The sequence below is a fragment of the Haliotis asinina genome, chromosome 1 (genome assembly GCF_037392515.1).
Source record: "Haliotis asinina isolate JCU_RB_2024 chromosome 1, JCU_Hal_asi_v2, whole genome shotgun sequence".
NCBI lineage: Eukaryota > Metazoa > Mollusca > Gastropoda > Lepetellida > Haliotidae > Haliotis > Haliotis asinina.
Genome location: NC_090280.1, coordinates 82,055,573 through 82,185,854, shown reverse-complemented (window position 1 = coordinate 82,185,854; position 130,282 = coordinate 82,055,573). Strand labels below are relative to the sequence as shown.

The 130,282-nt window shown below is 39.2% G+C and overlaps 3 protein-coding genes across 6 annotated transcripts; 2 read left to right on the top strand and 1 right to left on the bottom strand.

Annotated features, from left to right (window-relative positions):
* Positions 1-10,282: 10,282 nt before the first annotated feature.
* On the top strand, positions 10,283-98,759 carry LOC137298040 (double C2-like domain-containing protein beta). Of its 4 annotated transcripts, none has more exons than XM_067830107.1 (18): positions 10,283-10,441; positions 57,930-58,075; positions 75,740-75,883; positions 76,985-77,114; positions 77,619-77,705; positions 78,997-79,192; positions 79,866-79,961; positions 80,938-81,114; positions 81,871-82,035; positions 82,260-82,339; positions 83,244-83,318; positions 85,738-85,847; positions 86,576-86,699; positions 88,318-88,472; positions 88,808-88,889; positions 90,465-90,561; positions 90,920-91,088; positions 95,654-98,759. In XM_067830107.1, the coding sequence occupies exons 2-17, from the start codon at positions 57,984-57,986 to the stop codon at positions 91,051-91,053; spliced, it is 1,944 nt and encodes a 647-aa protein (XP_067686208.1). In that variant the 5' UTR covers positions 10,283-10,441; positions 57,930-57,983; the 3' UTR covers positions 91,054-91,088; positions 95,654-98,759. The 4 variants fall into 4 exon arrangements, with proteins under 4 accessions (XP_067686208.1, XP_067686192.1, XP_067686201.1 ...); XM_067830091.1 differs by having other exon boundaries at positions 80,938-81,123; XM_067830100.1 differs by having other exon boundaries at positions 90,920-91,041; positions 95,654-97,842.
* An 8,172-nt stretch (positions 98,760-106,931) lies between these two features.
* LOC137276301 (acetylcholine receptor subunit alpha-type acr-16-like) lies at positions 106,932-109,484 on the top strand. Its single transcript, XM_067808217.1, has 3 exons — positions 106,932-107,661; positions 108,624-108,825; positions 109,457-109,484. The coding sequence occupies exons 1-3, from the start codon at positions 106,932-106,934 to the stop codon at positions 109,482-109,484; spliced, it is 960 nt and encodes a 319-aa protein (XP_067664318.1).
* A 9,437-nt stretch (positions 109,485-118,921) lies between these two features.
* Positions 118,922-123,461, bottom strand: LOC137283432 (uncharacterized). The gene is made up of 2 exons (XM_067814909.1): positions 123,382-123,461; positions 118,922-122,308 (listed from the first exon to the last, which is right to left on the bottom strand). The coding sequence occupies exon 2, from the start codon at positions 121,678-121,680 to the stop codon at positions 120,370-120,372; it is 1,311 nt and encodes a 436-aa protein (XP_067671010.1). The 5' UTR covers positions 121,681-122,308; positions 123,382-123,461; the 3' UTR covers positions 118,922-120,369.
* Positions 123,462-130,282: the final 6,821 nt, after the last annotated feature.

Below are 130,282 nucleotides of genomic sequence, written 5' to 3'. Positions count from 1 at the left end.
ACGCACTCTCTCTCTCTCTCTCTCTCTCTCTCTCTCTCTCTCTCTCTCTCTCTCTCTCTCTCTCTCTCTCTCTCTCTCTCTCTCTCTCTCTCTCTCTCTCTCTCTCTCTCTCTCTCTCTCTCTCTCTCTCTCACGCATTTTACCCATGTGGAGAATCGAACCTGGGGTCTTTAGCGTGACGCGCGGATACTATAACCACTGGGCTAAGAAGTGAGTTCATGTGGATAGACAATACATGCAGGGTTCAGAACAGATACACAACCAAACGATAAGACCGTTTTTATACTGATACTTCTATCAAGGGTTATTTGATACCCGTTATTTGTAGAGCCATGAAGATCCGTGTTGGAGCTGATCTTCAGCAAACCCCAGTCTTATCGTATGAGGCTCCTTACGGGGGTAGCGAGGTCACGCTCGTCGACTTGGTTGGCATATACCACCGACTCCCAGTTGTGTAGATCAGTGCTCATGCTGTGATCACGGGGTTGTCTGGTCCAGAATCAATCATTTACAGACCGCTGTCGTATAGAGGGACTATTGCCAAGTGCGGCGTTAAACGAAATATAGAAACAAGTGACCTGAGTGAATTAAAGTTTTAAATCACATAGGTAGTATTTAGGCAATATATCGTGACAACAAAGTTATTTACAGATACATGTAGTTCTCGAAGCTTCAAAAATTTGGATGAAGCGTAGTTGGAAAGCATATGTTTGTTTCAAATCTGAATAAGTTATTAAAAGGGATGAGAAAAAAGTGTATGTTATACGTGAACCCACCCACGACTGTATTGACTCGAATTTATTTCAGTGAAAATATCACATTGCCAGAGAAAAATATGATGTGACACTGGCTTTTTGATGCATGTCATGTCTCTCACTAATATGACGCTGGCATTTTGATACATGTCATGTCTCTCACTAATATGACGCTGGCATTTTGATACATGTCATGTCTCTCACTAATGTGACGGCGGCTTTTTGATACATGTCATGTCTGTCACTAATATGACGCTGGCATTTTGATACATGTCATGTCTCTCACTAATATGACGCTGGCATTTTGATACATGTCATGTCTCTCACTAATGTGACGGCGACTTTTTGATACATGTCATATCTCTCACTAATGTGACAGCGACTTTTTGATACATGTCATGTCTGTCACTAATCTGACGGCGGCTTTTTGATGCATGTCATGTCTCTCACTAATATGACGCTGGCATTTTGATACATGTCATGTCTCTCACTAATATGACGCTGGCATTTTGATACATGTCATGTCTCTCACTAATGTGACGGCGGCTTTTTGATACATGTCATGTCTGTCACTAATATGACGCTGGCATTTTGATACATGTCATGTCTCTCACTAATATGACGCTGGCATTTTGATACATGTCATGTCTCTCACTAATGTGACGGCGGCTTTTTGATACATGTCATGTCTGTCACTAATATGACGCTGGCATTTTGATACATGTCATGTCTCTCACTAATATGACGCTGGCATTTTGATACATGTCATGTCTCTCACTAATGTGACGGCGACTTTTTGATACATGTCATATCTCTCACTAATGTGACAGCGACTTTTTGATACATGTCATGTCTGTCACTAATCTGACGGCGGCTTTTTGATACATGTCATGTCTCTCACTAATGTGACGGCGGCTTTTTGATACATGTCATGTCTGTCACTAATCTGACGGCGGCTTTTTGATACATGTCATGTCTGTCACTAATCTGACGGCGGCTTTTTGATACATGTCATGTCTGTCACTAATGTGACGGCGGCTTTTTGATACATGTCATGTCTGTCACTAATCTGACGGCGGCTTTTTGATACATGTCATGTCTGTCACTAATCTGACGGCGGCTTTTCGATACATGTCATGTCTCTCACTAATGTGACGGCGGCTTTTTGATACATGTCATGTCTCTCACTAATGTGACGCGGCTTTTTGATGCATGTCATGTCTCTCACTAATGTGACGGCGGCTTTTGATACATGTCATGTCTCTCACTAATGTGACGGCGACTTTTTGATACATGCCATGTCTCTCACTAATGTGACGGCGGCTTTTTGATACATGTCATGTCTGTCACTAATGTGACAGCGGCTTTTTGATACATGTCATGTCTCTCACTAATGTGACAGCAGCTTTTTGATACATGTCATGTCTGTCACTAATATGACGCTGGCTTTTTGATACATGTCATGTCTGTCACTAATGTGACAGCGGCTTTTTGATACATGTCATGTCTCTCACTAATGTGACAGCGGCGTTTTGATACATGTCATGTCTCTCACTAATGTGACGGCGACGTTTTGATGCATGTCATGTCCCTCACTAATCTGACGCTTGCGTTTTGATACATGTCATGTCTCTCACTAATGTGACGGCGACTTTTTGATACATGTCATGTCTGTCACTAATGTGACGACAGCTTTTTGATGCATGTCATGTCCCTCACTAATATGATGCTGGCATTTTGATACATGTCATGTCTCTCACTAATGTGACGGCGACTTTTGATGCATGTCATGTCTCTCACTAATATGACGGCGACTTTTTGATACATGTCATGTCTCTCACTAATGTGACGGCGACTTTTTGATACATGTCATGTCTCTCACTAATATGATGCTGGCATTTTGATACATGTCATGTCTGTCACTAATCTGACGGCGGCTTTTTGATACATGTCATGTCTGTCACTAATATGACGCTGGCTTTTGCTACCTGTGATGTCCTCTCACAAATGTGTCGGCGGCTTTTGGATACATGTCATGTCTCTCACTAATCTGACGGCGGCTTTTCGATACCATGTCATGTCTCTCACTAATGTGACGGCGGCTTTTTGATGCATGTCATGTCTCTCACTAATGTGACGGCGGCTTTTTGATACATGTCATGTCTGTCACTAATCTGACGCTGGCGTTTTGATGCATGTCAGTCTCTCACTAATATGACGCTGGCATTTTGATACATGTCATGTCTCTCGCTAATCTGACGGCGACTTTTTCATACATGTCATGTCTCTCACTAATGTGACAGAGGCTTTATGCCACATGTCATGTCTGTCACTAATCTGACGCTGGCGTTTTGATACATGCCATGTCTCTCACTAATATGACGCTGGCATTTTGATACATGTCATGTCTCTCGCTAATCTGACGGCGACTTTTTCATACATGTCATGTCTCTCACTAATGTGACAGAGGCTTTATGCCACATGTCATGTCTGTCACTAATCTGACGCTGGCGTTTTGATACATGCCATGTCTCTCACTAATATGACGCTGGCATTTTGATACATGTCATGTCTCTCGCTAATCTGACGGCGACTTTTTCATACATGTCATGTCTCTCACTAATGTGACAGAGGCTTTATGCCACATGTCATGTCTGTCACTAATATGACGCTGGCGTTTTGATACATGTCATGTCTCTCACTAATGTGACGGCGACTTTTTCATACATGTCATGTCTGTCACTAATATGACGGCGACTTTTTGATACATGCCATGTCTCTCACTAATGTGACGGCGACTTTTTGATACATGTCATGTCTCTCACTAATATGATGCTGGCATTTTGATACATGTCATGTCTCTCACTAATATGACGCTGGCGTTTTGATACATGTCATGTCTCTCACTAATATGACGCTGGCGTTTTGATACATGTCATGTCTCTCGCTAATATGACGCTGGCGTTTTGATACATGTCATGTCTCTCACTAATGTGACGGCGACTTTTTGATACATGTCATGTCTGTCACTAATATGACGGCGACTTTTTGATACATGCCATGTCTCTCACTAATGTGACGGCGACTTTTTGATACATGTCATGTCTGTCACTAATGTGACAGCGGCTTTTTGATACATGCCATGTCTCTCACTAATGTGACGGCGACTTTTTGATACATGTCATGTCTGTCACTAATATGACGGCGACTTTTTGATACATGCCATGTCTCTCACTAATGTGACGGCGACTTTTTGATACATGTCATGTCTGTCACTAATATGACGGCGACTTTTTGATACATGCCATGTCTCTCACTAATGTGACGGCGACTTTTTGATACATGCCATGTCTCTCACTAATGTGACGGCGGCTTTTTGATGCATGTCATGTCTGTCACTAATATGACGCTGGCATTTTGATACATGTCATGTCTCTCGCTAATATGACAGTGGCTTTATGCCACTAGTCATGTCTATCACAGATCTGACGCAAACTTATTGCCACATGTCATATTTGTCGCAATATAATGGCGGTTATTTGACTCATGTCATGTTTCTCACTGATCTGACGCGGGATATTGTTGGAGGATTGCTAAAAGCCATCCTCACTCACCTTTGCGTATATTGTATGACGTCTGGCATCGGACTCAAAATTCGATAGTTCACTATTTTACCAGGCACATCGAACCAAGTCAGGCAGTAGAAAGAATTAGATGTTTGGAGTATTTGCGGAATTATATCCTCATAAATATATGCAAAAATGACTTCAGTCTGACTTTATTCATGCCTGGTCTGACTTTGGCTGATTTTGCTTGTAAATGACAGCAACCACTTCGGTAAGGAGGCTGGAAAATCGCAATGTTTTCTAATGTCAAACATGGAGTCCTATACTTTGGATTCAATGATATTAAAGTGGATATTTATAAGGAATCCGTCTAAGTTTTATAAACACTAATAACTTCCTGATTCTCATCTCACACATCATTGTCGGTTTACTCGTTCTCAAAGAGATCACGTTCTTTTAAAGATGATGCTGATTGGAGTTTGATTGTTGCAGAGCCTGATATTGAGCAGCTCCCAATACTAGACCACGGAGAGAAGGTTTTACGCCGCTCTCAGAAATATTTCAGTAACATCACGGCAGGGAACACCATAAATGGGCTTCACACATCATACCCATTTGGGGAAGCGAACCCTAGTGGTTAAAGCGTTCGCTCGTCACGCCGAAGACACGGGTTCGATTCCCCACATGGGTACAATGTGTGAGGCCCATTTTCTGGTGTCCCCCGCCGTGATATCGCTGGAATATTGCTAAAAGCGACGTAAAACCAAACTCAATCACTCACTCACGTTATTATGGTACGTTGGGACTATGAACATATGAACTGCGCTTAGTCGATGACAGTGAAAAGGTATATTGAGGAGCATTATGAGAGCAGTGAATATTTCTTGTGAGGACGTTTAGGACTACGAAGACCTGTGTTATCGACACAGAATAGTCACTGTGAGGACGTTTAGGACTACGAAGATCTGCGTTATCAACTGTGAATAGTCACTGTGAGGACGTTTAGGACTACGAAGATCTGCGTTATCAACTGTGAATAGTCACTGTGAGGACGTTTAGGACAACGAAGATCTGCGTTATCGACTGTGAATAGTCACTGTGAGGACGTTTAGGACTACGAAGATCTGTCTTATCAACAGTGAATAGTCACTGTGAGGACGTTTAGGACTAGGAAGATCTGTCTTATCAACAGTGAATAGTCACTGTGAGGACGTTTAGGACTACGAAGATCTGTGTTATCGACTGTGAATAGTCACTGTGAGGACGTTTAGGACAACGAAGATCTGCGTTATCGACTGTGAATAGTCACTGTGAGGACGTTTAGGACTAGGAAGATCTGTCTTATCAACAGTGAATAGTCACTGTGAGGACGTTTAGGACTACGAAGATCTGCGTTATCAACTGTGAATAGTCACTGTGAGGACGTTTAGGACAACGAAGATCTGCGTTATCGACTGTGAATAGTCACTGTGAGGACGTTTAGGACTACGAAGATCTGTCTTATCAACAGTGAATAGTCACTGTGAGGACGTTTAGGACTAGGAAGATCTGTCTTATCAACAGTGAATAGTCACTGTGAGGACGTTTAGGACTACGAAGATCTGCGTTATCGACTGTGAATAGTCACTGTGAGGACGTTTAGGACAACGAAGATCTGCGTTATCGACTGTGAATAGTCACTGTGAGGACGTTTAGGACTAGGAAGATCTGTCTTATCAACAGTGAATAGTCACTGTGAGGACGTTTAGGACTAGGAAGATCTGTCTTATCAACAGTGAATAGTCACTGTGAGGACGTTTAGGACTACGAAGATCTGCGTTATCAACTGTGAATAGTCACTGTGAGGACGTTTAGGACAACGAAGATCTGCGTTATCGACTGTGAATAGTCACTGTGAGGACGTTTAGGACTACGAAGATCTGTCTTATCAACAGTGAATAGTCACTGTGAGGACGTTTAGGACTAGGAAGATCTGTGTTATCGACTGTGAATAGTCACTGTGAGGACGTTTAGGACTACGAAGATCTGCGTTATCGACTGTGAATAGTCACTGTGAGGACGTTTAGGACTAGGAAGATCTGCGTTATCGACTGTGAATAGTCACCGTGAGGACGTTTAGGACTAGGAAGATCTGTCTTATCAACAGTGAATAGCCGCTAAGGAGATCTGCGTTATCGACAGCGAATAGTCACTGTGAGGACGTTTAGGACTAGGAAGATCTGCGTTGTCGACACTGAATAGCGTTATCGACAGAGAATAGTCACCGTGAGGACGTTCAGGACTACGAAGATCTGCTTTACAAGTCTTGCCTGATCAAGCCATAATCGGTACAGATAAAGACATAATGTCGGCAGATTTTCTTGTGTGAAACATTTAATAATGGCTGCTTGATTTGAACAATAACAGGAATTATAACGTGCTTGTCTAAATGAAGCAAAGATAGGACCTATCTTAACATCTGGCGACCAATTACCCTTTAAATTGTTTATACAAGATTATTAGTATACGTATCGCAAGAGAATTGAAGCGGTTTTGGATCTTTTGGTACAGGAAAATCAAAAAGGATTCATTCCAAGATCTCTGGCAGATAACATAGGATTAATATATGACATTATCCTGGAAACTAAATATAAAAACAGAAATGTGTGCTATTTTCTATAGACTTTGAAAAAGCCTTTGATTCGGAAACAGCTACACTTAACGTTTATAAAAATTTTTTATTGGTCCTCTGATGATAAAGTGGGTACATAATTTGATAAAAATGTAACCTTTCGTGTCATACAAAATTACTTTTCTTCATTCTTTGACAAATGATATAGGCTGTAGCCAAGGTGACCCAATATCCCATATGTCCTCCTTTTTGTTGCAGAAATATTGGCCAGTACGATTAGAGACAATACTACGATTAAAGGCACTTATTTTAAAATACATTCACGAATTAGATCAGTATGCCGACGATACAGAGATTTTTTGGAGGGCTCAGAAAAAGTCTAAGAGCTGAGCTACTTTGGAAAGTCTTTTACTACTATTCAGAATTAATAATCAACTCAGATAACACTAAGGCAATATGGCGTGGGTCAAAGATTGAAAATAATATAAAAGTCTGAGAAGATGTTAATTTCGATTGGGTTCATGGTGACTTTTGAACTTCTTTGAATTCAATTAAACTCAAAATTAGACTATGGGTCATCAATACCACAAAAGGGCTAAAAGATATCAAGAGATTTCTAGCAAATCGGCGTGTAAACGTAAACTGACATTAATTGACACTAATACATTGGCAAAATAACAGTGATAAAATGTTAGCATTATCTACACTTGTTCATACATTCCCTGCATTGCCTCGGTCTCTCAAAGAATTTGTCGATGGACTAAATTCAATTTTCTTTACGTTCATTTGGAACTCCAAACCAGACAATATTAAACGGGTGGATTTGACAAAACGCCAAAAGAATGGTAGATTGAGGATGGTAGATATAAATGTGTTTATATCATCGCTAAAGCTTACTATCCTAGAAAAAAGCACGTATAAGAATCTGTACAATGTGTACTTCCCTGTAAAACTTCGTGTTTAGTTGGACCCGTGAAGATCCGGGATAGAAAAGACCTTGAGCAACCCATACTTGCCATAAAGGGCGACTACGCTTGCCTTGAGGGATCGGGTCTTCAAGCTCGAAAAAGAAAATATACAAGCTGTATTAGAAATGAATGTTTGTCCTTTAAATCCTTAATTGCTTCCTTGAAAAATATTTTTCAAATTGAGAGATATGCTGGGAGAACAAAAACAAAAAAGAAAGAAAAGAAAAAAAAAAACCACACAATCAAATGGATGTATGTACAGCAAATGACCACCAATAATTACAGAACGGACTGATGTGTTAGGACTCTTCAACACGTAGAAATTAGGATTTTAGAGTAGTATTTCGCAACTGTACCTACTCATGGCTGGGAAAAAAACATACATGTCTATTATATACGTAACATACATGTCCATTATATGCGTAAAATATGTACGTAACATACATGTCTATTATATACGTAATATACACGTCCATTATATACGTAACGTACATGTCCATTGTATACGTAACGTACATGTCCATTATATACGTACAATACGTACGTAACATACATGTCTATTATATACGTAACATAGATATCCATTGTATACGTAACATATATATCTGTTATAAACGTAAGATACCTGTCTGTTATATATGTAAGCTGTATTAGAAGTTGCACTATCTCTTCAAAATCATTCAGGGCTATTTCGAAAGGTATGTTGTCAGAATATGAAAACAACCCTGACAAATCCGTAGCAATTGACACCCAGTACGCACAGAATGGACTGATGTATCACAACTCTTCAACATTCATAATGTATGATTTTTGTGTAGTAACATTTGAACGTAACTATTCACGTCTGAATGGTGCCAGCCTTATATGATCCTTTTGTAGAATGAATGTACATACTCTTGTGAATACTGATATTATTACTTATGGCATCGACTGTGGTGCCAAACATATTATCTTTTTGTAGAGCGAATGTGCCTACTTTTATGAATACTGATATTATTTCTTATAGCATCGACTTTGGTGCCAACTTTATATGTCAACTTTGGTGCCAACTCGTTCTCTTGTAGATACGACCTGTGTGTTCGCAGATTGTTTGTTCATCGACGTTGGCTTGATACAGTCGTGTTGCCGCCGTCGCCCGTAGCGAATGGTTGGTCTTCTTGCCATTTATACCACTATTACCAGCGGAAGTGCAGATACGTTTGACAGTTTCTTGCAGGGTGTTGTGTCCAACTGGGACACTGGTGAACCAGATGCACGGTTTCTTTTTCCGCAGTGGTATCAAATAATTTGGCGAAACTCGTTACTTCGGTCTGCTTTCTTGACGAAGCCCCCATTCCATCAGCTGACCTTTCCTTCACAACGCAGTCAAGACATTTTCTAGCGTCTCTGAAACTATCAACTATCAACTTCGAACCTGAAGCTTTTAAGGTAGATGAGACACTCGGGCGTTCTAGCAAAGAAAGGTTAACTGCCCCTGGGAGCGCCCGGGTGTGAGGGCGTTATCCAACTTATATATCGAAAAGAAATCACCTAATACTTAGCAATATTCAAACAATATCATGCTTGGAGACACCAGAAATGGGCTTCACACATTGTACCCATGTGGGAATTCGAACGTAACGCTTTATCCACTAGACTACCCCCATCGCCCCGTAATGATTTAGATAATAAACACAACAGAAAAACAGGAGTGTTGACGTCTTGTTGCGTTAGGTAGTGATGGGAAAGGTCCATCAAGATTGTTTCACAAACTGATACCAGTCTTGGTTGCCTTTGGAAGTGGAATAGGATGTCCATCAGACTGAACTGCAACAGGGTAACGGGCACGTGCATGTGGAGGCACGTGTTTGCGCTCGTCTGCAATAAAACCAGGTGTGTAAGTGCTTTACAAATGAGAAACCATGCCTAAGTTTATCTCGGATATCCACTTCTGTTAGAGAACGTGTAATCATTTCGTGTCTGTTGGTATGACTCAAAAAAGGAGATGGAAACATGTCTGTCTACTGCACCATGCAACCCGTGAAGATCCGGTTGAGAACTGATGTTCAGTAACCCATGCTTGTCGAAGAGGCGACTAACGGGATTGGGTGGTCAGCCTCTCTGACTTGATTTATATGTCATCGTATCCAAATCGCATAGATTGATGCTCATGCTGTTGGTCAGTAAATCGTCTGGCCCAGATTAAGTTCTTTACAGACCGCCGCCATAAACCCGCAATATTGAGAGTGACGAAAAACTCGAAAAACTAAACTCATTCACTCACACTGGTAATGGCACTAGTTACAGTTCATAACAATATTATACGACCCTTCCGACAATTCGGTTTTATTTATGGCGGCATGCAAATATGTGAATAGAATTACCTCCCTTTGTAATTAGCGCAGAGACTGCTGGGAGCGCACCTTGCAGTGAACGTCAAATGAGCTGCGAGCAGCATCTCTTGGACTAATTCCATAAAACTGTGTCACTTGACATCGATGGAGTCAAATGTGACTTGAGGCTTTTTCTGTCAATCAGGACCCTCTTCGATACAACAATACCGTAAGTATTTGTCTGTCGTGTCGATACACTCATGATTTGTGGCAAGTGACAGCTCTCTCAAGCAGGGTCGGCAAATCGAGGTTTCCTCTGGTTGGAGACAGATTGTTGGTGATCGATCCCTGAGAGGTTGCTTTAGATGACTGTGAAGAAGCATGTGTGGATTTATAATCGAGTGCGATAATGAGTGTTGAAGTTTCCTGTGCTTCATTTGTTCGTCCTTATCTTTTGCCGATCAGTCCGAATTCGGAGGCGGCTGCAGTAGCATTAGCAGACTCCAAGACATTCTGCAGTGACAACTTATGCTATTGGTAGGTTGATGTAAGTCTACTAGTTATCATTTTGGTGAATATTTGTTGTACACTGCATCATGTTTGCGGGCGTGTTGGTAAACATGGATATTTCCTAGGAGATCTTACAACATGCAGACAGACTTTATTTTGCCTATTGGTACTTCTGAGAATAGAATGAGTGGGTGAGTGAGTTGGTTTTTGCACAGCTTTTATTAGTTTTAGCAGTATCACGGTTTGGAACACCAGGAATGGAGCCAACGGTATAATGAATAAGCCCTTTAACCCCAAGGCTACCCTCACTTCACCTGTCACTGTGTCAGAATGATATCTTGATTTACATGTTTGGTGAAATCTTAAACATCCACTTAGAACTTTAGGCCAAAACAAATACTTTAGGTGCCTTATAATTTCGACAGAATTGAACTCAACACAGATTTATCTCAGATTCCGTTTTCCATATCCTTGAAGACAGATTGGGAAAATATAAGCACAATTTTGTCATTGGGACTTTCTTATGAGTGCATTTTGTTTCTTAAATTTTTGCCAGAGGGGTAGCCTAGTGGTTAAGGTGTTTGCACATCATGCCGAAGACCCAGGTGCGATTCCCCACATGTGCACAGTGTCTGAAGCCCATTTCTGGTGTTCCCTGTCGTGATATTGCTAGAATGTTGCTAAAAGTGGCAACAAACTAAACTCATGCAGTCACTCTTAAACTTGTGTTATGTTTATACTTCTTTCAATGTAAGACATTGATTAACATTAACAACTCTCCTTGTTCACTGGTTCTGATATCAGTGAAATCACATCACCTATGCAAAGCAATAATATATGTTAATCCTTTATTATCACAACATTGCCAACATTGAATTTATGTTTGGAAGTTTATAGTGACGTTTGCCTCAGACTTTAATTAGGTTTAATATCAGCCTTTGGGCAGGCCTAGATAAGTTCATGCTGGACACAAGCTTAAGATCAGTGACTGTCACAGAGAGGCAAAAGTGGATCCCCTTTAATCCAGACAGTTATTCTCGTAGCCACAGTGTAATATCATCTAGATTAACAAATGCCCAGACCAGCAGATCATGGTGGGACTGACAATGGGGTTTCCAGATTAGCATGATTTTAGCTAACAAGGTTTTTGACAACTTATTTCTGTAATCTGTTGCCAAACCTCCACTGGACACCATTTGGTATATGTAAATATGGTAAAGTTGTGTTTCAGAGCTGTACATGTTAGAATGAAGCTGGCATGGTAGAATTTATAAGATTGACTAAACCAAAAGACTATTGGTTCATCCCACTTGTGGTGAAGTTCATAAGGTCCCCACTACTATTAAAACACATTGTGTTTGCATTCAGCATGCTCAAGTGGCCCCAATGCCTTTCACCTGCAATGATAAGTTTTTATCACAACTGAGACCAGTCATTAGGTAAACGGATAAAAACCAACATATCCTATACCTCTGAATTTCAAATAAAGGCCTTGCTGCTTTAGTGTGTGAAATATACACTGGTCCTGGCCAGTATGAGTTCAGCAGGACCAGTAAATGCAAAATTTGCATGAGCAACAGACCACTGAATTTTGTATTGATAGTATAGTAAATCTACCCATGTTATTTTGGCACTTAGATCGGTCTGGTGGTGTACTAAAGCCTTTTGATAGTTTTGGATGTCTGAATAAAATATTTTTTGCATTTCCATGGCAACAAGTTTGACTTTGACTGAAATCCTTGGTAGTACTCCTTTCTGGAGCAGAACTTTTACAACATTTCAATTCTCTCCTTCCACTTTTCATACATGCGCCAAACTATTTGACAAAATCCTAACTCATAGGTATATTCATGAAGAGTATTTTGCCACTGCCATGGATATTGATGACTTCGTATTCTTGTTTCTTTTAAAACCTTGTGTATTTAAGTTTTATGAAAATAATCAAAGAGAGAATTTTGAATGGCATTTAAGAGTGAGGCACTTATAAGGACAAATGTATGGATGTAAAGTTCTGTAGTGTTATGAAGATGCTGTTTTGCAGTGTGTGAAATTTATGCTGGTCCTGTGGTCCTTGGCTTGTAAATATTCAGCAGGACCACTGAATGTAAAGTTTGAAGTGGTCCTGGTGGCATTTTGGTGAATTGGTGAATCTTGTAATGATCATCAAGTAATTCTATTGATATTAATTCGGACCAGTGAAGTACAGACAGTCTTACGTTCAGAAGTGAGCTGTAACAGCTCACATTGAAATGTTTTTGTTATAACTAACTCTCAGCTGTTGCATACATAAATTTGCAAGTCATTGAGTATCACATGATTCACACTGGGGGATGATAGTTTACTTTGGGTATTTAGTTATTGTCCTACTTTTGGACAAGTCTTTTGATCATGTTTCAGCCAGTCTGCAGATTCTGATCAGAATCATGATAGTTCTTTTCCCAGTGTGTATGACATGTTATAGGGTCACAACAGTGACAGGTGCTTGATGGTTATTTAGAATGTATGGAATGGATAGACAACTTCTTTAAAATTTACAGTTAGTGCTGTAAATATTAAAGAAGTTGTGAATGCATACAGTGACATTTTAGGTAAGGAGAAAGCTGGGTAACTCTGTCATTATTCTCTACAATTTAGTTAACATACTGCTACGTTCATGTGAGGGCAATGTATTTCTGTATCAACTCCATGAAAATTCACTAGCCAGTCGTGCCAGTGACTGTTGAGATTTATTGGCTGGATTGGATTTTTGCTTGCCAGGGTCTAGCAGGTTGGTGACTATTTTGCACACTGGGCAAAGGGTGACTGGGTCACAAAGGTGATTACCCACTGCAATAGGATTCATGTTTGATACGCCTTGTTACATGCCTGCATTCAGTCAGAAAATCTGATCTGTACACATGGCAAGGCAGATGCAGTTATGCAAGCTGACAAGTCGATTTTGAGTATGTTTATTGGGTACAGTCTTTTAAAGCCCATTTTTGGTGTCCCTCACCATGATATTGCTGGAATTATATTGCTAAAAGTGGCTAAAAATGAACTCACTCACTTGAAGTCAGATGAAGCTATTTGCTTTATGTATCAGTTAGAGGTGTGATGATACAGAAAATTCACAATACTGTACGTATCATGATACCTTGGAACGATACAATTAGACTCACGCCACGATATGCTGTCTTTAGTTATTTTCTTTAAATGCATATATTTTTATATCAAGTAACAGTGTAAATTTTGACATTCTAGTGAAAATTAACAATTTCAATGCCAACGATGCGTATCACTATAAGAAAAAAAGTATCGATGTATTCATTGTCCGATAAACTATCACAATTATTCATACTATGATATATCACCACAGCTCTAGTATCAGTTTTGTTCAATTCCTGTTTCTGATACGTTGCAAAGCATTATGTTTAGAGAGTATCGAGGGCTTGCCCAACCTTTTTAGCAACAATCGTGTGTAAGTTTGGGTATTTCTTTATAATGGTAGCTATGCAGTGCCCCTGGCTTGTGAGGGATACATAGTGGAAAAAAATATCATTCACCCAATGAGGGAGCAAAAACATGCTCACAACCATGTGCTTTACAAGAAGCTGACCTCCGTAACTTTTCGCTTTTATCAATAGTACTTATCAATGTTCAAAGACTTGGATGGATTGTTTCACATATACAATATGTTTATTAACACTAACTACATGTCTAGACCCACTGGGGATTTCCTATTTCCAGGCTCTCTTTAGTCCCAGTCTTCATTGTTAACTTAGCTTGTAGTGTGTATTGATTGAAATGGATTGGTTTTGCTTAATGACTTTGATTATGTGTGCCAGTTGCATGCATTATTCATATTGTCAGTCACAGGTTTTTCTGACCCAGATTGGCCATCATTATACACATGGAGTATTGCTAAATACATCATGTATCAACTTTCAACTGTTACTTTCATTGACTAGCACACGATGTTAGAGGAAATTGGTACATCACAGACTGCATTTTAAATGGCAGAAATTCTGCCGCAATCTATACCACATTAATTAGTCTCTTTTGACAGAATGTTTGTAGCTTATTGTTTTCAGGTTTATACGTTTGTACGTTTGTTTGGAGTTTTGTAATAAGATGTTTGATGTTTTTTTGAAACATTTTTTAATGTGTATATTTACAAAGGGAGAAAAATATTAAGGGGTTATGAAAAGAAAAGTTACATCAGTGAGTGGGTTTAGTTTTTCCGCAACACTCAACAGTATTCTGGTTGTATGGCAGCTGTCTTTAAATAATCAAGTCTGGACCAGACATGCTGGTGATCAACAGAAGAATTCTGTGATCCACAGGATGAGCATAGGATCTGCGCAATTTTTATATGTTCATGTGCTTGTAATGGCAGTGGGCATGTTAGATCCAGTACTGTAAACAGCCAAAATTTTGCGACCGTTTAATTTTCGCGAACTTTGCGTCAGACTTCATGACGCAAGAATACAAACACGCGATAATATAGATATATCATTCACTTTATTCAGATAAGTCAACAACATAAAAACAATACAAGTGTACACTGCTCATTGACATGTCACCGCTGGGCTAATCTGAATTAACACGTGTCACTTACTGATCCTCTTACTAAGTTTTCACAAGAGATTAGCTTTTTGCCAACCCCTCAGAACAATGTCTTTCTTTTTGGAGAACTTGTCCAGACATTTCACTATCCACCATGCATGTACAGGCTTCATAACACTGATTTGCAAGTATATTGTTTCATTGATGTTTGTCTTTCAATTGGCGGCTACCTTCTCTGCATACCTCTGTATAAATCTATGTAACCAGTCACATCACGTGAGAAGATATCATTTTGTTTTCATTGCTCTAACACCCAGTTAAAGAGGACTAGGTTTGATATCAATTACATTTGTTTTTAAATCACTACGCAAATCTGTTTATCTTATAACAACTCAATGATCACGCACCTGGGTGTTGTATTAAAAGTTCAGAGACGCCCTCTTTTACAAGATCACATGTTTGTCACATGACCGGTCTTTTTCGTGGCTGAATGAAAGATTTATCGATCAATATTCTGCTTGAAAACCGTAGTCATGTAAAGTTCCCTTTAAGCCTATATCTCAGGTATTTATACTGTATTGCATTTGTCAATATATTGGTCAACTAGCGCCTCATGAAAATAAGAAGGCGCGAAAAGGTTTAGTGACCGTCACTCGCGAAAATTTAACGGCGCGGAAATAAGACAGTTTACAGTATTTTTTAGATGAAGTGAAGAAGGAATTTCAGCTGTTGTTTGAACATGGCAGCAATAATTTCTAATCTAGCAAAGTCTACGCAGGATGGCCCATACGTTTAAGAGCCGTACATTTTCGGATTATTCCAATGGCAGATTGGGCACCATGTATGAGAGCTGTAATGACTGTTCTCACCATTGAAACATTCCATTAGTTGCACCAACCCTATGGTATTGCATCACTGACAGGTATCAATAGTTAACTAGCACTGTTGCCATGGTTTTTATTTTATTAATTCAGGCATTGAAAATCGCCACTTCCAGTCTTAAAGCATTCATCTTTTAGGCCAAACCAATTTTATTTCTTGTTTTACAGATCTGCTGGTTTGTACTTAATCGAAAAAGGATGGATGTGTAAAAAATCATTTTTCCTGCACAAAAAATGAAATCCCAATGTTTTTATTGATCAAAAGTGTAATTTTACAAGAAAATTTCTTTTAGAGTGTTTTTATTCCCCAATATAAAAGTAAAGGAATATTAGTGTCATGATATTTTTTAAAAATCCCTCCTGTTTACTTTTTCTCAGGTAAAAAAACTAAACCAGAAATAAAAGTGGTCAGGCCTTAGTAACCTTCTCCAAATTCAATACCGAAAATATTCAGATCAGTGAATTCTATCAGGAAACATTTCAGCCCAAACCATTTATCTAGAGTTCCAGATTCTCTCAGACAATGTTTCTGTGATTAAAATAAAAATGCAGTTCACACATTCATTGATTTCACCAAAGTGGTAATACATCATTTCAGAGATTGGACGGTGAGGTAGCCTAGTAGTTAAGGCATTCAATCGTCACACTGAAGGTACAAGTTCAGTTCCCACATGGGCACGATGAGTGAAGCCCATTACTGGTTGCAGGAATATTGTTGGAAAAGCAGTGTAAAATTAAACTCACTCACAGAAACTCATCAATTCAGAATTTCTTCCCATTTCTAAAGAACGGTTGGAATGCTGTTCCAAGTATCATTGAACAAAACTTACCATATTCACTGAAATATACTCGCTGATTATGACAAGCTCAGTTACCTTTTATGGCAAGTGTGGGTTGCTGAAGACCAGGTCAAGGCCAGATCTTCACGGATCCCTTGATGACAAAACTGTTACCATGTCAGCGTTAATTGAAAAAAAGAAACATGTAAGACTATTTTGATGTTATTATTTTAAGGTGTCAGTTGCATACAACTTGACTCCTCTGGGCTGATCATAGTCTGTTACCATGGTAACCAAGGAGGAACATGATCATCAGTGTGCTTTTGTTTCTTGCACATGTTGACGATAAATTTAATAGAGCAGGAAGATCAGGTGTTGTTTTGGTGTTTGAGCATGAATTTGTTTTCATTTCCATCAAAGGGCATAAAAAGGAATGTTTATTAAATAATAACAATAATATAAGAGCAAAGATTCATGGTTCTCTGGACCTTTTGTGTGTTTTTTGTTCAAATACCCTTCATATTTAAAAGGAATTATTATAATACACTCAAAAAGTATTTAATCACAAACACATTTACACTTTCACACCCTATATATATCCCACCCTCTCACCCACCTCCAAAAAACACAATCAAACAAAAACAAGTCTGATCATATTTCATCATTCAGATGCAGTGTCACATTTATTATCTTACCTCACACATTAATGTTGTTTTCTGACTGGCTAAGCGCTCTTCTGTCATTTTCAGTGAACCACAAATTCAACATGTTCAAGAGAAGTGCATTTCAGTTTAACTGGCTGCCAATATACCCCATTGCCTGATGCCCGGGACAAGTCAGTTTTGATTTCAGACAGTCAAATAATGGTATCTGACTTTTACTGGGCTTCTAGATAATTTTCTGCAAATAAACTTTGATATGATTTCATTTCATATCTGCTCAAAATGTCGCTTTTAAATTTCACAATGATAATAAAATAGATTTATCTTTATTTGCTATTTATTGCTTGTCAATAAATACACTACTAAACATTAACATCAGGTGCCATGCTGAATTATTCTTTCATAATTGCATCATCTTGATTATGTCATAAAAATCAAGGCAAGTGGAAAATTGGCAAGTGGCTCTTAAGAAAAATGTTGAACCCCTGCACTGAGAGATTGCGCAGATGTCTGATCACCATCATAGAAGCCTTTCTTCACCTGTTTGAATTGCAATTACTGTGTTAAAGTATCGTACTTACGATACCTTGGCACTATGATCACTTTGTAAAATGGGGCCCTGTTCATGCCATGTTAAAACAAACTCATTCTCACAATGAGAAGGTTACTGGATTTTTGTGTAGCGTTGTGTTGTTTTGTGTTCATGTTTCCAAGGAGAAAAACAACAGTATCTGCGTGCTTGAATTACCTCCCCATCTCACTCAAGCCAGAAATGGTTTATGCCCTAGATTGCTTGCGCACTGGTTCAATTAAGCCAATTCCGCTTGACCGTGAGAGTCACAGGAGCTCGAATCAACTCGACTATGTCATTCTTTGACACAATCACATGTTCTACTAAGTAATGTAACCTCTTCCTCGGTTTTGATCCTTCATGTAAAACTCAGTGCAGTTAACATAATACTTCTGCCTATAGCTGCAACACTGTGTTTTCTGCTTATGAATATAATCATGCTTTCATTCTATTGCCTTGACATGATGCTACCATGCCCATGCTCATGGTTTTCATGAAACTGGCTGAGATGTTGTACAACTTGTAGCAGTTTGGGCTTTATGCCAGCAATAAACTGACATATGTTGATATGATGGAACTACAAAGTCGACCTAATTCACTCATCTTACCATGCTTACAGCCTGCTAGTGGTTATTATGCAGTTTACCCTGACTCCCTGGGGTACAGCACTACAGCTGGTCACTCGTAGCCAGAGACTCTACTGGAACAAACATCATTTGAGGCATATTGAGGATTTTAGCTATTTCTGTTTGGATTTTCTTCAATACCAAATCTGAATATATTATTTGGATGAGAACTATTCATGTCCTTATGGAAGAGCCCATTTGAAACCCTGTCTGAATCTCCTAGTGAAAAAGTCGATCTGAAATCCTGTCTGAACCTCCTAGTGAAAGAGCCTACCTAAAACCCTGTCTGAACCTGAGTGAAAGAGCCCATCTGAAACCCTGTGTGAACCTCCTAGTGAAAGAGATTATTTTGAACCCTGTCTGAACTTCTCAGTAAAAGAGCCTATCTGAAACCTTGTCTGCACCCTTGACTGAAAGAGCCCATCTGAAACACTGTCTGAACCTCAGTGAAAGAGCCCTTCTAAATATTTGTGTGAACCCCCTAGTGAACAAGACAATCTGAAAAGCTGTCTGAACCTCTGAGTGAAAGAGCCCACCTGAAACACTGTGTGAACCTCTTAGAAGAAGAGACAATCTGAAAGCCTATTTGAACCTCCGAGTGAAAGAGCCTATCTGAAACCCTGTCTGAACCTCTGAGAGCAAGAGCCCATCTGAAACCCTGATTGAACATCAGGGAAAGAGCCCATCTTACACTTAGGAGTGTAACTGCTAGTGAATGAACTGATCTGAAACCCTTTCTAAACCTATTTATTGTTTGTGAGATGACCATTTGATTTAGGTCAATGAACTGTGAGACCACCTGTCACTTGCATGCATTGTCGAAAAATGGCATGGAAGACTGCTAATGCTTATAGTCCAGGCCTGATTGACCAATCACAATGTAGTTAGTTGTAAAGATGTGACAACGCACTCACTCAAACACTGGCACAAACAGTATTTGCCCTGATGCAGAAAACCTATGTATTTGATGCTCAAATTATCTCAAAATACAGTGAATTTAAAAGCTTGTGTCATTGTTGACATAATACTACTGGGCCCTAAGTTCAGTTAATCTAAGCTTGCAATTTGCTGCTGTTGAAGTCTACTCAGTTTATTGTTTGCCAGTTGACTGCTCAGTGCTGATTAAATACCTCCTCTGCTTTGCCTTGTTTTTTAATTGTTATTAAAGTTGATGCCTTGTTGAAAGTTCCATACAGTAGTTGACTCCCCAAAACATGCCCATGACTCCTCATAATACCATGGAGTCATGATGACTCTTAAATTTTCATGTTAAGGCCAAGCACTGCTCAAACACTGGCTCACTCACTCACTCACTCACTCACTCACTCAACCACTCACTCACTCAACCACTCAGATTAGTGGCCAAAACGAAAGTCACAGAATACTTATGTCACACAATACCAATGTCGCACAATGCTTATTTAATACCATAACTATGAATACAAAATCACAAATCAGACTATAGGTTTGTGGGCCTTCTCAAAGCTGGCTTGAGTTCTTCAGATAAGACTGCATACCAGCATCTCACATTAGCTTCATAAAACAGGCAATTTAGCATTGTCCAACATTGTGTACAGAGTACAGCACTCTAGCAGCAATTATCATATGCTGTGTTTGTAATTGTATGTTCTGAAGTCAGTGTGCAATTGTTATCAGGCAGCTCTTGAAATGATCTGTTCATGGCAACAGTGCGTGAAGCTAATTATCTGTGCGTACAGTATGGGAAGCCTATTCTTCATTGACCTCACTTTGATATCGATGGTGAAACCTCATGCAGACCAAGAACAGTGACGTCAGCAACTGGCTTGGTTGAAAAATATTTTAGAAGTGGGATTCAGAACCTGAAAATCATCCTGAATATCTCAGCAGATGGATTATTGTAGAGGGTTTTCCTGACAATTGTCAGATCACACCTAATTCCAGACTTCTTTAATTGCTTGATTTGCAGATTTTTTAGAGTAATATTCCCTTCTGTAGGTGCTAAAAATGAAAAAATGCTTTTTCAGATTTTTTTTTCAGCCATTCAGGTGTTCTCTCTTACAGCACTAGGCTTTACAAAACAAGCTAACTCGTTCTTGTCCTTATTAATAAAGTCTCTTTAATATCTCTCCTGAGAATAGGTTCAGGCTCACTTAACAATGTCTTTTTGCACCCACTTTTATTTGTTTCAGTATTTACAATTTTGTTTTGCAACAATGCTAAATTCAAATAGAGTCAATTTCAGTGAAGTAGATTTTTGAAGCTAGGGTCCCCTAACATTAAATGTTGTAGGTCCTTGCTGGTAACATGAAGGAACTGTCAGGTATTGAAATAGTGTTGTAGTATTCTGATGCAGAAACAAATTATCTCAAATACGCAATGAATTTGAAAGCTTGCGTCATGATTGATGCAATGCTGCTGGTTCAAAATTTCAGATGTTCTATGCTCATAATTTGCTTCTGTTTATAAATTTTGTGGAAGTCGTGGTGCCTGAGCAGGCTAGGCAGCTGACTTAGTGTGCTGGCGATTAGGTGCCTGACTCTGAGGGTGCGGGTTTGAACCCTGGATGGGACTCAACCCCCCAAAAAGTACTAGAATTTGTACTTTACTAAGAAAGTGAAATTCCAAATATGACATATGTTGTTTAAATCTACTTAGTTTGTTGTTTGCCAGTTGACTGCTCAGGGCTGATTAAATACCTGACCAGCTTTACCTTGTTTTTTATCGTGATTAACAATCAAAGTTGATGTCTTTAAAGTTCCATACTGAAGTTGGCTCCCAAATCATGAATCTGATCAGAAGAATCAGATGTCACTAGTCCCTAACCAAACTCATCAATTCCAATGGTTCTTTTGTGTTTCAAACATGAATAGTTGTTCCACAATAATTTCCAGTCGATGGAGAACATTTTTCATTTGCAACCTGTGGGCATTCTGTCCACTGTTCTGTCACTGTAACCAGGCCAAGCTTATGATTATCTAATTAAGAGTCCCTTTGGGCACTTGTAACCCACAGTGGGTTGCTATGGTAAACATGTCTACCAGTCAGCTCTAAAGACCTCATGGCAACATCAGAACCTGTTTGTGTTTCTAATGGATGTATTTAGCAGAAGCAAGGGTGGTGTAAATAGCTGAAGTGTTAATGGATGACAACAATTATGTATGAAGTAAATTATGAATATTCTATTATATTCTATTGTTATTGTTTGTTTGACTCATGTAACAAGTCCATTTACAATTATTTGTTTTGTTTTTTCATTACTAATACTCACTTGTTGACAAATATGAATTATGGTTGATAATGGCAATATTGTAATAATTGATTATCATGATTTAGTCAGTGTATAATCAGCATGATATAGTTTCACTGCCAGCAACAATTCACTTCAGTAGTAATTGTCCAGAAACAATTGTTGGTAAACAAACGGTTATTTCAAAAGGTCAGCTTTTTATAAATCTTGCTTTTTTAAACAATTGCTCAGTTACTAACAAGAACAAAGAAAAAGATCTTGATGGTGTGGGATCTTGTGCACATAGCCCAAGCCCAGCAGCTGAGGCCAAGCGGTCATGGTAAGCCCTTGGATGCCTAACAATGTTTTTCAGCTTGACAATTGTGAGTATCTTGGACTTTTGTCCTGTTCCAGAACGAAGCACCCATGACTACTGGGTTAGTCCCACTTGTCCGGTTTGTCTGATGTGTCGACAGATAATCCCGGATGGGGGATTAACGGTTTATCTTTGATGTACCGTCTATAGTCTGTATTGGAAAGTTACCGGGCAAGTAGGAGCAATATATATGAAGTTATATCTTTATAGGGGTTAACAAGTTAAAACGATAACACATTTTAACAACATTTAACACTCCATTTAGTTAACAATGCTCCATAATAAGACAATCATTCTGACATTCATAACACTATATATACACTATGGGGATACATATTAATACACATCAATATCCAGTAAGACGTGACACAGCATCGAGGTACAGCACAGAAGATTTGTGTCTGCCTAAAAATTGTCTCTTATACATGTCTAGTGCCTACTCCATTTGACAAAATTTTCGTTTTTTCATCTGACGTGTGCCGCCAGCGTGAAGTTGCAAGATAGTTATCTCAACAAAGGCCTATTCCTGCTTTAAAAGATCCAGGACCTTAAACAGACTGGGGCTGGTTCCTGCATTTTGAAGACTTATCTTCCTGTGCCAGCCTACCACGTGGTTTGTAGTGCGAGGTCCAACAGTCTCAAAGTGGTTCCAGGTCTCCCGACCATGGTCACCCTCCACCTAGTAACTAGTGACATAGTCAGTGAGAGGAATTCGTCAATCAGGATCCTGTCCTTGTCAGCTGGGTGGTTGTGAGAATGATTGTAGGTTGTCACGAGATTGTTGTGTGTGTTGATGGTGGAACAACTAGTCTTCTGACAACATTTCCAGTGAACTTTGTCACTGTTCCTAGACATAATACAACATTTATACCTAAAGTAAACGAAATATTGACCTCCGCGACCGTTAGGAATGAAACAAGGAACTTGTGCATATGCCATAACTGCAATGACATAAAGCATATTTAGCCATCTCTGAATTATATCCCATCTAGTGAATACCACCTGAAATGTGTTCACTCAGTAATTAACTGACATCTGAACTGAGCTCACAGAAACTGTTCAAAATTGCCTCTGTTCACCGAACAATGATGTGGTGAACATAATTGATGACTTCTGGATTGGTTGTTCAGACATAGTGACATGTTTGATGATATCTGTGGATCTTTTGCTCAGACATGGTGACATGTTTGATGATGTCTGTTGATCAGTTGCTCAGAAGTGGTGACATGTTTCATGCCGTCTGTGGATCAGTTGAACAGATGTGACATGTATCATGACGTCTGTGGAGCAGTTACTCAGATGTGACGTGTTTTATGGCGTCTGTGGATCAGTTGCTCAGATGTGACGTGTTTTATGACGTCTGTGGATCAGTTGCACAGATGTGACTTGTTTTATGACGTCTGTGGATTAATTGCTCAGATGTAACTTGTTTCATGATGTCTGTGGATCATCAGTTGCACAGATGTGACATGTTTGATGATGTCTGTGGATCAGTTGCACAGACATGGTGACATGTTTGATGATGTCTGTGGATCAGTTGCTCAGATGTGACATATTTGATCATGTCTGGATCAGTTGCACAGATGTGGTGACATGTTTGATGTTGTCTTTGGATCAGTTGCAGGGACATGGTGACATGTTTGATGTTGTCTTTGGATCAGTTGCACAGATGTGGTGACATGTTTCATGATGTCTGTGGAGCAGTTGCTCAGATGTGACATGTCTGATGATATCTGTGGATCAGTTGCTCAGACATGGTGACATGTTTGATGATGTCTGTAGATTCAAACACAGCAGCAGGAAAACAATTGTTTCGACAAGACAGGCAAGTTCTGGAGTGAACACTCCCTCTCATTCCAGTATATCATAAATGTTTACCTATTGGAACACAAAACTGACTTGCCAAGCACTGCGTGTTGGAATCAATAGAAAATCAGAAAAAGGAATAGCTCCTAACAGCTGCCCTATCCAAGCTGTTGTTGACAATTATTCTTCCGCCCTACTTTCCAAGAGTGCATGCACTATTGCCAGGATATTTCTAATCGACATGAGTCTCTGTTTCAAAATAGCCATCAGCAGGTCATAATATTGACTGATCCCCCCACTTGTAAATGACAATCAAATCGTATTATATTGATCCGACAGGGTGAATGGTCATATCGATTCCTTCTTTCCACAGCTTAGTGTTAGATTAATTAATTGTTAAAGAGACCCAGTGTAAACTGCCCTATTACTAGTCCTCGATCCTCTCATTAGGAGGGTGTCACAGGCAGATCATAAATTATTTCAAACCACATATTTTTATGTCTTGTAGTGGCCCAATTAGTCAAATTGCATTGGTACAAGCGGAAAAAACATATTTAGTTTTTAGAATTAAGATGATAAAAATGATATTTGCTACATTAGGATTAGTTTGGGTGGTCATATTAATAATTCTGCAACCAAACCAACAACTGTTGTGTTGGATGTTGAGATGTGCAGAGTTGCCTCCGTGACCTGAGTCAGGATTCTGGGGCAGCCATTTGGTACCAGTGTGTTCAGTTGCAAGTTCACAAGTGACAATATAAAAGTCAAATGCTTGCTGTTCAGTGTTTAATGTTTCTGATACAATACATGTAACATGGTAACAAATGTAAATAATGTTTTAGATTTATGCAATTTGTGACTCCAATAAATCTTTTTCAAAACTTGCATCATGTGTCTCAATGTGTGCATAAATCTTCATACACTATTCAAAGACACATAATTCGCACAATTCAGACTTATACACTGTCAAACCAACTTCCACTCATTCATTCAATGTTCAAAAACTGCCACACCAATAACACTCGCTCTTTCACTTGGCAGCTGTGACTTTTAGATGACCTCAAGCAAGGCTGGACACAGTAATGAGTGACCAAGCTCCTACATATCCAACTGCAGTTTTCCCACAAGAAATCTGGAACACTTCCTGAACTTGATCCCGTATAACAGAACAATAATAATTATAACAGCGATGCACCAGTCCTTCAGAAAGGTTTGATTATAGAGGTGTCAATGCAGTTCCGTGCGTCGGGATCCTTCCTCTCATGTTTGAGGTCATTTGACAGCAACCTGCTGACCGGCGAGGACACTGGCTCCTCATGAGTCGTTTATTTTGTTGGCTTCCTGACCACTACTACTATTATTGCCATTTTCAGAGTGGCTTCAGTACTTATGAGAGGCTTCAGATACCTTTTTCTGTTTCTGTGTTGGAGAAATTATCAGTTGCAATGATCATACATAGGCTATGTTTGGATTATTATACATTCCCGGTCACACGTTCATATTAGTTAAACCCGTGAAGGTCCCGGGGTAGAATAGGCCTTCAGCAACCCATGCTTGCCATAAAAGGCGACTATGCTTGTCGTAAGAGGTGACCAACGGGATTGGGTGGTCAGACTCACCAACTTGGTTGACACATGTCATCAGTTCCCAATTGCGCAGATCGATGCTGATGTTGTTGATCACTGGATTATTTGGTCCAGACTCAATTATTTACAGACCGCAGCCATATAGCTGGAATATTGCAGAGTGTGGCGTAAAACTAAACTCAGTCACTCACTTATAATCAGTGTCAGTGAGGTAGCCTAGTGGCCAACGTGTTCGCTAGTCACACCGAAGATCCGAGTTTTATTCCCCACATGCATACAATGTGTAAAGCCCATTTCTAGTGTCCCCACTGTGATATTGCTGGCAAATTGGTAAAACCCGACTCGGTACACATGCTTGTAGATTACCTGACTGTCCCAATTATTAGATTTTGCGTTAGTGAACAATAGTAGTATAATTAGTATCCAAAACCCCCATTAATTATACTACTACAATTCATCAGTCTGAAATGAAAAAGACTGAAGTAAAGTTAATAGTGAAGTTTTCCAGCTGACACAGAAACTAATCAAATGAGGTGAGTTTGTGATAAATGTACACAGATTTAATCATTAATGTGAGGACACTAACAATGTTGTTTTCCGATGATGTTTACTTCCTCACGATTCCAATACACACCTGAGCTCAGTGAGCTGACATGTGAAACACTCACATCTTCTCTGTGGTACTGGTAGGGAAAGTCAGCAGCAGATCTGCTAGAACTGTCAGATTGTTGAACAATGTCTCCTTAGTGAAGCCTGATGTTGACTGATGAAGTGATCAGTGCAGATGTGTTTGAATCACACAATACTTCTTTTGTATTCAACACCATTATTCCATGTTTACCAGTCAAGGTGACTAGATAGTAGTCAGATTTCACTAATTATCATTGTAAGCGGACATAATAGAGCCAGAACAAAGAGGCAAACCATTGGCTATGAGACAGATCATCAGGACTATAAACATGTTTACAAGTATTGACATTATCTGTCGGAAAAACATCACGAACATGTGCTTTTTCCTAGTTTTCCACTCGGCAGACGGGGCATAGCTTACCCCCCAGCGGACTGAGCATAGCTTAGTATCAAGCAGACTGAGCATAGCTTACCACCTAGCAGACATAGTATAGCTTACCACCCAGCAGACTGAGTATAGCATACCACCCAGCAGACTGAGCATAGCTTAGTATCAAGCAGACTGAGCATAGCTTAGTTTCAAGCAGACTGAGCATAGCTTAGTATCAAGCAGACTGAGCATAGCTTACCATCAAGCAGACTGAGCATAGCTTAGTATAAAGCAGACTGAGCATAGCTTACCATCAAGCAGACTGAGCATAACTTAGTTTCAAGCAGACTGAGCATAGCTTAGTATCAAGCAGACTGAGTATAGCTTAGTTTCAAGCAGACTGAGTATAGCTTACCAACCAGCGGACTAAGCATGGCCTCCACCAAGCAGACCGAGCTAGGCTGCTGATGCAGTCAACTAAGCATGGCTGTGCAAGGGACTCGAAAGGTTGAAAATGATTTTCTAGACTGATATTTATCTTACGTTCATACATAAGTAATATGCCCTTGCTTGGGGCAAGATGACCGATCACTGCGACTCAAGGTCGTAAGTTACAGCTGTCTTAGATTATGGTGGTCTACGTTGTGCGAGAGTAACCAACCATATTGGGAATTACCATTTAGTTGATTGTCATTATAAGATTTTTAAATGTTTAGAAAGGGTAAATTGGATGATAATTGATTTTTCTTTGACATTTGGCACTAATTAACTGGCTGGTGATGTCTTGTGTTTTAGATTGGTAATCTGGGTGCGTCCAGACATATGGATTATTACTGCAATCAGTGGTCTAGATAAGGTTATTTTAGGTAATGGGTGTATTGGCTAGATCATGGGGATTAAGGTATGTTGACATTGATAATGAAACAGCCCAGACTGAGTCACAGCTTATATGATATTAACTACTGATCAATTGTTTCAGTAGAAATCATTCTTGAACACATTCAGATTAGTTTACTGCATTTATGGTTCAACATTTAGGAGATTTAAAACAATGCAGTGATATGTTCTTTTAAACCCTTGTATATGAAAATAATAATACAGAGAGTTTTGAATGGCATTTGACAGTGATACACTTAAAGGGACAAATTTATGGATGTCAAGGACTGTAGTGTTTAGAACATGATATTTTGCAGTGTGTGAAAATTACGCTGGTCAGCAGGACCACTAAATAATCAGTTTGCAGTGGTTCTGGTGACCGTAAATTTTGAATTGATAGTTAAGTAAATGTACAAATGTTATTTTTTGACCTGTGAATTACTGACAGGACCGCTAATTATTGTCCACTCAGTGGTCCTGTAGGAAATTTTGAGAGCTTTCTCTCTTTCTTGGGGAGTATGTTGAAGTGCTGAGAAATCATCTAACAATAGAGTAAGGATATGCCTATTTCATGATACATAATGAGAGATTTTTACACAAAACATCATTATCATGGATTTGAGACCAGTGCATAATTTCCATGAATAAAAATGGTTATTCATACTGAAGTGTAAATAGTTGTATTTCTGAGCATAATATGCATCAGGCCATGTAAAGTTTCCATATCCCCCCCAAGAAATCACATTGAAATAATGATGAAGTTCGTTGTACTTGTGATCGATGGAAGATCTGCATTTGCAACCTTTATCAGTTTGGATGCATTAGACATATGAAAGTTTGAGATCTATATGATCAAAACCACCTGGCTAGCTATTCTCGAAACGTTCGCAGCCCTATGAAGTTCTTAAGCCCATTCTTCACATCGGCTACGACCAAAGTTAAGAATTCTGAGGGCTACGAATGTTTCAAGAATAAGGGCCCTGTACATGATGTATGATACTGAACATGGTAGGAGTAGTTAAGGCTGCAAGTAATACATACGTTTGTTGGAATCTTTACCTTTCTGGGGGCAGTTTGGTAGTCTTGTGGTTAAAATGTTCTGTCGTCACACCAGTGACCCAAGTTTGATTCCCCACATGGATATAAAGAGTGAAGCCCATTAATGGTGTTCCCCGCCGTGATACTACTGAAAATTGCTATGCTACAAGTGGTGTAAAACTAAAGTCACTTATTCTTTATCTTAATAATAAAATACCAAAAGCTAAAATGAACATAGCTTAATATTTACTGGTCAGATACTGATTACCACTTTCTACATATATCCTCCACAACTGCTGCTTCCACATCTGTATCTGCTAACAACACTTCTACTAGAGCTATGCTATGCCATGACTACCAAATATGCAAGTACTACTGGTACTTCTGCTACTGCCTCTAATACTTCTACTTCTGCTGAAGACACAGGTTTGATTCCCCACATGGGTACAATGTGTGAAGCCCATTTTTAGTGTCCCTTGCCATGATATTGCTGGACTTTTGCTTGAAAGTGGCATAACACCATAGTTTTATTACTTCTACTCCTTCTCTACTACTACTGCTGCTGCGGCTGCTGCTGCTGCTGCTGCTGCTGCTGCTGCTGCTGCTGCTGCTGCTACTACTACTACTACTACTACTACTACTACTACTACAATGTCTGCTACTTCATCTACTACTACTATGAGTAAGTCTTCTCCTACGCAACACAAGATCTGCACACCAGAAATAGGCAGGCTGGACACTCAGATTAGCACAATCATAAAAACTTTCAACATTTTCAGGAACTGAAATCTAGTTTGATATTTTTAACCCATCTTTGCCAAATCTGGATTGTGTTCAGAGATTTGTGGTGGATGATTGATGACGTTCTACATTTCAAGATTTCAAGTGCACCGTTTATCCAATTTACAGTGTCAAGCACAATCAATTAACATGTTACTGGCATTTGTTGAGGAGGACACTATCCTGGGGCAAATGGTGGATAGCACAGACTGTGTCAAATCTATAGCTTCTCTTAGAAATAGCCTGATTGTACATGGTGTTACACTGGTTCCTGTACGTCTGCTTTGCTTGAGAAAGTAGTTGTCTCCCTTTGTTTTTGAAAGGACATTGGATTATAGATATGCCGTGGTTTCAGATTTTAAGAAATTATGGACTATTCGATGCCAGAAGTTTAATTTGGAACTGACATTCAAAACAGTTGTCATTGAAGTCACGTAATTCGACAGAACTGCCTCACATTAAAGCTGTGTAACTCGTGCTCACACTCATTATGGCTGCGTAACTCAGCAATGATCGACTGTCTTATGGCCATGTGACTTGACACTAGCCGTCTTTATGGTTGTTTGACTGGAGACGGGCTCTCATTATGGCTGTAGGAGTCCTTGTCGCCTTGGGTACTACAGATGTGTATTGTATACAGAAATGTATCAGAATACAGAAACGTAAACAAGGATGAGTTCATTCTGTTTTGTGCTTTCTGCATGATTGGAACTGTCATACTGTTGTATTACATGCTTTTGATTGCATTATATATGTATAAGAAACAAGCATACTCAGTAAAAAATATTTTGCGAAGCACAATGTTATTCCCAATCAGTTGAACAGGAACAACCACTCATGGTTTAGGTTTGAGGTTGTGGAGTATGAGCTGATGGAACATTTAGGGTAAGGGGTATGTTTTCTGTATTTTGACTTGTTTAGGCTTCATGTCTGTATGCAGAAATGTACCGGGAATGCTTAAGTGTAGTACCTGTGCCAGCTTTCTGGCCTTGTAACTCAGTACTAGCTTGTTGCATGGCTTTGTATCTCAGAACTGGCTTGCATTATGACCTTGTGTCTCAGAACTGGCTTGCAGTATGACCTTTTATCTCAGAACTGGCTTGCAGTATGACCTTGTGTCTCAGAACTGGCTTGCAGTATGACCTTGTGTCTCAGAACTGGTTTGCAGTATGACCTTGTGTCTCAGAACTGGCTTGCAGTATGACCATGTATGACCTTTTATCTCAGAACTGGTTTGCATTATGACCTTGTATCTGAAAGTTGGGCTACAGTATGGCTGTGTATGTCAGAACCGGCTCTCATAATGGCTGTTCTTATTATTCATGGGTGTACATTATTATTTTCTTACACAACAACGTAGAACACTTCAAGAATAACTGATAACAGGAGTGGTTCCAAGGGACACAGCTTGAATGCAGCTGACCTTTGCAGGAGTAGTGGCGTGTCTGGAGAACAGTGGACCTTGAGGCACTGTTAGTAATGTTACTGCTTCAACACATTCATTCTCGTGCCTCATAGTTCTCAATTCAGTGGTATTTATGGCTCACCTGAAACCTTTGCATACATCGTCGCACAACTGATGATGCCCCAAGTTATTAAGAATTTTGAATTCACTGCAGTATATATGCGTTTGAAAATTATTTGTTAACTATGGAGTTCATTAACGACTATCTTTTGTAAGTAATTCCTCTTTTCCAATTTATTTACTTATTGCCTTAGTTTAATTTTTGCACTGCAAACATACTCAAATATGTACTTATGGCCTTCTCAGTTGCTTTTACTCTGAATGTCAGGAAATACAGGTATGTGTACATGTGGTTTTTTTTCAAATACTGGAAGTTATAGGCAGAATATTAAGCATTGTGTCACAAGTTGTTAATAATTAAGCTCAACGTCCAAATGTTTTCAGAATTGTCAGTCTTTATATATATTTGATCCTAAATTCTCTGAAAAGGCATTTCTTTACACACACCTACTGTATGGCCTTGAAAAAAGTGTTCTGGTTCTGCTTACATAAACAACCCTTGAATTCTGATGCCGACCCTATCTTTTCTAAATGTTATGAATAAAATAAGAGTTCACATACGATTACTTTTTCTTGGCACCAATGGCCATCGGTCATTCTGACAAAGTCAGTGTGATGGCTGGAAGCTTGATTGAATACACAATTACACATTGATAAATGTGTTATTAGTTGGTGCTTTACCTCTGAAAAAAATAAAAGAAAAAATAAAATCCCACCTACGTACCATAATTTTACAGATGCATAATCAGACCTACAACACTTTTTTTTATTTGGTCTAAGCTTCTCAAAAGTTTCAACTACTCAGTTTAGTAATGGATACCAGACCATTCTGAGTATTGTTCATACAAGGACTGAACATTAACATGACACCATGTTTAAATTCACCTGATTTGTTACCCGACTTCTGTGCAGAGGACCATATGCCACCATTGCCATTTTACAGCTAGTACAGTACCTGGAAGTGTTTTAAAATAATACAAGACATTGACAAAGTACCAGTGGAAACTAATGTCCTTTTATGAATTGATGAACAGTTGGGTTTCTTTTTGTTGTTCTTCAGACACGTTATCTACAAATCTTGGCCAGCCAGCGGTTCCTATTGATCCTGTCCAAACACGGTCCTGATGTACATGAGTCAATGCCCAACATTGACCCTTACCCCAACTGGTCATTTCAAACCCCGGTTTACATCGACTAATACTTAGTAACATAATAGTTATCTGTCTTTAACGATCATTGAGAGTTTCATGGAATATTCCCAGCCTAACTCGCCATGTGTCTAGGGACAAATGAATTCCAGAAACTTAGACTCCATCGATGGGATGATGGTGGGCGTTCATTCAAGTCTCAGCTCCCTAGGGGGCGGAGATGCTAAAGAGCTACTGGCTTCAGGGGAATCAATGGTAGAGCAGATATCTGATCATGTACCATGAGATTTAGGCTCTCAAATGTCAGTAATATGGGCTTGTTTGTTTGCTGGAAGTGTTTTGATGTTGGGAACTGAGTGGATGCTGTTCAAAATGGTTCGGTTTCTGAGGTATCTGTTGACATGCCTTTAAAGCTTTCAGGAATGAAACTAATATTCATTATGTTCTCTAACTTAAAATAGAGCGCTATAAAATTTATTTTGTTTTTGCTCAGATCATGTTCACGGCAAAGTACGCTGTGGATAGTTTATTACAATATCATAACTGATTCCCTTAAGAATAAATTCTGTATTTATACTGACTGAAGTTTGGCAGCAAGTTCTGCAGTTAACATGACAAAATCACATGACAATCACATTCCTGTTTCAGTCCCTGATTAAACAGTGGCAGTTTGGTAGCCTAGTGGTTGAAGTGTTGGCTTGTCACACCGAATATCCAGGTTCGATTCCCACTGGGGTACAATGTGTGAATCCCATTTCTGGTGTCCTCCACTGTCATATTTTTGGAATATTGCTAAAACTGATGTGAAACCATACTCACTCACCCCTCATTAAACAGACAATTTGGTTGGTCTGGTTTTGTTTGTTTGTCATGTTTATAAAATTTAAAAAATGCTGATTGTATAAAGCTTGGTCTAAACTGTCTGATGTAACAGCAAATCGCTTTTGTGCATATATTTGCACATACCAGATTAATTCATTGTACTGAGAGATATAATTGATTGTAGACAGTCAGCTATTCAGCTTTGTCAGAGAGGTACACAAAGTACATGATTCAGACTACTGGTAGTCAGATTTCATTGTGAAGGCCACAGTAGCGAAGTGCTGTCTGGAAATGTACAAGAATCTATATGTTACTGAGAAAGAATAATACCAGGTATAACATATGTGGCGTTTGAGCACTTTCTAAATGGTCTTGTCTGTTCAGCAGTGGTGTTCCGATGATCAAAAATCAATCGAAAGAAGGAGTAAAAATAAGTAACGATTGTAAAACAAATTTTGGATTAATCAGAATTTTGTTGTGTTAGTATAACACACGTGAATGAAGTAGACTAGCCATTAAATTTGATGGATATTCAGGATGTTCATGAATGTTGGCAAATATATATAATGATATAAATTAGAATAATCAAGTAGTGAAAAGATGACTCTAAGCTTTGTAAAATTTAAACACTTACTGTTTAATTACAGTTCCAGTGTCTTTCATTGCATGGCAGAATTATTTATAAACAACATTAATTTGTTTTAAAAAAATAGGGAAGACCCCTCATAACTAATGATTACTTTAAAAATGTATATATTTTTTTATTATAATCAATACTTGTTTCCCATAAGTCCTCTGAAAATTCATAGTGTATTTGGTTTCCAATTTCCAGCACTACTGTTCAGTATCATGTTAGATGAGTATGATGACAATTGATCAATGAAACGTCTGACCCTGACATTTGAATGGCCAAATGAAACTAGAAATGTCTTCAGGGGAATAGTTTGTAGTGTCAACAGTACAACTTGTTAACTAGTGTTGTATTTGAAGCTTAAAGTTCTCTAAAGTGAGTGAGTTAATATTTAATGTCACATCGGCAATATCGCAGCCATGTCGTGACAAGAAGAATGCGAAAAAGTTCTTTAGAAGGGAACATGATGTTACTGTCTAGACATGTATAGACGTGTCTGGGCCGTACTTGTACAAATCACATACTGGCTTCACTAGGAGAATCTTTCAACATTTTCATCAAACACTAGACTAACAACTAGTCACTGAAATGAACATATTTTACTGTAAAAAGTTAATAGTGAAAAAAGGAAATGTATTGAAATGGAGCCCTGAGACTTTCTTCATTTTCCTGAAGCGACAGGAATCTGGACTTACAGTATTTTGTCACATGACCAACATGTTTCAATGTATGGAGCTTTATAATGATTGGTCACTTGTATTTCTGTCCAGAATCTTCCTTTTGAGAAATGTGCACGAGAGAAAAGAAAAGTCCAAGCAACCTGGAGACAAGTAGTGCACTTTTTAGGTTCAAATTACACTTTTTGACCTCCAGTATAACTCTTAGTCTCAAATTAGGTTAGCATCTCCAGATACAGGTTGTACAGACAGCAAGGTCAGCTCATGCAGCAACACTTTCTCAGTCAGAGTAGTGGTTCAAGCATTCACTTCTCATGCTGAGGACCCGGGTTCGATTCAGCGCTTGGATCAGCTGTCATGACGGATGGGTGAAATTCGTACTCTTGATGCTCTCTTGGTACTTTTGTGCATCTTTTTTTCAGTTTCGGTTTCCATTCTCAACAATTGTGCATACTTGACTCATACTTGTGAGTCACATAAATCCCTAAGAATCTACGTGCAGGTGTTGTTAAGGTCCTATAATACAGATTCATTCTGAAACACCTTTGAAAACTCCCCTACATGCTCAACAAGACTGCTGGAGCATGGACATTGAAGGAGGGAAGTTGTTCAGTTGTCGCACATGTCACCAGTCATCATAAATACATCCACCTCTGATTAAGCGTAGTCACATTCTATGCAACTGTCACCCATTCTGGTGTCCTCAGCCTTGATGTTGCTGAAAAAAATTGCTAAAAATGGTGTAGAACCTTACTCAATCACTCAATCACTCACTCAGTTACTCACTCACTCACTCACTCCACATGTATCCATCACTGTTGTTGACATCAGACATCACATGGTCATTGCATTGAGTGTTCCTATTTTTCTTGTACTGACATTTTTCATGTTTACCACAAGAGGCATCTAACATTTAAATGTCACAAGCAGGAGAGGCATGTGCGAGGAAAAGTCATTCTGAGCTTCTCGTACAATTAACCTTCCTTGGAACTCTATCAGGGAACCATTTGGTCCATCTGACAAGGACTGATTGATTGTAATTGGTTTACAGCTCAAAGGTGAAACTTGGACCCATGGGGATTGAAATCAAAAACATCTTCATCCTTGCTCCGGTCTGATTACTATTAATGCCTTAACCTTTATCCTGCTGAATAAATTACAACATAAGGCGTTAAGACTAAGGGGGTGGGTGATCTCAAACAGACAGTGTCTCATTAAGGTAAGGGGTTACTGAAAAAAATATTTGATGCATTAATGCTAGATAGAAAAATGAATATTATTATGAGAAAATATCATCATGTCATACATACAGAGACAAACATAAATAGTGTAAATTTTCCTAAATTTACCGGAAGTTCTTGATTGAGAGTCAAATATGTATCATTTAACTAAGGAACCTGCATAAGTCATTAAATTTGCACAAATCAGATTCAGTATTCTTATTTTTGATATGTCATACCAATGTGACTTTAAATTTGCATATTTGTGTGGTCAAATATCAGCGCAACAAAAAACAACATTTCTTTTAAAAAAAATAGCCAAAAATGTTTGTCATGAACAAATCTTAATTTTGATGTCATCATGTATTATATTCAGATGACACTAGACCGTTTATTCCAACATGTCATTTCATGAAAATTGCAGAATGAACTACATGATTTATGAATATTCACAAGTCCTAATTTCAAGTGTTACAGTTCATCGTTTTTGACATATTTTTACGTGTCCATTTTAGATATTACAGTGTTAATGCACATTATTCTTGTTATCAGCTGGTCAGGCTCATTTCTGCTGCCTTCCCTTTCTCAGCTTCCTTCTGTGGCAAGATTTTGTCCCTTATTTAGCAAACGTGACCTGGTACAGACGGCTGTGATTACATGAGTTCAGTTTTATGCCACCTCTAGCAGCATTTTATTCATATCACAGCAGGAGAACCAGAAATGGACCTCACATTGCCCCCATATGGGGGATCAAACCCAGATCTTTGGCAATTCGAGTAAACACTTAAACCATTAGGCTACCACCCACCCCCCCACCAAGACACCACTTGAGGATGATCAGCATGTTATGCATGATATAAACGAGTTGGTGGGAATTATGTGATGCAGGTGATGGGGAACTGATTGACTGGCTGATTGACTTGTTTTTTAACGCTACACTCAGCCCAGACCCGATATAAAAAGTAAATAGTCAAATCTGGACTGGACAATCCAGTGACCAATAACATGAGCATCAATCTACACAACTGGAATATGGTGACATGTGTCAGCCAAGTCAACAAGCCTGACCTCCCAATCACATCAGTCGCCTTACGACAAGCATGGGATACTGAAGACCAGTTCTAAATGAGGAACAGATGGTCTTGTGGTTGGAGGTGCTGTAATTGGCTGACATGCGTCTGTTGGGCATCTAGTGATGGTCAGACAGTTGTGACCATGTCTCCCAGGTCCAGGTTTCCCTGTTTCAAGGTTTGCCAGTATGTTGTGTATGTTGTTAATAAGCAACACTGTTGAAAATAATACCAAATGCAAGAAAAGGCCTACCAATATTATACAGTACCAGAAACTTTAAAAACATATCATAATACTCTTTTACGTAATTGTAGGTGATAAGGGTTAGGTTAGGGTTGGGAATAGGATTAGGTTAAGGCTAAGTTAGGCTAGGTTAACCTAACCCTAGCAGCCTCATGAGAAATTGTGGTGCTGTATTCTAAAGATATTCCCAAGAAAATGATTTACATTTAGAATCTTGGCAGTGTTATAACCCTATATAATTTTGTTGTTCAAAAGACAGATCTACAATGGTTCCAGTACTGACTCATACATCATATTTTCTCATGTTACAAGATGGGGTATGTTGACAAGGGCTGGGACGATTCATCGAGGTACTGATACATCGTGATGCGTTAAAGTTGGATACAGCTAAAGTATCATTGACTGGTGTATCAATGCAAAATGATACACAGCTTTTTTTTTCTAAACAATATTATCTTAAACATCTTAAAATTCTTATGTACAGAAAAATGTGATAGAATTACTTGCTTGTTAATTACAAATGTGTAATTGTTGTGCACAAATGCCTTGAAATAACTCATTTTAAATCTTAATACAGTGTAATTCTTTCAAGATTTTGTGATACATATCATATCACAGGTAATATATCATGATATGCAGTGTATTGTGACATAGTGTATCGTCCCAACCCTGACGTTGACAATGATATGTGTGTCACATTCAGTGTTATGGAACATGACTGTGTATTTTGTTAACAGTAAAATATTGCTGTCAAAGACTGTATCACTGTCTTCTGACATTAAACCAACACACTTTCATATAACTGAAATATTGATCTCCGCAAAATTAAACATGGCTGATATATTATCTGAAAGGAAGATACTTGATTTCATGAGCTCTGATCTTTCTAAATGATTTAAATGGTTCGAGGTCAATTAACCGATTTGAGGATATTTGATCAAGTAATTATATCGATCTTGTCAATGATTCATGTCAGAGAGGTTTGGTCTGAAATTAGGAATTTTGTCATTGAATTTGCCTCTCCAGCACTAGATCAATGATCGTATGCTATGTGGTTGGACTCACATGGAAGGGGTACATTGTATTACCCAGTATGCACCACACCTGTCATCCCTGTCTCCAGTCACAGGATTCTTAATGAGTCTGTTACAGATTGCAATGCAAATATTACCAATTTATGTTATAAGAATCACAGACGGGATTGGAATCATTATCTGATGCAGAAATATTGAGCTTTAGTCTTGTAACAAACATTAGAAAAATTCTGATTGATCAAGGTTCACTCTCCATCTTGCTGGCATGCTATTGATTTTCCCATGGTTACCATGGTGATTGATCGGCTTGTCATGCCACCCAACTCCATTCCTGGGCCCGCCTGTTTGTGAATGAACACTGGGAGGGAGCCACTATTCATGTCCTAGTTTATCGTCAAAGTCATAGACTGTTTCGTCTAACCGGGAAGTGTTTGCAGCGAGCAGATAATTTGTCATAAGTCATACACAGTCAAGCCTGCCAAGATAAGAAATCGGTCGTTAAGGCAGAAAAGATGTGTTTAAATCTTAGAGTTAATATAGGATCAGGCTCTTGGAATAAATGTTGCTCTGATCTATGCTTAAATAAGAGATTTCCTTTCTTTGGGATCATGAGATTCCTTTTCAGGCTGATATCAATAGAAAATCAGTGCATTGATGTTTGTTACTGGCATAACTTCAGTCAATGATTAAGATTCAGTTGAAGATTTTCAGAGGAAGGATTGCATTAGAAATATCTTCACTATGATTAGGAAGGATTCAAGTTCATTTCTGAAGAGGGAGACCCAAGGCCCATTTCACTGTTACATACATGGGACATTAGCAATTCTTAAGATGAGGATATTTTGTCTGACAAGCTTTGCTTTGTACACATAAATACCTACGTTGATCATAATAGTTTCATTATTGGTGGACATCAATGCTGCAAATTTGTGATACGCAGGTTGGGCAAAGTATTTTTCAGGGATAAATTTGGTTCTCATTTCTTAATAGGCACTACAAATACAAATAAATCCTCCCTGTGAGGCATTTTACAAATGTTCAAACTGGATTCAAACATTAGTTTTTGATATCCCTTAAATTTACCAATAAGAATGATAAATACGTTTCTGATATCAATCATGGCTCACTTTGGCTGTCCCTAACTGGTGGGAGGTATGCAAGTATCTCTATAAATCATTATACACAATCAGTAGGTCTCCTTTCATGATCTGTATTGGTTGCTGGGGACCGATTCCAACCTGGAATCCCGAAGGGTTCTCAGCTTAGTTGCCTCCGACATCTATCAATAAGGCACTGAGGGCACATGCTACCCCAAGTCCCCATGGAAACACATATAATAACTAGGGAGTGTTGTTTGACATTTTGGATTTGGTTTCTTACAGAATTCAGCATTTTGTTTGGAATGAGACCAAATCAATCAGTCGTCATCAGATTACAAACAAGCTTTCTGGCAGTATATTGTGATGAACTTGCACTTGTAATCATTCATATGCTTCATTTATGAAAAGGTCAAGTATATCATAGATGGTGTTTGAACTCACAGGAGTGTTAGGAGAAAGCTGTTATGAGAAAGAAATAGTTAAGGCTGTGACCTTGAAAGACAAGGTAGGTGTTTGTGGGTGGTGAATGAATATTAAGGGTATTTGTCTGTAAAGAGATTATTTATGTATTTTGTCAAAGGTAGAATGTCTGTCAAATACAAACACTTTGCCCATGAATTTACTTAAACCTTGACTCTCTACCGATTTTCGAATGAGTTATGAAGCTGTTGCCATGATGACAATGTTTGGAATGTAGCAGGACAGTCTGCAAGTCCTTATTATGACTTAATGCTATGAACATTGCTCAAAGTCCTTAGCCAACTAAAACATTCTGGACACTGGTTTATGCTAAGCGTTTTTGCTCTTGAGATGTTAGTTCCTTAATTTCATAGGTAACAGATCGAGAATATATTACTTACGGATAGTTGTGAGTTTCCAGTTGATGAGAATATTTATACCGCACCTTTTCCAAGCTAGATATCCTACTCAAAGGGGTGTTAGGTACTAGAAGGTTAATAGTCTGACGACTTATTTCACAGGGTACCCATTTTCTGCTGGGTGAACAGAGGCAATTTTGAACAAATTCACTTGCCTATTGTTACAGTTCAGTTGTGTGTGTTAATATGAGGTTTAGCAGGCTAGTTTTATAAGATCTATGCCTCTGAAAACTTTGGAGGTATTAGTAAGTGGTTTTTATCGGGCTTAAAGTGTTTATAGTGTTATGTGTATATTGGTGTCCAGTGAGTTTTCGAGATCCATTCTTCATTGGTTGTAGTGCTTGCAGTGTCATAGGAATTGTTTGTATTCTTCCTGTTTGGTTGCTATATAAGCATTTGTCTGTTTAATATTGTATTCAGCATGTATTAGGGCTGTAACGATGCATCGACCCATCGATGGATTGCAGTTGTTGAGTCACTGATAGCAATTAATCAATGGTAGAAACAAACAACTATCAATACAATGATTGAATGCATGGCTGTTGTATGTTTAGTAATTAACATTCATTGATGCAAAATGCACTGTGCAAAATACAGGATGTTTGGGTGCAGACTTGCAGCTTTATAGAGTTTATGTGTGAACCTTTTACTTGATCTGAGTTTCATGTTTCTTATCAGTTATTAAAAGAGACTAAAACTACTTCAGCTTTATTTTGTTTCATATAAACAATTTATAAACAATTCATTTGAGAAATTACTTCATGTGAAACTAGTCAAGTTAGAGAAAAAATTGCAACAATTGCAATAGTTGCTTCCTCCTGAACAGTTGCCCCTAGTATATATACTGTGGTTTGTTTACAGTCACTGTCCATTCTGAAGAGATGATAATGACATTTTTTCATGCTGTCACAAAAATAATGTAGGATATCAGACAAAAAAATTTAGTAGACTGTAAGTCAACTTGAACAGTGCATGCAGGTGTTCCATCAAAGTGTAAACTCATCAGTCGTGCTGAACCAGTCTTTTGAAGGTGAGCCTCAGTGCCTTTGTCTAGCTCACTAATCAGCACATCTTGTTCCTCAGATGTCCATGGCTTGTCTAGGTCTGTGTGAATAACGGACAGGGTGAGTTTCAGAGCCAAGTCTCGCCTCTGTTACCCACTAATCAGCCTGTGAGCTTGTCTTTTTCTGCAGGTGTCTGTTGTCTGTCTGGTTCTGTGTGAATGTCTGACAGGGTGAGGGAAATGGGTGGAAGTAAAATGAGCAGGGAAATTGGGGATGAGAATAGGTATGTGTTCACCTTGTGAAGTTGGGTTTGCTGCCGGACGTCTGTTCCTCATCATCGGACATCCTGTCTGTAGCAGCACTTTGCTGGTTTACTGCGTCACTGGTTAATGACCAGAAGTCATTATGTAATTGGTCCATCAAGAACATGTCTGTCTTCAGTTTATTGAATTTGTTGTTTGTTCTGTACTTGATTTGTTGCTAGTGGACTGTTGTATATTGGTGTTCATTCATTTGGCTGCTTACTCATCATCTGCTACTCTTGAGAAATTAATATTATGTCATTAATGAAACTCTGACTTCAGACTTAAGTGTTTTGCTAAACAAGGCCCAGAATGTGATTTGTTTAACAAGGACCAGAATGTGATATGTTTAGCAAGGCCCAGAATGTGTTTTCTTCGACAAGTCCCATAATGTATCTTGTTCAACAAGGCCTGGAATATGATTTGTTCATGGCCCAGTATGTATTTAGTTCAGTAAGATGCAGAATGTGTTTTGTTCAACAGCGGAAGCAATATTTTTGCATATACCCATTTCCTTTCACACCCTTCTCCATTTTGTTGAGTCATCTGTTCTGAAATAAAATGGACTTGTTGCCTGGTGGTGTCCTATGACGTATGTGTTTGGTCACCTGGTGAGTGCTGTTATCAACAGCTGTCGTAACAAACACAATATTCAGTTTGGTTGTTGCTGTAGGGGATATTGTTGCCACCCATGGTATTGAATTAGTCAACTGGTTGTGAGGAAATTGTCAAGTAAACACACCATGGGGACATTGCCAAGTAAACAGTTCGTGAGAACATTGTCAAAAACAGGTCTAGAGAATATTGCCAAGTAAACATTTCTTGAAAATATTCCCCAGTATAAAGGTCCTGAGAGCATTGCCAAGGAAACAGGACCTGAAGGCATTCCCAAGTAAACAGGTCCTGAGAACATTGCACAGTTAACAGGACCTGAAGGCATTCCCAAGTATACAGGTCTTGAGAACATTGCACAGTAAACAGATCCTGAAGGCATTCCCAAGTATTCAGGTCCTGAGAACATTGCACAGTAAACAGATCCTGAAGGCATTCCCAAGTATACGTTCCTGAGAACATTGTGCAGTATACAGATCCTGAAGGCATACCCAAGTATACAGGTCCTGAGAACATTGCACAGTAAACAGATCCTGAAGGCATTCCCAAGTATACAGGTCCTGAGAACACTGCACAGTAAACAGATCCTGAAGGCATTCCCAAGTATACGTTCCTGAGAACATTGTGCAGTATACCGATCCTGAGAACATTACACAGTAAACAGATCCTGAAGACATTGCCAAGTAAACAGTTCCTGAGAACATTGCAAAGTGAACAGGCCCTGAAAATATTCATATTAACAGTCACCTGTTGTCTGTGAGCAAATATAAATGACTGAAAATAAAACCAGTGTCACCTAGCAAATAGCGGAACATGATCTTTGTTTCAGACAAGATGCCTTTTCTTGTGATGAATCAAATGCCTATATGTCTGCACGTTCAGTATTTGCTGAAGTGCAGTATGATCAGTACTAAATAACACATGCTGAAGTTGGTCAACAAGCTTCATGACAAATCTCACTGGACTCAAGTGGGTGCTGTAAATATTGCGGTGTTATTGCCAGCAATCAATCCATTATGGTGATGACAGCTGTTTGATGTGTTCAAGGCTGCCAGTGTTAAACATTAAACCTGTTTTATCGGAAACGTGGACATAAATCAGGTTTATCTTAGTTTCGCACCTTGACACAGGGTCTGTGATGATGTAGAAATAAAAGTGATAACAGTCATCTTTATTATTCAATGTTCTGCATAAAACTCGCAAAGATATACTGTGGGAAACAAATAGGAGAACACCCCATCACGGCAGTGTTCCTTTCTTTGTTCTCAGATTCCCTCCCACAATGCTATTCAGAGCTGGTGATGAAAACTGCAAAATATTGTAGGAACATTTGACTGTGTGTGTGTCCATGTTGACACAGGGTCAATGATGCATTGATAAGAGTGTATTTGTTTTTAATCATACCTCATGACACTCACAAAGATATTTAGGTGTGCCCTTTGGAATTTAAGTCAGTGTAATGAGCAGAGAGAATGCATTTGCCCAGTCTTTATGAATTGTCTGTACATTATATGTTGTTCACTGGTGATGAAGAGGGTCATGGGTTGATATACCCTTGATAATTGTTTATGCCCGAATGTTGAGGATGGACCAGTGAACAACATATTTATCTTCCCGAACAACTCAGTGGTAATTTTGAGCTGTTTGAAGCATGGGTATTGGATCATACACTTCAGCCAACCTGTGTGAATCAAAATACTATTCATTCTATTGATTCATAAAGGGCGGTTGGTAATCCACTGGTTAAGTCATTCTCTCGTCATGTCGAAGATCCGATTTCGATTCACCACATGGACACATTGTGTGATGCCTATATATTGTCTTCCCCACTGTGATGTTGCTGGAATATTGCTAAAAGCGGCGTAAAACTAAACTCCCTCGCTATGGATTATTCCAGTTTGGGAAGAGCTTTGAGTCAGGCTTGTCTCCAGTCTGGCGATGTGGATGTGGCTCCAAGCCAGCGAGACAAGTGATAAAAACTACAGTAATCAATAGATGATTCTCAGTCACTTCTCAAAAAGTTTAGAAGCCGAGGCAAAATTTAAATAATTGACTTAAATTATGAAATCTTAATAGAAATGATATTGATAAATGTAAAAAATGCCAAATTTTGATTTTGATATAAAGAGTTTGGACATTGCTTGGAGCTTGTGACAAAAAAGAAAGACTTTGAAGCTGAATTTGTGCACAGCTTGATATTTTCCTAACATCTCAACATGCCCTTGCTATAATTGATTCCTGTATTTTCAACATCTGTTTCAGTTCTGAAATGCTTTTTGTACCTTTATGGACTTGATTGAGAAACATGAAAGTACTGTTTTCACATCGTGTCAGTATGTAGGTTTGCTTTTGTTTGTTTGTTTGTTTGTTTGTTTGTTTGTTTGTTTAACGCTGCTCTCAGCAATATTGCAGCAGTATGTCCTGCTAAGAACTGAGTCAAGACAATCCAGTGATCAACATCATGGGTATCGATCAATCATTTTATCATGATCAAACTCACATGATTTTGGATGGAACTACTCTTTTAGTGTTTGAAATGATTGAAGTTGTTGGAACCTGAAAATATGTTGAAAATTTACTACACTTACTGAAAAGTCATGACTGAATATTTCTTGAAAAGTCTTGGAATTTTATGTTCATGATATGTAAGTCATCACTTAAAAGGAGCAAGTTGCATTATTTTATGTTGGTTGTGACATGTTTCTCAATGAAACAAAAAATTACAGAAAACTACATGTGTTTTTTCTTCAAACTTGTACAGGAAAATCTGAAAATTGAGGCTCACCAATTTTTTTATTTTTTTTTTATATTTTGATGATTGCTTGTTTGTGATGAACCAAAAATTATTGTGCAGACACACATACCGTTTTCATGCTTCTGGAATGCCAGTTCATACATTGGAATAGCTTTTGTTTGAACAAATTACAAAGTCTGTAATGTACTTTTATTCAAATCAAAGGATTCCAAATGATGATATTTCTGACTTGTTTTCAAATGTTTGATTATTTCCTAAGGCCAGACCAATTTTATTTCTTGTATTATGGATTTTAGTTCAGGGGAAACCTAAAGGCAGGCGGAAAAAAAAACATAAAAATTAAAATTTGCAATCAAAGTAATATTCCTTCTAAATAATCAAAGTATTTTACTTTTGGCTATTTATGTAGTGAATATGGGTAAAAAAGCAACCTAAGAAGTATTTTCTTGTGAGTTTACATTTTTAGCCTATAAAAACATTAGGATTTTATTTTTTGAGCAGGAAAAATTAATTCTTATTTTTTTCTTATTCTTAAAAATCTGTAAAACAAGAAAAAAAATGGTCTGGCCTAAGGGTAAGTTTTACCTTTGTGGCTGTTGCATAGGTCACTGAAAGTAGGCTGCACAATGGCTGAGCAATTAGGTGCTCTCTCACATTTCAGCAAATCCATGGAACATATCAAACTCCTTTTGACTTGACATTAACTGGCTTATAGCTTGCAGGATTCCAGACAAACTTCAAGAGACAAGATACTCTTTTATGCTACAGTGGAGCATGTAAAAAATTGATTCCTTGAAAGAAAGTGGCATGTGTTATCAACCCATTGTGTCAGACTGTCACATCAAAGAGTAAATTAACGGTAATTTGTTACAATCATTGTACCAGAGGTATGTGTTTTTGTCCTACTGCTTTAGTCCTGCTTGCTACCTGCAAAAAGGATAGATTGTACTTTGTTGTACCAAAATGGAAACCCAACATTAACTCATCTTTGGTTCTTTAGTAAATTTTGGTCTAAAAGATGTTATGATTCTTCCAGTATTCAAATTATGCAGGCTTTTGGAGGTTTGGTGACATTATATCAAATGTCTGAAATTAAGTTTAAGTCTTTGTACATTACACCACGGTTATGGCAAAGACTCCTAATGCCAAGTTTTAACTTCTGAGCTTTTTGGGTTTTTTTTTCAGAAATGGAAAGGTTCCTAGAAACTTTGTTATCTGTATTTGTGTTTCATCCCAATGTCGATCAATACTTTTTGACAAACAGTAACTCAGAAAAGTCTATTAGCTCTCAAGTAGATACAGGCGCTTAATAAAAATCAGTGGTGAAGATAATCTGTCAAAGCTGTAGATATTTCACATGAGAGTTGTCTGCTGACAGGTCTGGGAATGTCAACAGCGATGTTTCTATCAGTGGAGATTTGCCACTGACGCAGTCACAAGGTGAAAAACTCCTTTATCATCCAAGACAAAATTGAAACAAAGTCGCTGATAATGGTATCTGTGATTGTGTTCAAGGATTATTTTGTCAGACTGTGGATAAAAATGTGAGGGGGAGAGCCTCATTCTGAGGCATACTGGAAGGTGGTTTACGCCTGGGGTCAGCTCAGCTCAGCTCAGCTCAGCCAGTCCAGATCGGTCAGCTCAACTCAGATTGGAAATCTTGTTGAGTGTGTAGACAGCCAGTATTAGTGTTGGTGGAATAATGACATCTTCACAGATGAGTAAAGTGGATTTTATAGGGTGAAAGTAGACAGTAAGTTTATGGACACAGCCTTTCACTGACTTCATTTTGAGTTACAGGATCAGACTACAGTTTGAGTTGCAAGGTGATTGTGTTAAGTGTGGCTTCAATTTTCAAATCTCATGTCTGCCCACTCTGGCCCAATGGAGCTGTCATGTTTGTCTGGAGAAAGCTAGAATGTAATTTTCTCACTCAGTGTTGGACAAATCAGGCAAGTTTTGTGCTTTCATGAATTCGTTATTGTGAAAATAGGTTGGAATGGGAGAAGATATAGTTTGAAGAATGTAAATCTGCTAGTCTTTGACAACAGCTGTGTATTGTACACTTGTGTAGCAAGACTAGTGAAAATGTGAATGTTGCTATGTACCAGTCAGCAGTATTACACCTATATCACAACCAATAGTTACATTACATCTAGGTTGTTCCATTGTTATGGCTATGTCACACCCATGTTAAACCTGTATCACACCCAATAGTTACATTACATCTAGGTTATTCCATTGTTATGGCTATGTCACACCCATGTTAAACCTGTATCACACCCAATAGTTACATTACATCTAGGTTATTCCATTGTTATGGCTATGTCACACCCATGTTAAACCTGTATCACACCCAATAGTTACATTACATCTAGGTTATTCCATTGTTATGGCTATGTCACAACCAATAGTTACATTACATCTAGGTTATTCCATTGTTATGGCTATGTCACACCCATGTTAAACCTGTATCACACCCAATAGTTACATTACATCTAGGTTATTCCATTGTTATGGCTATGTCACACCCATGTTAAACCTGTATCACACCCAATAGTTACATTACATCTAGGTTATTCCATTGTTATGGCTATGTCACACCCATGTTAAACCTGTATCACACCCAATAGTTACATTACATCTAGGTTATTCCATTGTTATGGCTATATCACAACCAATAGTTACATTACATCTAGGTTATTCCATTGTTATGGCTATGTCACACCCATGTTAAACCTGTGTCACACCAAATAGTTACATTACATCTAGGTTATTCCATTGTTATGGCTATGTCACACCCATGTTAAACCTGTATCACACCCAATAGTTACATTACATCTAGGTTATTCCATTGTTATGGCTATGTCACAACCAATAGTTACATTACATCTAGGTTATTCCATTGTTATGGCTATGTCACACCCATGTTAAACCTGTATCACACCCAATAGTTACATTACATCTAGGTTATTCCATTGTTATGGCTATGTCACACCCATGTTAAACCTGTATCACACCCAATAGTTACATTACATCTAGGTTATTCCATTGTTATGGCTATGTCACACCCATGTTAAACCTGTATCACACCCAATAGTTACATTACATCTAGGTTATTCCATTGTTATGGCTATGTCACACCCATGTTAAACCTGTATCACACCCAAAAGTTACATTACATCTAGGTTATTCCATTGTTATGGCTATGTCACACCCATGTTAAACCTGTGTCACACCCAATAGTTACATTACATCTAGGTTATTCCATTGTTATGGCTATGTCACACCCATGTTAAACCTGTGTCACACCCAATAGTTACATTACATCTAGGTTATTCCATTGTTATGGCTATGTCACACCCATGTTAAACCTGTGTCACACCCAATAGTTACATTACATCTAGGTTATTCCATTGTTATGGCTATGTCACACCCATGTTAAACCTGTATCACACCCAATAGGTAGAGCTAGGTTATGCCTTTTTCACAGCTCAATCACACCAATGTTAAACCTGTATCACACCCAACAGTTACAGCTAGGTTATACCATTGTTACACCCATGTTAAACTTATATCACACCCAACGGTTACAGCTAGGTTATACCATTGTTACACCCATGTTAAACTTATATCACACCCAACAGTTACAGCTAGGTTATACCATTGTTACACCCATGTTAAACTTATATCACACCCAACAGTTACAGCTAGGTTATACCATTGTTACACCCATGTTAAACTTATATCACACCCAACGGTTACAGCTAGGTTATACCATTGTTACACCCATGTTAAACTTATATCACACCCAACGGTTACAGCTAGGTTATACCATTGTTACAACTCTATCACACCCATGTTAAACCTATATCATGCCCAACAGTTACATCTAGGTTTTACCATTGTTATTGCAACATCACATATATGTTACATGTATGTTACAGGTAGGTTATACCATTATTACAGCTATATCACACCTATGTTGTGCATGTATTACAGGTAGGTTATACCATTGTTACAGTTGTCACACCTGTGTTACAGCTATATCCCACCCATGTTACACTTATATCAAGCCCAACAGTTACAGCTAGGTTATACCATTGTTACACCCATGTTAAACTTATATCACACCCAACGGTTACAGCTAGGTTATACCATTGTTACACCCATGTTAAACTTATATCACACCCAACGGTTACAGCTAGGTTATACCATTGTTACAACTCTATCACACCCATGTTAAACCTATATCATGCCCAACAGTTACATCTAGGTTTTACCATTGTTATTGCAACATCACATATATGTTACATGTATGTTACAGGTAGGTTATACCATTATTACAGCTATATCACACCTATGTTGTGCATGTATTACAGGTAGGTTATACCATTGTTACAGTTGTCACACCTGTGTTACAGCTATATACCACCCATGTTACACTTATATCAAGCCCAACAGTTACAGCTAGGTTATACCTTTGTTACAGTTCTATCACCCCCACGTTACACATATATTATACCCAATAGTTACAACTAAGTTATACCATTGTTACAGCTATATCACACCTGTGTTACAGCTGTAAGTGATGAAATCTGCTATCCATTTCTATACATGAAGGCATGAATGTGTGCCCCAGGTCAAAACTGTTTACTGATGAACATAGCAAAAGCTGGTAGGAAGTGATGTAGCCTTCTCTCATACAAGTGAGAAGACCCTGATAGTGACGTATACCAGTAATTTACTTGTCCCAAATTTCTACAAGCTGGAAGTAAACAGATGATGAAGATCTTACATACAGCACTATCTCACAGAATAGCCACCCTGGAACTGGTTCCGATTAGTGGTTGCCATGGTGATCGGTTTCTCTGAAAGCTGTAGCAAAATGGTGATGATGTTGATTAAGATGGAGATGAAAACATCACCAAAATTACTTTGACCTGGATACACTTGTATGTATCTTTCCTTCCTTTGTGATTACTTGCAGCATGATCGGGATCATTCTTCCAGATCTCTTATCACACAATCCTTTGATGTGAGAGAGGGCTCTTATCTTTTGTCCATCCCACACAACACACAGGGTCGTGGGTTGCAGATATTTATACCGTTATGTGCAACACTTGCTCCAAACTGTGTGTAGGCATCTGAGCTAACCAATTATGGTCCTGAAATACCTCCGACATGTTCTCCAGCAAGTCATGGATTCGGCAACTTTTAATGGGATTAGGATGAGTTGTTTGATGTAAGGACTGATGAATTTCATCTGATTACAAAAAACACCCTTAGTTATGTTGCTGAGTGTGTCATCACAATACCCAAGTTTGTGGAGGCCTCCTGGTAAACATACAGATCCTGAGTGTGGGTCTTCTTTCTCATTTCGATATATTCAGTACTTTTCAAGGAAACCCAGTTTTACAGTCCCAAATACACCACATTCTGCTCTGCTCCCTATACAATCCGCTCCTCTCCCTGTGCAATCCACTCTCCATAACTCCACACTGTTCCCACTACAAATCAAATCGTTCCCTCTACAATCTACTCCTTCTACCATGTCTACAATCCCGTTCACAAGCTTTGCTCTCTGCTCTGTTTCCCTCTACAATCCACTCAACTGCCTCTGCAGTCCTCTCTGCTCCCTCTGCAATCCACTACGCTCCTTTTACAATCCCCTCCACAAGCTCTGCTCTCTGCTCTGTTTCCCTCTACAATCCATTCAGCTACGTCTGCAATCCTCTCTGCTCCTCCTACAATCCACACAATTTGTCTGCATTCCACTCCGCTCCCTCTGCAATCCTCTCTGTAGTTCACTCCACTCCGATCCTCTCCGCTTCACTCAACTCCACTCCACTCCACTCCGCTCCACTCTCTCCCTCTGCCTTCCGACAGATGTGCCATATTCCACTGCTTCCTTCAACTCAATAAGCAACATGGCTGAGTTCTTAGATTTTTCAACAGCATACGTATGATTGTGGGTTTCACCTAAATGGAACACATCTGTGACTTCACTTCTGCTTTTCTTCCTACTTGGACTTAATTTACACCAATATTGCTGAACTGTCCAAGCAACCAGGTCCATCCCCCACTCACCTTCCATTTTATCACAGGAGACTGTCAATCTGTACCTTCTAAGATGGGTCTGGAATAGAGCTGAAAATAGTGTAAGGCACAGTTAGTTCATTCACTCACTCTCTCATTCACTGACTCACTTGCTCATCCCATGATATGACTAAGGTTCTTTTCCAAACACTGTTGACCCGTGAATGTCATGGGGTACTATAAGCCTTCAGCAACCCATGCTTGATATAAAAGGCGACTATGCTTGTCGTAAGAGGCGACTTACAGGATTGGGTGGTCAGGCTTGCTGACTTGGTTGGCACATGTCATCGGTTCCCAATCGCTCAGATCTATGCTCATGATGTTTGTTGATAACTGGATTGTCTGGTCCAGACTCGATTATTTACAGACCACCGCCATGTAACTAGAATCTTGCTGAGTGCTGAGTTTAAAACTAAACTCACTCACTCACTCACTCCAAACACTGTTTTGTCCAACTCATATGACCTCCCTTTTATCACACGCTCAAAGAAGAAACAAGTACGCTTTGTTCTCTCCAAGTTAGGCCCAAAATAGTGTTCACGATAATGTCATACTCAGCTTCCCTGTGTAAACATCTCTTTTGCAATAAGCCACCATCTTGTTTTGGGGAACGTTTAACCAACAAGACCTGTACATGGTTCGGGAACACATGACAGGCAGTAATTAGACTCGTGGAGGCGAGACCTGTTGACATCCCATTCTGTCTGTATGATAATGAAATGTGATAATTAGTCATCAGGGGATAGCTATCATGACAATGTCCTGTCAACACAACAACCATTTATTGATGTTTGGTCAAATGTGGTATCTCAAGGTCAAGGTCAGCAATTTCTGCACTGTATATACCAGATCAGAAATTGTTCAGATTCATATCCAGTTCCATGTCATGCTCATCTAAGGTATGATCAATGTGGTAAGTATTTCAGAACTTCTCCAGTTTACATTTTCCTTCAGAGCTCTTGATAAGCATTTTCTAGTAAGATGCAATCTTTTCTTTTCCAACTTGCAATAAGTGTGCAGCATAGTCTCATCACATTATTTATTAAAAGATAATCATGGAAATTTAACTTAGCTGTATTTGCATGAATTTTTCTTTCTGTAATTCACAAAGAATACTCTTACGTAGTGAAATTCAATTAAAAAAATCTACCCCATCCACAAATAACATTTGACAGATACATACTTTCTCTTACACATTTGTATTTTACCAGTAAGTTAGGGTACACAAGTTACCAACTAACCAAAGCATTTGTGTAGTTTCCTGGCCCATTTGGGATGCTACAGATATATTTCAGTGCATATTTTGGAAATTTCAATACATATTCTACACAGATGTGCAGCTTTCTTAGACTTCTGTTCCTTGATTATGAAACTCATATGATGTGCTTGTGTCTATATCACTAATTATTCCAAGCATTGTAAGCTCGTTTTGCTTTCACAAACTGTCTACAGTATTCAGCCAAGAAAACATGAGCCGAGTATTTGCAGTACCTTTTGGCATGTCTTACAAGCAAGGATCAGAAACACTCAATGCTCTTTAGAGTTATGCAATTCCACATCAGATTTTTGTAAGAACCCAATGAGGAGAAGAATCAAATGTCTTTGAAAGATAATTTGGTCTGAATGTGATGCAAGAAACCACACAGTCTCTTTCATTTTGAAATGTCAGAGGAGTACAGAAGACAAGCAGAGGATGCACTGGCAAGATGGAGTTTTTGAGGAAACACTATGACATGTTACAATGCAACAGTTTCTGTCTCAAAAGGTCTGGAACAGCTTGGCCTGGAAATAAGAATATAACAAAACGTCAGTGTACTTGTGAATTGTGAGATGTAATGTGACAATACGATACAAGAAATGTTACTTTCTGTATCGGTACAGGAGTGAGTGATTTTAGTTTTGTGCCACACTCAGCTGTAGTCCAGCAATATAGCTATGTGTAATCAAATCTGGACCAGACAATCTAGTGATCAACAACATAGCATCGATCTACACAATTAGGGTACGATGACGTGTCAGTCAAGTGAGCAAGTCGGACCTTACCTCTAGGTTAGTTTATGTCAGTGTTTCTCTTAACCCAGAAAAGCCTGCAGGCCCTAAGTACTCAGAGCTATAGAAAGTTGTGGACTCTGATCAGAATGTGTAGGCCCAATGTTTGACTTACAATATATGGAGAATCTTACCTTTGTGTCTCCGGATATCAGTTATATCAACACAAGTTGATAAAGTAACAAACATCCGAGGCTTTTACTTTTATTGAGTGTTGATATAATTGAGATCAGTAGACACAAAGGTGAGATGCTGTTTATTATCAAAGATCATTCTTCATTAGTTGAAAATGAAAAATGTACATCTCTCATTAGACTTCACAGTGAAGCGATGTCATAACATTGTGACGTCATCAAGCAGTTTCAGGGCATTGGAACAATACCTCCTAGGTGATATCATATGATCTCACACAAGCAATATCTCCTGTGGAACACAGTTTTTATGATAAAAGTAATTGTCAACAAACAGAAAATGTGACAACCCTCAAAAGTGATAGGCGTTTTACTTACAGACAACAGCTGCTGATCGAGATAAAAACTAGAAATTACTGAATGATATTTTCTGAAAATAGTAACTGGAGGTGAAAAGCTGTCGACCACAAGGACCTGCAGAAAACAAAAGCTGTATGTCCCAGTGGTTTTCTAGCTGCTTCAGTCCTATAGATGTCCATTAATTTTGAATTGTGTGCCAGGTGTGTTGTATGTTTGAACAAATCACTGATTCCAGCTTCACTTTGTCATGCAGTCTAACCTGGCAGTTTTACCTGCATGGGTTTAAATATCGACTTGTCCAGTTTTACAATCATTTGTCAACTTTCAGTGACACTGCAGCGACATTAAGTCGTATACCAGCGTAAAGAATTGCTTTCAGGACATGCAGCTTGTTCAGCTCTTGTCGTCATGTCCTCACAAATCAGTGTCATAAGGCAATCAGCCTGAAACACCAAGTTACACTTCTTCTGTGTTAACTGCAATAATTGTCTTGCTGTCCAGTGGAGCATGCACAAGCTTCACGTTCTGTTGCTTTTGCCTTTCATCCGATAACTTACTGTCAAGGAAATGTAGGCACTTTCTTATTCCTGTCAGTATTGTCATGTGGTAATTCCAGATTCCTGTCTGTTCAGTCAGATGGTACCTCCTGGTTTCTGTCATTTCAGTCAGATGGTACCTCCTGATGCCTGTCAGTTCAGTCAGATGGTAAATCCTGATGCCTGTCAGTTCAGTCAGATGGTACCTCCTGATGCCTGTCAGTTCAGTAAGAGGGTATCTAGATTGCTGTCAGTTGAGGCAGATGCACCACGAGTTACCTCTCGGTTCATTCAGGTTGTACTTCCATGTTCCTGTCAGTTCAGTCAAAGGGTATCTCTAGATTCCTGTCAGTTGAGGCAGATGTGCCACGAGTTTCCTGTCAGTTCATTCAGGTTGTACTTCCGTGTTCCTGTCAGTTCAGTCAAAGGGTATCCCTAGATTCCTGTCAGTTCAGTCAGAGGGTATCTCTAGATTCTCGGGACAGTTAGGACACATGCTACTCATCTTTGTGTTCAGTGCAGCTTTAAGTGACTGATGATAAAAACTTTACTGTTTCATTATGTCATTAGACAGAATTCTACTGTAACATTTAACGGCTGATGCTATCTCTTCCATCCCAGACGGTGTGATAAGGACACAGCAGTAACATCGTCTGCCCAAGTGTCTGCTCTGTGGAAGGAGATTGTAACACTTTGAAGACACAGGCATTTCTGTTGTGTTTGGAATCAAAACCAAATCCACAATCAGTTATCAAGGACTTGCGGTGAACAATTATTGATTATGATCAAAATATATACATTTATGTCGAAGTCACCAATTTTAAGGGTTTTTTCCAGGGTTTTCTGTAATTAATATTCAGGTAATTATTCTTTTTCTTCACCCAAGAATCATTTATCGGTATATCTCATTACATTCACAATAGATGTGAATTTTTTTCATAGACAGGTTACAATAATATTTACCATACTGATGAATACATGACTATGGAATACAGTGTACATAGTTTTACATAATATTCTTTGAATTTCATTGCTAGTTTACTTCATTCAAGTGTGTTTTACTAAAACAACAAAATTCCAATTAATCAAGAATATGATTTTTACCATCAGTAATTATTTATAATCCTTTTGTTGATAAAATTTCAATCTATTTCGAACATTGGAGCACCATTGCGTTTCGTTCTTTCTGAATGCATATTTCCTTTTTCACTTGTCATTCAGTACAGTGATGCATTAAATTCATTAAAGCAGTTTGCCTATTTAAGGTCTTCATTTGGTTTTAGAGACATTTGGTTCTTAAATATATATACAGTATTCTGTCTGAGAATATCTACATCTACATGACATTTTGTTTTTCAACAACAACCTAAATCTTGCAACATTTCTAATAGGAAACTTATTGATTTTGTTTCAAATTCCCCCCAATCATGTTTAAGGGTAGATGAAATATCTATAAGAATGTTATTCTACATTTACTTGTCATAACATTGCTGAATTGTTTTAAATACTGCCCTTTTTGTCAGACTGTTGTTTTGGAATGATTAGAACTAACTAACTTACTAATTAGAAACATATGGTTGACAAATTTGGCTGATATTCAGATTTTCTTTTCACATTTGGATGTTGGGGTAGCCTGGTAGTTAACATATTGGCTCATCAAGCAGAAGGCCTGGGTTCGATTCCCCATATGTGTACAATGTGTGAAGCCTATTTATGGTGTCCTCTCCATGATATTGCTGGAATATTGCCAAACAGTGTGCCAAAAGTGACATAAAACTCACCCACTCTTTACTCAGCTTTACCTGTAAAGATCCTGGATAGGAGTGATCTTCAGTAATCCATTTTTGTCATAAGAGGCGACCGACACGATCAGATGGTCAGGCATGCTGACTTGGTTGACACGTCATTGATGCTCTTGCTGTAGATCACAGGATTGTCTCTTTCAGATTTGATTATTCACATGTCACTGCCATATAGCTGGAATATTGCTGGCTGCATCCTAATGCACCAACCAACCCACCACTGGGCACAATGATGATCAGTGCTCATGACATGAGAGTGAAAAATGGCTCCCTTGTGTGGTGCACACCTAAACATCCCTAAACTCACTAACCCACTTCTCTCAGTTACCAAGCTAGAGGTCAAGCAAAGATATATTTTCCTGTCCTAAGGATAAGGATTGTAAGACCTGTGAAGAAAAAAGCATGGCGAACAATACGTTCTTTCGTCCACCAGACTTTTGCATGACTGGTAAATTTAGATTGATGCCATTATACAGTGTTTTCATCAGGTAGTATTATCTTTTAATGTCAAAATCCATATTAATACTGTGCTATGTCTGTGGAAGACACATCGCATTTTCAGTCAAAATCTCAGCATGTACAGATGTGTTCAGTGATGATAAATTTAAACTACTGGTTCATTTACAATGTGGAACAAGCGATGAAAGAACTTATTTAGTTTTGAAAGTCTTAGAGACAACATGCACAATGTTGCAAGATGAGCTGATGTACATTAGAAGTGAAGCCCAATGATGATCAGGCTTAGCACTGGTTTTCATCAACCCCATATTTGTCATAAGTGGCCTGACTTTTAAAGGCCAGATCCAAAATTGTTTTTCCAAATACTTGTACCTTTAAACCTTTGTACTTCATAGAGTTGTGATGATATGCCCATGCCACGATACAATACGTATCACAATACTGGTAGTCCGATACATACGATGCGATACGTATCACAATATTTTGTCCCTGTATACAAAAAATAAAAGTACTGGAAATAATGTGATGTTATGTTATCATTTCAGGGAAGGTATTCTTCTCCCAAGAAAAATAAAACATGTCATCATGAAAGACATTTTATTAAAAATGTTTAGCATGTGTCAGTAAAGTAGTGTTTTCCCCAAAAATGGAACAGCAGGGATCAACATTGGCACAACTGGCTTTTTTGCACACACAACAAAATAAATTTGTGAAAATTTTCTCAGTCGGAACATGTCCATGGCAATTTTTTCCAATAAAATCTTAATAGAATGGGGGACAGTGTTTTCGTAGACTGCTAAGTATGTAAGTATCGTTTTGAATCGATACACGACAATCGTATCGATTTATCGTATCATGCAGCTCTTGAATCGCAATAACTTGCGTATCAATTAATCGTCACAACTCTAGTACTTCATGATTTGTATGCACCTCCCTGCTCCAAAATCTAGGGTGGTGGGGTAATCCAATAGTTAAAGTGTTGGCTTGTCCCGAGTATGACCCAGATTTGATTCCCCTCATGGACTCTATGAGTGAGTGAGTGAGTGAGTGAATTTAGTTTTAGGCCGTACTTAGCAATATTCCAACCACATGGTGGCCATGGACTCTAAGCATGAATGCCATTTCTGGTATCCCCACCTTGATGATGCTGGAATATTGCTAAAAGTAACTTTGAACCATACTCACACACTTTTCCAAATCCTGGATCAGTCCTTGGACTTGGAGATTTGAACTGATTACAGTGATTCAGACTTGATGAACTTGAAGTGTTGAAGGGTGACTAACATGTCTTCATATAGGCCAGGGACCCATGAAGGTCCCGGGGTAGAATAGGCCTTCAGCAACCCATGTTTGCCATAAAAGGCAACTATGCTTGTCGTAAGAGGCAACTAACGGGAGTGGGTGGTCAGACTTGCTGACTTCGTTGACACATGTAATCGGTTCCCAGTTGCGCAGATCGATGCTCATATTGTTGATCACTGGATTGTCTGGTCTAGACTCGATTATTTACATACCGCAGCCATATAGCTGGAATATTGCTGAGTGCAATGTGAAACAACTCACTCACGCACTCACTCATATAGGCCAGTGTAAGCAGGGTGGCCTAGTGATGAAGGCGTTCACTTGTCACACTGAAGACTCGGGTTTGATTCCCCACATGGGTACAACATGTGATACCCATTCCTGGTGTCACCCCATTGTGAATGTTGCTAAGGCATCATCCAACTAATACCTACTCACTCAGTCACTGATACAAAATATATTTGCCAACATGATTTGTTTTCATTGTTATTCAGTTCCACTGCTCTGTTCAAACATTCCTTAACATAGTCCTCTTGACATTTATTTCGGGAGGATATTATGTAGATTACAATAATCTGTATCAAAATTTCTTTTGTTAGTCTGTGTCAATATATCAAGTGTTGATATCCTGTTTGGGGTATTTTTGAATGCACATCATATTGCATTGATTGTTTATGACAGTAGTGTTGTCACACGGTATGGTTACCTTTCAGTGGCACTGGTGACCAAGCCTAAGGAGACCAGGAGACCATACAACCCATCAGAGGATGGGGGAGTTTGCCAGCAGCAGTGGAGGGGGCGGGGGAGCCCTCGACAGATGGGTGTGCCCCAATGACCGCCAGCTAGCCCTACGAGCAAAGTGAGTACATCTCTTTCTTCTGAATGTCAGTGAACGGATTGTAGTGAAGAATCAGACTGATTCGGGGCAGCATTTGTGTTTTCTCATCTTTGTCTATATTCAAAACATTGGAGTTTACCCATTGGGGCGATGGCGTGACTCGTCACACTGAAGACCCAGGTATATGGGTAAAATGTATGAAGCACACATGAGTAAAGCGCGACAGTTGGAGTAGCCTTTCGGTTTTAGCATTTGCTTGTCACACAGGACAGGAAATATTCCTGACATGGGGACTTGGTGTGTGTGAAACGAATTTCTGTTGCCCCCCCATCATGATATTGCTGGAGTATAGTTATTGCTTGATAATTGCTGCATGAAACCACAACTCACTGAATGACTGATGGTCCTCTCGCAGCTGTAGTGTGTTTAAATCTGGGGACAAGACCTTTTGAATTCCAAGCTCAATTTCAAACACCATTCATGAAATGTTAAAATAAATCTATTTTGGCTGCAACCTTGTCAGGATATCATTTGATCTTCAAACAAGAATACTGTTGATATGACATGACATGATATATTAGTGTTTGCTTTCTGCGATCAAACAGAACTGTGGATCGGGATACAAGGCTTCAGTTAAGTGCTGAAATAGCGTATGTAAGGATGAAAGTCATGCAGCATAAGGTTGGAAATAATTTATCAAATATAGCAGATACCCACCACAGCAATGGAGTATGGTCCACTTACAGATGTATTTATCTGAAAAAGTATTATGTTGTTGTTCACTGACCTGTTTACACAAAAGTAGCAATGCTGTGGTACATTTATTTCTCCTTCAGTCAGTATTGCCAACACGTCATGATTGTGAAAACTGTTTAAATACATCAGACAGCACAATCTGAAAAGATTAATCCCAGGATGCAAACTAGACTTATCTCAGAACAATATCTTGAATATTGGAAAAGTAAATAATTTGCAAAATTACAATAAAAAAATCAAAATTTAACAATGAAAATTTTCATGACTATATCTTAACATTTTTTCTAAGAGGTTAATGGTTTGAAGAAGTATTCTCGTGTATGGTTTGGTATTATTTAGTTTTTAGATAAAATTATTTATTTAGGAAACCAAGAATGTAAGAAGCAGGTTTGGTAGGAGATAAAATGGTAGAATTTATTGTTTAAACCCATCAGTGTCTGAAATTTAGGTAGCAATACTGACAGGTACAGCGTCTGATTTCATCCGGGCTCTGGGGCAGTGTGAAGCCTTTTTTCTGGTGTCTCCCGCTTTGCCAAGAGCAGTGTAAATCCACACTCATTGAGTCATTCATCCTATTTTATTACCAACCTTATCTAGTAGAGGTTAGTGTAGTTGTATAGTAACCTTATGTTGAATATGTTAGTATACTAACTTATTTGGTATGGGCTAGAATAGGAGTATAGTAACTTTGTCTCGTATAGATTAGTATAGCTGTATGGTTCATTCAGTCAAGTTAGTATAGCAGTATAGTAACCTGTTCTAGTGTCATGTCTGATTACACTACATTGTACTAGGATTAAGACAGTATTGGACAGTTCCAGTAATACTGATTCAGTGTTCTGTCCAAATTCCGGCCAATTTGGAAATATCTCCTAGCCAGCGTGTGAACCAGACAAGGAGAGGTTACCGCCGCCTGGAGGCCATTACGAACCATATCCTTCCTCACAGTCCTTCCCTCGGCCATCATCGTCCAACCCAAATCCTTGTCAAGTGGTCTCAGTGTGGACAGCCCCGCCTAAACCTTTCCTAATTTGCCCAAATATATCTTGTTTGAGTCAGATAGGTATTTGTTCAGCTCCATATGAGATATCATTTGTCTGGGATGAGAGCCAAATGCTATATTAGATTTCTTTTCCACTGAAGCCAGACCCGTCCTTGTCTTGGAGGGAAATGTGGGAATTACAACGCAGCCAATGGTGCATTATTTAATGTATCTAATCACAAATATTTATCCAGTAGGTCAGGGGTAGAGAAGAGTATCCAGCCATGCTTGTAATAACCTGAGGCGCTTTGGCCATTATTTTTGTGGGAGACTATTGATTTTGGGGGATTTACCAAGCTGTCTCTGTAGCTGATCTAGACTTACAAGCATTCGCTGTGCGTGGTGCCAACATTATCTGCCGTGGCAGAATTACAGCGATGTCAGGATGCTTAATGATAACATGGTAACACATTCCGGAACATCAGTAGCCTTCAGCTCTAGTACTCTGTCCTTACCAGGGATGCAGCCTAGCCTCAGTATAGTGATGCTGGGACATCCTTTAGTAAATGAATCATAATTTAACGTCGCCTCAGAAATATTTCAGTCATATGGTGGCGAAAAAGGTTTTGCATATATCATATGTACCATTTTGATGCTTATTTTGAGGGTCAAGTTAGCGGGTCAGGTTACCTATGTGATTTGCTTTTCTGCAGTAATATACAGTGATAAGGTGTGGAAAATTCAGTCACCAGTATAGCAATATTCCAGCAATGTCACAGAAGGGAACACCAGACATGGGCTTCTCACATTGCACCCATGTGGAGAATCAAACCCAGGTCTTTCGCATGATGTACCAACGGTTTGACCACTAGGCTATAACCCAGTATACATAGTAGAGGCAACTTTATTGTTCAGATTATCAGACTTTGGTGGGTTGTGTGTCATTGCTTATGTCACTCTCTGGATTGTCATGTCCAGGATGAAATACAATCAAACTGTGATCTTTTGCCAGGAATATCACTGAGGAATATAATTAAGGGAGCATTAGTGAGTGAGTAAGGGAGTTTATTGTTACACCACATTCAGCTATATGGTGGCAGTCTGTAAGTAACTGAGTCTGGACCTGACAATCCAGTGATCGACAGCCTGAGCATCAATCTGTGCAGTTGGGAACCGATGACAATTGTCATCTAAGTCAGCAAACCTGGCCAACCGATCCAGTTAGTCGCCTCTTACGACAAGCATAGTCGCCTTTTATGGCAAGCATGGGTTGCTGAAGGTCTTTTCTACCCCGGACCTTCACGGGCAATCAAAGTTTGGATTTACACCAGTGAGTCGCAGTACAGCGACATTCTTTACTTAGCTGAAAGTGCCAATGACTGTCTAAATGTAAACGGGAGCATTAAACAACAAACTTCGGAACAAACATGATATGAAGGTAATGAAGGTATACTTTGATTTACAAACATGGGAAGTGTAGAACAACCTGAAATAAATGTGAGGATTCAGTTATTCAAAGCTGTTTTGCCAAGGGAAAAGGAAGTAGACAAGCTTTCTTAATTACATCTGTTGCTTGTCCAGCTCATGGTGGAGTAACGCTCAGTTACATGCTTCTTGACTAGGGCTGCAGCAAATACATTATGTCACAAACATAATATGTATCACGAATAATAGGTAACGAATGAAAATAAGTATTCACGATTACAATATTGTAGTGAACACCCATGTTGACAGTGTTAGTTTGTTACAGCAATAGCCACTCGTCTCATGATACTCAAATATGATATGTAGTAATTATGGCAGACAGTACCATGTGTGGCCTTGACAATTATCATAAGTTGCACTACTTCAAGGCTAGTGCATACTCCAGTTTTGCATATGTTACTTTGAAAAAGGACAATAAGGGTTCAAGTAAAACAAGCTCCCTTAAAAACTATTTATTAATATTCGGTTTTGATGATCATGAATAACAAATAAACAGGCTACATTTCGACTCACCCACACAATATGCCAGTGGATCGTGACAGCCTTACTCTTGAGGGAGGTTTATGTAGTACACTGGAAGAAAAACACATCCCTAGCCATATTGTGCAGTGTGTGGATTGTTTGTAGCATGTAATGTTGGTTATTGCTGACAATAAGCAGATTGAAAATCAAAACTGTGTAATCGCAGACCCCACCGACCCGTGAAGGTCCCGGGGTAGAATAGGCTTTCAGCAAACCATGCTTGCCATATAAGGCAACTATGCTTGTCATAAAAGGCGACTAACGGGATCGGGTGGTCAGGTTCGCTGACTTGGTTGACACATGTCATCGGTTCCAAATTGCGCAGAACGATGCTCATGATGTTGATCACTGGATCGTCTGGTCCAGACTCGATTATTTACATCCTGCATATTGCTGATTGCGGCGTAAAACTACACTCACTCACTCACTCACTCACTCACTCACTCACTCACTCACTCTCACTCGGAGACCCCAGCACAAAACTCGTGGTGGAAGGCAAGGTTTACAATGGAGAACACTTCCTGGAGACATCCGCTTGAGCATGTTGTTTACGTTACAGTTTACAAGCCCAGAAACTTCATCAGTTGTTTATGTCTTGAACTGAACAATAAGAAACATACTTTCTAATGTTTAGTTTGATCTTTCATTGTTTATGAAAATCGATTCGTCTGCCAACCCCATCAATAATAACTTGTGCAAGTTGATCGATCAGATGAGTGATCATTGAACCAGTCGTTCCAGCATGAGAGTGCATGATTTTTCTGGGGTTTATTTCTTCGTGTGAACTTCTCCTGCTGCTGAAATTCAACTTGGACAGCTTGATAGAAACATTAAACCTTCCTACATCCCAGACAAAATGCCAAAGTTGCAAAAAATATATAGTTTTAATCAAAGTCTGTGTGGCTTTTTCTTTTTCGGGATAGTTCAACCTGAGCATAAGATTTTCAAGCAGCTTTTATATCAGCCCTTGGGAAAACCAGGGTGATTGTGGAATAAAGAAAGCTCTCGTCTGTACAGACAAAAACAATTTAATTTGATTAAAGTGTACTTCCTGTCTGTCTCTGCCTGGTGACAAGGATGATCCTGCTGTTTTAAAGTGCTGGGGTTACAAAATCATTTTCCTTGATTTGTGGGTCGCTCCGTGAGTAGCGTAGTGGTTGATGCGTTTGCTCATTATGACCTGGGTTCATTTCCCTTCATGAGTACAATGTGTGAACCAGTTTTTTGTGTCCCCCACCATGATATTGCTTGAATATTGCTAAAGAGCACAGTAAACTCACTGACTCACTCACTCACTGACTCACTCATTCACTCATGGTCTAATACCAACATCCGCAGTCTTCACATTGACCATCCCTGTGATATAATTGAAATATTTCGTCCCTAATAGCTTGTTTGAGTGAATCTCTTTTATTTTACCTGATTATTTTATGAATTTTTAATGCTTTATCCGGATATTTGGTACGGAAGTTGCTAGAGCAAGCCAACAGAGAATGATTTTGCTTTGTGATTGTGGAAACTTCCTTCTTGTATTTGGCAGCAGTAATGTTCATCACCATTGACTGTGTGACTTCCCTTGGGCCTTCCAGAAAATTGTGATCGTAACCAAGTTTTTTGTTGACTAATGTAGTGTGTTTCCAAAGTATATTAGGTCAGACATGGTGATAAATAACATATCCTGCCTTTCCATGATGTACTGGTCTGCCCAATGTCCAGTAGGTCAGACATGGAGAAAAATATTGTATCCTACCTTTCCCTAATGTATTGGTCTGCTAAATGTCTAGTAGGTCATACATGGTGATAAATATCATATCCTCCTTTTCCCTAATGTATTGGTCTGCTAACTGTCCAGTAGGTCATACATGGTGATAAATATCATATCCTGCCTTTCCCTAATGTATTGGTCTGCTAAATGTCTAGTAGGTCATACATGGTGATAAATATCATATCCTGCCTTTCCCTAATGTATTGGTCTGCTAAATGTCCAGTAGGTCAGACATGGTGATAAATAACATATCCTGCCTTTCCCTAATGTATTGGTCTGCCCAATGTCCAGTAGGTCAGACATGGTGATAAATAACATATCCTGCCTTTCCCTAATGTATTGGTCTGCTAAATGTCCAGTAGGTCAGACATGGTGATAAATAGCATATCCTGCCTTTCCATGATGTACTGGTCTGCCCAATGTCCAGTAGGTCAGACATGGAGAAAAATATTGTATCCTACCTTTCCCTAATGTATTGGTCTGCTAAATGTCTAGTAGGTCCTACATAGTGATAAATATCATATCCTGCCTTTCCCTAATGTATTGGTCTGCTAAATGTCTAGTAGGTCAGACATGGTGATAAATATCATATCCTGCCTTTCCCTAATGTATTGGTCTGCTAAATGTCCAGTAGGTCAGACATGGTGATAAATAACATATCCTGCCTTTCCATGATGTACTGGTCTGCCCAATGTCCAGTAGGTCAGACATGGAGAAAAATATTGTATCCTGCCTTTCCCTAATGTATTGGTCTGCTAAATGTCTAGTAGGTCAGACATGGTGATAAATATCATATCCTGCCGTTCCATGATGTACTGGTCTGCCCAATGTCCAGTAGGTCAGACATGGAGAAAAATATTGTATCCTACCTTTCCATAATGTATTGGTCTGCTAAATGTCTAGTAGGTCAGACATGGTGATAAATATCATATCCTGCCTTTCCATGATGTACTGGTCTGCCCAATGTCCAGTAGGTCAGACATGGAGAAAAATATTGTATCCTACCTTTCCCTAATGTATTGGTCTGCTAAATGTCTAGTAGGTCATACATGGTGATAAATATCATACCCTACCTTTCCCTAATGTATTGGTCTGCTAAATGTCTAGTAGGTCAGACATGGTGATAAATATCATATCCTGCCTTTCCATGATGTACTGGTCTGCCCAATGCCCAGTAGGTCAGACATGGAGAAAAATATTGTATCCTACCTTTCCCTAATGTATTGGTCTGCTAAATGTCCAGTAGGTCATACATGGAGAAAAATATTGTATCCTACCTTTCACTAATGTATTGGTCTGCTAAATGTCTAGTAGGTCATACATGGTGATAAATATCATATCCTGCCTTTCCATGATGTACTGGTCTGCCCAATGTCCAGTTGGTCAGACATGGAGAAAAATATTGTATCCTGCCTTTCCCTAATGTATTGGTCTGCTAACTGTCCAGTAGGTCAGACATGGTGATAAATAACATATCCTGCCTTTCCCTAATGTATTGGTCTGCTAAATGTCTAGTAGGTCAGACATGGTGATAAATAACATATCCTGCCTTTCCCTAATGTATTGGTCTGCTAAATGTCCAGTAGGTCAGACATGGTGATAAATAACATATCCTGCCTTTCCATGATGTACTGGTCTGCCCAATGTCCAGTAGGTCAGACATGGAGAAAAATATTGTATCCTGCCTTTCCCTAATGTATTGGTCTGCTAAATGTCTAGTAGGTCAGACATGGTGATAAATATCATATCCTGCCGTTCCATGATGTACTGGTCTGCCCAATGTCCAGTAGGTCAGACATGGAGAAAAATATTGTATCCTACCTTTCCATAATGTATTGGTCTGCTAAATGTCTAGTAGGTCAGACATGGTGATAAATATCATATCCTGCCTTTCCATGATGTACTGGTCTGCCCAATGTCCAGTAGGTCAGACATGGAGAAAAATATTGTATCCTACCTTTCCCTAATGTATTGGTCTGCTAAATGTCTAGTAGGTCATACATGGTGATAAATATCATACCCTACCTTTCCCTAATGTATTGGTCTGCTAAATGTCTAGTAGGTCAGACATGGTGATAAATATCATATCCTGCCTTTCCATGATGTACTGGTCTGCCCAATGCCCAGTAGGTCAGACATGGAGAAAAATATTGTATCCTACCTTTCCCTAATGTATTGGTCTGCTAAATGTCCAGTAGGTCATACATGGAGAAAAATATTGTATCCTACCTTTCACTAATGTATTGGTCTGCTAAATGTCTAGTAGGTCATACATGGTGATAAATATCATATCCTGCCTTTCCATGATGTACTGGTCTGCCCAATGTCCAGTTGGTCAGACATGGAGAAAAATATTGTATCCTGCCTTTCCCTAATGTATTGGTCTGCTAACTGTCCAGTAGGTCAGACATGGTGATAAATAACATATCCTGCCTTTCCCTAATGTATTGGTCTGCTAAATGTCTAGTAGGTCAGACATGGTGATAAATAACATATCCTGCCTTTCCCTAATGTATTGGTCTGCTAAATGTCTAGTAGGTCATACCTGGTGATAAATATCATACCCTACCTTTCCCTAATGTATTGGTCTGCTAAATGTCTAGTAGGTCATACATGGTGATAAATATCATACCCTACCTTTCCCTAATGTATTGGTCTACTAAATGTCTAGTAGGTCAGACATGGTGATAAATATCATATCCTGCCTTTCCATGATGTACTGGTCTGTTAAATGTCCAGTAGGTCATACATGGAGAAAAATATTGTATCCTACCTTTCACTAATGTATTGGTCTGCTAAATGTCTAGTAGGTCATACATGGTGATAAATATCATATCCTGCCTTTCCATGATGTACTGGTCTGCCCAATGTCCAGTTGGTCAGACATGGAGAAAAATATTGTATCCTGCCTTTCCCTAATGTATTGGTCTGCTAAATTTCTAGTAGGTCATACATGGTGATAAATATCATACCCTACCTTTCCCTAATGTTTTGGTCTGCTAACTGTCCAGTAGGTCAGACATGGTGATAAATATCATATCCTGCCTTTCCCTAATGTATTGGTCTGCTAAATGTCTAGTAGGTCAGACATGGTGATAAATAACATATCCTGCCTTTCCCTAATGTATTGGTCTGCTAAATGTCTAGTAGGTCATACCTGGTGATAAATATCATACCCTACCTTTCCCTAATGTATTGGTCTGCTAAATGTCTAGTAGGTCATACATGGTGATAAATATCATACCCTACCTTTCCCTAATGTATTGGTCTACTAAATGTCTAGTAGGTCAGACATGGTGATAAATATCATATCCTGCCTTTCCATGATGTACTGGTCTGCCCAATGTCCAGTAGGTCAGACATGGAGAAAAATATTGTATCCTGCCTTTCCCTAATGTATTGGTCTGCTAAATGTCTAGTAGGTCATACATGGTGATAAATATCATATCCTGCCGTTCCATGATGTACTGGTCTGCCCAATGTCCAGTAGGTCAGACATGGAGAAAAATATTGTATCCTACCTTTCCCTAATGTATTGGTCTGCTAAATGTCTAGTAGGTCATACATGGTGATAAATATCATATCCTACCTTTCCCTAATGTATTGGTCTACTAAATGTCTAGTAGGTCAGACATGGTGATAAATATCATATCCTGCCTTTCCATGATGTACTGGTCTGCCCAATGTCCAGTAGGTCAGACATGGAGAAAAATATTGTATCCTACCTTTCCCTAATGTATTGGTCTACTAAATGTCTAGTAGGTCAGACATGGTGATAAATATCATATCCTGCCTTTCCATGATGTACTGGTCTGCCCAATGTCCAGTAGGTCAGACATGGAGAAAAATATTGTATCCTACCTTTCCCTAATGTATTGGTCTGCTAAATGTCTAGTAGATCATACATGGTGATAAATATCATATCCTGCCTTTCCATGATGTACTGGTCTGCCCAATGTCCAGTAGGTCAGACATGGAGAAAAATATTGTATCCTACCTTTCCCTAATGTATTGGTCTGCTAAATGTCTAGTAGGTCATACATGGTGATAAATATCATATCCTGCCTTTCCCTAATGTATTGGTCTGCTAAATGTCTAGTAGATCAGACATGGAGAAAAATATTGTATCCTGCCTTTCCCTAATGTATTGGTCTGCTAAATTTCTAGTAGGTCATACATGGTGATAAATATCATACCCTACCTTTCCCTAATGTTTTGGTCTGCTAACTGTCCAGTAGGTCAGACATGGTGATAAATAACATATCCTGCCTTTCCCTAATGTATTGGTCTGCTAAATGTCTAGTAGGTCAGACATGGTGATAAATAACATATCCTGCCTTTCCCTAATGTATTGGTCTGCTAAATGTCTAGTAGGTCATACCTGGTGATAAATATCATACCCTACCTTTCCCTAATGTATTGGTCTGCTAAATGTCTAGTAGGTCATACATGGTGATAAATATCATACCCTACCTTTCCCTAATGTATTGGTCTACTAAATGTCTAGTAGGTCAGACATGGTGATAAATATCATATCCTGCCTTTCCATGATGTACTGGTCTGCCCAATGTCCAGTAGGTCAGACATGGAGAAAAATATTGTATCCTGCCTTTCCCTAATGTATTGGTCTGCTAAATGTCTAGTAGGTCAGACATGGTGATAAATATCATATCCTGCCGTTCCATGATGTACTGGTCTGCCCAATGTCCAGTAGGTCAGACATGGAGAAAAATATTGTATCCTACCTTTCCCTAATGTATTGGTCTGCTAAATGTCTAGTAGGTCATACATGGTGATAAATATCATATCCTACCTTTCCCTAATGTATTGGTCTACTAAATGTCTAGTAGGTCAGACATGGTGATAAATATCATATCCTGCCTTTCCATGATGTACTGGTCTGCCCAATGTCCAGTAGGTCAGACATGGAGAAAAATATTGTATCCTACCTTTCCCTAATGTATTGGTCTACTAAATGTCTAGTAGGTCAGACATGGTGATAAATATCATATCCTGCCTTTCCATGATGTACTGGTCTGCCCAATGTCCAGTAGGTCAGACATGGAGAAAAATATTGTATCCTACCTTTCCCTAATGTATTGGTCTGCTAAATGTCTAGTAGGTCATACATGGTGATAAATATCATATCCTGCCTTTCCATGATGTACTGGTCTGCCCAATGTCCAGTAGGTCAGACATGGAGAAAAATATTGTATCCTACCTTTCCCTAATGTATTGGTCTGCTAAATGTCTAGTAGGTCATACATGGTGATAAATATCATATCCTGCCTTTCCCTAATGTATTGGTCTGCTAAATGTCTAGTAGATCAGACATGGAGAAAAATATTGTATCCTGCCTTTCCCTAATGTATTGGTCTGCTAAATGTCTAGTAGGTCAGACATGGTGATAAATAACATATCCTGCCTTTCCATGATGTACTGGTCTGCCCAATGTCCAGTAGGTCAGACATGGTGATAAATAACATATCCTGCCTTTCCCTAATGTATTGGTCTGCTAAATGTCTAGTAGGTCCTACATAGTGATAAATATCATATCCTGCCTTTCCCTAATGTATTGGTCTGCTAAATGTCTAGTAGGTCATACATGGTGATAAATATCATACCCTGCCTTTCACTAATGTATTGGTGTGCCGAATGTCCAGTAGGTCAGACATAGAGATAAATATCATACCCTGCCTCTCTGTTTTGTAGCATATGCTAAAATAAATATGACAAGGTGATATAAATAGATATATAAAATGACATTAAACAGAGTGTATCATAGAAAGTAAATGAAAGCCAGCTGCCAATGTCTGGCTGACAAGGGGGATTTTATGTCATGATGAATGTACAGCAGAAAATCTATATGTCCTCCATGTCGTAGTAGGCCAGATGGTCAGAGTGTTATGACTCAGTGACTGTAGATTCTCTGATTCACCTACAGTTTATTGTCCTTGTTCACAAATACATACACAGCTGTCACACTCAGTTTCTTCATTAATTGGATCATAGCCAACAGGGATGACGTTTAACAATCCTAGATTTCATCCAATATTCTTGGAGGCAGTGTTTGCCCGTAGCCCTTGGCTGTTGAATGCCCTAAATACCCAGGACCATGATAGGTTCGTATTGATGAGAATGTGTATGCCCTATTTTTTAATATTGATAAAATACTCTCAGTTATTGGGGATGAAAAGTCTGTCAGCCATGAGGACCTGGAGAATACAAAAGCTGTGGGTCCGAGTATTTTTCAGTCGGCTTGGGGCCAAAGGGCCAATGTTAAATTTGAATGCTACACAGCCATGAATAAACCCTGATGACAGTACAGATCAGTTTGGCCCTGGCTCTTGTCAGTAAGGCCTGGATCTTATGTTACCGTGGGTGGGTGGGTGGGTGGGTTGGTTGGATGGATGGATGGATGATTGGTCGGTTGGATGGTTGGTTAGTTTGTTGGTTGGTTGGTTGGATGGTTGGTTGGTTGGTTGAGTGTCGACTTCCTGGTGTTATATAAGCAATCAAATAAAGAAATAAAAAGAACAAAATCCTTTAGTATAATGACAGTATAAGGATGAACAACTCCTTTGTTGCTATTAGAGCAATAAAGAAGTTCTTCATCCATATATTGTATCCTTCCTTACAGCTCCAACTTCTAAATGCCTCTCAAAGAAGTAATACCATGTTATTCATTTTACCCTGAATACAGGCTTTGTTGTTTACAGCAGAGATGCCAACCAGTCCGATTTTGGAGGATTTAAACTCCGATTAGTCTGTTAAAAACTCTGATTTTTAGAAAATACAAATATATTTATGGATTTAGAATTTGAGAAAGAATTTTAGTAAATGGCCGTTTGAATATGTTCATTTGAGTTAAGTATTGGCTGGTTAAAGTATGCCCAGAAATTGCTTATTTCCAGCAGACTAAATCTATTTTTGTAGGGGAGGCCCCTCCAGACACCCACCATCAAAAGGGTCCCGATTCTCCCCTCAGGCTCACCCCCAACTCGCACCTTAGGGCTTGAGAATTGCTTTAGGCAATTCATGACGCCGCTTTCATTTGATTCAGGGTGGGCATCTCTGTTACAGGTTTCCGTCATATAGCTGGAATATTACTTAGTCAGGCTTTAGAGCTCAAACAGTGCTAAAGAAATTTGAAATGATGACTGTAATCTTAGAAAACATTCCCAGGGGACCGATACTGATTAAAAGATGCTGTAAATACATGCTGCTGTTTTAATAGTAACTTTCGCCATTTTTAACCTTTTAATTAATGTTGGAAATAGACATGACGGGATTTAAGGAAGGTGATTGATTATCTAACTGGAGGATTTGTGGGAAATGTCCTTAAAAGTCATCAAACTCAGCTCTGCACTTTATCACTAACACAAATCGTTCTCATTTTCCAGATTCAGCTCTTGAATTGTAACTGTAGCTGTTTTCAATTCTGGAGAAATTCCATATTTTGTAAGATAACAAAACTCATAACCCCATCTCTTAGTGTGTTAGCCTCTTGAAAACATATCAGAAATGTCTTTTTGATCAGTTTTTACTTTGATCAATATTGTCCAGAAATTTTGGGGGACTGAATATCACAGAGCTCTGCTGAATATTCTAGATTTTTGCCAGTTCATCACATATTTTTACAGAACATCTGTCAGTGTGAGATATTTTCTTAAAAGTCATGGCACATTAAACAGTGCCCACGCAGTACTTAATCAATATCGCTGTTAATCTGATTCAGGGACCCATTACCCTAGGCAGCCGTGGCGCTATTAATTTGTAACTCTATTTAAGAAAGGGAGCTATGGTCACCTTAGTAAATGACCTTGGACCATAGAACATGGCCACAAGTCTTTTCGTAGCCTTTAGACTTTTAGTGGATCTTATTCTTTTAGTGGCCCTGATTCTTTTAGTGGCCTTTACTTTTCTAGTAGCCTTTACTCCTTTAGCGTCATTTCGTGGCCTTCTCTCCTTTGGTAACCTTTACTCTTTTACTAGCATTGACTTTTGTGGCCTCTCTCTGTAGCAGCCTTTACTCTTTTTAGTAGCCTTTACTCTTTTAGGAGCATGGACTTTCATGGCCCTTTGTCTTTTAGTAGCCTTTATTCTTTAGGTAGCATGGACTTGCCTGGCCCTCTCTCTTTTAGTAGCCTTTACTCTTTTTAGTAGCCTTTACTCTTTTAGGAGCATGGACTTACATGGCCATTTGTCTTTTAGTAGCCTTTATTCTTTAGGTAGCATGGACTTGCCTAGCCCTCTCTCTTTTAGTAGCCTTTACTCTTTTTAGTAGCTCTTACTCTTTTAGGAGCATGGACTTTCATGGCCCTTTGTCTTTTAGTAGCCTTTATTCTTTAGGTAGCATGGACTTTCTTGGCCCTTTCTCTTTTAGTAGCCTTTACTCTTTTAGTAGCCTTTACTCTTTTAGGAGCATGGACTTACATGGCCCTTTGTCTTTTAGTAGCCTTTATTCTTTAGGTAGCATGGACTTTCTTGGCCCTTTCTCTTTTAGTAGCCTTTACTCTTTTTAGTAGCCTTTACTCTTTTAGGAGCATGGACTTACATGGCCCTTTGTCTTTTAGTAGCCTTTACTCTTTTAGGAGCATGGACTTACATGGCCCTTTCTCTTTTAGTAGCCTTTATTCTTTAGGTAGCATGGACTTTCTTGGCCCTTTCTCTTTTAGTAGCCTTTACTCTTTTAGTAGCCTTTACTCTTTTAGGAGCATGGACTTACATAGCCCTTTGTCTTTTAGTAGCCTTTATTCTTTAGGTAGCATGGACTTTCTTGGCCCTTTCTCTTTTAGTAGCCTTTACTCTTTTTAGTAGCCTTTACTCTTTTAGGAGCATGGACTTACATGTCCCTCTCTGTTTTAGTAGCCCTTACTTTTTTAGTAGCATGGACTTTTGTGGCCCTTTCTCTTTTAGTAGCCTTTACTCCTTTAGAAACCCTGACTCTTTTAAGGCCCCTGACTCTTTTGCTGTTTTAGTCTCCCTGATTTCAGTGGCTGACTTTTCAGTAGCTCTTACTCTTTTATTAGCCCTTATTTTTGTAGTGGTAGTGACATCTTATGTAGCCATAATTCTTTCAGTAGCCCTCACTTTTTAGTAGCCCTGATTCTTTCAGTTTAAGTAGCTGTGACTTTTGTGACCCTGACTTTTAGTGTGTCAGCCATGTTGTTGTACACAAGACATGCTGCGCTGTGAGCGGTGTATCCAGTGGAAGTCTCAAGAGGACATATTAGATTTGTCCTTGCTGAAGCTGTGCAGCTACATGGAGCATAGTTAATGACCTGCTTCAATTGACGTCAATCCAGTTAACTTTTGCAAATCTAGTTACTGATGTTTACGAACTGGTACGATAGATTACATCTGAATTTTATGTCAGGCTTCAAATTTGAAATAGCAAATTCAATAACGATGCTGCGTCTGGAAGAGATTGAATCGATACCAGAGTTTAATAGCCAAGCAGGTATGATCACAGCTTTAATCGTGTTGTAGAGGATTAGATTTATTTCCATTGCGGGGAATATTAGATTTATTCAGGGGAATTTGCTCATTGTGGTTATTTTTATGGAACTGAAATAGCTATCGAAGTTCATTTCTGACGTTTGTGACAATCGACATGTCGTATATCAGTTCAAATTTGTTATCAAATTCCGAAATTAGACTGGCAATCAAAAACTTTCAACCTTTTTTATCGCCCGCAACACATTTTGGGGGATTCATAAAGTCAACACTGTCAGGTTCATTTGTCTTTATAATAGTGCAAGATGCCTCCATTTGCTGATTTTGAAAGTTGTGTAGTATTTCTTACCAAACAGGGAAGATAGTGGTTAACAGCATTAAAGCATTCACTAGTTACACTGATTCCCCACATGAGTACAGTGTGTGAAACCCGTATCTGTTGCCCTCGTTGTGGTATTGATGGAATATTGCATGTAAAACTACACTTGCTCGCTCACTCACTCACTCTTCCCCAAACATGGCACATAATGGAGAAATAATGGCTCTAGAAATTGGCTTCATTCATTGTACCTATGTTAGGAATCAAACCCAAGTCTTAGGCATGACAAGCAAACACTCTGACACCTGGGCTACCCACTGTCCCAAATACTGAATATTGATGCACAGTTTGTGGGAAGGAGTCACAACCACAGCGTTAGAATCTTAAATATAGCAAATGACATTAGCTGTGAATATTGATGGGTTGGTGATCGATAGTGGTTAATGCATTCACCCGTCACGCTGAGACACAGTTCAATTCCACACACTGGTACATTGCAAGAAGTCAATACCTGGTGTTCCCGCCTTGATATTGCTGGAAGATTGCTGAGTGCAGAATTAAACAACCAACCAACCAACCAACCAACCAGCCTACAACCAACCAACCAACCAACCAGCCTACAACCAACCAACCAACCAACCAACCAACCAGCCTACAACCAACCAACCAACCAGCCTACAACCAACCAACCAACCAACCAGCCTACAACCAACCTTGTTCTCCTGTACATTCATTTGCAGAACTGTAAAATAAAGATAAATAGATAATATATTTCAGCAATATCACATAAGGGAACACCAGAAATGGGCTTGACACATTATACCCAATTTGGGAATCAAACCCATGTATTCAGTGTGACAAGCAAACACTTTGATATCCTGTGATAGAACAAACAATTCCTTAAAAATTGAAAAGAAGAAATGTGATTGAAGATTCTGAAGAAATCTAGACTTGCTTCAGTTTGGGGTTTGGCATTGCAAAAAGGACTCTGCTGAAGGGAATAGTGTGACAGACAATTGCCTGCAGTCAGTGGAAATGTACTGATGAATTTCACTTTAAACAAACACAGTAATAGTGATTTGAAACTAGGATCATTTGTGGAACAAGTTTTATTCAAAGTTGAATAAAATTGTGACTAAATATTTAAATATTGAACTGGCAAGGGAAAATTGTAGATTCGCAATCTTATTTTCATCCCATTTGATTTACTTCTTTCTTTTAAATATAATTCATGGGTGTGTTTTCACAGGAAACAGACTACACTGCAGTTAGGATATGAAATCAAAATATACTTGACTGTATACAGTATCAACATTAAAATTGTATTGATGTGCAGAGGTACAGATAAGCTGCATACGTGCATAAATTAGGCAATTATTTATGTGAAAACTGAATTCTTATTTGTCACAACAAAGGTATAACACTAGGTTCTTTTGAAGGACTTAAAGTTGACAACTTACAGTCTATCTTATCATTTTTCTTTTTTTTCAGAGTAAGTAACAAACACTAACATTTAAGCTATATTATATTTTGAAAGTTTATGGAAAATGGCAAAATACCCAATTGAGCTTTACTGAGGTGAGTTCAAATAATTTATTACGTGAGAGAAAATTGGGATACCCAGTTGGGATGTACACAAGACAGTACATAACGCAGCGACCAAAAATGTTATCTGTAACACTGGATGTGACGATTTACAGTGTATCAACTAGTAATCTCTAGTCAGATTCTGAATCATTACTTCTGTGGCTCTGAAAGCAGCCAAATTGTTGCCTGGGAAGATTTCCAGACACACCCTGAGGTAATGCGTGTTATATCTGATTGTAGATCCTTTGTGGGATTGTGTTAAACAGCTGATGGAGATCTCATCGATAACCCATCATCTGCCTCCTCAGTACACAGACATAGTCGCTAGATAAGGGCTAGATTCTGATCACATCAGACATGTAACGTGCATGAATGAAGCATATACAACTTTAATGGCTTTTGTCACGTTTGATGGATTTGGTGTTAGTTTTATCGTTCTCGTAAAACTATTGAGGATTTGTGTTATGAGCATCTAATCCTAGTATTGTGTGATGTTCGCAATATTACCTGGCTGCAAATGGTTCCACCTAAAAGGTTTGTGGGGAGTGTATTTGTCTGTTTGTCTATGGACCAGTTAATTGAAATACTCAGAAAATGGTCACAGTGACTATATACAAAAAGCAATAGATCATGCTTTCTCATAATCGAACACAGACAATTTTGGAACACATGTGTGCTTCAACAATATGAACTCTCTTTGCTACAGGCAGGGTACAGGGTCGGTATATGCTAATCACATGGCGTTGTGTACGTTTCTTCCTCCAGTTTGTCTGTGATATCCATTGACAATATGAACTCTATCTCTTACAGGCTGGGCACTGGATGGTCGGTACATACTAATCGTATGGCACAGTTCCATAAGAACGACCAGCTGAATCTAGACGAGCAGGAACAGATAATGCGTGTCATCAACCGTGCAGATTATCTCGAACAAATCGAACAAGAAAGGATTGGGTAAGGGAAAGATAATCCTATCACATCTGTGATATTTGTCTTGTCCGCCCTCCAATATGGTAGAACGGTAACAATATCCAATACATTAAATCATGGTGATAAACTTACTTTGATGATCGATATATAGATGTAGACATTCCCATTGAGTAACATCTCATCCTAAGCATGTGTCAAGTACATTGCATTTCAGTCTAGTAAGCTCAGTTATTTATCCAGTGATATTTCTCTTATCCTTTTCTAGTGTGGGTCTCCACAGTAACAATATCTGAAATGTCAAACTGTTGTCATGCAGTTACTTTGGTGTTAGTTGCGTACGTATCCCAGTCAGGAACGTCTAGCCCCTAGCCTTTGTCAAGTAAAATTCAGCTCCGTTTAGTAAGCTCAGCTAGTGATAGTCCTGAAGACACTGACACTGGTCCATTAGTCTAACAGTCTTTTCCAGGACGAGTTATCTGTTCTGAAACATTAGTCCAAATTGACTACTGCCATTTGGCCACACTTTTTTTATTACTTTGTTTACAGATTTTTTACAGTAATATTCCTGTGGGTAGGTTGTGGGGATACAAATGTTATTTCAGATTTTTTTCCCTAAGTGGCTTTCACCATTTGTGATCTGTTTTATAAAAACAGAATACGCCATCAGCCATCCAAGTGTTGTCGTTTCCTACTGTAATAGGATTCTTAAAAAAACAGCATTACACTCAGTAATGATAATAAAGTATTGTTTCAGTATTTACAATTTTGTTTTGCCCCAATGTTGAATCATAGCATAAAGTTGATTTTAATCAAGTGGATTTTTTTATCAGTGGTAAAAAAAAAATGAAAAAATTGGTATATTTCTTCCAACTTCAGCAAAAATAGGGTAGGATAATAGGGAAATGTAGAAAATTTTGGAGCTGTCCCAGCCTTAGAATGTATTGATACTAAGATATAACAGAGTTATCGCCATTTTAAAATAACATAAATGTATGATAGACATATCAATAATTTGTTACTAATTTGTCTTAACAATACTTGAATCCATTATCGTAGAATAAGTAGATGTGGAGAGGAGGTTTGTGTAGGGGCCACTTCATGAACAGATATGATAATGGTTGACAGACGTCTTGTGGACAAGCTGGAAAACATGAGGAAGAACTGTATCGGTAACGGAACCACCCAGTGTGTTCTGTGTGGGGACGAGTTCGGACTTCTTGGAGCATCACCCACCTTCTGTGATTCCTGTAAAAAGGTAACCATGGATACCATATTCATGCTATCATTCACTGATTGTTCTGTCCACATGAGTAACAGCCAGTCACAGTACTGTATTCACTGGTGTAAGATAACACTGAACCTATCTTATGCTATCAAACACTGGCCTTACAGGTCAGTAAGAGACAATCACATTTCAATGGGGCAGTGGGGTAGCCTAGTGGTTAAAGTGTTCTATCATCACCACAAAGACATGAGTTCGGATCCCCACATGTGTTCAACATGTTAAGCCTATCTGGTATACCTTGCCATGATGTTGCTGGAATATTGCTGGAATATTGCTAAAAGCAACGTAAAACCAAACTCACATTCTTGCACACTCATCCAGACTCTCCCCCATTTACTCACGCACCCACTCGTGCACTCACCCACTCACTCACTTATGCGCTCACTCACTCACTCATCCACCCACTTACAGTTCAGTGTTCACTGGTGTAAGGTAACCCTGAATGTATGTTCATGCTATCGACCACTGTTCCAGGCGGTGTGTTCCAAGTGTGGGGTGGACACCTGGAGTGGGGGGAAGCAGCAGCTGTGGATATGTAAGATCTGCAGCGAACAGCGTGAGGTGAGTTGCCAGTCCCTGTGTCACACTAGATAACATTATATCATGAAAGATTCATTCAGTGTCTCATATCTATATTGACTAAGAAGGTTAAGAACATTTATAGGTATTGCATGACGTTTACAGTTGACCCTGTACAGATTATTAAGGTTGTCGCAGTGTTTTGAAAAATTGAAATGATCTGCTGAAACAATATTTTTCGAGTCTCTGAACAACATGCCACTCAGGATTGAAATATCAATTGTTTGAAAATGCATGCTAAGATTGATTAACTAAATGATTCATACATCTGTGCTATATTCTTCCTGTGGGACTCCTAATGCATATTATTTGCATTAATATTCAATTTGTTTGAGAAAAAGGTTCAAAACTTTTGCATCCAGTCACACCAGTAATGAGTTCTGGTTACAGAAATAGACTGACTATGGAATCATTGTGATATTGTATTGGCACATTTCTACAAACATTTCTTTTATGATGATCTCTTGTACGTCCTGTGTGAAAAAATGGCTGAATGGCTGAATATGGAGATCAGAATGTCTGTCCACCTGCCATTCATCTGTTTTCCAAATCCATTGAGTAATTCTTGCTGAAGCTTGCTATACAGTTCAGTAAACATTTGATAATTCATAATCTTCATTTTTGTTCTTTTTTTTTATTATTTTGATATTTTCATGACAAATCTGGATGTCAACTAAAATGAAAGTAGTCCTCGTTTCCGCATTCAGACAGAAAAGGCATTTATACATATGTCCTCTCAATTTGTACAAATTGTTTCGTTTGTGTTTAAAGTATGTGTTGAAGACAAGAGATTTGGAAAAATTAGATAAAATTGTAATGGAATTACTTTTCTTTTATCCTTTAAATAACCACTTCATTAACTGTGACAGTAAGTTATACAGAGGCATTCAGCTTTGCATCTTCAATCTCTGTAGAGGACTTGTTGAACAAAGGTATCATGGTGCACTTAGTAGGTGCAAGAGTTGTATGATCCCCAGGAAATTGTGATTAGTAATAAGATGTGCCATTGAGATGGTCATCCAATGATAAAGGTTTAAGCATGTACTAGCTGCATGGATATGTGGATTATATACTTGTTATATACTATTATATTATAGTATATTGTATACTATTATGATCTAGTGATAGTGAGCCAAACTCCACTTTCAGATTGCACAATATTGTTGAGATTGGGAGGGGAGATGAGTAAATTGTTTTTGTACCATCCATTGTGACATATATCTGATGAGTTCCTCCTGGTGCCCTGTGTCTCACTGTGTACCATTTTATGTAGGTGTGGAAGCGATCTGGTGCTTGGTTCTTCAAGGGCCTACCCAAGTATGTGATCCCGGAGAAGATCAAGTCTGAAGGCAGCAAGTACCAGCGAGGTGGGCGGACGCAGCAGCTGAGGCAGTCAACGAAGGGGCGTCCAGGAACTCAGTTGCGGGACTCCTACACCTGGCATCGAGCCAGGGGCAGCTCCAGCACAGGTGGGTTTAATTGGTCCTAAACACTTTGGGCTATCCATCTCACTCCAGTATGTCCTGAACACTGTGCCCTAGCCACCTCACTCCAGTAGGCACTTAACATTGAGATCCAGCCACCTCACTCCAGTAGGTACTGAACACTGTGCCCTTGCCACCTTACTCCAGTAAGTCCTGAACACTCTGAACCAGACATCTCACACCAGTAGATGCTGAACATCGTGTCCTGTCCATCTCACCCAGTAGGTCCTGAACACTGTACCCTTTCCATCTCACCCGGTATGTCCTGAACACATGTCCTGAACACTGTGTCCTGTCCATCTCACTCAGTAGGTCCTGAACACCGTGTTCTGTCCATCTCACCCCAGTAGGTCTTGAATACCATGTCCTGTCCATCTCACCCTGTATGTCCTGAACACCATGTCCTGTCCATCTCACCCAGTAGGTCCTGAACACCGTGTCCTGTCAATCTCACCACAGTAGGTCCTGAACACCGTGTCCTGTCCATCTCACCCAAGTAGGTCTTGAATGATGTGCCTTATCAACTCACACCCTGGGAAAGTGTTTGCAATCCTCCAGTTTGATTTTTGTGTCCCAGTTTCACAACTTAATTTGCAATTTCAGTGCCTATTCTAATATTGTGTTGTATTCCTACATCAAGTGTCTGACTGTATTGCAGCCAGCTATGGGGAGAGCAGCGAGCAGGAGTCCTCCAGCAGCTCAGAGGATGAGTACAACATTGCCAAGCCAAAGTCCAAGAGAGGTGGGGAGTCAGGTATGCCACCTTGATAGTGGAGAAGAGTCTCATGCAGATCTTGCTAGACAGGTTCTATCATACTGTGTGTCTCCAGATGTTCCTAGTGGGCTTGACCTTCTACATTAAACTGTATCATAAGGGACCATCCATTATTTATGGCAATTGGGGTGATGATGATTTTTATGGAGAATTATGTACTATGTGAATGTCCCCCATATAATGTATGTAAACAGTAAGTGACACACCCCACCACCTCATCCTACACACACGTCATGTAGAAGTCAGTGACACCTCCCCACCCACGTCCCCTACCTATAATGTTGAAGAAAATATTTATGTTATTTTTATATTTTTGTGAACCAAAGTTAAACCTGTGTTTACAATGACATGTGACCAGGAAATACTCATTTTCAAAAGAAGGTAAACTGTTACCAACCGTAATATTCTCTCTCTCTCTCTCTCTCTCTCTCTCTCTCTCTCTCTCTCTCTCTCTCTCTCTCTCTCGCTCTCGCTCGCATGCACACATACATGTCCCCTCACTCAGTATAATTTTATGTAGATTTTGTATGAAGTCATGTATCACTGTAAGATGCATATATATATATACAATTTCTCAGTACATGGTTCAGTGGCTTCATACAAATAAAGGACAGAAACTGTCCAAATTCATATACAGTTCCAGTACTCATCTAAGGACCTGTCAAGATCTCAGTAAGAATTGGTCTTCAGCAACCCAAGCTTGTCATAAGAGGCGATTAACAGGATCAGGTGAACAGGTTCGCTAACATGTTTGATATATGTCATCGTATTCTAATTACACAGATCAATGCTCATGCTCTTGATCACTGGACTGTCTGGTTCAGACACGATTGTTTACCGACTGCAGCCATTATAGCTGAAGTAATGCTGAGCATAGCATCATACAAATCATACAAGTAAAAGATTTGACTTAGATACATTTCCCTCACTTATCCTCATCGTTCCTCCCCCTCAGAGAGCGACAACATGAGCATGGGAAGTCGAGGCAGTGCCCCCCACCTGTATGGGGTGCAGAGTCTGGCTGACAGCAAGAACAGCATCACCAGCAGCAATTACCACGGGGGACACTGGAGTGCTACAGAGAGTAGCCGTGGAGACGATCTCCATGATGACTCGGAAAACGATAACAATAGTAACTATGGTAATTCGTAATACAATGGCCACAGGGTCTGTTCAAAATTTTCATTTTGGGAGTTTAGTTTTGGTATTATTTCTGTTATTTCTGGAATACATTCTTTCATAAATACCCAGTCATCTACAGATAAATGATTTGTGCTTGTTTCAAGAAAATTGTACTGAAAATAATGCGATATTCTCAGTTTTAAGTGAAGTAAAGGCTGAAATGTAGGCAACTTGATCCAATGAAGTCACATCATCAGGCCAAAATTATGCTGCAATGCTGGATAGAGTTAGTAGCATCCTATGAAGTAGCAGGACAATATGGAGAGACCTGTGTATTACAGTACGGTTGCAACGATTCAGTAAGATTCATCGAAAATCAAATCTGACACATTGGTTTCGATTTTCGATAACCATTATAACGATTCGATACTTGGATACCTATCAATATTATTTCCACACAGCCAGAGGACAATTTTGACTCAAACTCTAACAGTTTCAAGCACTGAAGTAGGTGAAACATGCTTGATTGATGTCGGACTAATTATTGTTGAAAATTCTTGCTAGTGAACATTGCCAATTTGACGATGGATTCCATGCTAAAAAGGCCGATTCTCTTGAACTCTGATGTTTAAATGAAATGTGATGGTTTTAGTTGTGTGAATAACCGAATCGAAAATGATCAATATTAGTCCAGTATTGAAAATCGAATCGAATGAGGTCTAGGTGTATCATGCAGCCCTATATCACAGCATCTTTCTTACTTCAGGATTTAGCCGCCAGGGTTCAGTGCAGTCCGGCCATGAAATGACCAGTCGTCTTGCGGCTCGCCACGAGGAGGATGCTGATATTGACTCTGCTGTGGACAGATATATGAAAACGTCACAGCAGGATGACTATGATGATCAAGTGTCGTCACCAGACAGCGATGGTGGTGAGATGTCAGAAATATACAAATACTTTGGATGTCAAAAAGAGTTTTGTACAGTGAAAGAATATTAACATTGCTTAATCTGTTCATCAAATGAATGTAACGGGTCTGGGTAGTGAGACAGGTACCCAGGTCCAACTCATTACTCACCTGTCCGGGTATCCAGGTTACCTGTCACAGCCCTAGTAGAAATGTACTTGAGACTGATAAGTGACGTATACTTGCAGCCTCCCTCGGCACCCTGGAGTTCTCCCTGCTCTACGACTCCGTCAACAACGCCCTCTACTGCACCATCGTCAGGGCAAGGGTATGTACTCTTTCATCACCTTTATGGGCATATAACAGCACCGAATGACTTTGTAAGAGATGATGGGATTGGATGAGCAGGCTTACTGACTTAGTAATTGCAAGCATGGTCTGGTTCACAGTTTGTTCACTGCCAGCATACAACCTGAATATTGTGTCATTAAAGGTACTATTTCACACCACTCTTTTCTGAAAATACATAATGAACTCTTGCGCCCTCTACCAGTCGAACATTACTTGAAGCGAACACCACAGAGTTATGTCCCTTGGAGTGCTCTTTATGAATATCCTATGGACACCTTGTAATTGAAATCAGTTAAGTAAACACTGGCAACACCATATGCAGCAGTTTTTGGCATGCAGACCAATTGTTTACATTCCACATATGGCAAGTGTTAACTGTTTGGAAGCTGTTTGCCTCAAACTTTCAAATATCAATTTAAGGCAAGTTGGAGAGGATAATAAGTCTTTCATTGCATCCATTTGAAGCTAGGCCAAAATATTGTGGAAAATGTGTGAAATTGTGCCTTTAAGTAATATTCTCAGGATCATTTCATAATGTTTTGATGAACTAGTGCTTCGGTCTACATGTTCAGTCAGTTTTACTTTAGTCCTCATTAAATCCTGGTGTTCATCAACCTATGCCTGTCACAAGAGGCATCAAACACGATGACGGGTATTCCAGTTGACTGACTTGGTTGATACATGTCATTGTATGCCATTTGTGTACATTGATTATCATACTATCGATCACTTGATTGTCTTGTCCAGACTGATAAACAGATTGCTGGAATATTGTTGAGTGTGACCAAAGCAACATTTAAAACAAAAGGTAGCTACAGTTTTGATGAATATTGGTATTTCTGTATATGAAAGCCCATATTGCATTACTTGTATTTTGACAGGGTCTGAAAGCTATGGACTCCAATGGGTTGTCCGACCCCTACGTCAAACTGCACCTTCTACCTGGGGCAAACAAGGTGAGTAGGTCTGTCATGACTGCCACTTGTGTGAGACTGCCAGCTTATTGGCCATATTTGAATTTCTTCTTCATATTGATATGATATTTCTTAATTACATTGAGGGGGGAAAGATAGCAACAAGGTCTAATAACACCTGGAAATCTGTCAATTTAGGAGATGAAGGTGTGGTTTTTAGTCTAGATTTACCTTTAAATTAATTGGAACCACATTAAATTTTGGATTGATCACTAACCATCTTCCCAGCTGTCCTGCAGGGTGCGCACAGGCCTGGAAAAGGCCTTAAATTTGACAGTTGCCTTGAAAAGACCTTAAGTTTAGCATTGACTTAAAAAGATCTTGAATATTAAAAGATTGCCTTGAAAAGGCCTTAAATTTGATCTAAAAGATATTTTAAAAAATAGATGTATTACAATATGTTATCGAAACATATGTTAACGAAACTCGGGTCACAGTTTACATGTATTCATAGACTAATCACAGTTTGCTTCATCACAGTTCGGGAAACCACGAACATTCACGGAAATACATTATTCAAAATGCTCACGCACAACCGCAAATCATTGTTGGTGACCTTCTTATCATCCAATCAGATGTAGGTCATTGCAAAAAATGTGTGGCATATTCATGGCCAAGTAAGCTCAAGGGTAAATGTGGGTTCCTGGCATCTAAAACTGTCTGTTTACGAAAATACTATCAGTGTTTTCAAAGTAGAAGATTCATACAGAGTTACACAGCCTTTAAGTTACAATTTTTAAATAAATTTTGAGAAATTTCATTCACTGATAGGATAGTGTTGAGAAACATTAACATTTGTGTGCCACAAAACTGTCATGAAATTATGTTATGCATGTTCGGCGCTAATGGGATTTTTGAACAGGGATGTTGTATTTACATATCAAAGTATTGGCATTACCTGTCAAGAACATGGGCCATTCCATTTCTTGACTTCATGACCTGTATTGGATCAATCTATTTCTGAATATAGGTAAGGTGGGCAGCTTATGTACAGATTAAGAAAATATCTTGAAAAAGTTAAATAATAATTCAATTTAATAAAAAGTGAGTTGTTTTAAGTGGAACATTATGTATCCACAAAATGATTCCAGCAGAAAATTTTGATCTTTTAATTCAAGAATATACATATTGGGAATACTTATTAATCTAGTGCTCTATAATGGCCGTTCTAACACTTGTCACGTGTCCAGCTGGCATTGTCGGGCACTGCCATGTAGAGGGGTCATAGGTTAATGCCATATTTGGCAGCAAGGGTGCTTCGCACATTAGGCCTAGTGATGACCACTGGTGGGTCGCACTGTTTTTAATGTCAACTGGAAGAAGAAATATTCTTGGGTGGATACATTCAAAGAGGATCGCCACAAGGCATTATGCAATGTCTGCTACAAGCTTTAAAATCGCACGCACGAAGTAAATCAGGTAAACGAATGAGCACGTGGCTCAAGCGTATGGTCATCCATGCCTTCGTTCTTACAAGTGCCAACAACGAGCAACGACGATAAATCGAGCGGTGAAATTAATTCTCCCAGTGAATTGCTGACTCTCACTATTCCAGCCCCACCAAAATTGGAAAGTACAACTTCTGCAAAATCGGCAACAAACACGATCTCAAAATTTGTAGCAGACAATTCTGTTCAGAAATTCAATACAAATCTGTTATCTAGTACATGGTTATCAGTAAATTGACTCATCCTCAGTGGGTCTTAAATTTGGCTGAAGTGGTCTTAAAAAAGCCCTAAAAAGGCCTTAAATTTGATTGTCATGTGGCTCTACCCACCCTGTACTGAAATATTTTCTCTTAGTCTACTGCATTTCTGACCCAATGTGGTGCAAGACCTGCATTGAATATTGAAATTACCATCAGTCGACCTTCGCTTGTACTTATTATAAGGGCAGACCAATCGTATTTCTTGTGTTATGGATGCATAGGTATAAAAATGTATATATACAATTTTCCCATTCAAAAAATAACATTAGGATATGCGGGAGCGTGACTCGACTAGTTTTGGGACACTAAAACACTGGTGTGTGTCCTCAGAGACTTTAAACTGAATTACCTAAACATATTCATGTTGTAAATCAATGCTTTGACCACCTCAGTAAATTTAAACTTATTTAATTTAAACTACCATGGGATTTGGTTTGACTGTTGATTGTTATTTTATTTTTTACTCAGCCATGCTGTAAACACGAAATATAATTGATCTGACCTTATTTCAGAATGTCAGTAAAAGTGATTGAGACAGGAATGTTTCTCTCTTAAAAGTTTTAAGCTTAATCAGTCATGCTGGCTTCAAATAACAACAGATGTGTTGTATATTTTGTATTTAGCTCTTTCATCTCTTTAAGTTTACTAAAAACTGAACTAGAATGAATATAATGCTGTGTGATTCAATCTCAGTCCACCAAGATGAGGACGAAGACAATTCACAAGACTCTCAACCCAGAGTGGAATGAAACGCTCACATACTATGGCATCACAGAAGAAGACTGTCTCAAGAAGACTCTCAGGTGTGTATACAACCTCGCAGTTCAAGGAACCCCCCACCCCCAGTCCCCACATGTGCTCACCATCCTATTGGTTCAGGTGGTCCAATTAAATTATCTGGTTCATTGCATGTCATCTAATGACCAGTCTAAGTATTATTAAGCTGAGCATTAATTGTTACACTGCTATACTGAGTCTAAATAACTAGCCTAGTTGCCAAGGCTTGAGAATTACGTAATAACTATAGCTCGAGAAAGATAATTTGTCATTTCCATCACTTGTTCATTGTTGTCAAAGTAATGAAAACCACAAACGTGCCAAATTTAGTAATGTTCAGTGCCACTGGTTTTAAACCTACCTCTGCACAGGACATAGACATTGTAAAAAGACATTTTATTGAAAATAAAACTTTGGTTTAGATTTATACTTGTTGATACCCAACATGAAACCATGATGTCTACCGGAAATCAGTCTGTAAGAGAACAAGGTATAAATAAAACCAACAGACATGTGAAATTGTATTCTAAAATTTGCCAACATTTTACTACAAAACTCTACAGAGGCATTGCTATGGCTGTGAACTGACTCTTGGATAAATGCCTCGTAGCTCATTCCAGATCTTTCTGTCTAAATCTAGTACAAGTTTCAAAACAGCATATCACTGCCCCTCACTATAATGCATTACACCTTGAACATTGTTACACAGTAAATAGCCCTGCCACTTAACAGATCATGTTTTTGGTGATTTCAGACTGTCTGTACTGGATGAAGATGCATTTGGGTTTGACTTCATTGGTGAGACTCGAGTCCCTCTCAAGAGGATCAAGCCACACCAGACGAAGCAGTGCAATGTCTACTTGGAGAAGCAACTTCCGGTATTGTATTCCCAGCATCTTGTAGGGAAACATAGATACACGGTGCTCATTGTCAGTTCATTGTTAGGTCACATTCAGCTCATTCACTGTCACCCCCTTGTTAGCACATTGTCAAGACATTGTTAGCTGACTGTCACCTTGTTAGCTCGCTGTCAGGCCATTTTTAGGTCACTGTCAGGCCATTGTTAGCTCACTGTCAGGTCATTGTTAGCTCACTTTCAGGTCATTGTTAGCTCACTTTCAGGTCATTGTAACTCACTGTCAGGTCATTGTTAGCTCACTTGTCACTTCACTGTCAGGTCATTGTAACTCACTGTCAGGTCATTGTAACTCACTGTCAGGTCATTGTTAGCTCACTGTCAGGTCATTGTTAGCTCACTGTCTCCTCATCATTAGCCCACTGCTAGGTACTGTCACCTCATTGGTAGCTCACAAATAATTCACAATTTTGCTCGTTGTTAGCTCACTGTTAGCTCACTGTCTCTTCGCTGTCAGCTTGCTGCTAGCTCTCTGTTTGCTCGTCGTCATATCACTGCTAGCTCTCTGTTTGCTCGTTGTCAAATCACTGCTAGCTCTCCTGACTGAAAGTGTCTGTCACTCTGCTGTTTGTCGGTCAAGAACTTTTACATTTTAAACATCTAGTCAGAAAGGCCACACAGATCAAGCTTTGTCTGAATAATAACACCAATGATATCTGTAAGCAGTTCCAATCTAATGGTAACCTAGTCACCAATATTTTCTTAAGTGAGCTACAGTAACTGGACACCCATATTTTCACCTTGGTTCACAATGTTTGTAACGTAATATGACCATACTTCTCATGCATTCTACCTCAATACAACTATCTTCTGGGTCAAGTCAAGTCTTTTATTTCGTATGGAGAACTATCTTCTTCAATATGCCTTTTTAGTATATCTTCAATATGCCTTCTTAAACTGCCTTCAAAACTGTATTTGAACTTGTTATGGGAGAAAGCATAACAGTCACTCTGAATATTTTACCAGTGAACGTCTAGATTAGAATGTTGGCCCTTAGTAAGCCATGCTTGTAAGAGGTGACGGTGGTCAGGTCAGGTAGTCTGGCTTCCTCAAGTTGCAGTGACTTGGTTGACACATGTCATCATATCCCAGTACTGCAGATCAATGCTCATGCTGTTGATCACTGGATTATCTGATGCAGACTCTATTTTAACAGACTGCCGCCATATAGCTGGAATATTACTGAGTGTGGTGTAAAACCTTAACTGACTCACTCAATGAATATATTTAGCAGCATGTTTATCCCCCCAATTCAACTCACCCCACCCAGCACAGTTCTGTCTTGGCAATTCTGACAGTGCTTATTGATCTCATCTCCTTCAATAAGACGTTAAGAAACTTAAGGGTTCCTTTAAAGAATTCTTTTATTGGACCTAATTCTTTACTATATTTGTGAGCCTATGTTACCGTTGACTTGACACAGTTGTCTCCCTTACATCTGAAAATGGATGATCTGATAACTCTATGGACAAGTAAATGCTGTCGCTGCTATACTTAAATGAATTGTCTTTTGGCCTTACATATAAATGTATTTGTGGAACAATGCTAATCTTGGCATGACATAGTTCTCTCCCTTGCAGCTGGAGAAGGATGATGATCTGATAGCTATACGAGGCAAACTTCTGATGTCCTTGAGATACTCTACATCAAAACAAGCTCTGATTGTCCGCATAATACGCTGTGCGGAGTTGGCAGCATGTGACTCGAATGGCTACTCTGACCCTTATGTCAAAGTGTAAGTATTTCCTTTTTAAGGGGCCAAATATTTTATTTTGAATTTTGTGCTTTGATACAGGGTTCTTATTCTTCATAAGCCCTGAAAAAAAAAAATCACTCTTGGTATCCATGGTTACTGTGATTACAAATCTTGGTTTCCATGGTTACCACTTCCTGTACTGTTATTTGCTGTTACCATAGTTACTTCAAAATTACTGGTTGAAATGTCAGTAATTAAGAAAGATCATGTAAGACTGTAGCTGGCAGAATAATGTATAAACAGCCAAAGCAAGAAGTTCTTATCAGTCAAAAGAGAAGTCCATAGATGAATACGGTGAAATTTGCTTGTTTCAGCTACCTGAAGCCTGACAGAGACAAGAAATCCAAGTTCAAGACTGCTGTGAAGAAAAGAACGCTCAATCCAGAATTCAACGAGGTATGGTGCTATACTGCATCGGCTGTTGCTTGAATTTCAGACCATTCACTGAATATCTGACTCACCTGACAGTTAGGGGTTAAACAGTGTGCTCTTATCACAGTATGATATGTATTTTGGTACCAGCCTTAGGTTCTGTTCAGTCCATTTCAGATCAGTGTACAGATATGATATCAATGCAGAAGATTGAAACAAGAGATAAACCTTACAGAAATGCATAGTTTTTGACAAAATGCTTCAATTTCTAGATACTTTTGAAAAGATTTACAAAGATAAACTGAAAATATCGAATCTTTGGAATACTGCATTATGCTGTTTCACCAGTACTCACAGTATTGTTACTATCATATTGTGGCTGAAGAATGAGTGAGTTTAGGTCTACGTTGCACTCAGCAATATTCCAGCTATATGGCAATGGTCTGTCCCCATCATGATATTCCTTGAAAAGCTGCATAAAACTAGAATTCACTCACTCACTCTCCACTTGGGACATTTGGAAGGCCTTGTGTATAAACTGTTCGTCATGCTAAGGTCTGGGTGCGAGCAATTTTTGAAGACTGCTGTCTCCTGTGATGATATTGTTGGTAAAAGCAGTGTACCACTTGACACTTATTCAATGAGTCTGTGCACTAAAAGCGTTTGTGGCAAGTAGGCAGGACAGGGAATGTAGATGAATACACTTGGTTGCTACAGGTACATGAGGGATTAAGCACAATACACGCAGACCGTGGCGTGAGCTCAATGCCACTTCTGTTTAACACGTGTCTCATAGACACGGTCTGCACGAGGAAACTGAATTTGTCAAGTTGAAGGCAACAACCAGTCTCACTTAATGTTCAAATAGAATGTTCTGGAGTGCCTTCCCATAATGCAAACTGGGGTCATTTGTCAGGTCATGGCTCATCTAATACTGGTTCATCAGTATTACCTTTTTCATTATGTTCGCAAACTCTGTCTGCAGTACAGTACTTTAATTAATCATTTGCATTAAGACTATTTATCATTTTATTTATCTGTAAGTCATTAGCGCTATGATGATCGTAAATCTGATACTTTTATATAGACTTACGACAGTCTTAGTGCTACGATCACTTTGAGGAATGGAGCCCAGATTACTTGCCCACCTGCTTAATTTGTCACGAACACGTTCACTGCACTGGCTCATCAAATTCTTGTCAAGCAGTAGCATGATATAACAATCAAAACACAATTCACACGAGGAAATTGAACTTTTTAATATTTAGACAACAACCTGTTTCCCTCTTGTTTCAAATGGAATGTTCTGGAGGACATTCCAATATATGCAAACTGGGGTCATTTGTCAGGTCGTGGCTCATCTAATACTCGATTATTTAGACAGACACCATGTAGCTGGAATGTTGCTGGTGGCTGCGTAAAACTTAGCTCACTCACTCATGACATTGTTGATTGTGAGTCATTGTCATACCATTTTGCAGCATTTTGAAGTTTCCAGCCATGGTTGTGTGGCTGGGTTTTGGGTTTATTTCATACACTGGTGTTAGACAATTGTAACCCTAGGTTAAATCCTCTCTCTAAACACTGTGTATGTTGCAGGAGTTTGTGTACGAGATCCGCCACAATGACGTGGCCAAGAAGACTCTTGAGATTACTGTGTGGGACAAGGACATTGGCAAGGCTAACGACTTCATCGGTAAGACAGACATCACTACACTCAGTATAGGCTTAATGGCATAAATAGAAATTATCTGAAACTTGCCTTCAAATTAGCTAACAAATTTTTTTCAAGTTTTCAAGCTGCATATTTTAAATATTGATTAGGGGTGGGGGGAGGTTAGTGGTTAAAGCATTTGCTCGTCACACTGAAGACCCGGGTTCGAATTCGCTACCACCCATTTGTGGTGTCTCCCTCTGTGATATTGCAGAGAGCAGTTTAAAACTACACACACTCACTAATTATTGATAATAAGATATATTTAGTGTATTTAGGATCATATCATTTTATAACCAATGATTGCATTTCTTATTGTTCATTATGAATTCCCTATCAGGTGGAGTTCAGCTTGGCATCAACACAAAGGGAGATCGGCTCAAGCACTGGTTCGAAACACTGAAGAACCCAGACCGCGAGTTCCGCCGCTGGCACATTCTGTCAGCCGAGTTGACACCTGAGGTTTATACATGATTAAGTTTTGTGCATGACGTAGCACAGCCATCATTGTGAGTGGAATTTTGTTTGTTTGTATGTTTGTTGGGCACTGTTTAAGGATTTCAGGAGCTGAAATATATGTTGAAGCATTGTAAAAATATTCATAGTGTATATTAATACAAAGAAAGTGATCCCAATGTTGTTGAACTCGATGTATCTTCTTTCAAGCATTCATGTTTGGTAAACGTCATGGAGGCTGATCCAAATTACAGTTCCATTCTATTTGCAAATTTTGGTCGATAAATTCATTTTTTCACTCCTGAGGTGCTTGTTTGTGCAAGGATGTTCAAAGTAATCAATATAAATTGATTACTGTAGTCCATGATCTAGAGATAAGCTGGAATTTAATTTGTGGCCAATTAGAAAAGAGTTTTAAAGCCTGTAAATTCTGAACTGAATTCTGAAACTGAATCATCCTTGCACAGACTTTATATATAATTATGATTAGACTCTTGTCATGTCTGCCTCAAGTAGAGACACCGCGTAGGACACAGCTTTGATATTCACATCGTTTACATATAAATTGTAGCATCTGTATCATTGTTCAGGATTGCTCAAAACTTGAAACAGCTAAACTAGAGGATAACTTTGCTTTTTTGAATAATTACTCTGGAGAAAAGGTAATACGTTTAATATATAATTCATGGATTTAATAATGTGTTAAAAAATATTTTATGTCATAGTATTTGTTAAAGACACTATATCACTCTTTACCTCTAAAAATGCATAATGAATTTCCCTCAATAATACTGCCAGCCCTCAGGGATTCTACCATATAATTTACTCTCCCCCAAATTGCGTATTTACATTAGAAAGTTTGAATAAATGAATACAACGACTCTCACACCTTTTACCAGTGTTTAACATTATTTCAAACGAACCTCATAGAGTTATGTCCCTTGGAGCACTCTGTATGAATATCCAATGCACAACTTGTGATGGAAACCAGTTTGGCAAACAGTGACAACACCATAAGTGATAGTTTTCACTGTACAGAGCAGTTGTTTTATTCCACATATGGCAAGTGGTCTCTATTTGGAAGGTGTTTGCCTCAAAGTTTCTATTAACAATTCCAGGCAGTTCATATAATAAGTGAAAATAAGTTCTTTACTGCATCAGTAGGAATCTAAAGTGAGTACATAATGTCCCAGTATATGTAATATAGGCCAGAATATTGTGGAAAATGTGTGACAGTGTGCCTTTAGCATCTATTAGTATTTCATTATGACAGAAAAATGTACCTATTTAGGCAGTGCAGAATAATGATTCTGTGGCGATCGATGAGTGGAATGAAGTACTTTTGTCATAAGTTTTGTCATGTGACTGTCATAGTGGCAAATTTGATGCAAGTTGCTCAAAGTCAGACATCCCCTTGTTTAGGCCATGTCAATCTGAAGTTAACTGTTAGTTATACTGAACAGCAAAAGAAATGCAACGTCTTTTTTTTATTTGGTCACATTTTGAAATAGAAGACATAAACGTGAATGAGAGATATCATTTTTTTTAACTGTTACCTATTTCCAAAGGATAGTTTTTGTCACCATCGCCTACTTCATTTCACTGTGGATGATTGAAGAAAATATATTGTTTGTCTCTCATGGGGTCATCAAATTTTAGGCCAAGGAAAACTTGTGAAGATCTAGTTTAAATTTCATCTTCAGCAGCCTATACTTTTGGTACGTGGTGCTATTGGGTCACAGTAACATAGTTCAGTGCTCATAATGTTGATCACTGGATTGTCTGGTTGAACATTTACAGACTGCAGTCCTATAGCTGGAATATTTTGAATGCGGCATAAAACTAAACTCATTTACTCAGATGTCAACCAAGTTTTCTGCCCAGTATCTTGTTAAACAACACAAAAACAGGTGACGTGCATTTTACATACGGCATGAAACTAAACTCAAAACTAAACCAGAATGTTGTTACATGGCATTTTAAACGATCATGTGTATTTTAACTAAACTCATTCACTCTCTTCTCCCACCCACCCCGACCCTCATTAAAATAGCTTGTCGTTGCTAAAGTTTTGACCATGAGTATTCCTGAAGGAGCACATCAGAACATTGTGCACTAGTTCGTACAAGCTTTATGACCGAGGTTGGACACTGTGTAAGTATCAGCATGCAGAGCTTGTTGTGTAGCTTCAGCAGAAGTGGTCAGTTGATCCCACCTTCTAAATTGTTGATAGTTATGTTGGCTGGAAATTATACTGTCAAAATACTTTGTAGCCTGCAGAGGTTGTTACGTATGGCTTTTAGATAGATTAATCAGTTCAATTTAATATGTGGAATCACTGGCGATCTGAACTAGCTGTGTCCACGACAGATGTTGGTTGTACAATAATCCAAATATATAACTGAATATTTGGATGGGTTTACTGCTTAATGGAATGTGTTGTGTTTTGAGTATCTCGTATGTTTATAGCAAATGTGAATCAGTATGTGGAAGGGCTGGTGAGGTAGCCAGGTGGTTAAGGCGTTTGCTGATCATGTCGAAGACCTGGGTTCAATCCCCTACACAGATGCAATGTGTGAAGCCCGTTCTGGTGTCCCCATCATAACATTGCTGAAATATTGCTAATCGCAACGTAAAACGATACTCACTCATTGACTTGACCTCATTGAAGAGTTGAATATGAAAATTTATGATGGGGATGTGTGTTCAATGAGTATACTGATGGAGAAAAGAAAGGCAACAATAAGTTCTAAGTTATATTTATGATCCAAAAACAATGTATGTCTCTTGGTGACAAGTGTTTGTTGAAGATGTCACTGTCATGAGACAGTCCTCTGTCACCTTTTGAACATATTCTTGACATCACAGTGCACTGACTCCAATGAAGATTCTAGACTAAATTTTGTTCTCAGATTCCATTGCTACTCATAAGAGGCAACTATATGGATGACTTAGTAAGAATAGTAAATAGTGAGAAAAGTACATGTAGTGGCTTGTCTTATACATTTCACATTCGTAACAAAATAACAATTGACCAATCATATATAACGCCTTGAGATACTAGTAATCAATTTGGTCCTCATTGCTTCTTCAGAAAGCAAAATATTTTGACAGTATAATCCCAGTGCAAAATATTTGAAGATGTCAGTCAGTAGATGTTGAGTGTATATTTTTGTCGTGTGTACATACGTAGAAGTTTAGGTTTTTGTTGACAATGTTGAAGATGTGTGTGAAATGTTAATTAGCTGTTGTGAAACCATCCAGGAAATGTTTTACTCCTACAGGGTATGTGAACTTTACTATGAGTAATATTGTCATACACAGAATGTTTGTTACCTTGTCATACACTGGTGTAGTGCTTCAATATGGGTAACCTTGTCTTACTTGAAGTATCTGTGCTTCAGTGTGGGTAACCTTGTCCTACTTGAAGTATCTGTGTTTCAGTATGGGTAACCTTGTCGTACATGAAGTATCTGTGCTTCAGTGTGGGTAACCTTGTCCTACTTGAAGTATCTGTACTTCAATATGGGTAACCTTGTCGTACATGAAATATATGTGCTTCAATATGGGTAACCTTGTCGTACTTGAAATATATGTGCTTCAATATGGGTAACCTTGTCTTACTTGAAGTATCTGTGCTTCAGTGTGGGTAACCTTGTCCTACCTGAAGAATCTGTGCTTCAATATGGGTAACCTTGTCTTACTTGAAGTATATGTGCTTCAGTGTGGGTAACCTTGTCCTACTTGAAGAATCTGTGCTTCAATATGGGTAACCTTGTCTTACTTGAAGTATATGTGCTTCAGTGTGGGTAACCTTGTCCTACTTGAAGAATCTGTGCTTCAATATGGGTAACCTTGTCTTACTTGAAGTATATGTGCTTCAGTGTGGGTAACCTTGTCTTACTTGAAGTATCATGTGCTTCAACACAGGTAACATTGTCTTACACAAGGTATAGAGCTTCAGTATAGGTAATCTTATCTTACACAGAATATAGGTGTGGTGTTAGATGTGACATGTTGGATGTAGAGTGTTGCATGACTGACTGTGGTTACCACACTGAGTGTTCATTATAGCAGATGTCAGACAGTGTTTTATGTTCCAAGTAATTGCACAATGTCATTGACACATTGTCACACAAATATCTTGACGTTTGTGTTTCAGTCCAGCATTTCGCAAATTTAGGGATCATCAGTCATTAGAGGAGTAACGTATCTGATATTAAATAAAAACAGTCAGGCTTGGTTCTTTTTCAGTATTGTAAAAAATCAGGGACCGTCCAGATTACAGTTTTCCTCTTTACAAGACATATAGTCTGTTGATATAAAATAATATCTATAAGCTTCCAACAGTTATTGACTATAAATTGCTTCATTGTAAGTGGTACAAGTGTCATGATAATTTTTAAGTGTTTTCCCATTTTACATAATGTCCAAGTTCAGTGTAAATCCTTTTTTGACTGCTTTCTTTACATTTAATCAATCTTTTATTTATACATCATTCAGTCATAATCAATTCATGACATAACGGATGACTGGAATATTAGTGTCACTGGTTAGGTCATTCACATATCTCTTGTTGTTCATTACCTTTTCTTATTTTTGTGACATTCTTTTTCAGCCGGATGAATATTAGATGGCATTCCGTTACCATGACAACATGGCCTTCATGAACTTACAGCGCTTTCACAGTAGACAAGGCTAGATGCACACATGACCAGCTCTTGCTTGGAGTGGAGGACACAGAATTGTCTCCCCTTAGTCATCAGGACTTAGACCATCCTTCACAGCAGTAACCTTCCCTGGAAATTACTTTATCATCATGAATGTGATATTTTGATTGGCTGTACAGTTTCAGATAATATTTATCATTTAACATCAAGTATGTAGGAACAGTAGATTTTGTAAATGTCCTGGAAAAAGTGACCATTTCAGGACATTTTATTAATACTGTCTCTTGACATCAATCTCTGTCAAAAACAGTTGTGAAGTGAGTGCTTTCAGGTGGTGAAATTAAAATCATCAACATATAATATTCAAATGCTTATATGTTCGAAAGTGATATGAAAGATCTCACCTCTATTTTCATGCATCATCTATAGACGGTGTAGAGTCGAGTTCAGTGTTGATGGCAGGAATTAGACAGTGACATCCAACTGAACTGTGGCAACTGAACAGTTCAGACTGAATGCTGTTTAGCAGTGTGGGAAATAGCCACTGGTCTGCTGGCTGGTGGTTAGTAATAATCCAATTGGGCCAGTAAATATCTACAATCACTGACCCGACCGGCTACTGAATTTTCATGGGGTCATTTTGTAAATATATCACTCTCTCGGACTTGTTAAGTTTTAAGACACTTTTAAATCATGTAAGATTATGGCCGGATGAAAGTGTTCAACATATTAGCAGCTTAATGACGAAATATGTCAAGATTCAGATTTTGGACTGGTGAATTATTTTGTGGGCGGATAACTTTCAGGCATAACTAGCTCAACTGGGTAGCAAAAGTTGGAAACTATTTCACACACTGCTGTGTAGATGATAATATTTTGTGATGCAGACAGCATGCATCACTTTCTTTCATTTTATCTTTGTGTTTTCAGCAGAAAGAAATTATGTTTGTTTGGACTGACAACAAATCGACTCTATTTAATATCATCTTCACATCGTGGGGATTTGTGTTTCTGTCAGCTCAGAAGGTGACACTAGGATCCAGCTGGAAAGATTGTTATTGTTATATTCATTACAGGCTTATTGATGTTACAAATATAGCTGTGTCCAAATGAAAACCAGAAGAGGTTTTAATGCCTAGTTTAACATTATTGCATAAAATGCAGTGTTAAATTACAACATTGATTACCTCTGAAATGTAGAAATAAGTATATAAAAAATCCCTGTTTATAAACTCTTTTCCACACTTTGACTCCAGTCTTCAGCTTTAGCCATTAGCTAGGTTGGAAAGAAGTTATGGATTCTGCAGAACTAAGTCTGGGGATTCAAAGTTTGATAACAGGAATACTTATTAAATGGCACAGATTTCTAAGACACAGGGGAAAAGATTGTGTTTTCAGCCCACATCTGAACAATTGTATATTATGTTTTGAAATATTTGAGCTAAAAATGGACAATGCGTGATCTTGTAGATCAGTGATAATACTGAGAATTTACATATTTTATTTCAGTGTTCTTCTGTCTTAAAAGAAACTTTTATATTTGTAATGTATACTTATAGTGCTGGATACAGGATTTTATTCCCAACTCAGCATGTAATAATGTTATAGAACATTGTGTTAACAAGCATGGCAACTAACATTTATGGACATCTAACGAAAATATTTGTGAGTTTAATCAACATCCTTCCTACAATCAAATTGGGTTCTTTTTCAGTGCTCTTGATGCCTCAGTGAATTTATAGTGTATTTGGCGATGACATATTTGGAAGAGTTTGTTGAATAGGATATCAAACCGGAGCTTTATAATGAAATAGACCTGATATTTGACATCGATTGGTGATTGATCTGATGCAAATTAGAGACATTCCTTGAAATTCCAGTTTCGTACGTTTCGCAATTCTCACTGTCAGATATATCTGATAACCTGTTGTATGTAAGGCAATACCTTTTTCATGAAAAGGGTTACAGAACTACCAAATAAGATATCTATTAAAAGTGGAGTATATACCCATGGAAATAATTAAGGGAACACATGAAGTACAAGTGAACCCTTATTCACTTCCTGGTTTCGTCATTTTTTGTTCTTGAGGATAGTTTACACTATTTAAATTTTCACTAAAGCAAAGATGTAAATTTACAAAAATGGGCATATTATGCATTAAATTTCACAAACATTGAGATTGGCTGTGTTAACACAATATACAGACGTGTTTGAGAACACCAAAAAAAACTGAAAAGCAGGTTTATATATGCTGTTTTCCCACTAGATTTTGTTACTGGTGTGTGTACACCATTAAGTGAAAAATGTTTTGCCTTGATATACTTGAAGGTGCTGGGATAAACCTAGGATGTGTTTCTGTGGCATTTCTTCGTCAAAATATGAGGTGCCGCTGACATTAATTTTGGTTCTGTTCTTTGGACCCCAAATATTTGAAAATGCCTCATCCAAAATATACAAATGTGGCCTTAGCAAATATAATCAATAAATATTGTTATCAACTGCTGCAATCACACAAGAGACTATTAAGTGAACAAGTTTTAATCCACATGCAATAATATCCCTGATTGTTTATTTTGATAAGTTAAGCCAATGAAAGCGTGTGTTTCTAACAATCTATCATTTGGAAACTTTCTGTTTTCGTTCATGACTGTAAGTGATCATGTCTCAAAAACAAATTACGAGCTTATCAAAACAGTTTATTAGCATACAAATAAAGTCAATACATTTACCTGAAAACTTTAAGTACCAAAATCTAAAATTGAACCTGATGGTGCAGTTGGACCCTCATATCAAACTTAGGGTTCACCCATAGTTGACCATGTGGAGCATTGGACCACCAGAAATTATTCCTAGGTTCATCCCTGTAGGTGAGAACGGGTTCTAGGGAGTTCAGTCTCTTAGTAAAGCATTACCAGAATCAAACAGTCAGGTCCAGGCTTAACAACTGTCACAGAATGTTGTTTTTACAGGATTTAATGACAAGTATTATAGAAGGCCACAAAATATATCTTCTTGACTTTACTTTTAATGTTGCATGAAATGAAAAAAAAAAATTTTTGTTTTACTGTTTATTTTAATTCCATTTTTAAATAGTTTAAATCACTAAACATCCACATTGTAGTAAGATCAACTCTTGTACAGAAATGTTTGTTGAATTATAGAATTTTTTGTGTCAGTGGTTCTGTGAAGACTTTTTTCAGATTTAGACATTGTATGTTAGTCCCAGCATTACTTATGGGATGTTTATGGTTACAAAATTATCTTTGTCACTCTAGCTATGAGTATGCCTGAGTATTTCTTTCCCAACTCAAGGGATGTTTGTATATTAAGGAACCGTTCATTGTTGTGGCCTGGGGCGGGGTGGGGTAGGGTAGTGTGTGAAATAATAATAATAAGCCACCCGTAAGTTTAGGTATGAAGTATGTGCCTTGTATGCATGTCGATCAGTCAGTCATGCACACATGCACGCATGTACATACAGAGAGAGAGACACACACAGACACACACACAGTTTCCATTATTTTTTAGCATAATTTTATAGTGAGTTTATGTTAAAAAAAAACACCCCCACCACCACCCCAAGAGCATATGTTCAAAAGAACTAACACCCCCTTCCTCATACCTTCCCAAACAAAATGAGTGACCCACCTTAATTCATCACCATCACCCTAGCCCCTAGCCATAAACTATCAACAGTCCCTAAATCACTAAAGTAGCTGAAATGATGTATAGGAGACCGTGTTAGCACTGTGTAAAGCTGGAAAAATTAGAGTCAAATAGTGTCAACTGAGTAATATCCGGTAGTGGATACCGAGGGATATAATATTGCCATTTTGTTTATAGTTGGATAACATGTGTACGAATATCACCAAGGCTTCAGTTGTTTTGATTGTGTAGAGTTCAGAAACTGAGGTTGGATCTGAATCATGCAGCTTAGTGGTTTGGTTTAGATATATCAGATGTGGGATTTTCAGATCATTTGGGAAATATTTGTCATGGTAATATGCAGCCAAAAGTACAAGCGTCAAGGAAAAGGAATCTCAAACTGTACAAATGGTCATGAAGGAAGAAATCTACATTTAACTGTCACAGATAACAGTGTCACAAGGATTTTTTTATTGTTTCAAATCTCTGTTTTCCTTGTCACAGGGTATATTCTACTGTCACAAGATGTCGTCATCTTTGTCACAAGCAAATTATGTAATCTTAAGGAAAGCAGTATTAACATATGAGCAGTTAGTTTCACCAAGATTACACAACATACTGAAACTGTCTGTTTATGCCTTAAGGAACACAGTATCAACATATGAGCAGTTAGTTTCACCAAGATTACACAACATACTGAAACTGTCTGTTTATGCCTTAAGGAACACAGTATCAACATAGGAGCAGTTAGTTTCACCAAGATTACACAACACACTGAAACTGTCTGTTTATGCCTTAAGGAACACAGTATCAACATAGGAGCAGTTAGTTTCACCAAGATTACACAACACACTGAAACTGTCTGTTTATGCCTTAAGGAACACAGTATCAACATAGGAGCAGTTAGTTTCACCAAGATTACACAACACACTGAAACTGTCTGTTTATGCCTTAAGGAAAGCAGTATCAACATATGAGCAGTTAGTTTCACCAAGATAACACAACATACTGAAACTGTCTGTTTATGCCTTAAGGAACACAGTATCAACATATGAGCAGTTAGTTTCACCAAGATTACACAACATACTGAAACTGTCTGTTTATGCCTTAAGGAACACAGTATCAACATATGAGCAGTTAGTTTCACCAAGATTACACAACACACTGAAACTGTCTGTTTATGCCTTAAGGAACACAGTATCAACATATGAGCAGTTAGTTTCACCAAGATTACACAACATACTGAAACTGTCTGTTTATGCCTTAAGGAACACAGTATCAACATATGAGCAGTTAGTTTCACCAAGATTACACAACACACTGAAACTGTCTGTTTATGCCTTAAGGAACACAGTATCAACATATGAGCAGTTAGTTTCACCAAGATTACACAACATACTGAAACTGTCTGTTTATGCCTTAAGGAACACAGTATCAACATAGGAGCAGTTAGTTTCACCAAGATTACACAACACACGGAAACTGTCTGTTTATGCCTTAAGGAACACAGTATCAACATATGAGCAGTTAGTTTCACCAAGATTACACAACATACTGAAACTGTCTGTTTATGCCTTAAGGAACACAGTATCAACATATGAGCAGTTAGTTTCACCAAGATTACACAACATACTGAAACTGTCTGTTTATGCCTTAAGGAACACAGTATCAACATAGGAGCAGTTAGTTTCACCAAGATTACACAACACACGGAAACTGTCTGTTTATGCCTTAAGGAACACAGTATCAACATATGAGCAGTTAGTTTCACCAAGATTACACAACATACTGAAACTGTCTGTTTATGCCTTAAGGAACACAGTATCAACATAGGAGCAGTTAGTTTCACCAAGATTACACAACACACGGAAACTGTCTGTTTATGCCTTAAGGAAAGCAGTATTAACATATAAGCAGTTAGTTTCACCAAGATTACACAACACACAGAAACCGTCTGTCTTAAGAAAAGCAGTATCATATTACCAGTGGTCATCTTCAGATAACATTATAATGTTCTGATGTACTGTCTCAAAACCATTAAGAATGGATTATGTAATGTTATCGTGTACAGTCCCAAGTAGCACTGTGTCTTAATCTCAAAATGCTTATCCATCAGTCATCAGGAAAGTAGGATCTGCAAAGATTAGTGCAGATAGCATAAGTACAATATTTGGCTATACATTTTGCAACAGTTACCTGGGAACAGTGAAGCAAAATTCAACTAAATGTCTAACTAAGTGGTTTGGAGGAGAAGCACTGTATTGTTTAGATGTGAGTGAAATTACTTAGAGAATGACCAAGATCTTTTATGGATAAATCTTCTTTGAATCTTTGACACATCATTTCGGGGTCATTTCAGATCCCTTCATCTGTTCACAATTTGACACACAATCAGTTGTGAACAGATGAAGGGATCTGAAATGACCCCAAATTGTTGTGTGTCAAAGATTCAAAGAAGATTTATCCATTTTAGATCATGGTCATCTGTAACAACTTCTAAATGCAACTGAAATTCATCATACTTAGAGAATGTTAAATTTTCTTCTTTTCATTAGTGACTTTTAGGTTGTCTGTCAGATGCTACTTCATTACAAACTTGTTTTCATCTATGTCTGTTGATTGTTCTCCAGGATAGGAGACATCTACAACATGTGACATACCTCAACATTCCATTCTGCTTTAAGCATAAAAAAATATAACTTCATCGATCATCATCGTCTCAACTTCTGAATATACATATTATGAATGTCTGATGGTAACAGGTGGAACGTGACTTTTGAAGTATTCGAACGACCCTTTATTTCACAAACTGAAGTCATTTGTTTTAAGATTTGTGTAAATTGGTCACTTACAGAAATCTGTAATTTTATGTTACAATATTTCTGTGTTTTTACTCAAATCTTCAAAATCTAAGGACATCAATTTTCAACTTCCTTTGAAATAGATCTTGGTAGGATATTTTAGCAAATTTATGTAAATACTGTTTAGTGTTCCCCCTAGGCACATATAGGAGGGCGCAGCGCCCTGCCCTTTTTATTTTGCGCCCTGCCCTTTTTATTTTGAGCCCAGCCTTTTTCACCTTAATTGCAGTCGTTTACTATGACTAGTGTGTATTTTCCAGATTTGAAATACTTTTTTCAAATTCTAATCTTAAAATACAAACTGAGAAGAGTAAAAACGAACTTTAGAATTGAAATTATAAGCCAATTTGACTTCTTATACATTTTGTTGGGTTTTTTTTCAATAATCCTCACCAACATGCCCTTTGAGGTTATGAAGTGCCCATTTCCATGAATTTAGGTCCCTGCCCTTTCTGAACCCTAGGGGGAAACACTACTGTTGTAACTTTGAAAAGTGGTCTTATTTTTCTGCTATTAGTCCTAGGTAATGTGCATGAGGAATATATGTGTCCAATAAAAGTTCAGTATTTTCAAGTTTGAATTTTCTGTAAGGTTCAATAAGACTGTAGTTGTGTATTGGGTATTGGACGACAGTATCTGTGTTAACGTGTGTTACTGAGAACTTCAGGTACAACACAAGTGAAACATATGTGGGAAGGCCTAAAGACAACAGTCTTATGAATGGTAAACAATCTTGGTTTGGTCACAAGACAAGATTGTTGATAAATGGTTAATATAAGGGTTTGTTTCCAGATATTAACAATATATACAATGTACTTTGTATCATAAATAATAAAGAATTTTAAGATCATTTTTAGAGAAAAGAAATGTTCTAGTCAGTTATTTAAATCCTCAGCTGTCTAAAATATTCCAAGATTATTTTATTGTACCAAGTGATGACAAAGTGTGCGTATTGTTAGGACATGACTTTATATATATGAACAAAGTTGTTTGCACAATCTTGTGATATTCAGTTGTGTTGTTATTTTCCTGCCTTAAACAGGGTTGTGTTTCCATGGCAACATGCTATAATTTCATGCGGGAGTGGATTCATCCAGTCCTCTTCTCTCCTGAGACATCTGTAACAGGCTTTTGTACGACTAAGTGCAATTTCTCTCATGTCAGTATTTAGCACAGTCAGGATCTGATCTGTTATATTGTAGGTGTTTTATTATCTGTTATAAAGTCCTCTGTTTAACACTCTGTATCTAGTGTTGGCTTGTTATTGATGATCGCCTAAGGGTTCTAAGGCATGATCTGTCACTGACACTCGTGCTTGTCCCAGATAATGGTGCTTGTGTGGGACATTGGTAACACTGGGGATTCCACGGGAGGATCTGCCCTTGACACTCATACTTGTCCCAGATGATGGTGCTTGTCTGGGACATTGGTAACACTGGGGATTCCACGGGAGGATCTGCCCTTGACACCCGTGCTTGTCCCAGATGATGGTGCTTGTCTGGGACATTGGTAACACTGGGGGTTAAACAGGAGGATCTGCCCTTGACACTCATGCTTGTCCCAGATGATGGTGCTTGTCTGGGACATTGGTAACACTGGGGGTTAAACAGGAGGATCTGCCCTTGACACCCGTGCTTGTCCTAGACGCCGGTGTTCATCCTGCATGGTATATGAGCTGCTTGTCTGGGGCATTGGTAACACTTGGGGTCCCAAAGTAGGATCTACCCTAGACACTCGTACTTGTCCTTGACGCAGGTGTTCGTCCTACATGATGCGTAAACTAGTGCTTGTATGGGACAGTGGTAACAGTGGGGTTCCAGAATTGGATCTTGCACATTGGTGAAGGACCCGTAGGGCTTTTGGGGACCCTAAAATGGGTTCGGCACAACCGGGAATTCGACCCTTCTAGTTCGATACAGGATACAAATAATGATAAATAGAATGAAATCGGCAGGGAGCGAGACATAAATTCAACACAGGCGACAATTAGTCTCTACCGAATTCGTTCCAGACATTGGGATTCGACTGTAGCTTCAGTTTTGCCAACAGGCATCAAACCGCAGTCATTAAGGTACTCTTGCAAGTGTGTTCCAACACGTGCTGATGTGACGAGGGTGTGAATGCCAAGCAGGAGGTGCCGCTGTGGATCTCATTCCGGCAGCTGCTGTTTTGCCACGCCGGGATAAATACATTAATTTTTGTAATAATGTTCCCTACGGATGGAATGGGGAGAGTGAGTGAGTTGTGTTTTTAATGCTTTCCCACTGCTTTCAATATACACCGATGACGATGGGTGTCGCTTGTGTGCATACAGCAGTCACGCTCGGAATATCGACGTTCTAAGTGAAGCAAACGAAAAGGTACATTATTTCTCATGTAATGAGTGAGTGAGTTTACTGCTCAACAATATCACGACATGAGGCAGCAGAAATAGGCTTCAAACACTGCCAGCACCCGGGCCTCAGCAGGACGAACAAACCGTTTATGCACAAGGCCATCCAAATGCCCTATTTGGAGAGTGAGTGAGTGAGTTTTTAGTTTTATGCAGCTATTAGCAATATTCTAGTTTCAGATATCTTGTCATTTCAGGAATATCCTTGTAGCGCTAGATCCGTTTGAATACAGACCGTCAGTTTCCGTAAACGAGGAAATACGGACCATACATGTAGCTTTTCATCCAAAAAAGGACAAATGCAAAGCACTTTGTGCGTTATCAGTTGAAGACTGTGTTTCTGCTGTCATGCGATTGTCACGTGAACGAAACCTGTCGATAAGGATTAACCCGACCGACACGATATGAGTAGTCAGAGATTAATGGTTATTCAAGGGGCGTTCAAAAAGCAGTCCGCCTAACTATATTCTCCATGTGCAATGTTTGAAGAAACCTCCATTTTATTTTGAAGGAGTAAGCAGGAAAGCCACATCCAAATTTTCACTCATGTTGGTAATGTGGTTAACGAGATATTAGTCATCACAACACATTAGGATATGATATTTCTTTAAAAATTGCAGAAAATGAAAAACCATTGGTCATTTGATAATGCTATGCCATCAGGTAATATCATAAAAATATGTTCAGTATAGTAATGGACTAAACGTCATATTCAACATTAAAACATTTGAATTGCTTCATTTATATTTAGACGGGGGGCTGTATTACAAGGGCACCTCCATCATAGTCTTTCAAAAACATTGTGTCTAGATATTCAAGCTGACAGTGTTTACACTTTTTTGTAGGGCTGACACCTGTGTGGCCATTCAGTATTTAGTTTGAACCCTTGGCATCGTGCATGAATAAGTGAACACGTTAGAATAAGTTATGTCCTTATGATTACGTTATCGGAAACGGGAATGGGTGTTGTTTCCAATCAGGGACAGTCCGTAAGAGCACTCCTGCTTCTAGTGGTTAAAGCGTTAGCTCGTCACTCAGAAGACCGGGGTTCGATTCCCCACATGGGTACAGTATGTGAAACCCGTTTCCGGTGTCCCCCGCCATGACATTGCTGGTTTATTGCTAAGAGCGGCGCAAAACCATACTCACTCACTCATAGTGCACGGAACGTGCTGGAAATGCCAATATCCGCCCCCTTTATGTGCATGTCAATTCATCTACACGTCGGGTAACGTCAGACCTTAGATTGACGGTTCCCGATGGAAACAATTCACATCGCTTTGATCCTTCTGTCAAATCAGTTCAATTAACTGATGAATAAGTGATGAATGTCATGCGACAATAGTCTAAATGACCGGTCATCCCGATGTCCATCTGTTGGCGCGTGGAGTACTGTCAGTGGCGTCACGCACTGATAACCTCGTTGTCGCGATGTGATCACCGGAGTCAAATAGTTTACTGCATATTCTATTTCCGGCCATTCGTCATTTACTCATTTATCGCAGTGGTCAAAGACTACAAACGTTGTAAACTGAGAACTGCGCTTAGCTACAATTATAGCAACGGCTGATGAGGTAATACACAGGTATAGGCATTTCTAGGTAAGTACATACATATATTTACGTAAAGATTCAGATTTCAAAATATGCATAACATGCGCCCTGTATTGAGATAGAGCATAGAGTTAAATCTCTTGCTTCGATTGCACGAAGACGTATTTCTCCTCATATTTATCGCCAGAGGTATTGGATACGTGTTTATTATTACTTAACTCACAAATATTCCAGTTTGTACGACTGCCTGCCAGTCCAGACAGGTAATCAAGTGATTGATATTATGACCGATTCACACCGCCGTGGTACGAAGATGTTTAGTGTCCTAGTGGAGTAGCTTACTGATTAAAGCGTTCGCTCATCACACAGAAGACCCAGGTTCGATTTCCCACGTGGGTACAATGTCAGAAGCTTATTTCTGGTTTCCCCGCCGTGATATTGTTGGAAAATTATTAAAAGCGGCATAAACCGTACTCACTTCTCCACGGTAACCTAGTTGTACTATGGAATCAGTCTGCTTTGCCTCAAATGTCATTGCCATTTTCACAAGTGAGTTTTCACCTTCTGTTGTTCACTGTTATGTTGCAGGTTAGTGGTTGTTTACACATACAGTGGAACTGTAAACAAAGTTTAGAAACAATAAGAGTGGACGAGTGAGAAGATTTTAACATTCACGAAATCGTTGCGACAATAAGCCCATCTACAACATCGAGTGAAGTTCTGCTGCTTTTCATAACTCTAACGTGACTTCATCTTTGCCAAACACGTTTCAAAATGGCGGCGAAAACCTTTGTCTTATATTTGCTGTCGTTGCGTCTATGGTGGATGTCGTCTGCTCAAGACGCAGACGACATAAAACGTCTGTTCGACGATAAGATCTGGTCACACAACCCCTACATCCGCCCGGTTCTCAACCAAACTGACCAGATGAACGTCACCATCCAACTCAACATCGTCGCAATCACCAACTTTGATGAGGTGTCGGAAAATCTGTCGTTCACGGCGTGGCTGGACATTCTTTGGCACGACCCGTTCCTGACGTGGGACCCGATGCAGTACGGCGGTACTTCGTCGATCAACCCGCCCGCAAACCAAATCTGGCGGCCCAATGTCGCCGTTGCCAATACTATGTCAACATTCAACCCAGTCACAGATAGTACAGATCTTGTACATGTGTTTTCAAACGGAACCGTCAGGTGGAAACCTGGGGCCAATTTTGACGTGTACTGTGAAATAGATACAAGTGCATTTCCCTTTGACACCCAGGAGTGTAGGGTAGAGCTTTTACTCTGGGACTACTTGCTTGCTGCTGTGAATCTCCTTCCCAAGGCGTCTACGGTTGGCGTTAGCAGTTTCAGGGCTAACGGGAAATGGAAGTTGGTCTCGACAGACGTCTCCAGTGAGATCCGGTACCCGGACAAGTCAAGCAAGCCTGGCGTTGTGATGAAGCTGACGTTGAAGAGACGTCCCAAGTTCGTCCTCAGCAACATCATCTTACCAACAGGTATGCTTCTCGTTGTCTGTCACACCAACTCCAAGGTCTGCTTATCGCATTGTCATGACGGTCCGGCAAAGAAAGAGTTCGCGCGAAAACATCTACACGTGGTCTGTTTATCCTGGGCCCCGTTGTCTGCCTGTATCAGACCCGTGAAGATTTGGATTCCAATGCTTGTCGTAAGAGGCGACTAACTGGATCGGATAGTAAGGCTGTTTGCACATGTCATCGTATCCCAATTGCATAGATCGATGCTCATGATGTTGATAACTGGATTAATTATCTGGTCTAGACTCGGTTATTTTCCGATCGCCGCCATGTAGCTGGGATATTCCTGAGTGTGGTGTTCCCACAACTTAACAAAACCAAACTAAGATCGGATCGGGTTTTAAGGTTTTAAAATGGAACATAGATAATGCTTTCGCTGTCACTTATGAATAATACGATAACTACAAGATAGGTAGCCGTCTCTGCGTTTCTCTGGCTCTCTCCTTGTCTCTCTCGGGGTCTCTTTGTCGCTTTTTGTCTCTCTCTCTCTCTCTCTCTCAGTACCACTATGCTTGTCGTAAGAGGCGACTAACGGGCTCGTTGACTTGTTTGGCACATGTCATCCGTTCCCAGATAGATGCTCGTGCTGTTGATCACTGGATTGTCAGGCCAAGACTATTATTTACAAAGCGCCGCCATATAGCTGGAATATTGCTGAGTGTGGCGAAAAACTTAACTCACTCACTCTCTTAGTGACTCTCTCTCTCTCTGTCTGTGTGTGAGAGAGAGAGAGAGAGTGTGTGTGTGTGTGTGTGTGTGTTGTGTGTGTGTGTGTGTGTGTGTGTGTGTGTGTGTGCCTCTCTGCCTCTTTCAGCCTCTCTGTGCGTCTGCCTCTCTCTGTTTCTCTATGTGCCCCTCACAATGAAACCCACACGGACATTCACTTATTACCATATGTTGTATCGGTCACCTTTCTCTTGCAGCCCTTCTTGCCATCCTTAACTCATGCGTGTTTCTCATCCCCGCTGACTCTGGGGAGAAGATTGGCTTTGCCGTCACCATCCTCCTGGCGTATGGCGTCCTGATGTCATACATCACCAACATGCTTCCAAAGACGTCCAAAACCACATCCAGTCTCTCCTTAATCTTGATCGCCAGCCTCGTAGTCAGCTCAGCCTTCGTCGGGTTAGCGATTGTCATAACGAGGCTCTACAAGAAACCCGAAACAAAAGTTCCGGTTATTGTCGCGAATGTGACCAGACTTACTGAAAGAATTCTTTGTCGTGGAAAGAAAAATGAACGCCAGTCATCAGAATCAGTCAGCCGTTCTGATAACCAGAAAAACAATGACAGTATGGATAAGATTGTTAAATCAAACTGTATGTCATTGCCTTGTGCTGACAGACGTTGTCAATGTGATGACGCAATGACCTGGAAACGAGTCAGCAAATGCTTAGATATGGCATTGTTTCTGCTATTCTTCCCCGCCCTGCTGGTGGCTACAGTTGCCTTCATGGTTAAGAGTTTCTTTTCCTGAGGACATCGAGGTCCATTGACTTGGTTAACATATGTCATCGTGTTCCAATTACGTAAATCGATGCTCACGCTGTTGATCACTGGGCTGTCTGATCCAGACTCAGTTATTTACAGTCCTCTGCGATATAGCTGGAATATTGCTAAGTGCGGCATTAAACAACAAACAAAACACACAAACAATAGTAGTGAAGTCTAAGTCCTTGTGTTGGCGAACGGTCCGGATGTGTCATGGACGGCAGCATCAGTATCCTCATACGTGTGATAGTGTCGTTTGTTTCAGTTTCGACGTGATTAGACCTGCACTTTAGCGTCGTGTCATTAAACAATGCTCGTAAAAATGTATGGTGGCAAATGGGTGCCGATTTTTTTCTACCTGAAAAATGTTGTTTGATTGTCCTTCGTTGACAGTTTGTTTTTTTATAATATACATGCATTCCTTTTCTATGTCAGTATGTTCTCGTCACGATATGGCTGCAATATTGCCAGTGTGGCATTACTCACTCACTCACTCACTCACTCTAACCGGAAGAAGAGATAACACCCTACATTATCGAGGATGAGTAAGGCACGACTCGGCATCGAATGAAGTAGGTAAGTGGCATTTTTTTGGCAACAGAGCTTGTAGGTTCCTTGGTAGATTTAATAACACTATCTCTGTAGGATACTTGTGTAGATAGTTGTAAGATGAATTGTAATTATTGGGAGATGGCTTGCCAATCCTTTTCTTGAATGAATAAAATTTGTTTCAATCAAATCAAAGAATCTTGCAGACAAAACCACACCATGGCTGACTCTCCGTCGGTCCTGATATTGCAATCACGTGATGGGTCGCTTAACAATTTCCACGGTGTATATAAATATAACCTTTTTGCCTGTATATTGATAAAATCCATTGACGATAATTTGCCTGATCGTACAACGTTCATGAGGAACGGAACAATATTTCCTTTCCTGATACTTGTCACGAACTTGTTTTCACATTTCCTTGCCTTTGTTTCCTGGTGTAAATAATGTCTCTTCGGAGAGATATCATAACACGGGAAATAATATAAAATAGCACCGAAGGTTTACCTTATTTGTACAACACGTGTCAAAAACCGTTGTTTCCCGAGACAATCGGGTCATGACCGAGGATGCGTTGCAAACAACCAATCGCTTGCAAGCAATGTACAGCGATTCGCCTCACAACGGAGTGCTAACTTTCAGCCGCTTGAAATCGCATCAATCGCTGGATGAGGTCGCCTCGTTCTCAAACCAATATGGCGGCTTAGGAAAATTTGAATTCGACGGCTGAACAAAATTGTTTGGCTGCCAAACTGGCAAAAAAACACTTTACATCCAAGCATCCTAAGTTTGCTCCAAAGGTTCAATGTAGTCATCAACAATCGTAAATTCATCACTCGCCATCGAGACTCTTACAACACATTCTTTATTAGCGCCTGGCGAGCAAACCGTAATCGCTCCGCCATTTTTAGCAGAGTGATAAATGCTTACGCTAATCGATTTTCGGCTTGCAACGCACCCCTAAGAGTGTCACGGAAAGGAGGGGAGTGGTAAGGGATATGGCGAGACATAATGTCACGAAACGGTAGGGGTGGGGTGGAGGGTGATGGGTGTAACGGAAGTTGCAAGAAATACACGGTTCGAGGGTTGGGGAAAGGAAGATATAAAGGATTATCTTAGGAACAATCGTGATATGTTGACTCACCAATAGGAAATTTATTCTTCCAGGACCTTCGCGAAAAGATTTCTGAAAGGAACTAAATACCCTGAACAGTCATATCTGTTAAACAGATTAATCATTTTGGTTCAAGCGAATTACGGTTAATAATATTTTTATAAGCATGTCGTCAGACGTCATGGACCTATATTGACAAAGGAGGCGAAGACTGAAGCCGTGTTATTAAGATCTGTACATATACATGTAGTCTGTTTACAGTGAAAACGTAACGATGGGTTTCACTTTTAACAAGAAGTAAATCAAGTAAAGTGAAATAAAAGTTGCTAGTCTTCTTAATTCTAACTTGCCAGCTGAAAATGTAAGGCTCAGAATTTTATTCGACATAGGATAAAAGTGTGTTTAACAAACGATCGTAGGTTCAAATCCTAATTATTGGTTTTTATTACAAGGGGGTAAGCGCTGTGGTTAGAACAGTGAAACAAATGCACGTGCGGTACGTGGTGAGCGTTAACGTAGATCAGCACAATGTGCTCTCGGTGTTTCATTCAATGTGCATACCCCCTTGTAATACAAACAAATAAAGCGATTTGAATCTATGATCGTTTGTTAAACAACTTTTATCGTAAGTTAAATAAAATTTTGAGATTTAAATGTTCAATGGGCATGGTAAAATTATGCGGATTCGCAACGTTATTTTCACTATTTTCGATTTACCTTTTCGCTTAAAGTGAAATCCATTGGTACGTTTGGCTGCAAACCAACTACAGATGTCCGATACCAAACAACCATCAACCTGACTCGCGTATAACGGTCGTCTGAGACAGCCTTTTCAAGATCGCATGACAAGGTTACACTATACAATCAGAGGTGTGTACTGTAAATCCCACGGATGTGATTTCACATTGATAATTTCTAAACCAAGGTTTTGAAATAAATTGTCTTTCTATCATTGACCGTGAAATATCATGCTATTGGAAACATCCAGTATATTGTGGCGACACCTGGTTTCGAACCTGCAGCCCTTCGCTCTCTAGCATTGGCAATTCTATCCACTAGGTTACGATGGATCGCTGTGAAAAAAAATTACATCGTTCGTCAGTCTAAACCACGTGTTCCCCACAAGACAGGTTCTGTTGGGACATCCCTCCTCACATGGTTCACAATTTCTTGTAAACCATCGTAGTCGTGGTTTCTCCTACACTTAAACCAGGGCGGTCGGGTATCCTCGTGGTTAAAGCATCCGCTCGTCACACCAAGGGCCCGGGTTCGATTTCCCACATGGGTACAATGAATGAAGCCCATTTCTGCTGTACCCCTTCGTGGTATTACTAGAATATTGCTAAAATCGACTTGAAACTAGACAAGACTCACAGCGAGTGTTAAACTGGGTGGCCAGTAGCTGTAGCCTCTCTACTGCTTGCCAAGTATTAGATGACCCCGATCTGCATATATGGGATCAACCTGAGGGAAACAGGTTGTCGTCTAAATATTGAAAAGATCAATTTCCTCGGGCGAGTCGTGTCGTGATGGTGTTTTGCTGAACTAAATCTTTCTACGAGACACATGTTAAACATTAGTTGTATGTATTGCATGTATTGCACCATATGTAGCAACCAAGTGCATTCTTCCAGATTACTGGCTTCGCCTGCTTGTCACAAACGTGTTCACTGCGCTGGCTCATCTAATACTTGTCAAGCTGTAGTTTTGTGTCACCGTCGTGGAAGGCGCGGGTCGTTGCAGTGGTCAGTAATATAGTGTTTGTAAAAACAAAATGACTGTACTAACCGCTGGTTCCACAGGGGTTAGACTGGCCTTGCAACGTCTAACAGACGTTTTAGCGTCCATGCAATTCAAACGAATATGCATAGCATAATGACTTTGATCGTTTGTTTGTTATCTAATGGCACTCGAGACAATACAGCGAATGGCATAATAAGCACCGAAAAGCCACAGGTGTGCGTGTGCGTGTGCGTGTGCGTGTGCTGTTGTACTGGTCTAGGCAAATGTCAACTGTACAAAGTTGCCTCACTGACTGACTGAATGAATGTGGTTTCACGTTTTAGTGGTATCACGGTAGGGATACAGCAGAAATGGAATTCACGTATTGTACCCATGCGGGGATTCGAACTCGAGTCTTCGACGTGACGGGCCAACGCTTTAACCACAAGGCTACCACAACGCCTGTTCAGGAGTGTTCACAAAAATGCATCTCGTTCAGTTAATGTTTATGGAATAAACAAACATTCGTAGGAACACATCCATTTCGCTCATTCCATAGACACCGACTGCACGAGCTTTACGTGCGAGTGAACTGTGCAGGATCCCAGATTCAATGGTACACATTTTTAGTTGGCTTTTCAACATCGCAGATTACAGACGTTTTGAGTTAAGTTAGGTTAGGTTGATATTTTAGTTTAGACTATCAGTTGGATTTTCTTAGTAAAGAAAGTTAGAAGTTAGATATTTCGAGGTAGATTAGTTTGGTATTAGTCGGGTTTTGAACATTAGCAGAGTCAGCATTTAGATATTAGGAGTTAGTAAATTTAGTTAAATTCCTAGAAATTCATCAACAAAAAGTTTGAACATTTAATCAGTACTTCGCACATTCGATTTTACGTATAGGTGTTATCATATTTAGTTCTTCAGTTGCTCATTAGAAATAATTGTTATCACGTTTAGTTGATTAGATATTTTCACACAAGAACCTTCAGAACAACGCCCATACCGCGGTTTATCGTTGATTTCGAACAGACAAGTTACTCTGGACACCTGTTTTTGTTGTGCAGTGCAAGAAATCGAACCGGGAAAGATGGGAACGGGTGAATGGGTATGAATGTACGCCGCATTTATCAATATCACATGGGCAGTGGGGTAGCACAGTGGTTAATGCGTACAAAAATATTACTTAAAGCGACGTAAAACTACTCTCTTTCACTCATTTCACAGAAGGGTCACTATAAAGGGGTTTCTCTGCAGCGCAAATGGGTGCGCAGCACAGAGAAAATGACCAGTCTTCTTACAAGCGAGCAAAGCAACGTACTTTCCTCGCTTCGGTTCGAAAAATATTTTTCATGTCAAAATAAAATATCGCCACCATCAAAAGTATACACCTTTTTTCTGCACTGGATTGCGCTCTCACATTTCCAACCCCATGTTGAACAATTACTCAAGTGAAATAGTTTTTATTCAACATTTTAGGCGCAACCCCTTGGTACGTCAGAGCGTTCTTCGCCTCCATTCTCCGTTCCAGCTTCCGGTTCAACGGAGCGAAAGAACAGGAGGGTCTTATTCTGGTTGGAATACGTACAGTTACCTCCCCTGCTTCTTTCGCCCATTCTGCCAGAAGTGTTTTTATGTAGAATAAACGTTACGAAAATTCTACCAATAGTGACGACAGATAAGACAAATAAACTCCAACAGGTTCATGATAAAATTAGGTAATGTGGTATATCTTTCTAATATCTGCATATTCTTGTTCCGTCACTCCGTTCAACGGAAGCTGACAGGGGTAATGGAGGCGAAGAAGGAATACCCCAGGTAGCGCTTAAAATGTTGAATGAAACATATTTCACGTGAGTAATGACTAAATATGGGGTAAGAAATGTTAGAGCACAACCAAGTGGGGAAATGGAAGTGTACCATTGATGGTGACGATATTTTATTTTGATATGAAAAATATGTTTCGATCCGAAGCGAGGAAAGTACGTTCCCAACCTTTGCTCGCTTCGCTCGCATATAAGAAGACTTGTCATATTCTCTATGCTTCGCAACCCCATTTGCGCTACAGTTTGCCTGTGCTCTGCAGTATAAGTGTCAACATTGGGAAGCATATGTTCAGAAGCATTTAATGTGACGGTGAAAGAAAATACAAACACTTGCACGTCTCCAAAGCAGGATAATCAACTGGGCAAGACTTGCCGTGAATTTTAAAAATGAGGAAACCTATCTTCAAGTGACATTTATACAAGTCTTTCATTGATTGATTGCAATCAAATCTAGTTATGCAGTCAACGACATTATTTCAAAAGTGATCATTCGTAAGGTCTCGGTAATTTCCGTATGGTTGCGAAAACCTCTTCCCAAGCGCGATGCGCAGATGATTCTTCTAGACAGAGCTCAGTCATTTAATGGTGGATCAATGGCATCTCCGTCGCCCTCGTTGACAACGGAAAAGTTAACCATTGAATGTTTTGTGTGTCACATCAACACAAGTCCCTGACAATTGAGGGATATTTGTGGTCCCACATTTGCTTGTATCAGTCATGTTGAATCTGTGATTACACAATGCTATCTAGAAAGTGGTCAGATTTAACATGTGTCGTGTTGGGGATTACTCTTTTTCCGTAAAGTACAAACTCTAGTACTTTTTTTTCTGTTGAGTCCCATCCGGGATTCGAACCCGCAACCTCAGTACTAGAATTTGTTCTTTACTAAAGAAAGTGTAATCCCAAATATGACATGTTACATGTTGAATCTAAGTCGATGCAACACGTGTTCTGATTGGATAGAAAGAAGTAAGATAATTCGTGTTACGATTTTTAGCCGCTGGGAGGTTTTTGAGAACCGGGAAATATAACCGCATGAGAACAGACGTTCGTGGGAAGATATGACAATTAACCTCTGTCGGAAAAGAATCTCTGTTCTTGTAAAGTGACACTAAATGGATCGGGTAGATTGACTATGTCGTTGTTGGTATGAATCGCAAATGATGTCATACACCAGAAATGAGTGAGTGTGTATGGTTTCAGGCCGCTTTTAGCAACATTCCAGCAACATCACGACGGATGACATCAGAAGTGGGCTTCACACATTGTACCCATGTGGGGAATTGAACCCGGATCTTCGGTGTAACGAGCGAACGCTTAACCTTTCGAAGCCAGACCGGCTATCATCTCCGAAGAGAAGCTTTATTGGCGAAGGATCTACTGTGGAAAGACTTTCACCCGTATCCCTCGTAAATTTATCCTAGTCAAATCACATTACCTGAATATATATCCCTCGTCTGATAATAATGAGTTTTAACACTTTTCTATAATTGTATTTTAACATTCTGAAAGACTTCTAAATATGCCACTCGAAGAAATGTTTCCTCATTGTTAAAGTTTAGGGGCGATACGGGAGGAAGTCTTACCAAATTTACAACATGTTTCACTCTGAGAGACTTTAAGTGTTCCCGTCAAATATCATTGTTATTGGGGAAAGAGTCATCCCAGCCCCTCCCCCCCCTCTCCCCCGTCCAAAAAATATTTATAAAGGACTATAACATTAACAAAACAGGACAAGACCTAACAAAAAAAACCCCTAAAATCCCGAAAATTAATTACAATATATGATAAGTGCCCCATGCGCGATAATGTTACCTAAAATTTGAGGAACGGTAGGACTTCTTCCCCAACGATTTATAATTTATAAACTGTTTAATTCCAGCTGACTGGAAACATGCACAATGACACAAGTGCCAGTGGTAAGCACAGCGTCAGTATTTATCACTGACAATCTCTCTGAGCACATGCGACTTTATATATATTGTACCTATTCATAAGCATGGGGATAAAAATCAAACTGGAAACTATAGAGGCATTACTCTTCTAAGCATCTTCAGTAAAATATTCACAGCCGTCATAAATAAACGTTTAGTATTCTGGGAAGAATCCTTTGATAAGATAACTGAATCCCAAGCTGGTTTTAGAAAAGGATATACTACTACTGACAACATATTTGTTTTACACTCACTTATGCAGAGATACTTAAATACGAAAGGTACCAAATTTTATGTTCTCCTTAAGCAATAAAATGAGTAAACTTTTAAGAAGTATCTGTGATAACGTAAAGATGAGTGTGAGAAACAATAATGAAATATCTGAAACTTTTGAGAGTCACATAGGGGTAAGACAAGGTTGTATCTTGAGCTTATTTCTATTTTCTTTCTTTATCAATGAACTAGCAATGCAGATCCATGAAAACTGTTCAAATCGTATCCAGCTATATCCCGACATATTACAGCTATTTCTTCTACTATTTGCTGATGATGTAATACTTTTCTCTAGCACTATCCGCGGATTACAAGCAGAAATATATGAATTAGAAAAATACTGCAATGAATGGAAACTAACCGTATATAGAGACAAAATACCTAGGAGTCTATTTTTCACACCACCTATCGTGGTCCTTACATGTCAGAAATGCATCGCTGCAAGCAAAGAAAGTATTAACTGGTATAATTAGATACATTTATATTTTAGGAAACTTGTCACACAAATCATTTTTAAAAAATTTCGATGCTAAGATTAGTCCCATACTTTTATACGGTTCTGAAGTTTGGGGACTCCAAACATTTGATGCGTTAGAAAAAGATTCCTCCGTGTGAAAGGTACTACTACTACATTATGGTCTACGGTGAATGTTGAAGATTTCCATTACATGTTGAATCAAAACTTAAAGTAGTGAAATACTGGTTAAAAATCTTACATATGCCATCTTACAGATTACCGTAAAAATGTTACAACATGATGATATTGTATGATAGAAATAGAAAACATAATTGGGTTACAGATGTTAAACATTTACTATTTTCTACTGGTTTCGGCAATGTATGGCTTGAACAGTGCATAGACTCGCCCCCAAATTTTCTCACATCCTTTAAACAAAGGTTACAAGATATATATCTCCAGACTTGGCTTGATCAATTATCTGTGTCAAGTAAATGTTTTCATTACAGGATGTTTAAGCAATCTGTTTACAATGAAACTTACTTATCATCCTTGAATGTTCGGAAATATAAAATCACACTTACAAAATTTCGTTGCTCCTCCCACGATTTGTTAATAGAAACGAGTAGACGTGCTGGAATAAAAAGAGACGATACAATATGCAAAATGTGTGATTCGAATCTAATTGAAGATGAATATCATTTCTTTTGTGTCTGTCCAGCCTACCATACTATATATATATATATATGTGTGTGTGTGTGTGTGTGTATGTGTGTGTGTGTATATATATATATGCGTGTGTTGTGTGTACACACACACACACACACACACACACACGCACACACACACACACACACATATATATATATATGGTCTCTCTCTCTCTCTCTCTCTCTCTCTCTCTATATATATATATATATATATATGTTCTAAAATGTGGCAGTGTCGACAGTGCTATAACTACAGATCTACCAACAACAGACAAACGTACATAATATCAAACGGGCGATAACTCAAGATCTACCACTGTTGTACAAATGTGAAAATGTCAAACGTGTATTAACTCCAGACCTACCACCAACAGCGAACAAACGCCGGCAATATCAACCGGGCGACAACTCTAGACCTAGCTAGACCTAGCAATGTTCAATAAATGTGGCAGTGTCAGCCGTGCGATAAAGGCAGATCTGCTAGCAACGGCCAAACGTAGGTAATATCAACCGCGGAATAACTCTAGACGTATCAATGTTCTACAAGTGTGACGATGTCAATCATGCGATAACTGCAGACTTACCAACAACGGGCTGAAGTCTGTCAGAGAACGCAGTAGGTTTTTACCTACAAACGTTAACCTTACGACATTTTTCATGTTCCATAACCTTTTCCATATTCTTGCAATCTTTTCCTTATTCATACAATCGTTTCCGTGTTCTGGCAGTCTTTTCAGCATTCATACAGTCGTTTCCTTAATCAATTCATTGGAAGTCTCAAAACCGGCATCTCTCCAATCCGACATGCTTTAAATATCGGCACTAGGATTTGGTCCCGACAGACGCTACTTAATTTATGATCATTTAAAAGCCCTCTAATCCGGGGTCACTGAACACCTACCCGTTTACATAAATGTTTGACACATTTTGTAGAACATTGGTCTAGAGGTATCAACCATGTGATAACTCAAGACCTACCAATGTTCCACAAATGTGGCAATGTCAACCATTTCATAACTGCACCCGAAATAGACTTCCAATATACACTATATTGTGGGGAATCAAACTCGGGTTTGCTGTAGAGTGTGAGTGAGTGAGTGAGTAAATCTGGATACACGTACAAATAATATCATGTAAATAAAATCGCAAGTACAAAAATTTATTAAATAAAGTAATTACACATGTATCGATTTGATTAATCGGATTTTGTTGTTTTACAATAACGCTCTTGAATGAAGACTTAGTAAACTCACCATTTAATCTCATAAATATTCATGCGCTCAACAGCGCAAAGGTATGCGCATTGTAAGATTTAACAACTTTTAGTGTTTCATCACAAATCCATTGTCTTTCTTGCAAGCGTGCATTTCATTGCTTGGTAGTATTAGTTATAGTACACATTAATAAAGAAAGAAGTTGAGAATCTCTTAAAATGGTGATTACATTAAAAATATGCATAATGCTTCCATTATAATCGATAATCGTTCACCACAAGCCACTATAATCATTTATACACAACTCTCAACTGATTAGCAACTGTGGAGGCGCTCAAAGTGAACACTCTATACTAACAATAGAAACGGATAATATCTTTTGCACGGCTATTACCATTTCATACGATACTGAAAGCAACATCCATGATAAATCTCAGTTAGCAATATTCATGAGTACCCAACACGTGTTTAAATCTTCATCATAATATCAGCAATGTCCATGAATACATAACATATGTTATGTTTGAGTCTCAATCATAATATCAGCAACGTTCATGAACACAGACCACGTACTTAAGTCTCAGTCATAATATCATTAATATTCATGAATACATAACACATGTTATAGTCTCAATCACAATATCAACAATGTTCACGAACACGAACATGTTTTCAGGTCTCAGTCATAATATCAGCAAAATTCATGAACACATAATACATGTTTAAGCCTCAATTATAATATGAGCAATGTCCATGAATATATAACACATGTTTGAGTCTCAGTCATAATATCAACAATGTTTATGAACACAGAGCACGTACCTAAGTCTCAGTCATAATATCATTAACAATCATGAATACATAACACATGCTTAAGTCTCAATCATAAATGATATCAGCAATGTTCATGAACACAGAACACATACTTAAGTCTTAGTCATAATATCAGCAATGTTCATGAATACATAACGCATGTTTAAGTCTCAATGATAATATCAGCAATGTTCATGAACACGAACATATTTCCAGGTCTCAATCATAATATCAGCAAAATTCATAAGACATAACACGTGTTTAAATCTTAGTCATAACATCAACAATGTTCATGAAAACGAACATATTTGCAGGTCTCAGTCGTAATATCAGCAAAATTCATGCACACATAACACATGTGTAAGCCCCGATCATAAATAATATCAGCAATGTTGATGAACACAGAACACGTACTTAAGTCTCAGCCATAATACCAGCAATGTTCATGAACACAGAACACATGTTTCAGTCTCAATCATAATATCGACAATGTTCATGAACACGAACATATTTCCAGGTCTCAGTGGTACTGTCAGCAATATTCATGAACATAATATGTTCCAGTTTCAGTCGGCTGAGCGTGATGACACACACGAAAATATTCTGGACAACGCAAAACGTCTCTTTCGTTTCTTTTCCTTCTTAGCCGATATCTTTTCGGAATCTTTGGTGAGCTCTCTTGAACTGTCACCATCCTTCCGAACCTCATTAGTAATGTCACGTGCTGTGGGCGCATGTTTAGGTGAGTGCGTGTTATTGGCGAAATCATCAACATTAATTTCGACTTCAGTCACCGACGGCGTGGTTCTCTCAGTTGCCATCACTTCCGGTGTCTTTGGTGGGGAAGCAGACGACAGGTCACACCCTGAAGCCGACACCTTGTCAGCGCCAGACGAATGTTCAGTTAAAGACGGTGGTGTACTTCGGATATTCGTTGACTTTATCGAAAATGACGTTTCTTCATGCATAACAGACGACCCGTAAGAGACTGTCGACGGTTGAGCTCCCCTACACACAGATTGTGCGGGCGAGGATGCAGACGACATTTCTGGAGAATCAGGCGACCTGATTTCGGGAGATTTGTCAACTGGGACATTTTGTTCTATGTCAGTGGTGTCGCTGTGTCTCGATTTCTCACTGACGCATTTTCCCTCATAGACTTCAGTGTGTTTTATTTCAGTGGCATGTAAATCCGTTAACTGAACATCACCTCTATCGCCAAGGACATACGCTCCTGAAGTAAAAAGACGATCGTCTTCATGGGTGACAGCAATACTTCGTGTTTCTCCGTTGACCATCTCTCTCCGTTCTTCGGTCGTTACTCTATGATAAGTCTCTGAAAACTTGTGAATTGGAAATACACCAATCTGAAAATTCTCCGTTTGAGGTATACCATGTGCACACTTCCTCAATAGCACCGTTTCCCCCTCAATGGAAACGTAAAAATCTTTATAAGCCAGGGATTCATATACACAAGCCCCAGATTTCGAAGATTTGAGTTTGAACCAGTAAATGCGACATTTGTTGTCGACTCTCTCGGCCTTTCTGTTGACTGTGTCCTCAAGCTTCACCTTCTTAACCCTAAGCTGCAGGGTTGTCTCCCATGTCGCCCTCTTTCTGTAGGGACATACCACGTAGTTTGCTCCATGGCGGTCAAACTGAATGGACACAAGACAATCCCCACACTGACCGTCAGTGAAGTCCTCGGACATTGCAGTAAATTCCCTAAAAGTCAACACATTGCCTGAGTCGCTTACTTGACTGCCGACACATAACTTCAGGTCCTCTGTGACCTGGAGAAAGTGTCCAGATTTGAACTGCTCACTTTTAAGCTGGACCGGTTCCTCCTTCACGTGGTCGATGAGTTGTACTGCCATACTGATTTAAACAACTGCCTCTTTAATTTTTTTTTTTCAATTGCCGATCAGACAAGACTACACATGAAAAGGTTACATAACTGACCCTTGTAGGGTTAAGCCGGCGAACTTAAGTTCTCTGTAGTGGTCGACTTCCTGATTGTCAGAACAGACTTTTACAAACGTACTTTGTAGAACAAGTGTCCTACATATAAGACGGTAAAGAATTTTTCATCAGTCTCCAAAATATTGTGATCTCAGGAACAAAGCTGGTTTAATCCTTTCAACTGTAAGGCGAAGTTGGCATACTTACAGTCACTTCTTCTCTTCACGGTCAAGTTGTCTGTACTTTTTGATTTCCAAATTGCCAGAACACACTTAGTAGCAGATAAAAGTTTCCAGTGGAAGCAATTCTGCGTGGCGTGCTACTTCCTTGATCGGTAGAAACTGACTGTGGTGAGTCTATCCATCTGCTTTGTGTACACAGACTGGTGTTCATGACGCTATTAAAATCCCTGACTGACACATCCGTATTAGGACGTGCGAGACGACACAAACGGGTAACTTTGCCGCATTGTTGACTTTCTCATCCTCCCTAGGAATATCAGCTTTCAGATTGTTTTAACAGCGGTTATCTACGCCTGGATATCTGAGATAGAGAAACAAATCAGGGTCAGTTTGTGGAAGCCGTGGTGGCTGAGTGGGTTAGACGACTGACGTTGTCTCAACCCAATAAAAGTAGTAGAACATGTACTTTATTAAGGAAGTGTAATCACAAATATACCATACCGTAAATGTTACAGGGTCATAACCCCGTGAAGGTCCCGGGGTAGAATAGGCCTTCAGCAACCCATGCTTGCCATAAAAGGCGACTATGCTTGTCGTAAGAGGCAACTAAAGGGATCGGGTGGTCAGACATGCGGACTTGGTTGACATATGTCATCGGTTCCCAATTGCGCAGATCGATGTTCATGTTGTTGATCACTGGATTGTCTGGTTCAGACTCGATTATTTACAGACCGCCACCATATAGCTGGAATATTGCTAAGTGCGGCGTAAAACTAAACTCACTCACTCACTACAGGTTCATACATTTTCCCTGGCTGATTTAAAAATTAGCAGTCACCTAATCATGAAAAACACAAAATCAAAACCTTGGGACCAAGCTTTCACTTCGAGACAACCATACGTTCGAGATATCAAGTCCCAAACTTAGTGAGTTTAGTTTTACTCCACACTCAACAACATTCCAGCTATATGGCGGCGGCCTGTAAACGATCCAGTCTGGACCAGACAATCCAGTGATCAACAGCATGAGCATCGATCTGCGCATTGGGGAACCGATGACATGTTAGTTACAACAAGCATGGGCTGCTGAAGGTCACGTCCAACCTGGACTGCCACACAAACCGCATGTGATACGAAAATGATGCTGACTGTGAGGCACAGCGCCCTGTCACAGGGCGGATACAATGTGAGATGTTTCTTTTAAAGACATGGTCGAAAATTACTGGGATTCACTCACATTCACATTCACATTCAAATTTACATTCACATTCACATTCACATTCACGTTCACACACAGACACAGACACAGACACAGACACAGACACAGACACACACACACTCACTCACTCACATCCCCCACACACATTCCACACAGGCAAACCACAAACAGACATCATATAAACACCCACAACAGATAATCCCAACTGTACTTACATCTGTGGCAGCTCATAGAAATGTTGTTTTGTACCTCAAGCTCAATTATATATCACTCCGCACAAAGATCATGACGTGATTTCGTCTAGGGTTACCCCGTGATCCAAAATAAGGAAGTGAAATAGTTGTTCTGCCAGTTAAAGCCATCAACAAGAACGTACGTATTTCCCTACTTTCGGTTTGCAAACTAGGTCAGTGGTTATCTCCGTTTCAGTGCATCTCAGTCTGATTCGTCTCAAGACAATTCAGTTCATGAAATGCTGACACCAGAAAATGGGTATACTTCAGAGACGGATCGCGCCAGACAACCGACTTCACACAGATTCACGCATGTGAGTGACATAAGCGTACATGCCTGATACATGTATATTGCACTGGAATTTCAACATCGTATGCATGACCATACGTATTCGCGAGCTCAGAGATAAATATTTCATTTGTCACACTTCGCATTCAAAAGCGGATCCAGGAATTTAAAAAAAAGTGTATGTGTGTGTGTGCGTGCGTGCGTGCGTACGCGCGTACGTGTGTGTGTGTGTGTGTGTGTGTGTGTGTGTGTGTGTGTGTGTGTGTGTGTGTGTGTGTGTGTGTGTGTGAGAATTGAATTCAAGTGTTAGCCGCGAAATCATCTCAACCGAGTTCGAGACAGTGAGGTTCGACTATATTTTTGTTCCAGTTTACATTTATAACCAGTGCATCTTAAATAATCAATTACACGTGTCACACGCATATCATACGAAGTTACACATCATAAATATATGACGCATATATCACATCTGTGACGTAGATATCACTTGTATCACACATACACAGTGACAGATGCATCACGTTGTGCCCGTGATACTGATCTACCGTCTCCGTGGTGTAGTGGTTGGAGCGTACGCTCAGAGAGCCGAAGGTCGCGGATTCGATTCCCAGCCGCGGTCTTCTAGTCGGCTCGGTGTCAGTACACATAATGTGTCTGGGGTATTCATGTATAACTGCGGCATGATATCTCAGTGAGCTAGCACTATAAAACCAGTTCAAGTCTGGGCTAGTACAAGCAGGCATACATACACACACATGCATGTCGTCATGTGGGCAAAACATTCTAAGTGCGACGATAAATCCCATTACACCTCACCTCACGTGATATCAATCACTGGTTTATCTGGTCCATCATTTACAGCGCAGTAACCTGAGGACGACAAGGGTGAGAGCCGCCCCAGCGTCCAGCGGAGAGAACAGAAACCTGGACGATCAGGTATGCGGAAAGACTGTCCCCAAAATGCACTTAAATTGAACACATCAAAATAATCCAATGACGTCCTGTGACAGGATAAATAGTTGATTATCTCTAATCTGAAGTCATTGCGGCAAACAAATAATCTTCCTTTCGGTGGTCTCAGCATCCAAAGTCAGCATTGTGCGACTGAATATAACACACGCGGAAAAAAACCCAATCTTTTACAAAGTACACCGGCTCAAGACTATTTTGCAGTAGTGTATTGAGCCCATGGGATTGAAGGCATGGTACTGATGTAAGGAGCTTAGGAACGTAATGCCTTCAAGACCAGCACATTTACCCCGCCCCAGGTGGCGCCCTGTTCGTTCCTTTATATGGGCGTACTTTTCTCTTCATGCATTTGCCCTAATCCAAACTTAACTGTACGTTCTCTTGTATGTCCGCAGACTTGGTTGACATGTCATTGTACCCCAATAACATAGCTGGATGCTCATGCTGTTGATCACTGGATTGTCCTGACTCGATTATTTACAGACTGACTCGATTATTTACAGACCGCCGTCAAACAGCTGGAATATTGTTGAGTTCGGCGTTAACCAAGAACCAACCAACCATTTATTACTCCTGTTCAAGGCGGCATTAAACATATCTTGTTCTCTAAATGTCATCGTCTACGCGTAATCCTAGTATACAACATATATCCCCAGTATATATTATTGACTTCACTGCGTGTGTATTGGGTGTTACTGGATGTGTATTGACTGCCGCTGCATGTGTACTGACTGTCACTGTATGTGTATTCAATGTCACCGGATGTGTACTGTCTGCCATATTTGATGTCAATGGATGTGTATTGAGTGTCACTGCATGTGTATTTTATATCACTGTATGTGTATTGACCGGCACTGCGTGTGTGTTGGATGTCATTTGATGTCTGTTGACTTCACTTCATGTGTATTGGGTGTCACTGGAATGAGATATTGGACGACTTAACGTGTTTTTAAGGTTATCGAACCACTGTTATCGATCTGCGAGTGTCTTGTATATTAATATCATGCGGACGGTATATTATATTTAAGCCTGTGTTCCTTCGTCGATATAACGCAGTATGGATATTTTGGAAAGCCCAGTTCTATTTATAGCTACACGTAAATGGGACTGAGTGGTGTCAAATTTCAGGCGTCAGCCTGTATATGCTGTCGTGGTTACGTTGTCGTGATGACGCTGACGTAGCCTGCCGTACATGACTAACCCTCAATACAAGGTGACCTCTTTATATAGGCATTTACCCAGGTATTAATAACTACACCTCAAAATACCAACAAATGTCTCTTGTGATATAACAGACTCCCCATCACTTTTAAGATGTAATCGCACGCTATTAATATGTTTCGTCAGCCGATGATGCTGAGCCCAAGAGATACCCTGCAGCATTATTTGAAGAAGAAAAATGTAAGTGTTACATGCATACGATTGTTTAACAGACCCTGACGTAGAACAGCTACGGCAGAGATGGACAATGAATGAACAAACTTTGAGCAGAATCTAGTGATTCCGCCAAGCATCGTAATTAAACCCTGGCTTTCAAGAAATGAATACCTGAAACGCATAAATAAAACAGATTCACTTAAACAATCACAGGAACAAACTTACGAATTCTACTATGACTCAAGAAAAAACTGGATTCTGATTGACAAGTCAATTCAGGATTGATGCTCATCTGATTTTAGGCCGTTTCACCGCATTAAAAAGTCTTATTGTGAGAACTACTTCCGTCTGACCACAATGATGGTAGGTCATGACAACAACTCCATGAATTTTGACTTTGGGACATTCCACATATGCAATTATTTTTTTTTTTTTTAATTTAAAATACGTCTGATTTCACAGCGCTTCTCTACGCATGTATATAAATTTACATCACTGCCGCACCACGTCAACAGACGTGCTGATGATGCTGATAAAACATTTATTAAAACTCAAAAAATATAATTATGTGATTTTTCCTCTGCAATTGTCTGCGAATTTCACTATCATATTACTATATTAGGTTTATCTCAGTTAACTATAACATGAAGCAAAGCCTACACCTTATGTGAGATGTGATAGACGTTTCCCTAGAATACGACTGAGAAACAGGAATTGTCAGATGAGAAGTCAATCTCTATATTCTCAGTCTACTAAAGAAATCAAACCAATAATAATAATAATAATGAATTCCAGCCAACAAACCTGATCTTGTTCTTTTTGATAAAGCCAATGAAATTATTTATATCATAGAATTTTCTGTCCCTTTTGACAGCAATGTGATTGGCAAGATTCAGGAAAAGCATGATAAATATGCGGACCTCGCCTTTGAAATGTCTCGATTGTATCCCAAGTACACTGTCGTCAGGCTCCCCATTGTTCTCGGTGCCCTTGGTTTGGTACCTCCTGATCTCTTGCCACAGATGAGGAGAGTGCCCGGGTTCTCCACCGCGAGCACAGCCCTTCTGACAATCTGGGTAATGCAGAAGGCTGCAGTGTTCTCCGGAAAGTTCTTGGTGGGTTCGACTAGGCAGTGTTTCCTGGGAGAAGTCCCATTCGCTGTCTGGGCTGCGTGTAGAGGGGGCTAGGGCCCTGAACTGATGATGAGCTTGACCAGCCTGACTGTGCCAGGATCACCCAAACCCTCTCTGCTGCATTTCTATCTCAATCTGTAAAACATAATAATAATAATAATAATAATACTTTATTACCCCTGGGGGAATTTGTTTTACATGTAACAGAGCATGACAACACAATGAAAGGACAAGAGCACAGGAACAAACGAATATATAAATACAATGAGGTTAAAAACAGAAAAACATGATGCATTAAAAATACTTGATAAATACTACATATAATAAACATGATAAAGCAATTGCAATGTGTAATCTTAACAGTCATTTAAAAGGGCTATTCTAACTGGGATAAGAATATATAATTAATATATTACCTATATTAAAGCAGTTAAGAATATATAAATATAACAATTGTATCAGCTGCACTTTAAAAGGGGTCTTAACAGTCATTTAAAAGGGCTATGCTAACAGGGATAAAAGAACATTTGGCACGTTTAGTTCTGAGTTTTGGCACTTGGTATCTGCGACCTGATGGTAGGAGAACATATCTCACACTGAGCACATGTGTTGGGGTTACACAACACCAAATGTTTTCCCATAGACTTCTATAGTAACCTTATATTTTTTAAAAAAATATCCAGGCTATCAACAGCCATTCCATATACACATGGGCACAGTCTGTCCTCTAAGCTACAATAAAACACAAGTTGTGGCCAACTTGTCCGGCACATTTGCCAAGCACAGGAAGCGGAACACATCAACCCCCAGCTCCGCACCGAATGTCACCTACTTCAAAATATATGTACACACATAAGCATAACCCATGGTGATAAAAATGACGGCACTAAATAATTAAAATTGTGGTCAGTTTTAATAACAGGGTGGATGTGCTTTTAAAACACATACACATCTTACACTATTTCATCCAATCACAGCTGTCACAGGCCTCTGTCCGTTTGAGTTGTGATATTCATATAGTGTAGTGGAACCTTGGGTCAGCTGTCACTTTGCAAGCAGGGGAGAGCACTCTGTCGCGGTGAATATCGTCCAATCTGGGTACAGGAGTCCCGGTAATCTTGCTGCTGATGTTAACTATTTTGTTAAGTTTGTTCCTGTTTTGCAGCGACAGAGAGGCGTACCAGACCTGGATGGAGAACGTCAGGACACTTTGTATGAAGCACTTGTAATAGGACAACATTATTCTCGTCTCCACATGGAGTGATCTGAGTTTGCGCAGAAGGAACAGTCGCTGCTGACACTTATTGTACAAAGCACAGGTGTTGGCATTCCAGTTAAGTTTGTCGTCTAATACAGTGCCTAGATATTTGTACTGAGTGACGATTTCAACTTCTGTATTGTCTATGGTCACAGGAGACAGTGGTTCTTTCTTTGTGCGGAAGTCTATAACCATTTCCTTGGTCTTTGAAACATTCAAGTGTAGGTAGTGTCTCTTACACCAGTCGGTAAAATTTGAAATCTCTGTTCTTTAGTGGTCCTCAGTATCAAATATGAGTGCAGCGAGAGAGGCGTCGTCGGCGAACTTGACCAAGGAACATCCAGGTTGTTGTGCAGTACAGTCGTTAGTGTAGGTGGTGAATAACACTGGGGAGAGTACACATCCCTGTGGAGCGCCAGTGTTAGTACTCAGGATAGACGAATGGACCCCATTCACACGCACAAACTGTTGACGATCTGTCAGAAACTCTGAGATCCACAAGACGAGTTTAGAGTTGACAGCTGTATCAACAAGTTTCTGGATGAGAAGGTGTGGCTGTATAGTATTGAACGCACTTGAAAAGTCTGGAAACAACACTCTGATATAAGCGTTTGGACGTTCCAGGTGGTTGTAGATCTTGTCCAGCAGAGTGATAATAGCGTCCTCGACACCTCTATTTGCCCGATATGCAAACTGTAGTGGATCTGCTGTATGCATATTATATTCAAGTATTGTAGGATATCTACACAGCGTACTCAACGGAAGGCTCTGTCATCTCAATACAAAAGTGTGGGGCCAAAGAAGTTCAACACAGTTGAGCCAGAAAGATACATTGCTTAGAGGTTTTACCGAACGCAACAGGTAATTATAATATGTGCATATATATTGCGCCAGACTCCACTCACAAGGTGAATGCTCATAGCGTTAACAGTCAAAGCAGGCATATTAGTACCCCTCATAACCCAAGCTGCCTGTTAGGCGCTAGAAGGTTATAGTCACATTGATATACGACCGGGTACCCGTTTCCTGCTGGATGAACAGAAGCAATTTTAAATAAACTGACTTGCCTAAGGTGAGATCACATGTGTCGCGTGCTTCGTTGTGGGGCAGGACTTAAGTGCTAGAAACTCAAACTGCCGCTTACCCATCCGAGCACCGCCCGTTGCTCAACTTGATCTGATTGTGACCTGAGCTTTATGCACAGGACAACACGCCAACATATGCCACTACAAGTCAGTATCTAGCAATACGAGAATGCTATGCCTTGGCCCTGTGAATTACCTTATGTTCGTATGAAGGAGGCCCTCAGTCAGCTATAGCTCATATTCTGATGCCGAAACATATGGCTGAACCTGGGATCAGTTGTGAAGTAAATGATGACAATCCTTTAAATGTATCAGATCATCGTCCAGTCATGTGTTCAAATGAAATAGATTTTGCTTGTGCAGCAAATAATACAATACTCTCAAGACCATCGCGGGACAAAGCGGTTAAACGGTTTGACTGCACATATTGTGTTTCAAATGTTTTGTGGTCCATTAAACCTCCATATGATGGATGTAGTGCAGAAGGCATTGAATCCTTTACCGGTGTATTATCAACTGCTTACAGTCATCAGCAGAACGGTCTGTACCATCAAACGCGTTTTCCAAACATCTTAAACCTTTCTGGAAAGATGCACTGAAACAACTACATGACAGGATGTCACATGTGCAATAGTTCATGGGCAGCCTAGAGGCATGGAACATGAATCATTCTAAAAGTATAAGCATGTTAAAGACATTTTCAGGAAAGAAATGAGACAAACGGCGGCTGACTACGATTCAGACCTGTACAACAAGCTTGACCAAATGTGTT

Excerpts from the sequence above, each read along its gene's own strand:
- LOC137298040 (XM_067830083.1), top strand. The coding sequence starts at position 57,984 with ATGGGGGAGTTTGCCAGCAGCAGTGGAGGGGGCGGGGGAGCCCTCGAC. Across the intron at positions 58,076-75,739 it reads CAGCTAGCCCTACGAGCAAA|GCTGGGCACTGGATGGTCGG; the intron begins GTGAGTACATCT and ends TATCTCTTACAG. Across the intron at positions 77,706-78,996 it reads TCTGCAGCGAACAGCGTGAG|GTGTGGAAGCGATCTGGTGC; the intron begins GTGAGTTGCCAG and ends CATTTTATGTAG.
- LOC137276301 (XM_067808217.1), top strand. The coding sequence starts at position 106,932 with ATGGCGGCGAAAACCTTTGTCTTATATTTGCTGTCGTTGCGTCTATGG. Across the intron at positions 107,662-108,623 it reads CAACATCATCTTACCAACAG|CCCTTCTTGCCATCCTTAAC; the intron begins GTATGCTTCTCG and ends TTTCTCTTGCAG. Across the intron at positions 108,826-109,456 it reads GTCAGCTCAGCCTTCGTCGG|TTTCGACGTGATTAGACCTG; the intron begins GTTAGCGATTGT and ends CGTTTGTTTCAG.
- LOC137283432 (XM_067814909.1), bottom strand. The coding sequence starts at position 121,680 with ATGGCAGTACAACTCATCGACCACGTGAAGGAGGAACCGGTCCAGCTT.